Source organism: Falco biarmicus, chromosome 15 (genome assembly GCF_023638135.1).
Source record: "Falco biarmicus isolate bFalBia1 chromosome 15, bFalBia1.pri, whole genome shotgun sequence".
In the NCBI taxonomy this organism is placed as follows: domain Eukaryota; kingdom Metazoa; phylum Chordata; class Aves; order Falconiformes; family Falconidae; genus Falco; species Falco biarmicus.
In genome coordinates, this window is record NC_079302.1 from 15707503 (window position 1) to 15851681 (window position 144179).

The 144179-nt window shown below is 38.6% G+C and overlaps 2 protein-coding genes and 2 long non-coding RNA genes across 8 annotated transcripts; 1 reads left to right on the forward strand and 3 right to left on the reverse strand.

The window, feature by feature from the left end:
- Window positions 1–14606: 14606 nt before the first annotated feature.
- Window positions 14607–21816, reverse strand: LOC130159490 (uncharacterized). Its single transcript, XR_008825755.1, has 2 exons — window positions 21770–21816; window positions 14607–20493 (listed from the first exon to the last, which is right to left on the reverse strand). It is a non-coding gene; the product is annotated as an uncharacterized LOC130159490 (long non-coding RNA).
- A 41-nt stretch (window positions 21817–21857) lies between these two features.
- On the reverse strand, window positions 21858–52100 carry LOC130159347 (uncharacterized). Its single transcript, XR_008825707.1, has 3 exons — window positions 51865–52100; window positions 48902–48962; window positions 21858–21877 (listed from the first exon to the last, which is right to left on the reverse strand). It is a non-coding gene; the product is annotated as an uncharacterized LOC130159347 (long non-coding RNA).
- On the forward strand, window positions 52073–95323 carry LONP2 (lon peptidase 2, peroxisomal). Its single transcript, XM_056360874.1, has 15 exons — window positions 52073–52360; window positions 53215–53449; window positions 54233–54364; window positions 54944–55066; window positions 55744–55904; window positions 56609–56703; window positions 58705–58963; window positions 66807–66948; window positions 72906–73056; window positions 73578–73704; window positions 74773–74906; window positions 84002–84144; window positions 91521–91728; window positions 92992–93182; window positions 94943–95323. Exons 1-15 carry the CDS (start codon window positions 52128–52130, stop codon window positions 95162–95164), a joined length of 2556 nt encoding a protein of 851 aa, XP_056216849.1. The 5' UTR covers window positions 52073–52127; the 3' UTR covers window positions 95165–95323.
- Window positions 95324–97731: 2408 nt separating this feature from the next.
- SIAH1 (siah E3 ubiquitin protein ligase 1) lies at window positions 97732–120471 on the reverse strand. 5 transcript variants are annotated; one of them, XM_056360878.1, is made up of 2 exons: window positions 120322–120471; window positions 97732–101267 (listed from the first exon to the last, which is right to left on the reverse strand). In XM_056360878.1, the coding sequence occupies exon 2, from the start codon at window positions 101263–101265 to the stop codon at window positions 100417–100419; it is 849 nt and encodes a 282-aa protein (XP_056216853.1). In that variant the 5' UTR covers window positions 101266–101267; window positions 120322–120471; the 3' UTR covers window positions 97732–100416. The 5 variants fall into 5 exon arrangements, with proteins under 5 accessions (XP_056216853.1, XP_056216851.1, XP_056216850.1 ...); XM_056360876.1 differs by lacking the exon at window positions 120322–120471 and adding an exon at window positions 119893–120166; XM_056360875.1 differs by lacking the exon at window positions 120322–120471 and adding an exon at window positions 104503–104740.
- Window positions 120472–144179: the final 23708 nt, after the last annotated feature.

The following is a 144179-nucleotide window of genomic DNA, read 5'->3' on the forward strand; positions in this document are numbered from 1 at the left end:
AAAAAAAAAAAGTGAAAATTGCCAAGTGGCATACATGGAGAATACGCATCACATCCTTTTAGGAAAGTTATCATCCCATCTAACATACTTATGTTCCCAACCCCTGATTTTGTTTAAAGTTTAGGTTTTGGATGTGTTCAGTGAAAGACATAGTTGGACTTACCTTTCTTGCAGCAAGTCAGTGTTAGCTGAGGGTGTAGAATGAGTACCAAGTTTGTCCCTCCACTGCTGATGGGTGTTAAATGTAAATTATGGGATATTGCCATTGCTTAATAAGAGCTAGATGGTGAGCTCCAGTCCTGCTCATGTACAGCAGACTTTTTCTTCATATGGGAAATACATCTTATTTTCAGAGTACATCCGTCATTCTTTTTGAAAACAGAACTGAAGAAATAATTATATATCAGGCAACAGGATGAAATACACATATGCAGACATAGCAAAAATTGCTGCAGATGAACACAAAATCTAGTCAGGTGTTTGTTTTGCAAACAAACTTGGATTCAATTTTATCCTTTACAGCTTGCAGATTCACACAAGTAGTATTTTGTGTGGTGTTCCCTACCCCCACCCCCCCAAATTATATTTAAAATCGAAGGCTAATGGGAAAGGGCCATGTATGTTTTCTTTGTAAACTGTATATGCGGAGAATCCTTTCTCCACCAAACTGCTGTCCTTGTCCTTTATCTGACCAGCTCTTTGCATTTTTTAAAATTGTCCAGCCTTTTTCTAAGACTTGAATAGACTGTAGAGTTTTCAGAGCACGGCCCTTCTAGTTTTCTGTGCCTGGCACATTTGTGTTGCTATATAAGGGATATACTGCTATGGTATATACTGCTATGACTAGCTTCATTGCTGGAGGACAAGACAGGGATAGACTAAGAAGATAATAATTTCTGACACAGGAATTAGCAGATAAGGTGATGGAGATGAAATAAGTACAGTCTACCCCAGGCTTTCTATTTTCAGAGCCATGGAAGGCCCCTCCTTATATTACAGTACATCTAAATGCAAAGATTTCAGTCTCAGATTTTTTTTCCTTCACTCCCTAGAATGTATGTTACATGTACAAAGGCTGGTTGAAATGGTGTTGTTGGTGTGAGTTTTTTAAATTTGCTCTATCCTGTGTAGTGACTCTGGATGAGACTGCATCAGTGGTAGAGCGATCAGTGTTGCCTGGTCAGTAGCTCTGTGATTCTGCCAATTACTCAAGAGGGTGCTTCAGTGATGTAAAATAGAATATGAATTCTTAATTGTTATTTCTCTTGCTGGTACTCTTTTTAGTGTAGCAACCAAGTTATTCACAAAGAACCTTGAATCCCAGTAGACAGTGGATTTTATTCAGGGTGTGCTGTTTATGAACAGAAGAAAATAATGTTGTATGTGTTTGTTTTAAATGTGCCCAGATATTTTACAGAGATGTATAAAAGGCCATTAAATTCTCAAGAATCAAACTGGTTAATTATTGCCTGATATCTTTCTCGTAGACATCTAACATTTAACAGCTTTAAGGACTTATGTGCATACACTTAAAGGCATAACCTGGACCTGTTATGTTTTTCCCACTTCTTCAATGCCCTTCATGAATGTTGCCAATGAATGGCTCTGTTCTGGGAGTATGCTCATACTTTTATCTCTTGGGTTTGTGTTCCCAAAAGACTAAAGCAAGCTGTTAAATTAGTGTATGAAGTATGTAAATGGCAGCCTGATGTAAATTAAATCCTGTAAATATTTATGATATATTCTATGCGACTATTTCTGCTTTACAATTAAGTCTAATTTGAGACCTGTGTTGAAGAAAGAGCTAAGCCACTTTTTTTGCTCCACAAATTCTGAATTCTGGTACTACATACTAGTCCAGCTGCTGAAGGATGCAGATTTAGAGCGGTGGATAGTGAATTTGGCTGGCTGTTGGAGGTGTCAGAATTCTATAGCTGCAGGTTAGTCCAGCTACACTTGCAGGCAGCTTCTAGGGGATCATTAGCTGTACATTTATATTTAATGTGGATCTCCTTGTGCTAGGTTGGGACAGTCTATGTAAATAATCCTGGAAGAACATGCCTTTTTTTTTTCCTTTAATGTGTTGCTTTGCCTGTTGTGATTGTAAGTCCATCAGGAAGCCCATATAATACAGTAAGAATATTGCTCAATAAAGTATTCTGAACATTTTTTCAGAGATACTATATTTTTAAGCTATAAAGTAACATCAGGAAAAATAGAAATAGAGACATTCTTCCTTTTAGTTCTGTGAAGGGATCATTCACTGTGCCTCAAAGAAAAGCAGAAAAAAACATTCAACAATTTTGATACAGTCTTTCAGTGTATGTCCATATCTGGTGCTCAAAAGGTTAACATGTTTGAGGAAAAAATAATCAGTGTGGAGGATTCAGTTGTTCTAAAACAGTGCACTTTATAGGCGAAGCTCTATGCCCTTGACAGAATTTTCCAGAGTAAAAAAGTGAATTTGATGGTATATGTTCTAGCTGAAGGTTGCAACATTTCAAAAGTTAATCACTTCTGCTTTAAAAGGTGACTTTTTCTTCATTCTTTCCACACACTAAACTCTTAACTGATCCAGTCAGATTTCTAAATATTATATGCACACGTGTAAACATTTTTGCCTACAAATTTCCTAGGCCGATTTACAAATGGGAATTCTGTTCCTGCTCTACCCATCTCAGTGTCTGAAAAAGCATGGGAACTTGAACATATATATAAGCAAATGATATAATTAGCAACATAGACTGTGAGTATTACTGCAGTCATCATGCTTTAAAAAAAATCTTGAGGAAGGAGTTGCCTCTTGTCATAGTTTACCATCCTAGAAATGTAAAGCTGGAGGTGATTTTACATGGTCGTTTGCTTGGAGACAGTTTGTGTGTGCCAATACTTTCTTTGACAGATGTTTAATCTAGGTGATCTTTAGCAACCCAACAGTGAAGGAAGATGCTTTGAACAAATCAGTTAATTTGACCAGTGCCTTAATTTCTCCATCTGCAGTCATCTGCCTGTCTTTAAGTATTTCGTGAATTACTAGAGTGAATGCAGTAATGATTGAAAAGAGGTGTTGCTGTGCAGGGTCCCAGCCACTGGTCTCATTCTTCTACTTTATGGAGGGAAGTCTTTTGTGACAACTAGGTCATATTACTGCATCTTTCTTTCACATCACAGGGAGCTACAGTAAATTGTGCTGTTCCTAACCAACATGCATCTTCAGAGTCTTTTGTTTTTTCTGTCATCTTTCATTCTTTTATCACTCCAGACAGTTGTAATGCATTTATGGCTTCTTCCAACTCAACAACTGTACTGTAGCCTATCTCCAACATTGACACTGTTTCGTTATTCATTTTTGGATACAGGTAAAAATTATACTTCTTGTGATTGGAATTCTGTTGTTTTATTCCAGTCCAGTTTACAGATTCCCTCACTTTCTCTTTCCTCTGTAATTCTCTCTGAGATTTTTCTCCTAGTCTGTCACTACATCTTCTTTGTCTGTGCATATCATTTTCCAACTGTACTGTAAAAGGGAAGGTAAGCCCTTATACACCTTTGTATCACAACAGTTTCACCTTGAATGTCTAATCTGAAAACTTAATGGTGTAGGATCATGTCTTGATGCAAAGTTCTTAAAAATCAATTATTTACTTTGGAGTATGCTTCTGTCTGATGCTTTGAACATATCACATAGCAGTTCCCTCTTCTTGTTTGTAAAATGTTTACTATTTATCTAGATAAGGATACAGAATGAATCATGGTGTCCGTTTACTTTGCAATGGCTGCTTTAATGATGGAGCACTACGTAGTCTGAGTTATCACAAACTAGATTCTGTTATACATCCTACCACTAAGCAGAGTTTTACCTTCCAAATAATCATATAAGCAGGCTTTTAATGTAGCATGCAGACTTAAGGACAAGAGATTCAGGAACAAATGGTAAAGCTCAAGATCTAACTTGACTATTTCTAATATCAAAGCACCTGATTTTTAAATAGAATTCTCCAGTAGTATTTTAATACAATGATTTCAACCTTCATGTAGAATTTAAAAAAATAATTGATTAGTTATAACTAAAAATGTAATGAGCTATGTGTTAGGTAAGATCGTTCTTTGGTTAGGGTTGACAGGGGAGGAAAGTCTAGGGCGGTTTTAAATTTTCTTGGTGTGATTAAAAACAGTGACCAAGCAATTCCGTTGGAGGCAGTGATGTGGGACACATCACTTGAAACTAACCCCAGGCTGTTACTGGATATTTTCAACAGAAAACAGGAGATTAGGGGAAACAGCTCCTTTAAATTGCTTGCATTTGTACCTTTTCCAAATGATTCTCTTACTGTTGCCTCCGGCTAGGCAGTTTCCTGAGATGTGCACAGACTTTATGGAGGTCAAAATAGTTTAGAAGGAAGAAATAATTTTAACAAGAGAATGGGCTCTAAGTATGTAACTTAACTTGAACTAAAAACAGCATTCTGGAGTACAGAATTGGCCCTTCCTATCTGAAATGAATAGCATCGAGGTTGACAGAAAATTTGGGTTATCCTATCAGATCATTAATTCGTTTGTGCTTCACAAATATAGAAGTGATCATATTAAATTTATCTAGTAATAATGCAGGGCATAGAGATTCTCATATCCACACCACCCCAAACACAAGCCAAGTATTTGTAGAGGTACTAGCTGCTTAAACAAAGTTCAGCTGTTGACAATCTGCATTTTATAGATATCCTTTTACCTAAAGGTCATAAACATGAGTTCATGTTCTTTCTGTGTGCTTGTCTTCTGTGCAAGAAAGAAATATAAAATACCTTTCTCCCTCTTTGCCTGACCTTTTCTTTTGCCAGTGGAGTGCAAGAAAACCACCTTTTATTGTGTTTCATGGAGTGTTACAGACACAGTGTGACTGAAGGACTAATGCTACCTTTAATGGATATATACAGTGAATGCCTGAAGCCCTAAATGTTTCATAGTTCTTATAATTTGCACAATTTTGATTATCTGATCAAAAGAGCAGAAAGTAAAAAAAATCTAAAATTAGGATTTATGGATTTTAAGTGCACAAATATTAATTTATTAGATTATTAATTATTAGGGAGGCTTTATATTAGTATGTAGCTTTTAATTTGAAAATCTAAGCCATCTAGATTTGGATGAAATTACCTGCCTCATGTCTATGAATGCTGTCACTGTTGTTTTAAAAAAAAAAAAATCTCCTGTGTCTCTGCTACCAGCTGTTTTCCATGCTTTCTTGTGTGCTCATCACAGGCTTGAAGGCAAATGTTGGAAAAAGTGGATCGATGAGGTGAAAATCTTAAGTTACAAGTTGCAATCAGCAATTGCAGATGACTTCTAGGGATGTTTCTGGGCTTTCTTATTTGTTAATGAGCCTTCGAAGGGTCTCCAGTTAGTTACTAAATCAGCTCATTGTTTCTCCATTTTCTTCATCTTGTTCTTGCACTCAAAAGCAACAACCCCCCCTCCCCAATCACCAAAAACCTGGTTTAAAAAAAAAAAAAAAGCTCATAAACCTCAGGCAATGGTACACGGAGACTGGGAAATACAGATCATTTTGACCATGAGCACCAGTGAAGCTGGATGAGGCCAGTCATGACAAAAGCTTAATTTTGTAGATGTGCTGTTTATTATTTTGTATAAGGGGATCCTGGAAGCAGCAAATGGTTCTTTCAAAAACTCAGGGTAGAATGAACTGCTTCAAATTAGACAGGGGCAGGGGCTTGAAGGTAGAGTACAAGAGATATGCAAGAAGGCCATCCTTCTCAAGTTCTGGCATATTTAAAAACACCAAACAAAAAAAAGCACCCCAAAGAGGTAATGAGATTAAATCTCAAAATCCACATTGATGTGTATTTTGGTGAAGCAGCCAGGAGAAGAATGAGGCTTTTTCCCCAATAGGGCTTTGTCATGTTCATTTTATTTTATTACCATGCTCTCAAATACATGTAATCCTATATGGGTATAAGAACACGACAGATCCCTCTGAGGCATCCTTTGTAGAATGGAATGTAGACGCTAGGAAAAGGAAGCACTTCATGGAGTCCCAGACAGCTCTTTCCAGTTTTCCTCTCCAAAGTGGATGGAGCTGCCACTTCAACATAATGGACAAGGATAAATAAAGTGATAAAGCTGTCTGCATCCACAGCCATGTGGTTCCTATTCCCATAGGCTCAGCAACATCAATCAAAGGTGAATTAGAGAGACATGTTATACTTCTGTTGCATATCAGATAGTTGCTCAGGCGTTACAGAATGTAAACTCATTTTAAAAACTTGAAATGAGGCAAAAGCCTGGTAACAGTGTATCTGAAAACTGTCTGCTGTGTCCTAAATTAAATGAGTGTAACATGAGAAATGTGCCACAGCTCTTCCTCTTGCAGTACAAGTCAGTGGCAGATGAGGGGTGCTTCAGGGGTGACTGAAAGACAAACATTGATAGTCAAGTTATTTGAGAAGTTATTCACAGTCCTCTAGCTTCAGCCTTCGGTGTGACATGCTTATGCATCCCTGGTGGACAAAGCTATCTTAGCAGTGATTTATTTAGCTGACCATCAGATAATTTTCCTTCTGGAAAGTTGTGCGGACACAGCATAGGTATATACGCTGCTGCTTCTAGTTTACTCGAGAATGATGGTAGTCAGGATTCAGGTAAAGGCTTGAAGCAGCTGCCTTGGATATCCTGAAATGCTCTAAAGTTGTTCTTGCCTGGTACAAACTTGTCTCTTCTTGAGAGAGAAACTTGCAGAATTAAATTGGCTGAAGTTCTGCTCAGAACATGCTCCAGGTCTGGCTTCTAGGAACAAACACTCCGGGTAATTTATATGCTGAAAAAACATTTACAGCTTTCTAGTATTTGATTGTGACTTTTTAATCTAAAACTGTGTCAATGCTACTGGGTTGCTGGTGTACTAGATCCCATAGGATCTCTTTTGTGGATTCAGCATACCAGCAAAGTTGTAATTTATATTGATATAGCAAAACAGATCAGTGAAAACTCGCTTTTATTAATATATAAGTGTATGAGCATTAGGGGCTTCTACTAGCACAGATATGCATTGCAGAAAAACACCTAACCGGCACGGATTTTTGATGGCTTTGTTTTGATTTGGGAATGAGGCTGCTTGTCTTTGCTGTTGCTTAGAGGGTCTACCCAGGTTTCATGGATGCTAACCCCAAAGCATCCAGTTAACATGTTACAGTTTACTATATAGATGTACAGTTACTGTAAGTATACAATCTTGGCAGAATATAGCTCCCAGGCACAGCATTACTATTTGTTTGCCCACCTTTATAAAATGAAATGTTAATCTCCATTTTGGAAGATATCGTGCATTTCAAGTGATTAAATGAAATATCTTTGATTGGTTTCTGCACTGTGCTTCACTTATTTCTAATGAAGTAGCAAGGATGGTACTGAATGCAGTTCCCATACAAAAATAATTACATGGTGTCCTCATTTAATACTCCTTCTGTTGCTGTTATTTCTACTTATTCCTGATGCTTGGCTGGTTGCACCCTGACATTTTCTTCTCCTGAGCCCAAAATGCAGTCTTAAAATAAACTGGTGACATGCACAAGCTCTTCTGTAAGAGCCACAAACTGTAATATAGTTTTAGACTGAGTAACAGTGGACAACATTACTGTCTTTACAACTCTGTTATCCTAGAACATTACAGTGGAGTTATATTTAGGTAATATACAGAAATATCTGGATTTGAACTCCCATGGAAATGCAAGGTGAGGCAATAGCCCATGAAAAAAAACAACACTGAAATATGTGGCACATAGGGTTTGTTTGCTAATCTGTAAGGTAATTCTTGGCCACTTACTTCAACTCTTATTTTCTTTCATCTCTTTCCCTTTATCTGTGTTTAGTTTAGATTGTAGTTCTTTGGGCAGGAACAATCCCCTTTTTAATGCCAAGCCCTGCCAGCCTGTGGCCTCAGTCCAGAGCCAGGTTCTTCCACTTTGTACAAATTGGAGTAGATTTAGAGGAGCCTAGCACAGATGAGAGATGATTGTGTGTTATCATCTGGATTCAGAGTGCTATTGATCCAATATTAGTAGGAATTTTCTCATTTTATGCTGTATTTTGTTTTAGTTTTCCACACACTAAATGTATACATAGTAAGGTACACTGTGAGATCCAAGGACCAGTTACTCCAAATGTAAAGACTGTGAAATTTGGATTCACATCTTAGTTAATATACCTGATATGTCTATTCTGATAAGTATGATCTAGCTATTTAGATAGATATACACATTATTATATAAATCTATGCATATATATATATATTGATGCATCCTTATTTGGGTCTCAGATTTAAGTTATGGCCAGTAATTTAAAACTATAATGGTAGAACTTACTTTTACACATAAACAGGAAAAACCTCCCAAATCTGGGGAAACACAGAGGTATGATACCATTGGTGTTCATAAACAAAATGAAAATAGTGTATTTTGTTTCTAGTACAGAGTCCCAGGTTTATTTCATGTGTTTTACTTTATTAACATATATTTATTTTTTGTTTATGGAGCAGTAAGTGCTTTCTCTGAGGTGATTATTGGTACAGGTGATTTTGTTCTCAGTGCCAAATGTGGAGCTTGATTTTTGAGATATGAATGCTGATAATTGCGTATGAAAAAACACCACTTATCTAGCTTTCTACTGTACAATTTGGAAGGGACAGGTGTGTGAAGGTTCTTCTTCAAAAGACAGAACTCATTTGACAACATCAGGAAGACAATGAGAAACATTTGTCTTCCTTTTTTTTAATTGTGTGGTGGCTTTTTCCTAGAAAAAAATGTTACATTACCTATGCTCTTTGCCAATTATTAAATCTGTCATTTTTCTGTAGATTCCCTAAGACTTCCGATAAAGCAAGAATATTATTCTTTTTATGTACAATGAATTCTAACAGGGAAGATTTTTGCGATGAAAAAGTCAAGAAGTTGGAATGACATTACAGGACTTCTGCTGATTTTACATAAAAATTGAAACTGGCAAGAGATAAGAAACTACTTTAAACTGCTTTTTAAAATAAAGTTATATAATCTCTGAAAGTGCTGATCAGGCTGGTGGATTTTTGCTTAAAAACTCAGTGCATACACAACCGCTAAGTCCTTTAAAATATGGGAATTCAATACAAGGTTTTTTTATATATATAAATATTTTTGAAATATAAAATTCAATATAATAGTTTTACACATTGCAATGCAAGCAAGCGTTAGAGCGCCGTCAGGTTTCATGTCATCGTTCTTAGCACCTCATGAAAGATCTGTCACAGCCTAGACTAAAAGAAACCAGTGGAAACAATCTTCAGTCTGAACCTGGGGTAAAGTTTTTAAAGAAGCTGTTTGACTAAGGAAACAGGAGTAGACAGTGAATACTGGAACTACACGTTCATGTCATGAAACGGTCACCGAGTTCCCTTTGTCGTGGCTCTGGTTTGTTTCCTCTAACGCGAGCAGCACCTAGCGGCTGGCGCGCCCCACCTCTGCCAACACGGCCGGGACCTGGAGCCTGCCTGGCCGGAGAGACACTTCCTGATCATGCATGGAATAATTCCCTAGCAATGACTGTAGATTACTATGGCTCACTTAAACGCTACAGTAATCTACATAATTTTTTCTGCTGAAGTATCTTAATTTTTTTTTTGTTTGCGAACAGCAAAATAAGACTCGTAGAATCTTCAGCTCACAATTTCAAAACACGTTGGGACAAACCCGAAGCATCTAATAAGCACTTTGAATTCAGTGATATTTATAAAATAAAATAAAAAAGTAGCAGATGCTCAACATGGTTTAGGATTTATCTTTTCTATGTAAAAATAGATTAGGTTTGAAAAGTGATGTTTAAATATTAAAATATTATTTCATGCTTGTATTCTGCCTTTGGCCTTTGTGAAAAATATACAACAGCTCTATTTATAGTTTGAAACCAGTATTCACTTTGATCCTGGAATATCTTCCTTCCCTTTTTCAGTTAAGACAACATTAAAATCCAGGTGCTTATCTGTTTGTCTAGATATTATGTTTGTTTACAGTAAAGATTTGTAATTTTGTAAATTGTTGTGCATCAGTTCTGCACTGGAATGCAGTCAATGCAGTCACTATATACCTCTCTCAAACTCAGGACGATTTGAGTGGTTGTACTGGGGGAAGAGTTGGAAAATGTCATTTGTATCCTATTCCTTTATTTGCTGCTTTTATCTGATGTGACGGAGCTTGTATCTGCTTGAGGTTGTAGAAAGTCTTGCAGATTTTCATGTTAACAATTTACAAGACTAAAAAGCAAGACCATTTCAGTCTGTTTTTATCTTGGCAGCTTCTAACACTTTAGCAAGATAGAGGACTAGGAATAGATTATTTTTTTTCCCAAAAGAACTCAGAAAAAATCATACGCTGAACTCTTAAAGACCTGGCATTGACTGTCGCAGTGGCAGCTGATGAGTTAGTTGTGGAAGTTTGACTACAATTATATGTTAAAGTTGAAACCAAGGGGTTTCCTTTTTCAATTTATTCCAGTTGTATATACATGAACATAGGTGTCAGTAATTTTGAAAATATGACCACATGTGAAAAAAATAGAATCAAGACAGGATTTTGGGGCTGCATTAGATTCCTTTTTGAAATTAATTTGCTAATGAAGTGTAGTCTACCATATTGGTTATTAATAAGGAAAAAATGAACGTATCAGTATTTATTTCCTTCTTCAGCTCAACAGTGATTTGTTAAAGGCTCTTTGGCATTGGTCTTTTCTGAAGGTTTGCACAATTACAGTTTTGTGCACTATAAAGAAGTAACTGCTTATTTACAATCCTTTTTGAGGGAAATTTACATTTTGAGTAGTGGAATGATAGCTCTTGATCTACTCTTAATTAACACCGACATTCACATTTATTCAAATACAGCTAAACACAGAGATGCGTAATTTTTATGCCAATTAGTCTGGTCAAGTGAGGTTAGTTAATTAAAGACTATTTAACTGATAAAGGAATTGCATATTTGTTTATTTTTTAAAAAAGTCTCTCACAGTTCAGCCCCTTGCATCATTTTAGAACATGCAGCACTGATTACAAACAATATGAAGGTGCTACACAACACATATCTGGAATCTTGGGGGAAACCAGGACACGGCAACAAACCTGCTTTATAAATTAATGGGAACATAAAAAAGGTCTTTTTAATGCCTAGTGGCTAGCCAGCATTGTATTACTGTTGGTTCTAGTTGAGGAGAGGTCTGGTGTTCTCTGTAAAAGCCTGAGAATATGGAATAGGTGTAGTTGTCAATTTTGATTATAAGCAGAGGAAAACTAAAGAAGCAGTGTCTGCTTGCTAGAACAGTGGGAGAGGCTTGGATGTTCAGATTGACTGTGTTAGTGTTTTGTCATAAGACATTGCCTCAAACTTAGTTTTTGAGAATCTGTGCCCACAGGAATTATTTAGAAAAACTGAAATGTGGAGAATGATCATCCACAGGAAAGCAAAGGACTCAGTATTCTGGATACTTGGGGTTGAAATTAACTAAATCTGGTCTGTGCCATTTGTCAAATTCTGGAAATGCAGAAACTAAGACAGAATTGATCCAATCATTGTTACACAAATTGGTAGAGAAATTCAGCTTTGTGTGTGAGCGGGACTCAGGCTGATAAATGGCAAAACCTGTCAGTAATATTCGTACATATTATCTGTGTGCCATCTGGTCACATCAGTCTGTATACGTGTAGCAGGTTTCTAGCATTCGTGTTTGTCTTTTGGGGGGCTGATTTGTAGTTAAGGAATGTTCATTTTGTTGAAATTTGACTTTTCTTCCATAACTGCTAATGGATTGATAAAGTGAATTATTAAGTTACATGTAGCATACCTTTCAGGTGATTCGTATGAGTAGAAAACCAAAAAATAAAACTACAGTGTTAAACAGAAGTGCATTAAAACAATACAGCTGGCTTTTGAAATCTAAAAGATACATTGTACATCTAAAAAGACTGCCTCCACAGCCTTATTATAGTTCAGAGACAAAATTAACTTTAACTTTAAAAAAAATATATCTCTATTCCTTGCACACTACCTCCTGCTCTGTATCCAGCAACAGAGATCTGCTTCAACGGTATGTGTACCAGACTAGAAATGGTGCCACCTTAATGAACATGAGTAATTTGCTGTTTCCCGGAGATGGTAATACTGTGGGCTGTTTGCCAGGCAGCGCCATAGGGAAAAGCCATGCTCCACTTTGGACTGAAGTACTAAATATCAGGAGAAGATTTCAGATGTTCAGTGGAGGGGGCCTCCCTGATCTGAAGCAGACTGTTCCAGCTATGTCTGCTGAGGCTCAAAACTTGAAAAGGGCTTGAGTAGCCCTGAGGGAGGATAAGGAAAAATCAGAAGAAGAAATGTAATAATGGTTCTGTTTGCACGGAGTTTACAGGCTGCACAGCTGCATGAAGGGAATATAGTTGGAGGCTTTGCCGGTCTGTGTGTCAGTTTGGTTGAACAAATGTCCTGTAAATAAACAAGAAGCCCTAGAGAGCTTTTGCTAAACCTGGTTTTCCTATGAGCCCTCTTGCTAGCTGCTCAGAGCATGACTATTACTGTCTGTGCAGCTGATGGGGGCTTGGCTGGTAATCCATGTATCCCAACCATAAAAGAAACAGGGCAAATATTGGCATCTGGAAGCATTAAGAGGATTTGGAGCAATCAGCAGTGAATTTCAGTTTGATTAAACAATTTTCATATTTAAGAAACTTGTGTTGTATAATTTTAATCCTACTTAATTCGTGCAGTTTAAGAAAAATACTGTACATGAGGTGATAACCAGTGCTGCAACACTGCACACCTTTCAGTGTGATTAAACTGTGGAATTATATGCAACATTGATGTGGAATTTGATTTGAAGCTTCAGATATTTATAGTGGTCAGATTTCTTACTCAAATAAATTCAAATTCTCTTCAATTACTTTTGCATTTTAAGTGGTGCTTTTGCCAGGCAAAGTAGCTGCTGTGCCCCTCCATTTTCAATAGCTGATTGTAGGTTTCCTGGCAATTTTAACAACTAGAGTGTGTTTAAAAAAAAAAAAAAAAAAAAAGAAAAAGAAAAAAAGGCAGACTTTTTTAATGTTCTTTTTACTGGTTGTGCTCCACTGTGTGTGTGTTTGATTTTATAATTTGTTGTGTCATATATCTCTAGCTATATTGTACCACATAAAAATGAAAGGAGGAAAGCACATTTTGGTTATAGGATACTCACACTAGTGAGAGTACTCATTCAATATTGTTGTTATAAGCTTTATGAATAATTATATGGCACAATTCATTTTAGTACATTTATCAGAAACTAAACTCTCTGAAATCCCAAAATACCTCCTGTATCTTTCATAAAAGTTCTTTGAAGTGCTAGCCAGATCTGATCATCTGTACAGTCACTGAAAGGATCTGAACTGTAGCTGGGAGAGAGTGCCTTTACAATAAGTCAAAATGCAGTATAGTAGAGCCAGATTGCTACCAATTATCTTTGCATATTTGTTGGCATGGTTATTTGACCAGTCATTTTAACTTTTATAATGCAGTATTTTCATTAACATTTTTCTACCCCAAATTTTTCTGTTCTCAAGTACTTACAGAACCTAATAGGGGAAAAGTCCTGTTTTTCCAGTGTCTCAGTATAAACACTTTGGGAATCATTACTATTCTAAGGAAAAAGCTATATTTTTAAAAAGTATACTAGCTTCCTATAAGCAATCTGGCTGCGTTTACCTGTTTAATTATTTTTCCGAAAAAGATGGCGTATTATGAAGGTAGATTTACAAAGGTCATAATGGTAACTTTGTTAACAAATTGCGTAGGGTATTTCAAGACTAAATAATAGTATGAAAGGTGACACTGATTGTCTTGAAAATGAAGTGGGTACTGAGGGTAACTGGAGAAGAGGTTAAGGAAAAAAAAACCCCAAACAAAACACTAGTAAGTAGAGACCAGGCATTCATTAATTCATTATGTGTTCAGATGCTTTACTCAGGGTTCAGGAACAGTTGTGCTCACCCTGAAGCTACTGAAAAGAAAAGCCAGAGATTGTGCTAGAGTAACATTTTGGATAGGCTAGTACAGTAGAAGAGTGAGCATCCGTTGTAATGGGAAAAAAGGCTGCTAGAGAAGATGTGAGAACTCAGTTTGAAATAATATCTATTCACCCCAATTTTTTGTAGTACATGGTGACATATTTCTTACTGAAGAGAGAAATCTTTTTAAAATGGTTCACTCATCCATAATTAAAAGAGAATTTCACTATTAAAAAGAGGTTATTTCAAATATTTTAAAATAGTTTGTGCTTTATATAGTTGTCAAAAAATGTAATGCATTGTGGATGCCTAGGCCAATTGATCATGAGATTTAGGTATAGTTTCCAGTTTTGTCTTGACCACATCACTTGATCTGTCCCTGTTTCCAATCTGTAATGAGAATTAGTACTTCCTTTCTCCAGCCTTTTATTTGCTTTGATTTGTTTTTTCGCACTCAGTCTTCATCTTAGAACTGTGTAAATGAGTTTGGATCTCAGTGTTAGCTGAACTATTAATAGAAAAAAAAAATGGTACTCACATCTCAGAGTTTTAAGCTTCTTTAATAGCAGTGGAAATTTTAGCATAAGATAAAAATATAATATTACAAATGTTTGTATTCCTTTGGGAAAAAATATGAGTGTTTAATCACAAAACCAATTACCTTATTGTACCTATGAACAGAATGGCGTATTGAGGAATGACAGATGATCTTGTTCTTAGGTCTTGCAAAGTAATTGTACAGACGTTCACAACCAGCAGTTGGCTCTACTAGTCAAAGCAATGCTTACACATACTGAAGACTTGTCTGCAGGAAATATGTAAAATATTGTTGTAAAATATGTTATATAAAAAATAGTTATTTCTAGCACACACAGGCCATACTTGGAGGGCAGCTACGCTGGCAGACCTCTGACTCTGTATCTGTGCTCTGTTTCCTACAAATAGACTATAATTGGCATGACTGCAAGATGTTAACATTTATGTCTCTTTGCCATCCTATCATTATGACACATTGATCATTTGGAATGTGTGAGAGGCATGTATGATTTAAAGGTGTATGAGATTTGTTCATGCTACTTATTCCTTTTGGGCTCTCTGAACATGTTAATAAGTGCACTAGTAATATTAAATATGGTTAAAAATAAGGACATTCTTTGAAATTTTGCTGAAAGCTACTCAGAAGGTTTCTAATTTTAAGAACGGAACATTGATGTATTAGAGGACCAATGTAAAAATTGACCCTACCCAGTTAATTCTGCTGTTACAGGACAATTTACATGTTGGATTAGCCAGTTTCACTACTCATAGAGTTTATAAATGTCCATGAAAATGCACAAGTTCTTAAACTTTTTTTATTAACCAAAGATAATAAAACCTGATTTAACCTGTGATGATCATTCAGCTGTGAGTGGACAAACAAACACCAATGTGCTAGGATAATCTTGTTACTTGCTGAATAGGCAACATTCTTTGTGGTTTGCATGTGATTAAAGATGAAGCTTCTAGACTGAATGTTATTTAAAGCATGCACAGTATCTTTAATAATACTATTACTTTTTAACAGAATTTAAAGTATCTGTATGAACTGTGGTCTTGCTGCTACATCTACATGTAGGTCTTGCCAAGACATAATCCATTATATCTTCAACTGGAGTAAATTTTGATTCTGTCTCAGTTCCTGTTCTCACACACACACCTGGAGAACTCATAATTTAACAAGAAAAAAACCCACTGATATAATTATTGGAAAATCATCTTTTGATCTTTTTTGTCTGTAATGGCTCTGTTGAGGAAAAAGAAGTGACTAATCAAAGTAAAAGGCTGTTTAAGAATGAAGCAATACAAAAGCTCATCAACAATAGAATTCAGTGATAGACCCAGAGGCAATTTCTAAGCTATTAGAACTGCCTGTGGAGACTGCCAAGCTGCAGCAGCTAGGAAAGTATCTTTCACAGTTTGATGTGAAGCCCTGTGTTTTTCTGGCCTCTCTTCTCATTTTAAGGAGATATTGCATAGTTATTGAAGGCAATAGACAGTTTACTGTGAAATTTTAAGTAAATATATGTATATTGTAACAACACTGACAATCAAGTAGTAATGCTACTATAGTGTGTTCATTTCTCTATGCTAATTTTGAGTAGGTGTTTGAATTTTTATTAATTTTATATGGAAGTAAGACAGGTGAAAAAAGGCCAAGATAGAAAAAATGCTTATTGCATATCAGGTTGTTATTATGATTTGAAATACTTGCAGACAGAAAAAATATTTAAAAAAAACCAACAACAACTCCCAAAACAAACCCTAAAACAAAAACTGGAAAAACCTCAACTTGAAGCACTAACCTGAGACTGTACAATGATGATGATGAAGACAAAACTAACACACTTTATTTATTTTGAAGGAAGAATTCTAATTCCTTTTATTCAGTGAAGCAAACTGAGATTCATATTTTTCTTATGCATTCTAAAAATATCAGTTATATTTACATGCACTAAACATCCATGTTTAGAACAGCTACTTTTTTTTTTTTTTTAGCAGTACACAAAGTAATAAGATTTGCGGCATACTGTACTAAATGTGATACAGATACAAAAAGAAAATACAGTCTTTGCATTATCCTTAGTGAAATTCTTCCAGGCTCATTTTGGGAAGATATTACAAGTGAGTTTAATAAGCTATAGAAGGGCATTAATGTGAAATGAAATATATATTCAGTAACAATGGCATATACATTAGCTACATGTATAACTTTGTGTTGTACAAGAGCTCTCTGCAAAGTACAGACTTCTATACCCCTCCTTTTTGTTGCTGTACCTTGGCATGCCTGCAAAATGCTGTCTGAATATAAGTAGGATAGAATGTGGCCCAAGAGAATTAAAGTCTTGAACTGCGTGGTATAAACAGTGGTTAGAATAAGAAATTACATGTGACAACATAATTTAACAGCAAGGTTAACCTGTGAATAATTTGTTTTACCTGGATGATATAAGGTAATGTCAAATATTTTGATGCAGCACTTAAAGAAGGAGAGCTCCAAGCAAAAACAACAAATAATGCCACAATCAAAGTCATAAAGCTCACCAGGTTATCTGTTTTAACTGCAAACCAGAATAATGCATGGTTGAATAACAGCATGTGTTTGGCATTTTCATTAGCTAACTTTTTAAACCTGAAATGAAAACAAAAATGTACATTCAGTTTTACATAAAATGTTTTTTAACCTGAGTAGAAGTTTCATGTCAAATGTTCAAGTGCTGATTTTTAAACATAAGCTTCATGAACATTTTCACTCAAAATACTGTGCAAGCACCGTTTACTGAGCAGGCATGTTGGTTACGAACTTATGAAGAATTAGCTTAGATTGCCACATTTTTGTAAGGGAAGTACTAAGTTCTGAACAGAATCTGGCAGGTCAGGTGTTCTTACTACTGTGCTCCCTTATGATGAAGATATTTGCATTAGTATGTGCTGCTTGGGGAATTTTCTGAAGGACACTCTTTGTTTCCAGCTAAACCAAACCAGTTTGGGAGGCATTCTTTTTGGGCATACTTGATCTTTTCTCTTTTTACCGAATGCAAATGCACATGTGAAAGACCAATATTTAATGTGGTAATAAACCTGTTGTTTGCTAAGTCTGGCAGACAGGTGGGTAAACTTCAGTACACACATTGAAAGATAAATTCTGTGCAAGCATGGAAATCAAAGCTGAAGTTTGTTCAAATGTAGGAAAGATAATTATGTAACTTATTTCTGTCTCTGTATACAGATTCAACAGGAGGTTAGCCAGGGACCTCTGGAGAGGGTAAGTTTCATAAGAATGATCCTGTCTTGCTGAAATTGTTACAGGCCTCTATAAATTTCACTTACACAGACAGAGGTGCATGTGATATCTTCACTGTATTTGGATAGGATCCACAGTTCTTGAAGGGGCAAATAGTATACAAATTTGAGATTTTTACAAGTATAAAGGACTACAACTGAATATAATAATGCAGTTTAGGGTCTTTTTCTTATTTCTGAGAATCAAATTTCTGCATGGATGTGAAACTACCCTGTGTAACATATCTGTCAGATAATGAGAGCACCTCTGATCTGCACAGCATACCTTGGCTGTATTGATATCTCACTGTTTAGAATCCTGTTAGGTCAGCATGTTTTAATTAGCCTAATGATCTCTGGTTACCAGTTTAAACTACAGTACTTTCTCTACTCCGTTATGCTGGGTTCTGGACAAACCTTCTTACTATGCTTTTTTAGATAGCTTCCCTGAGGATACACACAGCAATACCTGTTGCTTTAAGAACTCACTAATGAGAGTCACTGAACCTTATCTTTTTAAAAGGGTTCTAGAGATTGCTTAAAATTCAAAGGTAAAAGTATGTACTATGTTTAAGAACTGGCACAGTGAGATTTGATTTAATGATGTTTGTTGAATTCTTTTGAGGGTCTGTAGTGAAACCAGCAGCATTCCTGTGGTTGCTCGTTTTCTAAATATAAAAAGCTCCAGGATCTTTGCTGTTTGTGGCATGGTATCTTTGATGGAAAAATTCTTTTATCACTCAATCAAGGTTTCATCAAAGTCAGTGGAGATAACAGCCTACAGCATCCACAGCTGAATTTAAAGGCACCTATCTAAATAAGAGCAAAAATGAAACAAAGAAAGTTCAGTTGTCTGTCTTACTGGTTGATAGTTCTCTTTTTTGTCATGAATGTGAATTACACTGAGACCTTGCACAGAGGAGGCTATATGAGACAGCAGTGGTGATCTGCTGATTTTTGTTCTTGCTAGTTCTTGCATAGTTCTCAGAAGAAAACCTGCAACACAGTGGAAACACAAGGTACTAATTCCATGTGTCATTAAAACTCCTGTGTGTGAACCTCAACTGATAATTTAGTAAAGGTACTGCATCATGCAGGTGATTTGAACTGAAACTTTGCAATCTGTGTACAGTGACAGTTCTCGGATGATTTGTGCTGTAAAATTGTGCCTGAATGTCCCAAGAACGCAGAACTCTATATATTCTTCCAGCCTCCGCTTTACTTTTTCTTATCAGCTGAGTTCTGCTTTCAGTTTAGAGCAAACTGAGTCTATGGGCTTATCTCTCTTACTTTAAAAAGATTTAATCCTTTGAAGGCTACAAGAAAGTAGTCCCTATATTTCCTGAGCAGAGCAACAACAATTTTATCTAGGTTTGGCATAGTAGTAGAAATTTTGGACAGCCTTCTGACTTCCACTTTCAACAAACACCTGTTTTAGGAGTCTAGCTTAGGACATCTTTAAAAGCCTGTTTGAGGGAGTAGCTACCAGTATTTGAAATGGTTGCCTTTAGGTTATCTCAGGTCAGTTGAAAACTCTGGCCACACTTGCTATTTCTGTACCTACTTTCTCCTCAGGTCCTCCCTGAAGGTTTTGGCATAGAAAAATATTACTAATACATTTTTTGTGTTCAGAATCTCCTGTCAAGTTTCGGTACTCATGATGCATTAGTAACAAAATAACGCAAGGCCCTCTTTTGCAAAATTGCAAAATCTCTCTTAAGATTATTTTGTGTCCTTTCATTAGTGATGCATTATTAATATTGAAGTATGACAAAACATACATGAAAAACAAGGAAAGTGCTTTAATTGGTACTGGCAGAAGGGGAAAGAAGCTTGAAGAATAGCTACACATCTAATCAAGCATATGCCCTTCAAAAAAACCCTGGGTTCTCTGGGGAGCTGGTTGAATGTGAGAAAGTATCTTTGAATTTTCTAAATTCTTGCATTGCTGGATACTCTCTGTTAAGTGCTACAGCAGCGAATTTCCAGTCACTTCAATTTGCCATTCCTGCTAACCTGGCCTATTTCTGGATCTTTGCTAGCTGTAGGACTCTGGGTGAACAGTAGTGGTTGACATGTACGTCTGTAATCACACTCTGCACAGATAAAGAGACTTGGCTACATTCAGCAAAAAATGGTTTTACCAAAGCCTGAACGCAGCACTTTATACAAAAACCACATAATAATTGACAGCTTGCCATGCTGGATGTGCTTGCTATTTAAGATACTTCGTTCTACAGTTCTCAGCTTCTGATAAGCCTTTATAAAAGAATCTGCAAAATTGGAGTTTAAGAATAAAATACAAAAACATACACTATGAATCTCTGTAGGTCGAAAAAAAGGGTAATTCAAATCGCTTAAAATATCTTGAAAGAATAGTATGTCAACTTAAAAAGAAAAACCCAGAAATAATAGCTGTGATAGCAACTGCAATTAGCAGAAAAGGAAAAACAAGGGCTATTTTGGCAAGAATAAAGAATTGAAACTGCTGCAAAAAATTCCCAGCATGAAATGGAAGGCTTACATCCAGTTCATCCATATTATTAGAAAAAAAGCTTCATTAGTCTGCCAGTGGGAGTTGTATCAAAGAAACTCATTGAAGTCTGTAAGATCTGTGGATAAATGGAAAGAGCAGAATCATATGGTAGTCTTTGTCTTTTACTGCAGTTAGAGTTTATGTAGTAATGTATACAATAGCTTTAAACTTGCCTAAGGTTAAAATATAGGAGTAGCAAACAACTTTATTACAGCTTGTACAACATCAGCATTTATAAAGCAGCTTTTACAAGTAACACTGTTGAAAGTAAAATAAATTTCTTAAAGTCTTTCTGTTGTTTTCCTAAGTAAAGCAAAAAAACCCCAAAATAAATGCATGAGAGTCAGGATATCAAGGATTTGATGATTTCATAGCAAAGCCTACTACCTCCACTCAACTCTGTGACTTGTACACGAAAAATAGCAACTTAAAGCAGATTATAGGTGGTGTTACAGATTTAGGTTACACAGAACAGCAGTTTTACTTAAAGACCTTGTCAGAGGTTTTTGACATTTTATGAAGATTAACTGATTAAGGGGCTTTTATAGGTAGTACTTTTTGTAATAAAATAGAAAACCTGATGTAAAAGACCGAGATTCGTATAATCTGCTTCACATACTTATAATGCAGGTGTCTGCACCCAAGCCTTTTACAAACAGTGGAGCTAACTACACACTTCTAGAGGTCTGTTCATCTGACACGATTCATGCATTTTATCTCAGGACAGGACAAATCTCACTTGAGTTGCTGGTTTTCCCCTTCAGTTGTTAAGGAAATAAAGATAAATATTAAATAACTATTCCCCACTAACTGTAAAGAACAAAGTAGTTGCTTTACCTTGTAAAATAAATTATCAGGTAACACAGTGTCCTGGTTTCAGTTGCGTTAGAGTTAATTTTCTTTTCAGTAGCCAGTACAATGCTGTGTTTAGTGGATTTAGTATGAGGATACTGTTGATAGTGCACTGATGGTTTTACTTGTAATGTTTATACCAAGTCAAGGACTTTTCAGTTTGTTAGGTCCTTCCAGCGAGAAGGCCGGAGGGACACAAGAAACTGGGAGGAAATACCTCCAGGACAGTTGACCTGAACTAGCCAAAGGGATATTCCATACCATAGAACATCATGCTGAGTATATAAACTAGAGGAGTTGGCTGGGGCCAGGCGATCGCTGCTTGGAGGCTGGCTGGGCATCGGTCAGCGGGTAGTGAGCAATTGTATTGTGCATCGTTCGGGTGGCCATTTTTTCTGTTTGTATTTTATTTCTCTTTCCCTTTCTCCTTTTCATTACAATTGTTGTTATTATTTTATTTCAATTACTAAATTGTTCTTATCTCAACCCACATGTTCTACCTTTTTCACAATTCTCCAAGGGAGAGGGGGAGTGAATGAGCGACTTCTGTGTGTTGTGGTTTAACCCCAGCTGGCAAATAAGCACCATGAAGGAGCCTTTAATATTGCCTTTGTAAAGAATAAAAGAATAAACCCTTTAATGATGCTTAGTATGATCATAGTCACTCTGCTGATTCCATAGACAAAAGTATGTTATAGGGTTATATAGATACTTTCTAGCACAACAGTTTTTGTTATCCAAAATGTTGTAGTTCTCCTTTAAAAACACAGGAACAGAACCATGATTTAAATCTTCACTGATCTTCACTCATACAATGATAGACAGGAGTGGACAAAGACAGGACAGCTGAAATAGATGGCACCTCTTCTACACTGCTTTATCTTTCTTCTCCCCACCCCCCCCCCCACCCCCCCTTCTTTTTTTCTTTTTATTTTAAATTGGAAAATGGGTCTGAGGAAGACTGGTGTTGTATAAAGCAGTTTTAGGACATCTCCTGTAGTAAATCCTTCTGCTTCATAGAGAAAAGGCTTTGGAACTACAGGCTTTATGCAAGGCTCTCTTGTATCACACAGATGCCACCTTTACTGTATTGAGTTATAAAACTTTTGTAACAATTTTATTGGTGTATTAGTTAAGTACTGTCTATAAGTTTTTATAGTGTTTAGTTTCACTGTCTGAAAATTGCATTTTGACCCTTCATACTCCCTTCTTCTTCTAACACGTCACTTTCTATTTGATATAACTTCCAATTTTCCTTTTTTTAATGCTTTCAGACTTTTGTTTTAGGTTTCTGGATAGCTTGGAAAATTGTAGCTGCACTAAACAGAATTACGTTTTTTCACAGGCAGTATAAAGTTAAGTTACAGAGTATGATTTTCTTGAGTTTTTCAAGGTATGTCTGAGGTCCATATTATTGTAACCAGATTCAGGTGACTGTGATGTGCTTCTTGTTGGTACATCTCTTCCTCTAGAAATAATATATTTAAAGTTCCTGTACCCTCTATGCATCTGTCAATTCCTTGGATTGGAAGGGACCTTTAAAGGCCATCTAGTCCAACCCTGCTGCAATGAGCAGGGACATCTTCAACTAGATCAAGTTGCTCAGAGCCCTGTCCAGCCTGACCTTGAATGTTTCCAGGGGTGGGGCATCTACTACCTCTCTGGGCAACCTGTTCCAGTGTTTCACTGCCTCATTGTAAAAAAATTCTTCCTCATATTTACTCTGAATCTACACACTTTTAGTTTAAAGCCATTACACCTTGTCCTATTGTGATGGGCCCTACTAAAATGTCTGTCCCTGTCTTTCTTCTAAGGCCCTTTAAGTACTGAAAGGCTGCAGTGAGGTCTGCTTGGAGCCTTCACTTCTCCAGGCTGAACAACCCCAACTCTCTCAGCTTTTCCTCATAAGAGAGAGGTGTTCCATCCCTCTGATCATTTTTCTGGCCCTCCTCTGGACCTGCTCCAGCAGGTCCATGTCTGTCTCCAGAGATGGATGCAGTAGTCCAGGTGGGATCTCACCAGAGCAGAGTAGAGGGGTAGAATCATGTCCCTGAACCTGCTGGCCATGTTTTTTTTGATGGGACCAGGATATGATATACATATCTTGAGTTAAGAGTTTTGCATGGTTAAAGCTCTAGGTGTTTTCTAAAACCCACACTTGATCAATTTAAGATATTTACAGTTAAGACAGAAGTCAGAATTGTCACTTTGATTCTTTGGGAAAAGGGGTAAAAATGTTGCAAAGTACATGAAATATTTCTTAAAATTAGTGGTTTAGAATTCTCAGTTTGATTAGTGTAGCGGCTATAGTAACACCAGTGGTTATTGTGAAATGAGGTTGACAAAGACAATAGAAGAGGGATGTGCAATTACTGAGATAAGATGAATAAAAAGGTAATCTGCAGGAGGATTTGAGAACAGGATTATATGTCATAATTCTCTAATAGTCAATATATTATAAATATGCTAAATCTGAGCTTTATGGCTTATATACTTCACATGTATCTACAACTATCCCTCTAAGAATCAGAAATGAACTAGAATATTATTGATATACTTGTGCATATACCTCTGAGTGTTGCTTTACCTAGGAAGTCAGCCACCAGTTGCTGAAGGCTGAAGAGCCCATCGTCAGCGCACAAAAGGAGTATTACAAAACACAGTGAAACCTAGAGATGGAATCTTAAGAACACATTGAAGGAGTAGAAGTAATTTAAGACATGAAATATGTTTAATGTGCTGTGTACCTTCTGAGCAAGGGCATTACTACTTAATCCTTACTTGGTTTTCATTCCTCATAGGTACAGAGCATATGGGAATGGAGAGTATAATTGTTTTTTAATTAGTGACATTAACGTAAACTTGGCCTAAATAAAATTGGAGTAAGAACATCAAAACTTAGTTCCTATACAGGGGAATATCTAGCTTGATGTTTAACAGCAACATACAAAAGGGGAAGATTCACATTAAACAAAATTATTCCTGTGTAGATATGTCTCATGCATGATGTCTGAGTGACTTTTTATTAAATTAATGAATGAGAGAAGACTTATTATGTGTTTATAAAGAGGAACGACTTGGGACTGCATAAACAATCTGGACCTTTTTAAAAGAACTGGCATTCAAACAGTCAGCAACACACATTGGGCATAAATCCAAGAGGGACTGTAAACATTCTTAATGCACATGTAAAAATTTCGGTGGGTCTCAGTCCTTTTTTTAGAGAGTGATCAACAGAATAAAACTATTGATAAAGGTATAAAACAACAACAAAAAAATTCCAATAATTCTAGAGAGCAATTGCCATTAAAACTAATCTTTTATTTAAATAGCCTGGAAATGCCCCCACCATTTCTGAGTTCAGCTGCTGATTTCTTTTGACAATGTGCTTAACAGCAACCAAGATGTTCCAGATTTTCTAAGTCTAAAAGCCTAGTGAGATCCCCAAGTGTTAACTGTTTTACCTGCACTTTGTCTATACACTGTTCCTTTTTTCTTTTCTTTCTTTCAATGATTTTCTCTACTAAAAAACTTTTTGAAGAGGAAAAGGAAACAATCTGCATCTTTAGCTTGTAAATCTTTCAAAAGTTTACTAAGTTTTGTTTTTTAAAAAATACATTCTCTAATGTAATGCCTTTTTCTCATTTCAAAGTTAAAGCAGGGATATTTATCTGAAACAAAGAATAACTCAGTCTGATACTGTGCACCTTAGTTTTGAAAGAAAGGAGGAGAACTCTTGTTTTTCCTCTTTGTGAACAAGCTGGTTTATAGGAGCTGCAATACAAATTTCTTTGTAAGACTAGACATAGTCATTTTTGTGCTAGCATCAGCCAATATTGAGCATGTTTTAGCACAATAACCAGACAAAAGAATCTTTGTGTTAGTTATTTCACAGGAACGTTTTATCAAATGTGCTTAGTTGTATGTTGGATCCTTGCTTTTGCGAAATGCTGCTGTATGGCAAATATTCCTTCCAGTTTCATAGCAGTTATTGAATGACTAATGAATTGTGACAAATTAGATGTACTTACTAAGAATGATGAGTAGTTTTTAGGTCTGCATACAAAGCTGTATTGATATTCTATTTTTCCCTTTTCATCCTTGACAAAGCAAATTGTCAATAGGAAGAAATGCAAAACCCGGATTTTGCACCATGAAAAAGTAGTTGTAAATCCATACACCTCAGTCTTTTTTCTTTTTTTTTTTTTTTTCTGAATCGAACTAGGAGGGCAGAATTTTTATAGATTAAAAAGTGATTTGTCATCTGTGAAATGAACCTTCAAGCTATAAAGAAAATAACTATGTGATGGTGTAATAGAGATCTGCAAAGAAGAGAATGAAATAGAGATGATGGGTAGGAATTAGGTGGTCAGTGTCTAATACGGTAACTGGGATGCCAAAGATGAAGCCAACTGAGCCAAGGGTAATGGTTCTTCATACCATATGCAGTAAATCTGTACAGCTTACTGTGGTTACTTTACATGGTTTCAAAAGTAGACTGGACAAGTTCATGAGGAGGAAACCTTTGAGGATTACTAAATATTCAGAAATTACAATTAGTTCAGGAATTTCATGACATGACATTTAAAGAGTTAAACTCAGTCCCACTGTCTGTGTCATTAATGGAAATGTTAAAATAATACTGGTCCCAGCTAAAGACTTGTAGGGCTTTTTTGCCATAGGAAATTTGAAGTAGATGAAGTTAAAGTATGGTTCTGCATGCCCATTGGGGCTGTAGGAGTTTGAGTCCAGGAGTGTGGGGGACAGGAGGAATCGGGTCAAGTTAGTACACTAGTTCAAAAGAAAACAGCGAAGACAATTAGCTTAAGCCTTTGCTTAAATTGTTCTGGAATGTTCATTGGGCAGAACCCACATAGATGATGCAACTATTAACTATTTGCTGTTATTTGGAGACCTTCATTTACATTGTGGATACAAGATAGTTAGTTAGCTTGCAAAAATAAAAAGTTTCTTTTTATGTGATGATTCGCAATTATTTACTTTTCAAAACAGTTGGGCACTTAGATATTTATACATCAGGTAATATTTTTTTATAGCCACTCCTTGTATTTCCTGAAAGGCACTTGCTCTTAACAAACAACCAACAGGTTCCCAGTCTTTAATGCTTCTAAGAAAACTCAAAATCAAAAGAAAGAAATGTAAAGGCATGCAAGTTGGTCTTTTTTTTAGATGAGACTGACAGAATTCATAAGCTCTGTTTATCTCAATAGATGGTAAGTGTGAATTTAAAAATTATGTTTTAGTGTCAACATTATCTTGCTACTGATCTTCATAGCGGATTTGCCACAAAAATATCTCTCTCCCCTTGAAAACATAGTCACTTTATATTTACTTGTTTTTACTTCTTTTCTACCCTCAATGCACCTACAATAATCTTTAGATGTATTGCTCATTTTCTGTTCTATTTCTAAAAAGCAAGCAGTGTCCTTCTGATACTTATTTACATATATTGTTTGAATAATTATTACTATTTTGTAAAAATTCATATATACATTTTATACTACAGTATTCATAAGTGGAAGAAAAAAACCCTCTATTTTACCTCCTGTAGTTGATGCATTACCAACAGTATTGGTTTTTTTCCTTTAAGGGACTCTTTTATGTATTGTTAAAAAATATGCTTTCCAACATGTGCGTTAGCCACTGGGAGGGGATCATCCAACAATAAATATCTTTGTTGCCATAAACAACAGGCACAAAGATGATCCTTTGTTTCTGATCACCAGAAAGAAAGTTAGAGACCTCTTTCATCCATTTAAGAGAGAACTACATAAATTAGAAGACAGGCACCTAGACAAAACACAGGATTATAGAAGTTAGCTCTGCATTCATAATTACAATTGTTTCATAATTACATTGATTATAAGACTTTTGCTAATCGGATAAGGATTTACTTACCTAATGTAGTTTTAGCTTTCCATGGAGCAAAAACATCAAATCACACGCAAATTCTGTGAAGCTTGATTCTGTGACTGTCTTTTCTGAATTAGTGTTGCAGTTGCTGGCTTTCACACATTATTCACTCACAAAGGTAGGCGTAACCTGAACCTTCAGAGAATTTGTAGCAAATTTAGGCCTCTATTTCATCTGTTTTGTTATTTCAGGTATCACAGTCCAAGTCACTGAAATGTTTTTTTTTAACTAAACAAGCCATATGTCTTCACTACAATAAATTCTGAAAAAAAGGAGTGTGGCTGTATAAAACCACTAAAGGACTATCCTAACTAAGGGGGAGGAAAAAGGTAGTATGGAATTTTGTGTACAGTAGTAACTTGTGCTTAAAATTACTTCAGATCCTTCTACAAAATGGCTAAGTTGCTAAGCAAACTCCTATGTATTTACTAAAATTCTGCATGTTGTTGGTCTGTTTCAGCTGAATTGCATGAGTTTTTTAGTTTTCTAAGTGGGTAAGTCAGTGCTTTTCTGAGATGACCACCAGGTGGTAAAAAGGGCAGAAACAAATTGGGTAGAAAGGTTCTTCATGCTTTCAGCTGCCCCCCAGATTTAACATTTTTCTGGCTACAGTATAGCATTTGATCCCAAATCTTTCTGAAGAATTTAATCCTGTCTTTCCCAAATCTGAAATAAGAATTGCAGTTATCAACAGTTTAACCACAATGTACACCTGAAGAAATTAGTGTATGAGCTTCAATGGGTAGCCAAGAGGAGCATAAATTTATAAAAACGTCTGTTTAAATATATCCTTCTGACAGCTACTTTTCTAACCAAGGAAGAGAAAAAGACCTTTCTCAGAACAGGTCAGGTCAGTGAATAACTGATCTATTATAAGCTGGCATAGAGATGTTTCCACTTGTGAAGTTTGGAAGTGGGTCATTCTCATTCCAAGATTTTTGAAAGAGGAGAATGAAATCTTAAGGGGAACAAAGTGACTGTGTAACAGGGTGCTCTGACTGCATCATCTTTGTGACTGATCACATTATCATTTGCTCTGATTATTAGGAACAACTATATGATTTGAAATGCATACCTCTGGAGTAGCTGAATTAGCTTAATCAGTTATAGTATAATTTTCTACCATAATTTTTTTCATCTGCATTTTGAATCCCTAAATGCAGATCACATTAAAAAAGAAATTATGACTAATTTCAAAACATTTGAGAATGCTCATTCTTACATGTATGATCAGAAAAAAAAAAAAAGGACATAACTCAGTAATTAAATCACCATTTGGAAATAACTGACTTAAACACTCAGTAACAGATGCTTAGCAGTTATAATATAGTACAGCTTCATTCACTTCGGTCTACCCCTGCTGAGACACTGGCCCTTGTTAATGGACTATAAATGACTCGCACACAGTAACCACACTGAGATGGCAGAAGACAATACAATAATTCTCCTGAGTCTGCTGATGAGAGTTTCTTATTATAAAGACGTTCAGTGAACCTCTTCATATTTCATTGTTTTACCATCTTGATTTCTTAATCTGATAGGATGTAATGTAGCTTTTCTGACAAGCGTATAAGAAAAATATTAAAAGAAGGTAAAACTTGTAGCTCTTTATATGCAGTATTAACTCCAAAAGACATATATACCAAATAGTTTATTTGATTTTTTTTTTTAGAGACAAACCCACAAAACCAAGGAAAATATATCACAAAGATGATGTGTGCTTAGAACATATGCATACACACAAAAGGCATGTTGAATCCTTAGGCCTAGTAAGATGGCAAGATCTCTGACAAACTAGAGTCAGTTCTGTCTGAAATTGACTTTGGTGAAATTGAACATGTGCTGCTGTGCAGAATTTTTTAGAAACTTAAGTGTATAAAAGAAAACCTGGGATACAAAGTGAGTGACTATGTTTAAAGCCTTTTCTTCTGAGTAACAGTTCTTCGGGTTAATTGTGTTAATAAACTTGCTATAGTAAGATTGCTCCTACAATACAGTTTTGGGGTTTCTCCACCTAAAAAGATATAAGCATTTTACAATCTAGTCTTTCTTTTTTATTCTTTCTCCCTTTTTCTTAAATGACAGCATAATTTCTTACATTTTAGTATGAATTGTAATACTTACTTCAGTCGTATCTCCATGAGGAAGAGTAGGGCGATAAATAGCATTGTAACACTTGACTTCAGGAGAGCTAACTTTGGCCTCTTCAAGGACCTACTTGGAGGAATCCCTTGGGTTAGGGCTCTGGAAGATAGAGGGTGGTCTAAGAGAGGTGGCTAACATTCAAGCATCACTTCCTCCAAACTCAAGATCGGTTTATCCCTGTGAGTAAGAAATCAAACAAAAGGGACAGGACACCTGTGTGGATGAGAAGGCACTTCTGTCAAAACTCAAATAGAAGAAGGAAGTTTACGGGATGTGGAAAAAGGGACAGGCCTTTTGGGAAGAAATAAGGATGTGGTCAGAGCATGCAGAGAGGTGATGAGGAAGGCTAAGGTCTATTTGGAATTAAATCTGGCAAGGGATGTCAAGGACAAGAAGAAGGGCTTCTTCAAGTACATCAGTAGGAAAAGAGCGACTAGGGAAAATGTGGGCCTCCTGCAGAATGAGGTAGGTGCCCTGGTGATGAAGGACACAGAAAAGGCAGAGTTACTGAATGCCGCCTTTGCTTCAGACTTCACTGCCAAGGACGGCCCTCTGGTTTCACAGACCCTCAAGGCAAAAGAGGAAGCCTGGAGAAAGGAAGATTTTCCTTGGTCGAGGAGGATTGTGTTAAAGAGCACTTAAGCAAACCTGACACCCACAAATCCACGGGGCCTTATGTGATACGCTCCCGAGTGCTGAGGAAGCTGGCAGCTGTTATTGCCAAGCCATTCTCCATCATCTTTGAAAGGTCATGGAGGACAGAAGAGGTGTGTGAGGACTGGAAGAAAGCCAACATCACTCCAGTCTTCAAAAAGGGCAAGGAGGATGACCCAGGAAACTACAGGCCAGTGAGCCCCACCTCCATCCCTAGGAAGGTGGCAGAACAGCTCATCTTGGAGGTCACTTCTAAGGATGAGGAGGAAAAGAATGTTATCAGGAACAGTTAATATGGATTCCCCGAGGTGAAACCATGCCTGACCAATCTGATAGCCTTCTATGATGGAATAAGAATGTTTGCTGATGATACAAAACTGGGAGGAGTGACAAACACACCAGAAGGCTGTGCTGCCATTCAGTGAGATCTTTGGCAGAGAGGAACCGAATGAAGTTCAACAAAGGCAAGTGTAAGGTCCTACACCTGGGGAGGAACAACCCCATGCACTAGTACAGGTTGGGGCTGACCTGTTGGAATGCAGCTCTGTGGAGAAGGACCTGGGAGTTCTGGTGAGCAGCAAGTTGCCCATGGGCCAGCAGTGTGCCCTGGTGGCCAAGAAGGCCAATGGTACCCTGGGGTGTGTTAGGAGGAGTGGGGCCAGCAGGTCGAGGGAGGTGATCCTCCCCCTCTACTCTGCCCTGGTGAAGCCGCATCTGGAGTGTCATGTCCAGTGCTGGGCTCCCCAGTTCAAGAGACGGGGAGCTACTGGAGAGGGGCCAGCGGAGGCTGTGAAGGTGATCAGGGGACTGGAGCATCTCCCGTATGAGGAAAGGCTGAGAGAGCTGGGGCTGTTTAGCCTGGGGAGGAGAAGATGAGAGGAGATCTTAGCAATGTCTACAAATACCTTAAGGGCGAGTGTCAAGAGGACGGGGCCAGGCTCCTTTCAGTAGTGCCCAGCGACAGGGCAAGGGGCAACGGGCACAACCTGAAGTTTGTGGAACAGAAGTTCCTTCTGAATATGAGGAAAAACTTCACCTTACTCCAGGCTGCATACATTGGCTGCATAATTGTACTGGAAAGTGAAGAGTTCAGTGTTTCTCATTTTTCATTATCTGGATAGAATCCCATGCATTTTTATTAATTGTGGCATCTGTGCCACAAACAGTACTTTGATCCATACAGATACATGACTAAAATTCAGCCCTTCATCTAGCTCTCATGTTTTCTCTCTGTAAAATGGCAGCTGTTTCATGTTATGAGACCTGTGTCATTTTCTGTAGTTCTTATATGGTATTTTTTTATGAGAAGAATTAAACTGTTGTACTTTTTTAGCTTAAATCTTGGAGAAGCAGCACTGCATCCATGAAATTTTGAGTGGTTACAGACCAACAAGTTATGGATTTGGCGTAAGATTTTATTGAGGGTATACACTGCACAGGATTTTTCTTCTCTAATAAGCCAGATTGCCTTAAGTCAGGATGCAAATTTGCCAGGTTGATTATTTGCCTGTTCCATCACATTTTCACAGATGCTGTTACCTTTGTTCATTGCCATAAGCCAATATGGGTATGCTAGTCAATTCTATAAATTCCACTTTATTTTTATGTATACGGCATATTCAATTTTTCTTCCAAGGTGAATCCCTTTCTACTACTTTCTTTCATGTTTTTAACTTTTTAAGTACAGGTATATGAATATCCTGTTCGCTCTGTGTATATACTAGTTCTGCTTTAAACTTAAAAACTTTTAAATGAGAGAAGTATTAATACCATCCTTTCCTGCATATTCCCTGTTATATATCATTCTTTATCAATCCACTGAGTATTTGGCACTCCATCCCATTTCAATGTAAGTAATCATATTTGCAAGTGAATACAAATTAATACAGGCTGATCCTGTCACCAAAATTTTGAGGCATAGTATTTACTCCTGAGGAATCATACATTCAATACCTGGTATCTTCCTGTAATTTAGAAGAAGTTGATTCCAACAAGACTGAGTTGCTCGTTATCGATCAACGTTTCAAGATTGATGCTTGATAGGGAAATTAGAGTAAATTTAGAAAACTGCATGAAAAGTGATTTGGAGAGTAAGGGAATAATTTATGAGAAAAGATTAAGCAAGTTAAATATGCATGTCCTAGTTGAAACACCTGTGTTGTTCTGTAGACTGTTAAAAGCCTACAGATTTAACAGATATAAACATCAAGGAGAGTGTGACTGTAATTATCAAGGCTCTGTCAGTCATCTGACTAGAATAAGGAAATTAAGTGTGTTTTTTCAAGTGTTGTCTGAAAATCAGAGGAAAATAAATGATACAAAAAATTAAAACTTTGGGCCAGCACATGTAACCTTTAGCATGCTCTGAGATCAGTCATGAAATGATAATGTCTGAAGATTCTTGGCAATTTGAGACTGTTATGACATATCATTATCTATCATGGTTTTTAAGACAGAATTTTGATTTTAAAATGGTTGGAATTACAATTATAATTAGTTTAAGTGCTTGGAAAACTTAAATTGGATGTGAATCAAGTACTAGATAACATATGCTAGGAAAAATCATGCATTGGGAAAGCATTAGCATAAATTACTAAGGTGTTTTAGGGGGGGTGTTGGTGGTTTTTTTACTCTAGGAGTAAAATTGTAAAAAAGCCCCCAGTGATTTAGAAAACTAAATTCAGAGGAATGGAACTGTGAAGAGAAATCTATAGTACCTGAATCTCCGCTATTGGCTTTTCACATAGTAGGAGATTATTTCTAGCTGATGCAGAGGACTTTTGTTCCTCTGGGATGAAGCAAAAAGAAATACAACTCTCTTGAGATAATTTCTGGTATTTTGTTCTCTTTGATTCTTATTAGGAGAGAGAACTCAGAAGAGGAACATGTAGAGATCCTTCCAGAAAAACTGTTGTAGAAACTACAATAATTCATATTGTCTCTGTGAACTCCTGATATTGGAAAGTAAACCACAATTACAATTGTGTTTGCAACTTCGAAATAATAATTTTCTATACCTTAGGTGGTGGTTGTAAAAATTATTTCCTAGTAGTACTTTGAAGTCAATTTGATGTATGTTAAAATCTCATTCTTTATTTGCATACGCTTATCAGTTTCTGAAATTGTTGCTTGTTGAAATTCAGTTGTGAATTTAGCCATCTTCATCTTTAATCAAGCTGTAAAAATCTTGTTAAAACATTTCCTTAATACTAAAATACCTGACAAAAAATTAACAGAAGCAGTGCTTACTTATAACATGAGTGTTATAAAGTAGAAATGTTACAAACCATTTGCCACACTTTAAAAAGTGATATTTGTTACCTCTTTTTACGTTTATTTTTTCAAGCATATATGCTTCCACATTCCCTACTGAATATTCATTTATTCTTGTGACTTCTATTACATGTTATTTCTTATTACAGTATTCTGTTGCTCACTAAGAACATTACTCAACGTTCCCTTTCTCATATACGTTGTTGTATGCTAGCAGATGAACATGGGAAGAAAGCTTTGAAAAAAAAGTCTGTTTAACTGAAGAGCTCTATTTTAATCACTGCTTGATTAGGAGTATATATATATAATCTATACAGAGATATATATGATATATTAGAAAGAGATATTTATGCTTTAAAAACATAAAAAAGGACATAGAAAAAGAACTTCTGAAATATGAAGTGATTCTTTGCACATTAAGTTCTTCTTTGTGTTCCAGAAATTTCTTAGAATTTTATCCTGCATCTTATTCTTAACTGAAGGGGTTGTCTAGATATTTGATGTAACTGGCTACAGTGCCTTTTATGACCCAGTTGAGTTTGTTGTATGTTATTGACATCATCTTTGTTGTTGCCCTAGAGAACAGCTGACATGGGATTAATTGCTTTGACAGATATGTGAGCATTTAATAAATAGTCTGGTAAATAATCATATTCAAATCATATGATACAGCCTGCCTTTTAATACTGTGCAAAGTTTTAAGCCATGGAACAGGATTCCTTTGATTTAGCTGATGCAGTCACTGTGGATCAAGTGGAACCTTTAAAAGTGCTGCAAAGCACGTGTAAATGCTTAGGTGGGCAAAAGAGTATTTGATTAACAACACATATTAGTGCCTCCTTTCTTAGTAAAAAATAAAGATTATATACTCATATTAAATAACAGAAGTTCCATTCTACTGCAAAAAGCTTTATAAACTATAAATAAATAAAATATGTTCTTTAAATGAAAAAATATAAGCATTGGAGTATAGCTTAATTTCTTCAGAAAATTTTTTTTTTGCTCCTACATAAAACTTTTGCAGTGATGTGAAGCTGAAGAATTATTTTCCTCTGACTATTGTACCCAAGATCTGGCCGCATCTTTTCTTCAAATTATCTACTCCAAATTGGATGTGAGGTGGATGAAAGTGGAAATCTCTTGGTTCACTCCTTACAGAATTGTCCCTAGTTGCCATTGCTGAGTATTAAACATTGTTCACTTTAGTATGAAAAAGCCATCTATTTCTTGGAAAGACATTTTTATTTAGATTCTTTCAGATGTTGTAGGGAGGAATAGATCCATGAAAGGACTGGGGAGGAGAGCAGTCACTGAACTCTGGGAAATGCAGGTACTGAAATTTTGTTCCTGGCAGAGGAGGCATGCCATGGGTTTGCCTTTTCCTGCTCATTAATCAATTACAGTGGCTGATGTTACCAAGCAGCTAAGTCATGATTGATGCCCACATTCTCTTTGTAAGACAACACCAAGCAGTTTTCCCTATGAATGATCCATATATTTTTGTGTGGTGTTTTTACCTGTTTGTAAGCTGGTGCTAAGCACAATCATTCTTCTGAAACATATTATGTCCAGTCATTAGGAGCAAATTTGCTATTTTTCCTTGGTGAAATAGACGTATACAAAAGCATTCATTTTCTAGTAGAAATACTGAAGTGAAGTTTAGAGAAGGGTTCCTGTGGCACCTTATACAGATAGTGGCATAGGAGTTATTCTTGATTCAATTATTATTACTATGTATACCGAATGTTTGATAGTAACTTCAATAAAAATGCTAAATGTCTTTTATAAAAGAATCACATGAAAATTTACAGAAGTACAGTAATTATTATATTAATTTTTAATAAATTCAGGGGAAATTTTTTAGAAGTTACATGTAGTATAATGTTTTACTAGGCTTTTATTTTTCTAGCTTTTTGAGTTATAGTTCTTTGAACTTGAGCACTTCAAATCAGTATTAATTCATCAAAGAAATGGAATGTTAACCCTATACTTAGTTGCCTACTACTGCTGATCTCTGTAGCTTGTAATGCTTAAGTGCCTTTGAAGAGCTGGACATCAGATACTGTAGCAATGTAAGAAAGACCCTTTTTAGGATTAAAAAAAAAAAAAGTACTGCTAGAGCCTTTGTGAAAACTGTGCTTTAACATTAAAGGTTACTTTTCATTCCCATTGTTTGGTCACACATAGAATACAGACATTCTGCATGACTGAAGTCCTCACTGGTCCTCAATCTGCCTGTTAAAGAATCATATTATGTGTTTTTAGAAATCTTCCTTAGATTTGGACTAAAACACCAATTTTCATTCATGGCTTCCATATCATAACACAAAAAAAGACTTTTGTAATCTACAATGAGATGTCACTTTATGGAAAATGTGGAGAAATAGATTTTTTTTTTTTTTTTTTTGTTCAGGGCAATCCCAGGCTTCTCTCTTTACATACACCTTCCACAAGACCAGGTTGCTCAAAGCCCCATCCAGCCTGGCCTTGAACGCTTCAAGGGATGGGGCACCCACAACTTCTCTGAGCAACCTCTTCCAGTGTCTCACCACCCTCAGAGTGAAGGATTTCTTCCTAATAACTAATCTAAATCTACCCTTTTTCAGTTTAAAGCCATTTCCCCTTGTTCTATCACTACATGACCTTCTAAGAAGTCCATCTCCAGCTCTGTTGTTGGCCCCCTTTAGGTACTGGCAGGCTGCTGTAAGGTCTCCCCAGAGCCTTCTCTTCTCCAGGCTGAACAACCCCAACTTCCTCAGCCTGTTTTCACAGAAGAGCTGCTCCAGCCCTCTGATCATCATCGTGGCTGCCTCTGGGCTCGCTCCAACAGACCCATGTCCTTCTTATTATGTTGGGGGCCCCAGAGCTGAACATAGTACTCCAGGTGGGGTCTCATGAGATGATGTAGAGACAAAGATACTCTCAGCATCTGTTTTCCACCATTTCATGTAGACTTAAGGAAACGCTCAGGTTAACTGAGTTGGAGATTGAACAGGAGGGCCTTTGCATCAATTTGAATGCATTGGGGGTTTTCATATTTATTTAGTTTTGGTGGTATGATGTGGTGTAAAGCAGGCAGGCTGAGAGATGGACCATTTCTTTGTGGAGGACAAGCAATTTGCTTTCATATAGCTGAGGAAACTGGAGAATACTCAATCTTCTGTAGTCTCTGTATTGTGGTCTCAGTCCATACATGAGAGCAGATGGGCATGTGGATAAGAGAAACTTCCGTAGAGCAAATGTTTCTGTATTTAGTGGTTTGAGGTTATGTTAAGTGGTCAGATTCTAGGACCATGAAAATACAGAACATTAACTCAATTTTCACGTGAGGTTCAGTTTCCTATAACAATTCTGCAAATACATCTGTGGAAAAATGAAGGGTAATTATTAAGAAGTGAACAGACACTGGAGGACATGTTGGGACAACATTTCCCATTGTGCTGTTATTTATTCATCACAAGTGTGATATATTCATCTGTGTTGTTTGTCTTGCTATTGCTTGAGCAAACCCTCAATTGTAGCTGAGGATAATATTAATCTACAAGAAAAAAACCCCTGATGTATATTAATATTCATTCCTAGGCCATATAGTTTACCTTTCCAAAAATAGACTGTATTTTGAAGGTTTAAAATACCTTATTTTATGCGGTGCTGAGGTATATCATGAGAATATTAGTTACATTTTTCATGAATATGAAGTAGATTTTTCAGGTATTAAAGCAGAAAATGTAATGCTAACTAAACATGTTACGTTATCCACCAAAAGTCTTGTTCTTTGACTTGTTCCATATGACTTTGCCCAAAGAAGCCTTTTTCAGGCCCAACACTTGCAAGCTGTACTTTCCAAAAGTGTTGAAATTTGTAAATAAACAAGTAAATTTCCCTAATTTAACAAGTGAAATATTTAATGGAATTTTTTCCAGTCCCAAAAATTCGTAAGACGCTTGTATAAGAAACTGCTTAAGTAACAAAATTCACCCTCTTGCTCTGTCAATCAGTTTATTTGAAGAAATCTTTAGAAGTAACATACAGAGCACATTCTCACAGAACAATACCTCATGAAACAAATTTATTATGCAAAATGACTCCTCTAGCAAATTATTAAAACAAAGCATTAATTGAGAATTTGTTTCATGAGGACAGTCTTAATTTTTGAATGTAGACCACAGGGGAATAGGATGAAATCATAGGTTTTTTCAACCCCTAGAGTGAAGCCAGAGTGTTAACATTAAGTTGAAAAGAATGTGAGCTTCTAGCACAAGAAACTGGAGTTTTATGGGGTTGTTAATACCAATTGTAATACTCATTTCTTTTTCACAAAGCTTTGGACTGGATACTATAAACTTCTGAGCATTCTGACCCCACCCTATGGTGAACATGAATTTAAGGTTATAAATACATTTTACAGTATTCTTAAGTATTCATGCTGATCATGAGCAGAACATTTGGATGGGATTCAATTTGAAAACATTTGCAGTTTTTGCTGGTTTTTGGTTGGGACTGTACGCTAATTTGGCTGGAGACACATGCAGTTTGACGAATTTTGAGAATATTTCACAACTTTTTTCATTTTATGGGTAAAGACTATATCTCGCATAATGTTTAAGGTGGGATGTAGCAAATCTCTATTTTTGCTTTTATGTTTGTTTCTCCGTTTTTCTGTATATCTACACAACTCTACTTTGATTTTATTATCTGAGAATCACGTATGAAGTTAAACAATGGGAACAGCACAAAACTTTCTGCAGCTAAGAGCTATGTCTATAACCTTTCATCATTAAGTGTGAAAGTCAAGAATATGTAGCAGATGAGAACAGCCTTGCATTGTCCATTGGATTAACAGCCAACCCAAGGGAGGAAAAGAGGAGATACCGTTATGTACTCACCAAGATCATTTTATAGTTTTTGGACTGACCTTACAAAAGTTAACTGTAGAAAATTATGTGTTCTGAAGCTTATAAAGATTTTTTGACACTTTTAGACAGAGATTACCATGCATTTTTTAGAAGCATGCGAGACAACCCGAATACACCACTTCCTAATAAATCGTAAGTTAAGGTCACAGTCATGGGCTAGGAATGAAGCCCTTCTTTCCAGTGAATGCTGTCTGCTCTGTTTCTGAGCCAAAGGAGACTGCCCTTGAAGAAAACTGGCATTTGCTGTACATAACCAGTATCCTCCTCATACTGCTACAGGGCATGCACAGAGTATTAGGACATAAGTTCACATTACCTTTCAACAACGCTGAAACATCATATTCTGTGAGTTTAACTCAGCTCAGGTTGGGGTTAAATATTATCTTGACAACATACTGACCCAGTTAAAAAAGCAAACTGAAGAAAGACTATTCCATAATAATGTAGCTAATGAAATTTCAACTGTCCTGTATGTTTCTGCATTTCATTTTTCAGTTACAAACAGATGTGACTGACTTTGTTTTGATGTGGATAGGAATAATTGTTTTTAAACTGAGTTTATATTTCTGAAGCAAGGAGCTTTTATTTAATTGTCTCTGCCTCATGTGGTGCCGAATTAGTCATTATGCCAATATTCCATTTCCACAGTTTCTTATCCCTGTTCAGACTTTTCTTTGGAGCAAAAATTGGAACAGTTTATAATTAGCTTTTACAATTTTCAAGTAATGTTTTAAACATGGTGGCAAACTCCCTGGGATTTTTCCCGTCATGACAGAATGTTATCATTGGAGATAAACATGGAAAATGTTCCAACTGGGTATATGCATGTGTGTGTATATGTTACATCTGTGTATCTTGTGTATATGTTACATCTGTGTATCTTTGCGTGTATTGGGGAATTAGAAATTACAATGATGGGAAAATTCTCAGAGGGCCAATAAATAAGGCCAGCTGCAAAACAATACATTTATTAGATTAATTTTCAGTAACAATACACATTGCCAATGGTTAGTTCTTAGTCACTGTCAATCATTATCAACACACGTTCAAGGTATTCTTAACAATCTTGTGAACTAGCTGAGCATAAAAAAACCTCGATACTGTGTGGTTACCACTGATGGCTATAGTCCTTGATGGTCTTGGTCACAGAAATCACGGTGATCAGAGTTGAGAGCTCTTCAACAAGGAAAGCTGGAACTGAATAAGGCTTTTTTTCCCTGCAGCCTTTCCTCTGTCCTTAGTATTTTCTGCTTCTCACACCATCCTGTCATAGTTCTTTTTATTTTAGGGTCCTGGAATTCTGACTTTTGCCAGGCATGTTTCTTGCTTATTTTGCAGGATTACAGTGGTTTTATGAGACACTTTCTGCTTTTTCAACTGACTGGGTAATTTTAGTTTCCTTGGACATCTTTCCTGCCTTGTCTATATCCTTTGCCTTTCATGCATATTTTGTTGCTTGCAGATGTTTTTCTCATTTGTGCAGCTGTACCACAAATCTCTGTATGCCCCTTTGAGGTATGTATATACATACATACATATAAATATATATACACTTAGTGGTGTTACAAAAATGCTTTTTGCTTTGTTTTGTTATTCATATTGTTAAAATGTTACAAAATCCTTATGTACTCATAGTGGTAAGGCTGGTTTAGTGTTCTAGGTTTAGGTCTAGGTTTAAGACAAACAAATATTAATTGTATCTTGGCCAGCTTCTGCTCTAGGGATGCGTCAGGCCTCTGCTTGGCTGCAAAAGTCTATCATCACATTTGTTTTCTCCCTGCTTAGAATATGCCATTATCACACTGATAAAAATTAGGAAAAGCATGTAAAGGGGTATAAAGGGTGTGCTTTCCCTTTGAATTTTGTTTTTCAGTACAATTATTTTTTTCTTTACTGAAATATAATATACTTCACATTATCATCACAGTTTTCTTGAGAACTTGCCCGTTATGGTGTCCAACTGAGGCTAGAGGAGCTTAAATTTAGGAACTTTTAATCTGAGAGAATTTAGTCTGTCTGCATGGTTAATATTTCCAGTGACATTCTCTGATGTTATCGAACCAATGCCTCATTGGTCAGATAAAAATGAAAAAAATTTCTGCAAAGTCTGCCTTTTGTGTCTCCTGTGTTTTGTTAATCTTTTTATTTTGTATTTGATATTTACTTGACACAAAAAAATGTTACTCTTTTTTCATCTTGCTGCTCAGAATGTTCTTATTTCTTGTCTCTGTTGTCTTTGTGTTGCTACACCCACATCATGCCCTAAAACATCACCTCAGTCTCTGAATTATGTACACTTCAATTGGAATCATTGGGACTTTCTCCCAGCAGTGCTTTAGAATTAAGCCCTGAGTCTTTTTCTTTGGGTTACATTATCTCATTTTTTTATGTGGATTTCTTTGCTTGATTTTTCTGCTCAAGGTCTTCAGACCGTAAGTAGAGTCAGCTTGTGTCAAAACAGTATTTTAACAGCTAAGGCGTGTATGCACATAGTTATGTGGGTGTGTACATATGTGTCTACATATGCACACAGGTAGTTCATATCTCTACAGCGTATATCTACATGTACACACACACGTATTTACAAACACTGCGAAAATCCTACAGTTTCCTACTTGGTTCCCAGTGTTTCTTTGTCACTATAATTCTATTGTATCAAGTGCCATCTCTTTTTCCTCTACAGAGTTTTAGATCACCTGCATATTTGATCAAGGCACAATGCAGCTCTTTCCAATCTTCATAAATATTAATGATGTTAATTAAATATTAAATCAAATAGTAAATCGTAATTAAAATTAAAATATTAAATATTTATTGAAGGAGATCTAGTGTTGGTGATTCTGAGAGCAGATATCCAGAAACTATCTCCTAGTTAGTGTTGTGCTATTTATAATTGTTATGATAATGGTCCGTCAGCCACTTATGTATTTCAGACTGCTATATTCATGTTTAAGTCACATTGTTCTTTCTCCTTAAAATAAATTTGTTGAGCTATGTTGAAATCACTGATAAAATTTTAGCGATAAATTTACAAATTTACAGCTTGGGAACAATGATTATAGTACAAGACCTGAGAATTACGCTGGTGAAAGTTGACACTTGCTCCCCAGCTCAAAGACTTCTGGCCTTGCAACTTGGTCTTTGAGTAGTTTAGAACATAGTGAAAGAATGCTATACTTTAGACCTAATCATCACTTGGGGGTGGGGGGTGGGGACTATTACATCTCTACACTTTTTCCTAATCATGATTTCTACTCTTGGGATTCTCACAATGGAAAAGACAATTTAGCACTTTGACTAGTAGATATGGTTTTAGCATATCAGAGCTCGCAGGTCTTACTTTACCCTGTGTTCAGTGCTGTGAAAAGGACTACTGGTCTTTCTCTGTTTTCTGCTGAAAAATTCTTCAAGGCATGTCACCTGGTCTTGTATGTTCAACTAAATTGCCAGTATCTTGACAGTTCTGTAATCTTACTAGATCATCATTAAAGCTAAACTTGTAGCATGTATTAGCATGAATTAAAAAAAACAATTTCAGAAGTTAAAAATAAAATTTATATGCTACAGCTAGGTTCCTTGCCTTTGCTGCATGTTTTCTGTAACAGTATTTTCTGTATCTTTTCTGCAAAAGGTTGATTACTGGGGGAATTTGAGCTGTAAACCAACTGGGGCAGAAGAAAGTCCTGTTTCCAAGCTGCAGCCTCCCACTCTGTCATAACTGTCAATCTGTTTTTTCTGTGGGGATCTCTCGTTCATCATCTCAGTAAGGAAAAATAGCTGCTAATTGGGAGAAGGGAGAGCACTCAGTACTCCAAAGATGTTAATGTTCTTCACCTTGGTTTCATGCTATAGGAAGGTTGCCTTAGGAAGGTTGGGCTCCAGTAGGAAGAGGGTTGCAGATCAAGGAGGTGATCCTTCCCTTCTACTTGGCACTGGTGAGGGCACATCGGGAATTCTATGTCCTAGTTCAGGGCTTACCAGTACAAGACAGACACAGACATACTGAATTGTGTCTGGCAAATGGACACAAAAGTTATTGAGGGTTTGGAGCATCTGACATACAAGGAGAGGTGCTGACATTGTTCAGCCTGGAGAAGAGAAGCCTTGGGAGGGGTTGTTAACAACATGCATAAATACTTTATGAGGGAACGGAAAGATGGAGCCAGACTCTTCATGGTGATATCACGTGTAAGGAGGCGAGATAGTGGGCAAAACTGAAACAACAGAGATTCTGTTGAAGCAGAAAGAAAAAAAAAAAAAAAAAAAAAAGTACTGTGCCGTTAACGAAGCACTGAAACAGGTTGCATAGAGCTGTTGCAGAGTCTCCAGCCTTGGAGGAGGTATTCCAAACCCAAATGGACATTGCAACCTCTTCTAGCTGACCCTGCTTTAGTCTGGAGGTTTGAACTAGACGGTCTCCAGGAATGCCCTCCAACCTCAACTATTCTGTGATGATATGTTTCATACCCCGCATGTCACAGGAGTTGGCATTTTTAGTGGAAAATTGACCAGAACATGTAATGATGATAGCATGGAAAAAGTCAGGTTATTAATGCCTATAATGTTTACTTTTTCTTCTGTTTATGATGCTTAATTTGAACTGCTTATAATTTTCACATATTTAACCAATTTTCAAATATTCAAAAAACCTGTCTTAGATTATTTTCTCTAAAACAGCATTTGGAAGAAAAGTGTAAAGAGCTTGCACAGTTTCTGGAAGCATTAGAAGCATAGTGCCCGATATGAAATTCTGCCTCTCTTCTTTTTCTTCCAAGTTTAAAGTGATAAAGTGTACTTGAAACCTAGAAATTCAGCATGTTTGAAAGCATTTATTTTTTTGTGGAACAGACTAGGTATCACAGGCAAATTTGAACAAAGCACTTGAAACAACAGGCCGAGTACTGAATATGCAATAAATAAATGTGAGCTCTTTTTTCGTGAACCAGGTCTCAGAATTACAAATATCAAAAGATATTTGACTATCCTACCCTGAGTCCTCAATATCCCAAATAAAGAATATCTTAAAAGAAATAGGGAAAATCTGGGGGTTTTTTCTGTGTTAGTGTTCATAGGACTTGGGTTTTATTTGCTTTTATTTCTGCTGGTATTTTCATCCCCCTATAAAAATGTTATTCCACTTGAAGTTGTGGAGGCTGAAATAATAATAATCAGCCTAGCACAGCTACCTCTTTGAAATAGCTGATCTAACAAAAAATGAGGCTGAAAAGAATTGGAACATGTAAGTTTCTGTTAATTTTTAAATTGTGCTTTTGTAATTTATCAGCTGCCACTATATTTTGTCAGTTAATTTCCTGTACCCTAATATTTCCTGAAAAGCTAGCTTGCTGTTTCTCCTCTTCTTTTTTAATGTAGTAATTAAGAATTAAAAATAATTATCCCTTTAAATTATGTCAAGATATTTGCTTTTCACCAGTTGTACTGCAAATGGTTTTAAAACTACTATGGCATTAAATCAGAAATATGGTGAAATACTCATACTGCAAATAATACCTGCGCCACCTACCGTTGCACATTTTGATTGATACTAAAACTATATTAAACTACATTATATAGGCTCAACCTTTATTAATCTAGTATAGGTATTGTTTAGAAATATGTTGAAACAGATGAGACTAAAGGAGAATACTGCCTCTATCTGGACTAAAGCAGTCAGGTGTTCCATTTGTATCTATGTGGAAACTACTTTTTAAAAATTCAAACATAAATCGTCAATGTTTTGTGAAAAAAACAACAGGCAGTAAAAAGAGATCTTAATTAGTGTCTAAATTAGAAGAAAGATAAGCAGAAGTCTGTTGTTTTATGTCTTGCTTTGCAACGGACTCTTGGCTATCAGTAGCCAGTTAGTTTGCATACAGCTGCAGACTGAGCAAAGCGCTCGGTGAGACTGTTCTCACTGGGCTACCTCTCACAGCTACATGGACTGCTCCAGAATGTGCAAATGCATAGCAATTTAGTATTCCCTAGATTTAATTAATGGATAAGGACAAAAATATTTCTGTCATTAATACTTGCATGTCACAGTGACTTGGTTAATCTCATGTTTTTAAATCACAGAAAACTCTCAGCTATTTAATGTATACATTATAACGTTTAATGGTACTCTCTTTTCTACGTGTCCTTATTCACAGCAGTTTTTTGTAAGACTCCCAGTAATTTTTGAATGTTGATAGGCATTTTTAATATTTATAATAGATATGGAAAAGAAGTTTGTATGCACAGAAGTTTTATGAAGAGGCAATAGGTAAAAATAAGTGTACCTTTATTTGCCATGTTTTGTATATTCTCTATCATAATATTCTACCAGAGAACCAACTGGATAAAAATGTAAAAATTTAGATGCTGTTGCACTTATTGAATACAATCATTTCTATGAAAAACAAGGGGGTTTAAACTTGATTTATGTATGTTAGTGAAATCAACATGAAGTAGCAGTGTTGTTGCCATGTACATGTGATAAGTTTCTGCTATGGAGATTTCAGAATTTCAGACAGTGAGGTCAGTGGCTACCTGACCTGAATTTAGACAACCATATTAGAGAGGAAATTGGTTCTAGTATATAATTTCCTGAAACATCCTCAGGGAGTACACAGTTATGATTACTTAGTGGCTTTTAAATCAATGCAGCTGGAACAATATTTGTAATATTTGGCACCTTAAAAATATCTTTAAACATGAAATTATGGATAACATTTTGATTAATTACTCCAGTCAGTTTGTATCATGATCAAAACCAGTAATGAAGAGCTGCATGGTTTTGTGGCACAGATTCTACCAAATGGCAGTGTGGAGGTACAATAACAATGAATAACTAACTCAGAGATAGGTAACTTCTGTTCAACTTTATTTTTTAGGGTTTTGCCTCTGGAAGATGGAATAATGTAGATACAATTTGGCTGAATAACTGAAAGCAGAGTAGGTCATGCTTCATGCAGGGAATCATTATCCTGCAGATTTGAAAAGGATCAGGTAGGGAAACATTCTTGAGTTGATTGACCTTCAGTGTGCAGTTAATATGCTATCAAACGGTTTAAAACAGGGAAGAGTGACTAAATCCAGACCAGTCTATTGAGAGTTCTTGCCTGAACAGATATTGTAGAAAGTACATTATGTTGCAAAATGAAGAGAAGCAAATACAGAGGGAGAAAGAGCAAAAATATAATGTGAGCCAAAGAGAAAAGGGAAGTAAATGTTCAAGGCAAAATACAAGGAAAGACTGAATAAGTCTTAAATAAGGACTGTTAAACTTCTTCCTTGGAAGTTTTAGGTGTTAGAAGTACCTCTGCAACCAAATGATTAGGGTAAAAGAAAATGTAGGCAATAAATGTGAGTGGAGTAATATTTGAACAAGAATACTGCAAGAGTGGCTTAAGGAGTAAAATAACTAAAGTTGAAGGAGATCTTAAACTGAAATAAGACTGCAAATTGGGAAAGTATTATACTAGTAGTTTATCACAGTGAACCAAGGTAAACTTGCTTTAGTATTGATGCAACCCCTGTAATACCGCACAGAATTGAGTTAATAAAATAGACTATGTACAAAAAATAGCTATCAAAAATGTTTTTGTTATGTGACTTGAATTTGAAAATGCAATTAGATTGTGATCTTGGAAGCATTAGTAAAACAAGGACAGGCTAGCAGGACATGTAATGTCAAAGCTCTCTTACTCTGTGCTGCTACCGTGAAGAGCCGAACCAGGTTGTCCCCCAGCAGTGCAGAGGTGGTGTGTTAACTTTCCTGCTTCCTATGAAAAATTAAAGGTCCCCTAGCGCATAGATGATTCCAGACTGTTAGAATGGTCGTTTATGATTATAACTATTAGATAATAATAATGTTAGAGTTAGGAGAGCTGTAATCTCTTTTTTTCTTATGTTCCTTAAAAAGGAACATGATTCCAGGGTTTACAGGATCTCTAGGATTTATCATTAAATGAGACTAGAGGAATGGAGCATTAATGGTTTCTTTTTATTCTAACATCTAGCTTTAATCACAGTCTTTTTACTTCTTGGTATTGTCAAAATTAGAAGTTGCACATGTCTCTTTTTTTAATTAAAAATCAATTAATAAGTTTTTAGATTAATGTTAAATTGGTTAAAAGAGAACACTTCTATTCTCATTATAGACATGTAAAAATATAATATTCAGGCTTCAAAATTGCTGAATACCACCAGTCTGAGACAGTGGAATAAGCAGGTGCTCAGAAAATAGCAGCAGAATTTGACAGTCTGTAGGAGGTGCAACAAAAGGCACTACTGTTTATTATCTTTTCCTTTTCCTCTAATATTGTGTTTTCATCCTTGGCTTAATATTTACTCTTTCTGCTTATTTCTCCTGATGATCATTTCCCTTACCTCCTGCCACTTGCCATTTCTTCTGCTTTTTTACTATGTATTACACTGTCCTTTTGCTCTCCAGCAGTCTAGTTAACTGCCACTTTCAACTTGCAAGAAACTTCCAACAGTGTTTCCTTCCATCCTGTTAAAGAAGCACTATCCCCATTACTGGAGGCAAAAGCCAGAGCGAACTTGATTTTTTTTATGCTGAAAATACAAATTAGCTACATGACACAGCCAATCATCCTCTTTTGTGGTAGGACACATCAGTTTGGGGAGATACAGTTCCTCAACCTATGCTGAAGTCCTCCAGAGACAACACATGTAAAAATACAGGAAGTCAACTTTGTTGGTAGCATCCTGTATCAACAGCATGAGATTGATTACTTCTATCTTAGAAGGTAGCAAACCTAGCCTGAGAGCATTTTAGCATCTGTTCTGGGAGCCATGGAGACGTTCAGGTCGTCTTCTGTAGTAGAGTATTAAGTAGTTGCTAAGAAGCAAAGGCAAAACTCACATCCATCTCAAACTTTAACTGCAATTTTGTCTACATAATAATTTTGGAAACAGGCCTGAGGATTTTGTCCCACAGACTATGTGGACTTTCCTCAAGATCAAAGCCAGAACTACACCAGAACATTAGCATACCATTTTTAGGTTGCAGTCAGCAAATTTCTTTTGAACTATGGAAAAAATAAAATGTTCCCTCTGGTAAGAAAAACATAAAAATGTGATTCTGTAGCTCCTTCAAACCGTTGCTTTGTTAAAATATAAACTACAGATATGATTGAGTTTGATTCAGGAGAGTATTTACTTCAATGAGCTGTGACAGTAACTCCGTTATTTTCTGCACGTTTCTCTTCTTTGGTGGCTATGTCCTTGATATCAGGAGGAAATTTACTCCTTTTAGTTACAAGCCCAACTTTTTCCCCTACATGAAATTAACAAAAAGGCAAAGCTTACAAAACCATACTAAAGGTATATGAGCCTCAAACCTAGCCCTTTCAGCTCTTTCATTCAGTTACGTTATACTAAGGAAACATAATTTTAGCTCTTACTAGCAGTTCCCATGAAAAGGCTGATTTGGCAGTACGTAGATTAAAGTGAGTAAAAGAAAAATCATATTCCGGGTAACGTGACATTGTGTGCAGCAAAACTATGTTTGAGTGAGATTCTCTTTCAATTCCTTGCAGCTGTATCCTCATCTGAGCATTAATCAGCACAGCTCTGCTGATGGCATTTCTTTGATTTCCCCTGGATATTTTGTGTCCTTCAGAAGTTCCTCTGAATCCTTATTTTTGTGGCATGCATCTGGTGTGAAAATCCTGTCTGGCTAGGCAAGACAGGCAAGAACTCTTTCCTGGCCCATGCTATCCTTGCTCAAGTTTCAAATTGGAACAGTAAGTTTTAACTTCTTTCTTTTTCTGTATACCGTGTGTCGTTCACCCCGCCCCCCGCCCCTTCCCCTCTTCTTGGAGCTCACTCACACTTTTGAATAAAAGGTCAAATCTTTAAGTTTGGTTGCTTTTGTGAGGTCTGTTAGCACTTACTCCCAAAATGCATTTTACAATTGCCATGAAAGAATTCTACACACATAAATTTCTGAAAGGTCGGTAATGTGCTGCCAGCAATTCTTGGCATGTGTTCCATGTGCTGCACTTAGATAACCAACGGGTAGCTTTTTAATCAAGCTGGATGTGAAAAAAACAGAGATTCTTTTGTGTGAAGAAAGAATGATTGAGGATATGTAATACAAAGCATACATTAAAAAAATCAGATTTTAAAATTTCCACTACAACCTTACAGTGAGTGCAAACAGTAGACATTAAAATAAATGAACTTTAAAAGCAGTTCAGCTATATTATGACATCCTTTGAATAGGTTTACATAAACTTTCTTCCTAGTTATGGTATTTTAAAGATTTTTGGGGTGTCCGTGATGCATGCCAAGACTGTAGGAAGCAGCAGAGTGCATTCAGCTGTTAGGGAAGAAGAAATATTATTGAGGAAAATATTCTAATGAACAGACAATTTATTGTAGTCTATCGTGCGCACAGGGGATTGACCATGCTTTTGTATAATCTCTCACCTCAGAAGACTGCAAAATATATGTTTCATTATCACATGTATTGCAAAATCCTGACAGTAAGTCCCTTTATATTACACCAGTGTCGCACGTTTTTTATTGGATGTCTCATATTTACTATGTATAGAAATACACCTTGAGTCAATTCAAAGCATCTTTTCACAGCATCTTTAAGCATAAAGTGCTTTGTTGTGTTTGAAGCCAGATAATGTGTTTGATAAGAGAGAGAATTTGAAAGGAAAATGGACAAACCTCTTTTTCTCTTTTGCTTACAGACATAGCAGATGAGACTAGAAGGACATAGTTCCTAAAGAACACCATTGCATCAAACGATCTGTAAGTATAAAATAGAGCCAGTATGAGAAAGGGAAAGTTTGATGACAGATTGAGTGTCTTGTCTTATAAAATACTGCAGAAGGTAAAGTGAGGGCTTGAGAACTCTAGGGAGTGCCAGCAAGAAGCAGAAGAGAAGTGCATGCACGTCTTAGAAGAAGAGAATTGAGTTTAGCGAGGCAGATGAAACTTTAATAGGCTAGGAGTTTATGCATGGAAACATAAGATAATGTTCTTGGTTCAGAACAGCATTTTTAATATTCAAAATGTCCCACTCCGTAGGCACTGTGAAGTACCGTTTTAGAACTCATTTTTGCAAACAAGTTCAAATGAGTGCTGGGATTGACCTCTAGAACTTCATACAGGTTTGAAGCTCCTACCACAACCCCCCAGTTAAGAAACGTATCTTCAATATATGTAGATTGGCAGTTGCAAAAATGACTTGAACCTCTTTTACTAAGTTTAAAAAAGACAGGATCACTTCAGTCTGCCCTCAGATCATGTGCCTCCAGGAAAGGCTAATACCATGTAAATCAAGCCTTCATTTTTTAGGTAGCCAGAGTCAAAGCATTTGTATTGGGGGAAATTCAAGGTCTTAAAACTATGATCTGGAATAGAAAGACTAAAAGAATTTAGTAGCAAGAATTAACATCTAGTAGTGAAAAATAAACCTATCAAATCTGGATTAGTGAGAGCTAGTTAAGGATTTAGCAACTTACAATCTGTAGCACATCAAATATGCACAGTCTTAGTTAAACCAAACAAAATGCAAAATGGTTTAACTGTGCATCTGTAAGAACAGTATTTGCTATAATTGTATTTTCTGTCTTTGTATTAAATTACTTCTGCTTTAAAATAATGGTAGTATTATTTCCAAACAATAACAGTAGGTGCGAAATAATAGGTATATACTTCAAATGAAAAAAGATACATGTACAGCAAGTATATGATATATTTAATTTAAAAGTTTTTAGTACTTTAGAATGGAATTTTCCAGAAATATAAAGTAGATTAATAAGAAAGAAGTTATCCAATTTTTAAAGGAAAACTAAGTAGCATATATTACCTGTCAAATCTTCCCAATCCTCACATTTTAATAAATTTTGAAGATTTTCTACAACATTTAACAGTTTTGAAGATTTCAAAGGCATTGAGCTGATATGAATATGGGCAGAAGCAGCAGCCAGACAGCAGAGACCGACCCTATTACTCTCTTTCTGGGAAAAAGTAGGGAGAACTGAGCCCTTGTCAATAGTATTTGACATCAGCCAGCTACTGATTTAGCCTGCTTGGTGCTGCAGTTGAGCTCCCCTCTCTTGTGCTGTTTATTGCTTGGCTGTTTGGTGTCCACCTAGATAAGAACTCGGAGAGGAATCCAGGAATACTTGGTAGGAGGGCATAGGCATCTATACCTGCCCATTAAAACTCAAAGAATGCTGGTCCTGGAGAAAAGAGGCTCAATTTTGATACCACTGCGTTCAAGTTTGAATATAGCCCTGTGGTATCGCACATTAGTACATGCAGTAAAATACAGGCCTGGGTATTAAGAGTTGTTCAGTAGAAACTGGAAGGAATTTTAAAGTGATCATTGAGATTTTTTGATACAGCTCCAGGATGAATTAAGAAACTGGTTTTTAATCACCACAGGGACTAGTAATCTCTGAGGGAGGGGAAGAAAACTGTAGTCTGGAGAACGAAACATGATGCGATTGGTAGATTGTTTTCATGAAAAAACTTAAGAGAAAATTCATCAATAGATGTGATGAGCAAGTGTTTAACCTTTAGGTTTGGTTTGTGTTCACATTCCAAAGTAGTACAGTTAGAGATGTTTAACTATTTGTGAGTGTTGAACATATGTTTACAGAGCAATTATATTTAACATCTGGAAGTTCACAAAACACTTTCCATATTCTTGTGTTATGTGCCCTTTTGTATTGATGTTTTATAAATGTCATGTTGAATAGCATATTAAATTCCAGTGTCTTTCTAAGGTACCTGAGGTGGCTGCTTTAGAAATTTTTGCAGCTGTAATAACTTCTTGCATTTAAACATACCTTGCATTTTCCAGTATGCCAACAAATTAAGGTATTATTAAAGTGCATGATTAAGCAATTTTTTTACTGTAGCTATACCTCTGCATTTCTTATTGTCAGTTTGCTGCTACTGAGATTTCCCCTCTGTGCAGGATTACCTTTGCTCGAAACAAATCATTCAAGTCAGTGATTAACAGGGGATTGGCTAATGTCGTTCCTTACATTGTGCAATTTTGAAATTGTACCTCTTTTCACTAGTGGGAAAAATAATAATAATAAAAAGGAAAGTTTCTTGAGATCTGCTTGTTTAACCGACCTCTCCATGGGGCCTGAGTGCTCAGAGCCCTTTCAGCTGGGCAGGCTTTTGCAGGACTGGGCCAAGGAACGTTACAGATGGTAGCGAGCAGTGACCTTGGCTGACACCTCCAGGTCTGCTGAAAATGCCTGTGCTGCAGTGAAACTCCCGCAGCATTTGCGAGCTGCAGGCCCCGCACGGGCGGGGGACAGGGCACACCGGCGGGGGCTTTGCTCTTACAGCCCCCAGCGCTGGGGGAAGGCTCAGACCTTGGGTCCCCGCCCTGCAGAGGAGACGTTGTGTCCCGCATTCCCCCGCTGGGTGCCGGGCTGCCCGGAGCGCTGCGGCAGCCACCCCCGTTTAGCACCGGGCCGGTGCTGCGCGCCCCTCCCCCGCGGCGGCCGTGCAGCGCTCCCGTCCCGGCTCGCGCGGGGCAGGCGGCCCGGGCTGCGCGCGCCAGCCCGCCACCTGCTGGCTGAGGCGGGCAAGGCCGCTGGGGAGCAGCGCCCCCGGCTGGTAACAGAGGGGAAAGACCCGCAAATCGCGGGAGAAGCAGCGTGCGAGCGGTTGGTTACCTGTACGGAGTGCCGCTAGCGCCCCGTGGGACCGGCACGCTCGGGTTCCCCCCCGCACGGCGCGGGTGGCCGTGCGCCTGTCCCTCCCGGCGAAGGCCGGGCCCGCAGCCCCTGGCGCCCCCCGCGCCCGCCGGGCTGGAGGCGGGAGCGCGGCGCGGGCTGTCCCTGCCGGGCGCCCGTAGCGGGGCGGAGCCGCGCGCCCAGGCCGCCCGGTGCGCCGGTGTGTGGGCGGTGCGCGGGGGAGCGGAGCGGAGCGGGCGGCCATGGCGGCGGGCAGCGCCATCCAGATCCCCAGCCGCCTCCCGCTGCTGCTCACCCACGAGGGCGTGCTGCTGCCCGGCTCGACCATGCGGACGAGCGTAGACTCGCCGCGCAACATGCAGCTGGTGCGCAGCCGGCTGCTGAAGGGCACCTCGCTGCGGAGCACCATCATCGGCGTCATCCCCAACACCAGCGACCCCACCTCCGACTGCGACGACCTGCCCTCCCTGCACAGGTGCGGCCGCGCAGGGCTCCCCCGGCCAGCGTGCCCGGCTGTGGGGGCGCCGGGGGCCCGGCCGCGGGGCGAGGCCTTTCCGCGCAGCCGCCCCGGGGCAGCGGCTTCGCCCTGCCGGGGCCCTGGCTCGCCGCGCTGGGCGAGCGTCCGTCGGCGGGGCCCGGGCCCGGGGCTGCGGGAAGGAAAGTTTGAGGAAGGAGGCTGAGGTGGAGGGTTTGAAATAGGGTCACAGAGCTCAGGCCAGCAGCGTTACAGCTTTTAAACGATAGCGCTTTTCACTTAGTAAGTAGCACAGAAGCGACCTGCTTCGCATAAAATAAAAACCAGTTGTAGTTCTGAGAGGTGACGCGTGACTAAAACTAACGTGCTGTAACCCTTACTCTCGAAACTATTGCATCAGTAGACTTAGTGAGGTCTTGCAAGCATATAACTTCTGTTGGAAATCTGCGTGAATAGGTACAGTGATCTAAAACATCGGCTAAGAATAAGGCTGGAGAACTGTAAATTGCAAACACTCAGTTTTCCACTGAGTGTAGTTCAAGCAGAAATGTCAGCGTTCCTGTCCACAGCAAGGTCCTTAACATTATTCATGAAAAAGCCATATATGTTTCTAAATCAGGTGACTGTAGCATATTACCTTAGTTTTTCTGTTAGCTTGTTCATTTTCAGGTTTTAAGGTTTGGTTGTGTAATCCGTGTTATGAAGGAAATTGTGTAATTTGGTTGCCTTCCATGATAAGAAACCGTGACACAGAAGGTTCTTGCAACCTATAACTCAGTTGCTTCTTTGATAAGGGGTACACAAAATGTTCTGTGGAAGGTGACAAATAATACAAAGATGTGATCTGTTTTTAGGATTGGCACCGCTGCCTTGGCAGTTCAGGTGGTTGGTAGCAACTGGCCCAAGCCACATTATACGTTGCTGGTTACGGGCCTCTGCCGATTCCAGATCCTGCAGTTGCTGAAAGAGAAGCCGTATCCTGTTGCTGAAGTTGAACAGTTAGATCGGCTTGAACAGTTTACTGATCAGCATAAATCCGAAGAGGAACTGGGAGAGTTGTCAGAACAATTCTACAAGTATGCAGTCCAGGTAAATTGTTTTAATCTGATGTATCATATATTGATGTATTTATGCACATGTTTGGGGCGTTGGTTTGTTTCCTATATGCCTTTTTCTTTCTGTAGTTCTTACATTTTTCAGGGACTAGTTGAGTTCCAGTCTTTCTGCTACAAAATAAGCATTTTTATTATAGCTTGAAGTTTCAATGTCCGGTTCCAGGGTGTCTGTACAGCTCGTTGCATATGTTAGTGCTGTGGTAAACTGGTATTATTTCATATGTATTGATACACAGAATATACGCTCATAAAAGGAGTACTTCCGATTCTCTTTTCCAAGATTTTTATATATATATATATATACACACAATGGATTGGTTTTTTTGTGAGGGTTTTTTTATAATTATTCAAGGGGGGGAGGGAACGACACACACCTCTGAGCCTTGACTATAAACTGATGTACCTAGCTATAAGAATTTGAGTTTAAAAGATATGTAGAAAAAGAGTCAATGCAGTGTTAACTGTGAAAGTTTTTAATGGGAAGGGGAGAAGAGATGTAAGCATTGAAAAAAGTGCTACAAACGATATTTTTTAACTTCTCAAACAGGTAGATAGCCTAAAGTCTTGATTACCCGATGCTGAGTTAGTGCCTCTTCTGTGATTTTTATTTATTTGTTTATTTCAGTAGCTTTTTGGCAAGGTACCTAGACACATTTCATACTGAAAGATGCCATCCTTTTTAGGTCAGATAGTCACTTAAATAATTTAAAAAGAAACATAGTGACCATGATTATTGTTCATTTTGTGTTCCTTACAGCTGGTTGAGATGCTGGATATGTCTGTTCCTGCAGTTGCAAAGCTGAGACGTCTTCTGGACAATCTGCCTAGAGAAGCTTTGCCAGATATACTGACTTCTATCATCCGTACATCGAACCAAGAGAAGCTTCAGGTATTATGGTCTTAAACTTTTTTAAGGGGAGTTAGGTTTTTGCTATTTTTTTTTTTTTAGTTACCCACTTTTAGATAGTTTTGAAATTACTTACACTTGAGACTTTACAGTTACAGTGTTGTGCTAAAAGTTATTTGTGTTATAACTGAGCACAAATACTTGCAAAGTTTTTATGCTGCTGTTTAAAGTGTCTTTTGTGGGTTAGCCAGGGACATCATGTTGTAACTTTTTAGAGGGCTACCTTTTTCCTGAGGCACAGTAATTGAAAAATATAATGCTGACAGATGTTTACCACAGAAAATGCAACTGAAACGTTAAGACACTTTAAAACCAGACAGCATAAAAGACTTTTTTTTTTTTTCTTCTATTTTGGAGTGCTTTGTAGTTTTGGCATCCAGACCCTTGAGGTTACATTTTGTGTGCTCTGTTCTCATTGCTTTTCTTGTTACCTTTTTTCCTAAGCCATCTATTCTATGACTCTGGTCAAAAGACAGTAACAGTAACCTCTGTGTTCCCCTCCCCCAAACTGATGATCCGTCAGTGTGAACTTGTTGACTAATTAAAACAACTTGCTTTTAGATTTTAGATGCTGTTAGGCTGGAAGAACGATTCAAGATGACTATACCATTGCTTGTTAGACAGATTGAAGGCCTGAAGCTGCTTCAGAAAACAAGAAAGCCCAAACAGGATGATGATAAAAGGGTATCGACCTTTAAATGTGGGGTACTTAAACATCCTAAATAAGTATAAAGATGCACTTTTAGACAGGCTAATGAACATGCATGATTTTAATCTGTACAAAGTTTTAATTTGTAGTCATAATGTTTCATGTTCTGTCTGGAGCTGCAGAGAACACACAGCTGGCAACTTTGGATGTAGATACTTAAAAAAGAAAATATTCTTTTTAAACTGCTAGGCTTTATTTTTTATTATTATTATTATTTCTTTTTAATCTGAGCACTTTCAGACATTGAATAAATGCTGAAGTTCCTTTAAAGACTCACTTGATGCCCAATTTACTTGCACCGTATGCACACGCGGAGATTTGTCCTGTGCAGTGAAAGGTGTATCTTTTACTAATGGCATTGGAGGTGAATGATAGCTTCTGAAATACAGATAAAGAACGTGTGTTGTTAAAATGTAGCTTGCTAAGCTAGGGCAGCTTAGACTTGCTGCATCTAACTATACTTATGCTGTTTAGTAAACGTGAAAAATGTAAAATGAAAAAAGCTAAGAGAGAAGACTTACCCGTTTTGTAAAGATTAGGCTTATTCTGCTTAGTGTGATGGGCTGTCATGATATTAAGGCACCTTGCATGTTTTTGTCATGGTTTCCATTCAAAGCCAAACTGCTCTCTGGCTCTGTTTTACATTTCATAGATTGTAGCTATTCGTCCTAATAGAAGAATCAATCACATGCCAAGCACTACAGAAGATGAAGAGGAAGAAGATCACGATGATGTTGTCATGCTGGAGAAAAAGATTAGAGCATCCAGTATGTCAGAACAAGCTCTTAAAGTTTGTCTTAAGGAAATAAAGAGGTAGGAGACTTTCAATTGGTAGTTTCTTCTCTTATTTTATTTTTTAAAACAGATTTTACATTCACCTTTTCTTATTTGGTAATAATGTTTCGGTTGGCTGTGTTTGAAGATTATTTTTAAAAATTTAGTAGAATGCTTGTTTTTTGCTTATAAATTTAATTATTTCATCTTTTTGGAACATCAGAGGTGATGACAAAGAAATATTAAGTGTTCTAGATACAATTTATACATTAATATAGCATTAAACTGTAAGCTCTAAGCCTCTGTTTGAAGTGAAGATCTAGGGGAAAAAAACCACTAAATAAATAACACCACGGTTGTTAATAATTAATGAATAAAACCGACCTAGTTATTGAGTTCTTTTTCCTCTGTTTTTCTTTGATGAGAGGGTAACTGTGTGCTATCCATGGCGATATGATGGTTAACAACCTCTTTTTCAGTGGGAATGCACTCCTTGTGTATGCATAGGGAACCGACTCTTTTTTTAACTTCTGTTTGTATCCTATAAATATCTTACTATTATGCAAAGACAATCTCCTAACTGACAGAGTAGTGAGTTGCTTTTCTAGTATTATGGTTGTCAGAAAGTAAGAGTGTATGCTGATGACCTCAAGTTTGCTAAATATCTGTCTTGTGGTGCAGGAGAGTCTTTCTTTGCAGTTAATTCCTAGTTAGCCTTATGAATGCTTTGTATTTATTCCCAGATTAAAGAAGATGCCTCAGTCAATGCCGGAATATGCTTTGACAAGAAATTACTTGGAACTGATGGTAGAATTGCCATGGAACAAGAGTACAAAAGGTAAACCCTTCTATTGTTGGTGATTGCCTCTTACACAGACATTTTAGGACAAGTAGCCATCATTTAAACACTGTGTACTTTGTTCTGTCTTGCGAATGTTTGTCTCGTTGTCTGATTGTGAAACTGTCATTAATATGTTACTGAAATCTTAAGGTCTGTCTGGCTTAAAGATCTGTATACTCAATAGCCTGTGTAGCTCAGCTGTACATCTAAGAATGTGAATTTTAAAAGTATTAGCAGTGTCTGCACAGAAAAGTGAAGGTGTTGTTACTTACAGTCTCTGCTAGATTGTATCTCGAATAATGAAGAAGAGAGCATCTAATTACTTTTTATACGTCAGACAAAAAAGCCTTTATACATCTCTGAAGCATTAATCTTCCTGGAGAAGGTTCTGGTATGTCTTAAGTTAATCAAGTTTGGTAAGGGATGAAAGGATGAAAAGCACAATTGTAGTTTATTTTAATAATTACAACTTCAGGTACAATAGAAAAACTGAGTATCATGTTAGCTTTGTACCATAGTTTTCAAAAGTTGTGAGTAGAGTGATGGTATTACTATGGGAACAGTATGCAAAAATGGACAGCGCGGGAAGGGCAGAAAACCAAACATGACTTCTCCTACTGACCAACACAAGTGAGCAAGATGACTTCCCAGAAAGTGTACTTTTGAACTCCTTCTAGCAGCTCCTGAAGAATGAGGCTTTTGAATGGCCTTTAAAAGAATCTGTTTTTAAAAAGAAATTTAACATACCACACCAGCAGAAACGTCTTATCTTTTGCCACCTTAGTATGTGTAGTGATGAATTGTGGCCATTTTGAACTAGAGCCTTAGCTGTTTATAACTCTTCTTGTAAATATTTTATTTAATCATCAAATTGTAAAAAGAGCTGCCTGCAGATCTTTGCAGACATCTATGGTATTATGCAAAGAATCCCAAAATGAATAAAATATTTGTTGACATTCATGTCCTAGCAGAATTTTTTTTTGGTGAAAGTTACTCTTGAATGTTGTAAAAGTGTGCCATGTCACATTTAGTTTGAAGTTTTTAATTCAAGCAAAGCCGCAAAGTTTGTATTCACATTCATGTGAGTAATGCTTTGGACTCGCTACGGTGAATAAAAATAGAAAATCTAATAGAAAATTATGATCACTAGTGAATTTTTTTTTCAGTGGTTCATGACAAAAAGTTGCACAGTTGATGATGAGAATTTAATCACAATTGTCTATATGTGAAATAACTGGTATGAGGGGTCTGCATCTGGAATGCGTAGAATTTGAAGGGTGGGTGTGTGCAGACTTGATAGACTTCAGCTGCCTTCTGCTTACTCTCTTCACTGTAGAGCAGAGAAGACAGCTGCTTTGGGCAAGAAATTCCTGCTCTGTGTAAAGCATTAGTTAATGTCCATCGGTGTGGCCTGACCGTTTATCTCAAATTATGGCAATTGCAAAAAACTAGGTTTTCCACTCCTGGCATCACATGAGGGTTTTTTACAGTGCCAAATCACCTGAAGTCTTGTATAGCAAATAAAGGCTGCCCTTAAAGCCGATAAGATCTTGCTCTGTGAGATAGTTATAGAGCCTTATCGTAAGTAGATGAAGACATAGGGATGAATTTGGCTTCTGAGAAGACCTTACAGGATCAGACTTACTTCTGTGGGAAAGCAAATGCTGATAAATTTACTTGCCATTGAATTACTGTTCTAGAATAGACACCAAGTTCATTTAAACCAGATTTCAATGTGTGACACAGTGAAAAGATGGGGGTTTTGAAATTTTGTTATCAGTATTATGATCTGTCTAGCTTACAGCTCATTTCCTTATTAAAGGAGGATTACAGTACCTTTGTTTTAGGAAAACATTGTCTGAAGTATGCTTATGTCAGGGGGATTGCATTGATGTACATGCTTGAGAATATGTTTGTTTCTATTACATTGTAGAATGAATTGTATCCATTTTTAAAGGTAAATGTACTGATATCTTTTCTGTTGTCAATGATTGATAGATCGCCTTGAAATTCGTGCAGCTCGAATTGTTTTGGATAACGATCATTATGCTATGGAGAAGTTGAAGAAGAGGGTTTTGGAGTACTTAGCTGTCCGACAACTTAAAAACAACCTCAAGGGCCCCATTCTTTGTTTTGTGGGGCCTCCAGGAGTTGGTAAAACTAGTGTTGGAAGATCAATTGCGAAGACTTTGGGCCGAGAATTCCACAGAATTGCTTTAGGAGGAGTCTGTGATCAGTCTGATATTCGAGGCCACAGGTAACTACTACTTCCTTTCCTAATTGCAGTTGTTTATTTTGTTTCATACAGAATGTATTGATTATTTTCATTGTTTAGCTAAACCACGAAAAATTTTGCTTATTTCAAACTCAAAAGTATTCAGTGGTATTACTCAACAGAGAATTTAAGTAATGGGAATACATGTTTAGTGTGGACATACAGCCTTTATTCTTTCCTTCTGCTGCTGCCCTTTATTGTCATGGGGGAGAATGGAATTTCATCCTCAGTCATTTTAGCACTTTGAAGTAAAATTGAGTAAGAAAGTCTTAACACAAACTGTTAGATATTGGATTGGATTTTTCTAGTGTTTTAAGAGGGATGTAAAGTTATACAAAGTAGCCTATGAATGGCAGTGCATGACTTTGTTGCTAAAACAGGAGAAACTGAGAGTGGTACTTAAAAGTTGGTAGAGGATGGCAACTGAGTTACTTAGTATTGCAAACTTGTTAGTTCCTTTCAAAAGAAAATTTATACAAGGACACCTAAGCTGGAATCTCAAAGGAATTTTTTGGGGTGGCTTTCCTTAGGACATTTTTGATCTTGCATCTCTTTATGTATCTAGTTCTTAGTCTTTAAAACCATTTGTTTATATTAGTCCATTCCCCATTTCTTGCAATTGGAAGCATAATGAATGGGTAACGTAGATAAATGCCAAACATCAGTGCAGCATTTTTGGTTTCATTAAACATATTTTATGCTTGTTGCATACAGTGTAGGAAATTTGGAATAATGATTTTGTTAGTGTTCTAAAGATCTGTAAAACCATGTGGTTGGTTGGGGTTTTTTTTAGTCATGTTATTGAATAAAATTTGTCCTTACAGCAGTAGGGAAGTTACTGTGGATTAAAGCTATCAGTTATTTCTTTGATGGCACGTAGCAGATAATTTTGCCCAGTGGCTGTGCTGCTACTTTCAATCATCAGAATACACCATAATTCTTTCTTCAATTCCAGGTTATCCTGTAATTTACTTTTGTTTTCAAGCATAAGAAGGATCTTGGAATTCTTACCACTTTCCTATGTCATTTTAATGAAAACTTAAAAGAAATGCCCTACTAAAAGTTCATTTTGTGGTATCAAACTTCAGACTTCTGTGTGTGTAAGCTGGTTGCATGTGTGAATACCTTAGAGGGGTGGGAGCTCACAGTCCCAACTGGAAGGAACGTGCTTGCCAACTGGGAAGTCTTGTGCTAAACATATGCATAGACTTCTAGGAATCTGGAGTATAATGTATTTCTAGGAAGCTAGACTATGATATACTACGTCACTAGACTAGAACATGAGACATGAAAAAGCAACAAAATGGTGATTTTGTACTTGATGATGACTTGAAAATACAGGGTTGTTTTGTAAACCTTTAGTTCAGCATCCTTGATAAAATAAGCAACATGCGCTTATTCCTGTGCACATTCTTCTATGGCAAATTTGCAGGAGTTTTGTTTTCTGGAGTGTTTGACACTTGCCTAGATTTTGTAGCTTGAAAGAATCATCTATAAAGTTTGGGGGTTTTTGTAGTGTAGGTTTGGTCAACATAGCCAGCAGCCACTGGGGTTTTGTAGATAGATTTGATTTAATGCATTGTTTTTTACTGCACAGCAGCACCCTGTGCCTGCGTCTGACTGTTTTGTAAACCTTCGTAAACCTTTTCACCCATTTACTTACACACTCATGGAAAAAGAAATGAAACTCTGTCACCTTCTTTCACTATGTATTATTCCTATAATTCATAAACTGTGTTGTTATTCACCGTTTAATATGTAAGAATTCTGATGTTTTCAGATTGCTTATGGTGTGGATCCTAAAACCAATTTAAAATGTAACAACATGTTGCTATGCGAACTGAAACCACCAGAGGCTGTTGAATACTAAGCGTTATAGAGCTGAGTAACTTTACCAGGCCACGGTAGGACTGAAGCCTTTGTAACAGGGAAACCATGTCTGTGTAACTGACAGGAACTGTCATCAACTCTTACTCAGTTGACAGTAATTCCTTACTAGGTTTTTTTGTTGTTTGTTTGGTTTGGTTTGGCTTTCTATCTTGTGCTTAAACCTAATAAAGACAGCTAGAGCCATGTGATAATGAGGCTTTTAGAAACTTTTAAATTCAGGTGTTTGTGGCTGCCACTGTAGTATTTTTGAGAGCGTTATTAAATCACTAATACAGGTAATTTCTTGTAATTAGCTGATGGCAAGTATTTGGTAAGACGGTTTTTCTCATCTGCAAAGTACCATCTAGAATTAGCAAGAGTATCATGTGGTTACTTTTCAACAAACAAGTATGTAGTTTAAAAACAAACTTTAGAGCAGTTGATAGGAGTCCTTGGAACCAATTGCTTCTGCAAGTTTTTTGTAGGTAAAATGAAAACCCAGCTGTTGCATACTATTTTTTTAGTTCTGCAGCCTATTTTTCTGCTTCTTAGAATAAGATTTAATCAAATTAAAACCACAGCTTTTCTTAGACCTCTCTCTGTAATGTCCTTTTGCGTGAATAAATCCTTCAAGTTATTCTCAGTCAAGTAAATCCATATTGTGCGTCTGGTGGCAGTTGTGGAGAAGGATTACAGAGGTGGTCTGAAAGTGAAGGAGACATAGGCTCCTGTTCTCTGAATGTAACTGTTAAGTAGGCTGATTTTCTAATATTACATGTTAGGAGCCATTCTTTTTCTCCTAAAAGCTCCTTATTAGGCTTTAAGGCTGAAGTTAAGGATTCCATTAACGTTGCAGAAGAATGATACTGCATGTACTTACTAATGTACTAAACATTTAAAGAAATGTACTAAATGTACTAGAACATTAAGAAAGAAACTGTTGTTCGGTTTCACTCACAAGCAAATACTGCCTGAAATAGCATTCACTTTGGCTGCTTATTACTGTTACAAGATGCTGACTGATAGATTCAGCAAGCGAAGTCAACTGTTAGACTGCAGCAGGGTAGGGAGGGGTGTTTCAGTACGTGTGCGGTTCCATGCGGTGTGTAACTAGGGTAGGCAGAAACACCTAGTTTTTGCCATTTCTGTGTGGATCGTGTGCCTGCAGCTGGGGTTTGTGAATTTTTTTTTTATTTTTATTTTTTTTTATTGGGTGAAGAGTACTAGCTACTGTTCTGCATTCCCAGAATGAAATTGTCTTGGTGCAAAACCAGAACTGCTTTATCAGACAACCTCCAGCTGTTGTTTGCATTTACTACTCATTTGTACCTTATGGTAATGTTTGCAGGTTTACATTTGTTGTTAACTTGTATTTAAAAAAAAAGTAACCAAAGCACCCTGAGGGATGATTTAGAACCTTTTCCCCGGAAGCTTACTGCATTTAAGATCTCAGTACTGATGCTTTGTTTAATACAGGAACTATATGATCTTCTCTGCATGTGTGTGTGACTTTCTATTTTTAAAAGGGAAGATGTAATTGCACCGTTTATTTATAGTCGTGCTGATGAGATCACTGTAAGGCTCTTTTTTCACTCTCTCACCTCTCTGTGCAGCACTCTTTCTTATATTACTGTTGCTTTTCAGTTTCTAGAAGTTTGGATAGTTTACTTCTGACTTAGGTCTGTGCTGAAGACTTGTTCAGGTGCATCTGTGTGAGAAAAGGCGTCGTTCCTCGCCGGTACAGCTGTGCTAGCAGAGGTGGGGCACAGGGCCCTTGTTGCAGCAGGGAAAAAAAGCAAACCTCGCAGGGTTTCACCTGCGAGAGCAGTAGCTGTGTTACACAAGTACAAAGCATAGATACATTTGTAAAGCGCTTGAGTAAACACAGCCTCCGTCCTTGCAAAAATATAGCCTCTGACCTTGTGCAACTGTGTTTAGAAATAGTTTCTTTGGTGGCATTAACTTTGTTATCTTTTCCTACAGCTTGAAAACAGCTGTAGCTAAAAACAATTTAAAACTTTTTGTCTTTAGAGCGGTACAAAGAAAGTGAGATGTGTTTTCATTGGTAATACTGGTACTGCTTTAGGGGTTCTGATTCAACACATTCCCAGTTTACACTGGGAGGGCCAGCAAGGTTAGATTTCCCAGCTGTCTTTTTGCATTTTCTAGGATACATAGCTCCTAACGACATGCTGGACAACTCTAGCATAGCTCCTAATGACATGCTGGACAACTCTAGGGTTTTTTAAAGGTACCTTTTCACTGATATAAAAATAAATATTACTAAACTACAGACCTTTTGTGGCATGAGCTCTTAAGGATTTTTTTTTTAACTTGTTACTACAGAAGTGAGATAACCAGGAAACTTATCTGTGCTTCCTGTTTTGAACGGAAAGCAGCTGACTCTCTAGGTTTAATGCACAGAGAGAAACAGTGCATCAAAAAATGAGCAAAGCCTCATCATGTCATCAAAAATGCTAATGAAGAATATTGGTTTTCCTCCTTTCAGCTCTAGCTAAAATAATGAAAGTTAATAACATCACGTTCGGTGGCTACTGTTCACAAACAGCATTCAGTTTCACCAGTTACAAGGCAAAGGTTAATGTCCAGACAGATAAATGGCCATATCTGCTTGTAATTTTAATATGTTCTCGTGGTTTTATATGTAAATATCTGCAGGGTGTGTCTTACCGAAAGCTCATGTTGAGATGCGTTCCATAATAACCATTTAGAAATTAAAACAGGGTACCTATGTTGGTATATTGAAGGTATAATACTATGCTAGTGTTCTTTGTCATCCCACATATGATATTTGCATTAGCATTCTTTACTTGCCTTGGAGATCTTGAGTCTTTGAGTAATAGCATAATAAAATAGGTATTGATCTGTCTCTAATAAATGAAGATGTATTGGAGATTTAGACTGTTACACGTGGGAAGAGTGAATAGATACCTAAGTATTTGTTATCCTAAAATTTATACTCAGAGTTTCTGTTTTATGATACCTGATCAAATTACTTAAATAAATTTAAGCATGCTTTTATTTGCAATTTAGTGCAGTAATTAAACATTTATATTAGGCTTAGCTGTTTAGATTTGCCAAGTCTAGCAATGATTGAACATACAAATGAGAAGACAGTACAAGAGGGGAAGACTGAGAACAGTCAATTGTCAGGTAGTAAAAGGAAGAGCAGAATGTTTCTAGCCACTGTCCGCCTTTCTCATCTGTTAACCCTCATTCTGTGGATTTTGTGGAACTGCTCCATATTTTCAACAATAGTTCCTTTGTTTTTGACCTTTGAGTTTCCTGAAGAACTCCTGGGCTGTATAGGGAACCATTTAATCCTTTTCATAACACTGGATCCATTTCATTTGGACTGTGGTTTCTATTTAAGTGTTTTATACGGTAGCTCATGACCCAAGGCTTACTTTGGACAGGGTGCATAAAAAAATTTTAATGATTTTCTGTCACTGCTAGAGTGTTTTTCTTATTGCTTGCTTTAAAAGCTGCTTAATTTTTATACTTTCAAAGTTGTATTTCTCCAAGGTATTGATCTCACTTGACTTGTTGTAAGTTATCTTGAGTATTTGCTTTTTTCTGCTTTTTCTTCACCACAGATCTTGATACACTGTCCTTCAGCCTACCTACTGTATGGTTTATTTTAAAATGTCAAGAAACTTGTGTACAACACTTAAGTCTTACTGGAAGATCCTGTACCTGTGAGAATCTTCCACATGTGTAAATATGTCATTAAATACCCAAATCTACTTGAATCTAAAATGACTGTGACTTGAAGTCTATTTTCAGGGTTGTTTGTTGCGGGGGAAGTATTTCAATCTATTAATAACAGCTTTTTTTAATCTCAGGAAAGAAGAATCTCTTCCTGTTTTGTGGTGGGTTTTTTTAAGTGCTTCTATTTGGAAAAACTCCCAAGAAAGTTTTTAAAAGTGGTATATGTGTGTGCATGGGTATAAACAAACAAATTTATTATTCAGAAAACCTTTTGGTACCTAACACTTATTATCTTTTGACCTGTGCAATTGGATGGTGCGGGGAGAGAAAGAATGATTATTCACACTGCTTTCCCTTGACTAAAGAAACCCAGTTTACCTTCATTTTTTTTTTATAAACCAAAGCTGTTTCTTAAAACTAGATGGAACATAGATATGTCAAAATTTTGTAGCATTCAGATAGAAGTTTATGTATATAAAAACACAAACATTCATTAAGAAAGTGTACTTTCTTTAAGCATGTGCATGAGAATGATGTACCAAGCAAGAAAGAATGTGTAATGTTTACCTAATTATGTTATCCTATTACTGGCATAAATAGAATATTGAAAAAGTCAGGCTGCATTTTCTCTGAAGCATATAAAATTATTTACTTGTGCAGTTAGCAGCTTTTGTTAAAAAACAAAACCAAAATAAATTAAAAAAAACCCAAACCAAAACAGCAACAGAGCCACCACCAACAAACAAAACCCAAAACAAAAAAAGTAACAACAAAAAAACCAAAAGCAACCACCAGATTGCTACAATGATTAATTTGGTTGCACCAGTAGAAGGTTCACTTCTGTGAACTTCAATTCTTCAGTCTTGTAGTTTTCTGATTGCATTTAATAGAATCCTCTCATTCTTTTGGCAAGGTCGACAGTGTGCAGATGGAGAGTGAAGTGGCATGCTATTATAATAGTTCTCCCATGCAGGTTCTTGATCTGTAATAAATGTTATATAGTGCAAGCCTCAGTGGAGAGGAATCCACTCGCTGCAGAGTAAGACTACACAAAAGCAGTGAGGTGATAAACTATTGCATGCTGGCTGCACCAGTCATTAGCAACTGTCTTATGAAAGAAGTGATAGGCAAACTGAAATTCTGTTGCAATTCTGGCTATTTAGAAGATCTTAAAAGCTTTTATTTTTGCCTAGATCTAGAATTAAATACAGTAACCGGTTTTTTTTCCTTCAGTGGTTAAACGTTACGTGGAACTAACACTATTGCTGTGTGGTTTGAGTTGTTTTGTTGTGTTTTTTTATATTTAAAGTCTTCTCTAACATCTTTTGATATTACTCCCGTGGTATGTTTGGTTTTGTCTTTTTAAATGTCATCCTGCTTATTTTGGATTGTATTAAAACAGATCATATGGCAAAGCAGGCCTGTTCTGCATATCTGCTTTGTGAGGGTCATGAGGTAGGTACTGTAATTCAGCACTTTATGTGCCTCTGTCTTCTTGAGTGAGTGACCAGCATTTCACACTCTTAATTATATTATCTTGTATAGTTAGGCACAAGCAAAAAAGGCTGTAATAAATGCAGCAAAGAAAGAATAAATATGCATGTAAAATGTAGTTGCTTTTGCATTGTGTAGAAAAGTTTTTTCTACCTTTGTTGAATAAATTCAGACTCATAACTTCCTTGTTCTGTTGCACTGTTCTAGTTTTTCGTTTCATGTTGAAGTGTCATAGTAAATACAATTACTTTTTGTATTAATTAATGTATGATGTATATCTGGGAACATCGACAATTCAGCATATTTGGAATTTTATCCTAATTTGTAACATGCTGTGTGAACTCTTTTGGGATGACAAAACCCCAGTATCATCCTTATTAAAATGTTACTGTTAATGAGATTCACAAATCTGCTTCTGCTTGTTCATACAGTACAAGGATGCTTGTACTGGATCATGTAAAATGCCTGCAAACCATAAAATTTAGATAAACTTTAATGCGTATGTTTTATCTTTCCAGACCAACTCGTGCACCATGGAACTGGAATTTTCATCTGCTGATAATTGCTTGTATTAGTTCAGATGCATATTCCATATTTTTATCAACTAGATTTGCAAAAAAGCAAGAACAGTTACAAAGCTGCTTACTCTTATGTTTTCCTTTATTTTTTATGTTTCTACTTCTGTTACGTGTCTGGCCCCTCTCTCCCCATATACATTTGTTTTTCACAGGCGCACCTATGTTGGCAGTATGCCTGGCCGTATAATCAATGGACTGAAGACTGTTGGGGTTAACAATCCAGTATTCCTGTTAGATGAGGTTGATAAACTGGGGAAGAGCTTGCAGGGGGATCCCGCAGCAGCCTTGCTTGAGGTAAGTGGTGTTAAATTACAAGCATTCTTTCTTTTGTAATAAAAAATAATTAAAATATTGGAATAGATACGAAGCTTCACTGGACAAATGATAGCCTGACAGTGTCAGCTTTTTTTATTTAAGTACTAGCTACTATGTTTTGACGGCGGATTTCTGTCAGTTGTGCACAATACAAATGCCTTTATAGTATGCCAAGTAAGATATATTTAACCAAAGTGATCGGCACTTAAACACAAGGATGTATTTTTGCTAAGTGTTTTCTATATTTAAAGACTGTTCAAGCCCTAATACTTGTTTGGGGAATTTCAAGACGTTGATTTTTTTTAATGACCAAATGCTGTTAGTTATAAGAAAGAGCTTTAGAGAGCCAGACGGTAGCTGGACTTTTCCAAGGTTTCCCTTTCTTTCTTGGAACAATTTGGGTATATTTTTTAAGCTTTTGATGGTACAAGCTTATGTTGGAGCTGAGCGTTTTACCTAGCATGTAATATGGAATAGCTGCATGTACTTTTAGCAGCATTTCTTCAATTAGTATTGTAATTCTCTGAACTTAAGTTTTTAATTTAAGTCACAGATCCCCATTTCTTGACTGATTATGATGTGGTGAGTGTTTGCTTTCCATGGGAGTCAGTTGTTAAGTGTGTTTTTTCTGAAATTCTGGGACTCAGACCAAGATAGAAATGAATCCAATTTTGAAGCATGTGGTGCAGTTATTTTATCACAGAGAATTTAGAGGTGTTAAAGCTGACTTGCTTAAAGACACAAGTAAAATCTGGGAGACACAAGTAAGGACTTTGGTGAACAAGATACTGTTGGAATATTTTGTAAATCCATCAACTGTTGAGATGTTATTTATTAGGTTAGTTGTTGGGATTTCAGGAGGCTAAAACTTGAGCGATTGTGAAGAAGATGAATTGAGACCTAGGCCTTGCAGGCTTCATCTGTTAGAGGAGTCTGTAGCAGGGAGCAGTGATGAGTTGCCAGAACCCTTTTTTTCTCTGGAGTATGACACATGATGATATCCCAGTACGATTCCTCATTCCACTGATTTGCATATTCAGCGTTTTTTTTCTAGCCATTTGCTGAAGAGAGGAAGGAGCCCATCTCCTCAGGTAGGGGGAAGTGACAAAGAGCATTTCCCTGCTGTGGCATCTTACTGCAGAAGGCTGTATACATCTTCCTGTGCTGGCATTGATGATGAGGGAAGGAGGGAACAAGGAACGTAATGGCACAGCAAGGCTGGGTTAGGCTGAAACAATTGAGGTAGTCCGGAGCAGATGTAGCACTAGCATGCTTAATGGTTTTGGTGTTATGCACGCTTAGAATTTCCTTATACTGCTGTATTTTACACTCTCTACATCTCCTATGTTTGCTCTGGCTGTAGGGGCTACCATCCTATCACTGTTTCAGCTGAACTACTTCTGTGATTGTTCCTTACCTGTTTCAGTCAAAAGTAGTTGGGTTAATAAAAAATATTTGTCCAAATTTTTTGAGCTAGCCTGGCTCACTTTCACTGAAATGATTTAGGGCATAATCCTAGAAGCATCTCAGTTGTCAGGCTTAAGGTGTGGTAACTTCTGTAGCTGGGTAGTTGTAGGTGGGATGAAAGTGGTTCTGGTGATATTTACTTAGTGTCATTCTAATGGCTCTTTTTGACTGACGGTGCTTAATACAGTGATCTGAATATGAAAAATGCTACTTAAGGTGTCATGAGCTCATCTCTATGCTGTATGACTTTCTGCAAATGAAATGTCAATTGACTTTCTACAAATGTCATTATTTTGTTCCTGCTAGAGAGTGTAAAATTACTGTTTTGACAAGGCCAACTAGTTCTTTGAAAATCAGTGTATGAACAGGCAATGGTTTGAGAGCTCTGTTTTGATCTTTGCATGTTAATGTGAACTACTAATAATTTAAATAATGGAAGATGCCATGGCTTCACCTTTCTAAGTTTTAAAAATTATAGTTATGGTCCTTTACCTGTGTGTTTCTCAAGTGTGTAGTACACATTTCTAGGGTGCATGAGAAGTTTCTAAGTGCCAGAAGAAAAAGTAGGGGAGTGTCACAAGTATTCAAACACATTTCCTTGGTACTTTTCACTTACAGGATTTTATTTACTCTTTGCTGTTAATGGTAATGAGCTCTGTTTCCAAGATTGCTATTTCTTCTGTCATTTCTCCTTTAGATATTGAACTAAGTTGGCCTACATCTTGTCAATGCATGGATGAAAAAAATACCTGAGAATGAAATTTTGTTAGCTAGCTGACACTTATTTGCCAGGCAGTCAAAATTAGTAATGAAGCAATTATTTGGCATTTCTTCAAAAGATCATAACCTTTTTTGGAAGTGTTCCAATCATGAATCCAGATCTGTACATTAATAGTGTTAATTTATTCAACTTTTGCCTCTTCTTTTAATTTATTTTTCATACCTTGTTTTGCAATAGAGAATTAGCATTTCTGTTCTTCTGTCATGTCAAGTGTGTGATGGTAAATGAAATTAATTTATTTTTTAGTTATTTGTGTTTGAATTTTTTATGCTTTGCTGCTGCTTTGGGATGTTTCTGTTTTCCTCATTTTAAAACCACATTCTCAGTGATATTCCACTCGGCTCCTGCCATGGGTTTTTCCAGCTGAGACTGGTCAGGTTAGCTTCCAACTGTCTGCTGGGGCAGCAGTCTTCATGTAAGTCATTGCTAATTGACCATTAGTTGCATCTGGAGAAGTAATTGCCCTATTAACCATGTCTGGGCTGCTCCCATGTGAGATCTGTATACCTCTCTACTGCTGTCTAAACATCCTGAAGCAGGTGCTTTACCTCTTCTAATGGACAAGTCATGCCTGGACATAACAGCTTAATTTTCATCTGCTTTTTGTGGTTTACCTTGTTGGAAAGTCCATCTGGAATGAGCAAAGGTGGCTATTATGTTGGAGAGCAAACAATAGTAAGTGGTCACCTAAATGGCACGTTTGTTTTTCAGCCTGTTGCTGCTTGTTTGGTAAGTGCCGTCATTAAACATAAAAGACACATCCTTTTTTCCTTAATGTGTAGGTGTGTTAAATTCTCACTGACTGTCTACCATGGAATATATTCAAGAAGAAAATTGCTATGCCCTGTAAGCTTGGAAGCAAAGCTTGATGTTTTATAATTGCCAGATATGTGTTTAGTTCTAGTGCTTCTGCAGAGTTGTTGCTTAAGCAAAACAGAATGTCTTCCTATTTCCAGTTACTGTTCATCAACAAGGGAATATTTTAGTCTAAATTTAGATGACCTCTGTTTAAAACAGAAGAAAACAGAAATGGATCCAAGTGCCTGATAGTGAGTATTTGTATGCAGGGAAATTAGACCAGGAGCATAGACAGGCAATTAAATGTTAATGGAACTTATTCTGGATTTTGTGGTAATAAAAAGCTGGTACAGAGAAGCCTTTGTATGCCTGTGAGCTGTTGGCCGTAAATTAACCACGTTGTTTTGTTCACTGAATGTTCTTTTTGTACTTGATAATTTTGTATTAGTTGAGTATCTTTGAAAACTTTTGAACTTGACCTTTAGCACGGATACCTAGCTGAAGAGTAGTTCTGTTTGCTTTGGAAAATGCATATAGGCATGATACTGGTTTATGTCTTATTCTAAGAAATTGTTACCACGACAAAGAATTATTAGTCCAGAGAAACTGTAGCCCTTGTATCTCAGATAATTCACGTTTTTAGATATAATCTATGTTGGGTTTGACTAGTTTCCTTTACCTCTGTTGGATACATGCTCATTGTTTGCGCATGAGTATGGCATCAGTATTTTATATATCTTTGTAAATAATATTGTAAACATCAGTTTACCACGTAGTGGGATTCTTAACTTGCAGACTAGAAGGAGAGAAAAACATGCACTTAAGATAAATGCGACAACTTGGTCTGAGAGAATACATTGTTTTTCAGCATCTTTGGAAGTAGTTGCAAGTGCTTCAGCTAGTAGATGGGAAATACTGTGTTACCAGTGTTGAAAAAAAGAAGGGTAAATTGGGTTAGGATTTGCTGTTTAAATCAGTTTTGCAAGAGTGGCTTTGAATGGGAGACTAATATTTCCTGTAGATCTGGTTTCTTTGAAGACAGTTTGTAGATGCTATGCTGGATACACTGCCTGTTGTTGAGTCCCCTTACATTTTAGGGCTAGTTTGTAGGATTAGTGGAGGTAAGAAACATCTATAACTGATTGAATTATGCATCAGTGTACTTGGCTAGTCAGGATACTTCAAGGCCTCTGCCTTCCTCGGTAAAGAATGGAGTAAATGATAGCAGCTGCTTGCTGGAGAGGGTAAGCAGTGAAGCTTTGAATAGCTTATAGCCAATGAACAATGGCATTCACCGAGTTCCAACTGTAGTTTTAGAATTTAGGCATATGCTTCAGTATGTTTTAAGATTTCACTATTAAGGGGAACGTATAACTTTTGTTTTATTACAGCTGCAATACACTTCCAAATAGTAGTCTCAAATCTGTGGAGTACTTCAAAATAAATCAGAAATTGTTCATTTTTTAAAAAGTTCAGCACTGTTTCTGGCATTCTGTGAAAAAAAGTATTTTGCTGGTTTGTTGTGATCATAAAACTTCTGTTCTAAAGATTTTTAACTTTTCAAAGACTGAACAGAATTTAAGAATAGTGAAAATTCAGAATAGTTTCTTTCATAACCAACTAAGAAGTGCCCAAATTCCATTTTTTAGAATTATCAGCACTGTTCTTGGCTATAGTTCAAGTTGCTAAGACAAGGGGTGCATTCATTTGGGTGTAGGCAGATGAATTATTTTGACAGCAGGGCGCTATTTCTCAGGAGATGCATAGGTCCCATTATTTGTAACGTGAGAATTTTCCATGCCGGTGTAGCATAGGTAATTCATCATTTGGGAAGGAAAAGTGTGGCCGTACGTCAAGGTGGGGTGGAATGGAGGTGGTTCACGGGTGGTGATGTAGAAGCAAAGTGTAGATTGCCATGTACAATGAACTTCCAATTTTCAGTACTGTTAAAAAAAACCCACAAGACAGCACCTTAGTACACTTGCGATCCACATAGATTATTTATGACCTAATGCAGAAAAACAGCTTATTCAAGTAATAGCTTAAATATATGCGCCTGTTACATTAGCACACATAAATAGTACTGAAAGCAATAGGAAGACAATGCTGTTATTTAAGCCATAGTTCTACTCTGTGCAGTAAATTTTTTAGTTTGGTCAGACTGTGGTGTCGTTCTTCAGTGCTTGTTTAATTTTGTCTCCATTTTTTAATTGCAAAATTTGGGGAAAAAACAAAAATGCAAAGATTGTGTTGGGAAAGCCAGGGCTCCCCTAGAGTCAAGACTTGCATGGGATGTCATGGGTAGTAAGAAGAGCTACGATTAGGTTAGTAGTAAACAGCTGGAGAAAGCTGAATGAGTGGGGCAGATAAGGCTGTGATAATCTATGTTCTTCCCCTTGGTCTTCACGGTGAGATCTCTCAGGTTGGTGTGCTTAGAGCAGGAGGAGCTACCAGCAGCAGGTGAGGGTTGGAGTTAGGGATTACTTGAGAGAATTATACAAGTCCATGGGACCGCATGGACTGCTTTTCCGAGGGTGCTGAGAGTCCTTGAAAGGGCCACTCTGCCATCTGCGAAAGGTCGTGGAGTTAGCTTACAGGAGGTACTTGATGACTGGAGAAATGCTGCAGCCGTCTTTAGAAAAGGGTAAAAAGAACTAATGGGGGAATGACTTTTTTTTTCTTTTTTTTCTCTTCATGGGGTGTGGAATGTAGTTACAGAGTAATTGGAACAAGGCAGGATATTCAAGGTCAGGCTTTATTAATATTCGTAACTCATTTTATGAATGTAAAGTCAGATTTGACAGATCCAAATAAATATAATAAAAATGTGCATATTTTATTTACTTCTAATTGAGCAACTGCATCAATTTTGTGTTCTTTCTTGTTGAAGGTCTTGGATCCAGAACAAAATCACAGTTTCACTGATCACTACTTAAATGTAGCCTTTGATCTGTCCCAAGTCCTTTTTATAGCTACGGCCAATACAACAGCTACCATCCCACCTGCTCTGCTGGACAGAATGGAAATTATTCAAGTTCCAGGTAACACTACAGTGTTTTCATTAAATGGCTATTGCAAGGCCTTAAACAGTGTTGGGGTGTTTTTCCTGAAATGAAAAGCAGTTCTTTAGGGTAAGCCTGCCGGGAAACTAGACTGAACAGCCAGAATCGTTAAAACATTGTCAAGATGCCTCCACTATGGCCTCTGCCATGAGAATGAAATTTAGCATTGCACTTCAGAAAATTCAGTTCCAGGTATATGGAGGTACATTGTGTAATTTTCACTAATTGATGTGTTTGTATTCTAACTGGCTGTTGGCTGATGCATCTTTGTAACAGAGTCCAATAAAGAAAGAGATCTCTGAAAGACTAGAATTCTGTTCCTCTTGATCTCATGAAGTTATGAATAACCACAAATTCTCATACCAACAGCCTTTTAAATTATAGCTGGCTTTTTTTTTTTTGTTAAATTCAATCAGGTAGGATTAAAAATGGTAAGAAATTTGATTGTATCGTAGCGTATAAGGAAAAAGATGAGTAAACATACGCTTTTTCCTTTGAAGGATACACACAAGAAGAAAAAATTGAAATTGCACATAGGCACTTGATTCCTAAACAGCTTGAACAACATGGCCTGACTCCACAGCAAATACAGATTCCACAAGTAACCACTTTGGACATAATTACCAGGTAAATCTGTTATTCACTGCTTTAAGTTTTAATAACTATTTTTTCTGGTAACTAGTAAATCATTTATAAAGTGATAACCTAAGATCTGTTGGCCTCAATAGCTTCAGAATTTCAACAACTGCTAATTTATGGAATTGCTCTTTCCTGAGCTCTGTCTGGCTCTGCTGTCTAAACTAAATCATCCTTCCTTCTCTAGAGAATTCCTTGCTCCGGCTCTGCGTGTGGCTCACCGTCAGTTCTGCTGACACAATTGGCAAGGCGCTATGAATAAACGGAAACACTTGAAGCTAGTATTGCTGCCGTGTTCAGTGTGCCAAGCTATGGTGGCAGCAGACAACCTTTATTGTAAAAAATGACGTTTCTTTTCTGTCATTTTCATACAAAAAATGGAAATTAGCATTTTGATAGACCACGTTTGTCTACAAACTGGAATTGGGTTAAAAAAATTAAATGGGGTGTGTGTTAAATAGCTTGTGTTAATTAGAGCTACTTTTTTGTTGGATGTGAGAGCAAAGATATTGATCACAACATCTTTTGGACTTGAAACTAGCTCATTTTCAATGGAAAAAGTGTATTGCTGTTCAGTGAATTGAAGTATTTTATGACCAGGAACAGCATTTTGGCATTTAGTGAGTGTTATTGTCTGGTGTTTCTTTTTAATTTGTAAACTAAAAGAAAATACTCTTTTCAGGCAGTTCCTCAACTTTCAGTGAACTCGATTTTGAGTTTTAAAATAGTTCTTCCTTATAATTTTTATGCATCTGTGAAGAGCTCAGTGCTGTTAGAGCATTGTTTAGCATTTCAGTAAGGTTTGACACCAGGTGTTAATCATGTCTTCTTTCCACTTGGTTGTTTGTGTGTCTTTACAATTTTATCAGCAAACCACAATTATTTTGATAAAGCACATGACATTTTTTTTTTTTTTCCGGTTTATTCGAGTAGTCCAGGCTCTCACTGCCTTTCAAATATCATTTTATTTGGATGTATTTAAAAACGAAAGTGTGATTATTTAAAAGAAACCTCTCTTAGAAAGAATGTTCACCAGTAAAATAATTGTCTCTATGCTAGATACACTAGGGAGGCAGGAGTCCGTTCTCTGGATCGGAAGCTGGGAGCTATTTGCAGAGCCGTGGCAGTGAAAGTGGCAGAAGGACAGCACAAAGAAACAAAGCCAGATCGTGCTGAAGTGGGTGAAGGAGAAGGTGTGTATCTTTTGCATGTTTTATCACAAAGGAAAATTCTAATATAGTCTCTAGGAAGCTGATTTATCAACTTTTTCTCCCTTTTTATGCATCTTTAAGGGCTGTTTTTAAAAGCTTTGCAAATAGAGTAACATTCTTATTATGCATGCTTCGAGTCATGCTGAATTATGGCTTGGGACATAAGTAATTTCAGCCTACCGGGCTGGTACTTGAGAAGTGCAATGGATCTGTTTCATATCTTACGTATGCAGTTATGATTTGTGTATGTTTCTATGTCTTCCTAGGCTTTTTTATGCAAATCTTTCACTTCTTTTCCTTTAATGAAAGACTAAGCATGGCTTTAGTTATTGTATTTTAAAAGATTCTTTAACTGTGCTATGCATGCTCTACCAGCTCAGAACTCAATCTAGTAATTTTGTTGTACTCTAAAATAAATGTCTGCTTTAAGAGCTTTAAATTAGAAAGGTTTAGGGGTTCTTTTTATGTGCCTTTTAAGACTGCACTTATTCTAAGCCTCTTGGAGCTTTGGTAACTTGTCAACTTCAGTAAGTCTGTTCTTCTTTCCCATGTATACAGACAATAATGACAATCATTCCCAGTTATCCAGCAGACAGAATGAAACCTAAACATAAAATTCTCAAACAGCAAAAGTGCTCAGGTAACTTCTTCACCAGTAAACGTAGACATCTTGCTAGTCTTGAAATAGAAGGAGGGAAGTAAGATGTCAGGCCCATAACCCAGTTCATGTGCAACTTGCAGCGGGTGACTGCTCCCTTTTTCATCCCACAATTAATGTTCTCTTTAATAAAAATGAACATCCGTGATGAGTTTGCTGAAACATACCATGCAAAGCATAGGCAACTGTGCTTTTATTCCAGCCAGTTGCTGATGCAGGATCTCGCTGTACGCAGCGGCTTTCTGTTGGAGGCTTCAGAGTGCTCGTTGCAGCACTAGATGCTGCAGGAGCCCTCAGTGCAAGGTAGATGAGAAATGGGAAAGGACAGAATCTGAACCCGAAGTTGAACTTCTAAAATGTGGGTAGTCCTTAGTCTCAGTAAAATCCAGCAAGCAGGGTGTTGGGTGTTTTGTTTGTTTTTTAAAGACTGCAATGAGTCCAGGTGACACTTTCTGACAAGAAACGCTGCCAGTCTGTCAGAGAACAACTGTGCCAGAGGACACCAGAAAGCAACACCTGCAGAATGGCTGCTTGCTTTTGCTCCAGAATACTCACAAACTTAAAATGCTAAACGGACCCCTGTTGGTTTGATATTGTGAAAGACTGCACAACTTGGCCAATGTGGAAAAAACCTTTACGTTTTAACATCTGTATAGAACTAGAATAGTTCTGGACTGGTTTAGAGGACAAGTAAGGAGACTTATTACCTGTTCCTTTAAAATAAAGCCGTGTACAAGCCTGAACAGTGCCCCTCCTCCTTTCAGAGAGTAAATCCTGGGGGAGGAAATAAAACCAGTATTTATACAAACAGTGGTACTAATTAGAAGAGTAAATGAAGAAGAGTTTTACCCATAGCAAAAACTTGTGTAATTTGTCTCTGGAAACCTGTTTATTGATGGTCTTTCAACTTTACCTTGCTTTTTTTCCCTAACTCACTATTTCCCATCTGAAAATTAAATCATCTTTCACCTTGCAGAGTTTTCTAAGATCATAATGCCTGTGGAAGCTGTAATATCAGCAGATTGAATTTGGTCTACAAATCAGTGTTCTCTTAAGTGGATTTTCTTAGAAAATGAACTTTCTTTAAGTTTGGCTTAAGGAAAGTGAACTGTCACAGTAGCAGTGGCTGTGCACGTGGGAATGACTGTGCAGTTTGAGTTGTCCCATCTACATTAAAAGGAAGAGCTTTAAAGATGTATTTATTAATGCTTTCCATTTATATCATGTGTGTCTTGTCTACCTTCTCTCTTCTGTGCTGGATGTATTTTTTCTGAAGTCGAACACTGAGTTTGTCAACGTTTCTGTGATACCTTAACTTGCTCTTGAACCAGAACCCTGAGCCTTTGGGCTGTGGTGGCCAGGCTTATTAGCATCAAGCAGTATCAGAAGCCTTTGCTACTGTCACTTTTTTTGATAGTAGTTTTGACAAGTCATATTTTTAAAATATTTCTCTGCACTGAAGGGTAGTGTATCTAAAATGTGCTTTAAAGGTCTAATGTGATTGCTGAATAAAGTGTGTCGTTCTGCTCTTCAGGCCTTCTCATAAAAGAAATAAAAAGTAGGTTCAGAGCACAACTACCAATACTATAAGAAGAAAACGTTTTGCCATTAAAGCAAAGAACAAAAAGGAACTGTATTAGACATCGCAATCCAGTGAGGGAGGTATTTACATTGTTAAAATTAGCACTGGACTTGCAACTTAGATATTTACACTGTTAAAATTATACACTGTTAAAATTAGTGCTGGACTTGCATTTTACCAAAGCTAAGTGAAAACAGCAAGCTAAGTGCTTTAAAAGAGGGCAAAATGCTAGCATTTTAGCTTGACACACAATTTGGAGTAAGTCCAGAAGAAATGAGCTATGAAGAGTTGCCTTTGTACTTCTGGAATTGAAACTGTGCATAAGAAAAAGCTGTATTAATAGGAGTCCAAGGCACAGGTGGTTCTATAGTTAAACTTCAGTAGTATGAAGGCATGTGTAGAATTGTGCAGTCTGCAAAGTGTGTTTTATTTTGTACTAATAATGCGCTTATACCCTGCTGTATTTTTAGCAGAGTATTGTCACTTGTTGGGAATGTATGAGAGCAGCACCCTTTTAAAAAATATTTTGTTTAGTTTTCATTCAGTCTGTTGGAAACAACCAAGTATTTAAAACAAAACACAGAAATATCCCCAGACTCTTGGAAGTTGACGCAAATAACGGGATGTAGCCTATATTTATATCTTTGGAAATATTTTTTTTTTCTGTTGATTACTGGACATTTGTGCAGTTGTGAGTAGTGATGATTAATTTTTATTTCATATAATGAATGACTCTGGAAGAATAGTTAATCAAGTTGTCTCTTAATAGTTTCATTTAGAATTATTTCTTGATTATTTTTTTTCCTTTATCTGTATAAGAAGACCTATAATTCATTTTTGCTTTACACATTTGTCAGTTACTAGTGTGGGATTGAGACTACATTTAGTACATTCATATGTCATGACTTGTGAATAAGAGAGAGCAAGTTACAAGCTTGCTTTGCAGATTCTGACTTGCTAAAGCACAATTTGTATGATTTGTAGCGTATCAGAATAGTGACATGGTGCGTATTGTGTTTATTCAGCTGAGTGCCTTCTGGCTTGTGGGTTTGTAATAAAAGTTGAAAGCCATTAGGTGGTAGAACCACAAAATTTCCATCATTATGTTGAGTAAATCAGATTTTTAACTCAGAGGAGCATCTGTTTTCAAGGCTTTGTAAGCATCAGACTTTTTTGCAGTTTGACAGTAGGCTCTAAAAATTGAGGATACCTGCCACAGCACAACCGATGCTAGGAGATATGCTGTCAAGCCGTGTTTAGCACTTTCCAAAAATGCATGACTGAAATACAGTGGCAGCTTTGTATTGCCTTGCTCGCTGCTTTGACTCCAGAGCTTTATGATGAAGTTGGCAAGTGGAGGAGTGTTTTAGTTTGCGTCAGTCATTGAATTTGTAGAGTGAACTTCAGCAAAAACAAATGGAGTAATTTTTCAGACCTCTCCAGGGAGTCATCCTCCTGTACAGTAACACTATCTGATATTTTACTGAAACAATATCTAAGATTTATGAGACATTAATCTAGTCTTTGACACTAGAAGAAATTCTAGGAGTCACAAAAATATGTGAAAATCTCCTTCTATTTTAGTGCAACTGCCTTGAGAATACAATGCAGCAACTGTGCACATCCTATCATGATACAGCAGTTGAAACCCAGAGTGAAAAATGATTTGTCTAATTCAGACTTGAAAGGAGGTTTAGGACAGGTACTATGTAATAACTAAAAGTGATTAAATGAGGATTCTATCCATGTTGAAGCCAAGGCTTTGGAAGTATTTAAATATTCCCATAACCCAGTAATACAGTACAGTTTGTTCTACTCCTTGTGGATGGAAACAACCCTTGGGTTTGAGTTTAAATGCAAGTTTGACTGAAATGGTCAACGTGAACTGAAACATGTAGACCCTATTCTCCCTCCCCCAACCTGGGCTTAATGCATTTTATTCACAAAACTTTTATTATGCATGACTGGGGGGGGGGGGGGGGGGGTGGAGTGCTTATTTTTAGTATGTATAAGGGCTTTAATAGCTAGGCCAACGTCACTACTCATGCAAAAAGTGACCTGTTCTATGTTATAGCTAAAACTCAGCACTTCTAGCAGCACGGGATCTCCCATAGCACTGGGAAATGAGCTGATGAAATCTGATCAGAATAAATCCCACGGTGGTATGACTGTAGGCACTCAAGTTTGAGCTCAGCTGTGCCAGCATTAGTACACTTATCAGCTCTGCAGACAGTAATATGCGGTTCTTTCTAAAAATTGTTTGGAATGTCTTTGCTCTTTTAGGCCAAAGAGACATAAATGTTATGAAGAATTGGGTTTATATGCAAACTTATTTTTTATCATGTTAATTTATCTAAATATTCTTGCATGAAAACCTGAAATTGAAGTTCTTCAAATACACATTGTTATTCTAGATCAGAAGTGTTGGAACGGAATTATTTTGTGAGAAGAGAAATTTTCTGATCCTGGGGGGGGAAAATAGGCATAGCATTAAATTTAAGTATACAAGTGTTTAGTAGAATTGAGGTCCCAGGAAGTTTTTTCTTTTGGAAAGGAACTCTTCTGAAAGTAACACTTCCCAAGTACCTAGTGCATAAAATTTAAGTTGAACGATGGAAAGTTGCTTTTAAGAGGTAGTTTCATGTTATGCCTGGCTTTGAATGCGGACTCTTGTCCACAAGGGCAATCCCATCCTTTCCTACCTCAATGTAGTTTTGCAGAGTGAGTTTGCTAGTTTGGAGGGGTTAAAAGAATTCTAGGTTGGTCTGTTGTGTGCTGAAGCATCTGCTAGTAAATCAGGTGAGAAAAGAGAACACGTTATGTTCCCTTTAATTGCCTGCACACTTGAAGCCTCTTCTTCCATGCTTATGCTCTTTCATATACCTCTTCATAGCAATTTGGCAAAAGAGGATATGTTATGTTAAAAGCTGTGTAAAAAATTGAGGTTTCTATTATATTCTTCTATCTTGGCCAGTAAGTATGGCTAGAAATCTCTAAGACTTATGTATTACTAGTGTTTAAGTTTGGTTTGTGAGGAGCTGAGAAATTGCTACGTGTTGAGAAAGTTTTAGGCTTTTTTATTCACTCATTTCCATAATACCTCTAGAAGAAAGTAGCAGTCTTAAATTCTTGAATCTTCGTCTTTCTGCTATGGAATTCCTTTTTAGATTAAATCCGGAATTATATGTAGCATTTCATTATCAGTATGTTTTCTTAGGAGTCCATTTTCTTACAAATCCAGTATTTACATGCAAGATTTTGTTTTGGGCATTTGCTAAGGCAGATTCTTGAGGAACATTGTCGTGATCTTTGCTGAGTAGCTGCAGATTCTGCTCTGAAAAATTTGCAAACACAATCTTTTTTTTGTTGGTTCATCCTTTTTTGAATTTTGTTTTTGTTTTTATGGAGGGGTGTTTGGGGCGGGGGGGATGTTGCTTGGTTTTTTTTGTTATTGTTTTCCAATTTTTAAATGTCAAAACAACTCATTACCATGCTGCTTTTGTGTAAGCAGTAGTGTAATAATAAATTGCAGGTGGTTCCTCCAGTGCAGTGTGGAGCTCTGTTAAGGGCACTTTGACTTCGTAGCTTATTTCTGCAACTGAACTCAAAATGTAAGATGATCCAGCTGTTGTTCTAACAAAAAGTTCTGTTTCTGGTAACGTGAATGTGTCATTTAACTTGTACTGTGGTTTATGGCTGTTCTGAAATAGGTAGGAAACACGTATTTGTCATCATTAATGGAAATCTTAATTACTTGCGTCTTTATAGATTCTCCGTGGTCAGCACTTCTTATAAAGGTGACGAAAGATGATGGCTTTTTCCTTCAAAGAAAAAGTTCATGTTTGTAATTATATTTTGGAACATCACTGTATGCTTTTATAGAAAAATAGATAATGTCGGGATTTAGGTTAATATTTTTAGAAAAAGCCTGGAGTTTGTTGTTGTTACAGATTATAAAATGGGGGCGACTCATTAGGTTATATAAACTCAAAGAAAGAGTTTCTGGTTCTTTTAATAGGGCAGGTGGCCTCAAAAATTGCCTACTGATTTGTTTACGAGAGTCTGTCTCCTTCAGCTGTGTATGTAGAGCTAGATGAAATAAGAGCAAGCAGAAATGGAGAATTGTGTGTGTTAGGTAGTACAATCTTGGTACAGAACAAACCCGGTTATTTTTAAACTCAGTTTTGTTTTAAAATAAGAATTGTCATATCAAATTACACAAGTTTTGAAGATCCATTGCATTGAAATTGCAGTCTGAGTTGCAAGAATAGCATGCAGGGTGACATTTTCTAGACTTGCTAGTATTTGAATTTATTATGTACAGAAATAGTAGCTCAACAAAAATATAGAGACATGCTGGAACAACAGGAGGGCCATCCGACTAAGGCAGTGTTTACAGTAAAGGAATGGGGTTTATGCATGGAGCAATGAGTTGTACAATGGACAGATTAGTGGTTGTTGGATAGTAACTATTAGATTTGAGTCCTGAATGAAAGCTGAGTTGATGTTATTATGGTAATCGTGATGTAGAATGTTTTCCTTGATACTGTATGAAGGCATTAGTGAGAATTGCAGTGCAACAAAATGAACTGTAAAAAGGCTTTTGTATATCAGGATTAACAAAAGGATAGTTTGTGTGTTGTGAAAGGAGACGTTCTCTTTGCATCCATTCTGAGGATTCTGCAGCACAGAACACCTCTGTTATATTAAATAGATTAGATCAGTGATTTGTGTTTTTTCTATAACTGTTTAAATTCCTGGAGCTTCATTTATTGTGTATGCATCAATAGGCAAAGGAAGACAGGGTTTTTTTTCCTCAAAAATAAAGAAGAATTCAAAGAAAGGAAGCAACAGCAGGTAATTTCCCAAAAAGTGGTGCATAAGTCTTGAAGCTCAGGATACATTCCTGGGTAATGTAGACTATTGCTTTAAATGTATCTTAGGCTTGTGTTTTTGGGGTGAGAAGAAATACCTTCACTACATGTATGTGTGCAATGGTTTTCTTAATGGCAGCCTCAGGGCAGGGAGGCACTGCCATAAAACTGCCATGGAACCTTAGAAACATCTGGATTGTTCAAGTATTTTTCATTTCTCTGATATATGTTTCACTAAAATGTTGCTTAGGGCATTTGACAAAATGGTAATGAGCCTTATGCATCTGGATCAAATTCTGTGGGGAAATGATTCCCTGCTTACATTTTCCTTCTGCATACAGTTGCTTAAGTAGATGTGCAGTGTAGGCCTAATACAAATGATGTTTCAGTTCTTGAGCTTATTCGTGCAAACAACCGGCTGTGTAGTCTGGTTTAAAACAATTTTGAGGCTTTGATATTTATATGATCCCTATTACAGTTCACTTTTGTATAGGAAACACATTTGTAGAGGAAACAGAAGTTTTAAGGAAATTCTGCAAAGGAAACAATTGTATAAGTAAGAAATACAATCATACTACAAATGGAGGAAGGAAGGAGCACACTTTTGAATCCATAACTTATTGCTTTAATTATGTCATCCCTTCTTGATGATACTTAAGTATATTGCATTCAAATGTGTCAGGCTAACTGGGTTTTGTGGCCCTTCCTGAAGGGTATGTTACACCTGTAGGTATTTCTGAAAATGCCTAATAATTTGATCTTTGAGGATTATTTTTTTTTAGTTGTTATTGATCAAGGCACCTTAGAAATACCTCACCCAACAAAGAAAAGAGCAGAGCCCTGTGTGTGAGTGCAGTATTTCAAAACAAAAACCATAGATGAAGATGTTACGCTGAAATTGCAGATAAATATGTTACACCAAAATTGTCTGAGGTTCTCCCCCCGCGCAAAGACTGTGGACGCTGTGTTCTGAACTGGCTGTTGAACAAGCAAGGGACGTCAGTTCTGTGAATTAAGCTACCCTATCTAGTGAAAGATGTCCCTGCCTGCGTGGGGGGTTTGGACTAGATAATCTTCAGAGGTCCCTTCCAACCCAAACCGTTCTGTGCTGGAGTAAAGCCACAGTAGTCATGAAGCGAAACTCCAAGTAGGACAGGTAAGGTCGGAGTATGTGCTGCGCAGGCTGCGTCCGGGTGGGCTGTGCTGCGCTGGGGTGGTGGTTCCACCTGACAGCCTGGAAGGAGGCAGCACGCCAGGGCTCCCCCACTGGAGCTGGTTTCTCTGCGATCTCTGTGTAGCAGCTTCTGTGCCTGGTCAGCTGGCGCTGAGCACCAGGGTGTGGAGAGAGGCAGTTACAGGCAGTAAGTGTTGGATACTGTGGAGTGAGATGTTACTGAAAGTAACGCAGGCTGGCGGTAAGTCACACAGGCATGTGGCAAAGCGATGTGTAAATCTGGCCATTTGACAGAACTTACTAGTGTCAGAAGTTACGCGTTTAAATCCTTGCAGACAGAGACCACAGAGAGCACGGTTGTAAATGTGCATAAAAAGAACAGCAGGATTGCCACATTCGGCTCCAGAGTCTGTATTATGCTACATGAAATGTGATCATCTCCTACAAATACTATTTTTATGCACAAATCTGATGAAAAGTGCAAAGGCCTAAATGCACTTAACGTGTTTTGCTATTTGACCTAGTTTCAAATGCATTTAAACAAGAGAGTTGCATCTCTGTCAGTGCTCTAGATTTAATGTTATCTTTGCTGAACAGTTGGAACGTGTTTAGGCTTAATAATTGAATTTGATGCCATCTTTAATTTGGCAAGATTTTTATGAAAGATGGTTTAAGCCCACTTTCATGAACAGAATTTCTGAGTTGTTTATTTTTCTCGTCACAAGTTTTTTTTAATTCCTGTGTGAAGAAAGACTGCTACAAATCCTAAATTAGTTTTTCTTCTCTTAGATTGCAAAGAGCATGTCACGGAAGACGCAAAACCAGAATCCATCAGTGACACAGCTGACCTGGCTCTGCCACCTGAAATGCCGATTTTAATTGATTTCCATGCTTTAAAAGATATCCTGGGGCCACCCATGTATGATACGGAGGTAACATCCTCATTTGTTTCTGCTTGACTCCTGTTTCTGTCTGGTTTGACTAGCTGCCTCTTTTATTGCTATTGATTGAGTTTATACAATATTAGCTTTTTAAAAAATGTTTTAGTAATGGAACTGTTTCTTTGTGTTCCACCAAGTGGGGTTTTTTTCACCTAAAAAAGGTTTTGTTTTGTTTTAATTCAGGGTACATAAATAACATAATGGCATGACTTTCTCTTAGCAGAGATGCCTGCAGCAGTGCTTAAGAATGTGGTGGTGGTTTTTTCCGTTTATAACAACTTTGCTTTTGTTTGGGGGATGTTTGGTGGTCTTGGGAAAGAAGCCAAAAGTAGAACCCAGGAATCCTGTCTCTGAGGAGCTCTTTAAGGACTGTCCCGCATACCTCCTTAAAGCCAGTCAGCGTTTTTGGGGTATTAAAACCACTTCAGTTTGCACCAGAAGTTCTCAGACATTCTTTAGATTAATGTGACGCGTAGCTATTAAAAATGTTTTATGATCACTCGGGTACCTCCAGCTTCCTGGTACCAGCTCTGTTCCTCAGCAGGCATATTCCAGAATTCTGTCTTGCCCCCATCTGTATTTTGCTACATCCTGTGAAAATGCCATCAATTGAAGTAGTTTGTTAGTTTGGGATTCTCTTTTCAGCATTTACACTGCAGTTACTCTCTGCTTTACTTCAGGTGAACCGATTGAGCATAAGTAGTATATATTGCACTGTGACAGGAAGCCAGTTGTTGATGGAATGCTAAATTCTTCTGTCTTTATCCATCCTGGAGAAGAGATCAGTAAACCAGTAAGTTATGGAGAAAATAGAAATCAAGGGACAACTACCAGATGAGGCAGAATTCAAACTTTTAAGAACTTTCTTGTGGCAATACTTCTCTCCTAGATGAGAGAACAAGACTCCGGTGGGATTTTGAGGATGAAATATGCAGGGGAAGCAGGAGAAAATGAGCGATTGTTAAGAAATTAGTCAGTTTTTAGACCTGAACAGAGTTTTTTGCTTATGAAGATTGTATCATGGAAGAGATTCTTAATAAAGAGACAGAAATGAGAAAACAAACTGAAAGGTGACAGCACTGTTGACTGTGTTAGAGGATTATGGTGGTCCAGTGGAAGCCGGGGGGAATGGGAAGCAAGGAAGACCTGGTGGCTCACTTGGCTGAGTTTTTTCACGTTGGTCATTTGTGTTCTGACTTATTTCTTTTTGCTTTTGGAAATTAGAAGAGATTGCTCTTTAGGCAAATTGCTTTATTGTAAGCAACTTGCCTTCTTTATTTTCAACCCTCAGAAGCCACTATACCCAATAATAAAATCACACGAGACAGTTCAAGGCCATTTTAAGTAAGAAGGTAGTGTGGATGCACTTCAGCGTGATTTGGAATGACTGTAGCCATCAGATCATTTGTAATACTCCTATGGAAATTTTTCCCCGTCTGTCCTATCTTTTTCTCACTACGTGACTTTTAGAAACAATTACTGGAAAATAGCATGTGGGTTTTTTTCAGAATTTTCATTTCGAAGTATGTTATATACTTCAGACATCTGGTCTTTGGAGCTAGACTGCTGCAGGATCCTTTGGCTTTTTAGTGCTTGAACTGCAGATGCACATAAAGCCATTGTGGTAAATTGAACTTAATAATCAAGCCAGTACTCTGATTTCTACAGTCTTTATTAGTTTCATAAAGGTGCTAAAAAATAAACTGAATTTTTTTTAATTTGTACAAAAGTTCTGGTCACTTGCAATGTACTGCTAGTTCCCAGTCACGAGTAGATTTAATTCAAGTAAATATGAATTTTGGTCATACTTCTTAGAAATTAGATTGTAGGCCAAGAAATATGCTAATATGTAACTATCCTTAGATGTTCTGCCTAGTTTTGAACTTTTTCTGGAGTTGATTATTCGTTCAGGTTTGGTAGCGTGGCTGTGTTGGCAAATAATTTCTGCTATTTTGTCCTTTTTTGACAGGAGTAAGTAGCGCAAGTAAAATTTTTAAAGTGTGGTTCTCAGTTCCAAATATACGAATAACATGAGTGGTGGGTTGGGGGTGGTTTGGCATGAACAGTTGCCATGAATATGCATATAAGTATTTCCTGGGTCTGCTGGCCTGTATAAGCTGAAATAAGACTGACTGAAGCTTTTGACCTGTGTCTCAAAGGTTTTTTAAATGTTCCCATATTTAGCAGGCAAATTAAGTAGTGCATAAATAGAACTAGTGATGAATCCCCACAGCATCAATTCCTGGAGCAGCTCAGGATTTATTTTCATGTACTATTTGCTGTATTTATTAACGAGTCAATATTTTTCAGTACACACTTTATGATTTTTTCCATGTCAGTTGCTCAGATAGTCGCGTAACTCCTGCTTTAATGAATTTTCCCAAGTAACCTATTATTCCTTTAAATTTTCTCAAGTGCACCCAAGATTCTTTCAAATGAAGATTGCGGCTCCTGCCTCAATGCCAGTCATCTCAGATTGGCTGCTGGTGTTTTTTCCTGGTTTTCTAGTGTTTTGTAGTCTTCAGTGTGTGTCTCTTCCTTTCTGTATCTGGCCTTTAAAGCTTTACCTCTGACCTGCATTTGCTGTTTATGATTAGCTGAAATAAAGATACAGGGGAGGCAGCCACCAGATCAGTACTTGGATGAGACTGAGCAAACAGACCTGAAAACATGACGTGACTTAATTGATCTGTTGTCCTTCAGGGAATGCCTAAAAATAAGTGATTCAGCTTTCAGCTTTTCAGTGTGTTGCCTGTATATTTTCTGCAGAGGTCTCCCAGCAGAAAGGCATGGCAGAATATTCAGCCCATACTTGCGGGATTAATTCATTTATTGCAAAGAAAAATAATCGTATGTATCACCCTACAGAACAAATGTGGGAATAAATCACATAGCAATGCTTTGGAAGAATAATCTTGACATTAGTTTAAAGTGTAAAACATTATTGGCACCACAGGAAGGCCCGTCAGAATTAGTCTGTGTCCTCATAATGTAAGTGGAGTTGAAGTGACGGAAGCTGCAGGTCAGTGAAATTACCTGTTGTAGGAAATGAAAATGCAGATGCCATAAAAGAATAGCTCTATTCCACGGGACACACAATTCTAAGGAACAAATGAGGGTATCTTCTAGAAGCAAAACCTGTACAAAGCACAGGTTTAGATAGGCATTTTTATCTAAGAAGTATCAGTCTTGTGGTGATGTTTCTGGGAAATCCTCTTCCCTTAAAGGAAGCTGCTGTTACATAGTTTGCCTGCAGTGGTTTGCTAGGGAATGCATCGGGTGGGTAGACGAGAAAAAAGGTTTGTACAGTCAGGTGGGCAGAACCTGTGGAAGGACAACAAAGCTGCTAGAGGCCAGCAAGTAACTTAGGACTGGTTTTCATTTCCCATTATGAATCAGTGACTTAATAGCTTTTTGTCAGTTAACGCTGACTTCCAAAGTAGCTCCAAAACTGCAGACTTGCGGATGATGTCTCTTCTTATTTATCTTAATAAGCTTGAATATTTTAAAATAGATGACTGAAGTAAATTTTAAGACTTTAGTTTGCAGTGCCCAGGCAGCTAAAATGTTTCTGACAATATTTCATCTACTCTGATTACAGCTGAATTGTAGCTGAGTTGGTCTCACCTAGAGAAATTGTCAAAGGACTGTTCATGTAGGTCAGTGACCTATTTTGCCATCATCTGACAGACATGACCAGTCATCAGCTGATCATAATAGTCATTTTTATTTGAAGTTGTTTAAAAAGTATAAGTAAGGATTTTTTCCCATTTCAATTCCTCTGACTTTTTGTGAGAAGAAATTACTCAGAGGTGCCAGGAGCGATTGAGTCTTGTGGGGCTCACTGTAACACTTCATAGGTACGTTTAATGTAACATAACGTGCTTTCCTCTAAGTATTGTATGCTTGTGTGGGGTGTTGTGTGTATTTTTAGGGATTTTTTTTTCAGAGGTCTTTTCTGAAGACAGTTATCAAAGCTGCCAGGCATTTGGTGTACGTATGCCTGTCAACACGGACCAGTTGGCATTCAGGTGAGGAGGCTGCAGCAGAGGTCGCACAGTCTCTAGCGGTACAGCAGAAGTTGCTGCCTCTTAGTCTGCCAGTTAGTGGGAAGAATGATGGTTGAAAGGTGATTAACACTTACTACACGCCTGGTTTCCCTTACCAGATCTCAGCTTCCTTACGAAAGGAGGAGGTCCCTACCTAGTCCGAGGATAGAGGAATGTGTTTATACTGAGATAAATGACGAATCTTTAGAACCATTTATTTTTTGACCTTTAGTCATGTTTGCTTTTTTCTGCCCCTGTGCTCTCGAACAGTGGAATTAGTCTGTAAACTGTTTTGAATTGATACAGTTAGAGCCAATGCTAACATCCAGTCCAAAAAAAAAGGAAAAGAAAACAAAAAACCCTGAACCAACAAACCTGGTGATGGCTGCTTTGGGATGGGAGAGGGTATGGGTGGTTACTTTTGTTTGTTACAGCTGAAACGTTTGAAACCACGACAGGCTGCCAAAACACAAGACTGTGTCAAGTGTAAAGGAGAAGGCTTCCGTGTTGGGGTATTTCAGTGTAACCAGGAAGAATTGATTTTGTTAACCTGAGTTACTAGGCAATTGCTAAGCTAATCAGAGTAAGTCACTGTAACTAATAAAACAGGGAGTGGATGTAGAAACTGATGTTAACAAAAATGAAGACGTTTGGTAAGGTGAGGCATTTTGATACAGTAAAAGTGAAATACTCTATTATGTACAACTTTTGTAAATGCTGGAAAAAGAAACGTCCATTCCAGCTAAATTATGCTATTAACAGCACGCGGCGTGATGTCGTTCAAAACACGCAGGTAACTGAGAGCCACAAGAGACCCAAGGAGAGGGGCTGTGTGGCTTCCTTTGCTTTAGCGTGCAGTAAGTACGGTGACTAACTTACCTGGTCAGCTAGATCCAGGAGCGCAGCAGCAGTCCCGCCGGCCGCTCTGCTTGTCCCTCCTGACAGCTGGAGTGCTGTGTCCGCCAGGGGCTCCTGGCCCAGCACAGCTTTGCTATAGTCAGCGCTGGTGCTGCTGGCACTGTGCCTCTGCCGTGTGCCCATTTCCCTCAAACCAAGAAACGGTGATCCTGAGCGGGGGGCACATTTCAAATCTTAGTTGTCAAACTTACAGGATGATAGCGCTTGATGGTCCATTAGAGCATTTAGCAAAGCATGTAATACAAAATCAGAAATTATAACAAGAAGCATGTATGTTTAATTTCATTTTGTAGGCCTTTAAAAGCTTTTCCATGATTAACTAATTCTCTTGCGTGAGAAACTTGTTTCTGTCATTTATCTGCATTGTCTACAGCTACAAGTAGTACTACTTGTGTGTTTGTAAATGAGCATTATTTTTTTTCAAATGTGCACTCTTTTTTTGGCCTGTAACTAGAGGCAGCAGCTGTAGAGTGAATAGTTGTTCACTTTTACGGCACGAAGGAAGCAGTTTTCTGTTTGTGAAACAGGAAGGAGGAACTGAGCATTAACAACTTTATGGTCTTGATTTTGATTCTTTTCTTGTGATGTGGATGGATTTCAGCCTAATACTGAAATGTTAATGTTTGTCTCCCATTTAGAAAGGGAATTCTTGTTCTGGTAGTCTCACGGAAGACGATATTGTTCTGCTTAGGTAATCCACTGCTGCTGTTTGACTTGGAAAACTTCAGGCCTGTGTACTGCTCGGGGACTTCTTGCAGCAGCATTCCCAGTGGGCTTACAGAGTTTCAGTAAGGGGCTGAGAATACTTGGCAACTTACTGTCTTTGGAGCTTAGAAATCAAAGTATTTCTAATACGGCCAGCCCACGGCAGGGCTGTACAGGTATTTCTGCCTCTGGACCAAAGGCACGCGGTTGTACCGCCTTCTGTACAGGTTTTGCTGATTTTGCAGCTGGGCTGATGGTTAAAAGCAAGTCAGCTTCGCACGCACAGAGCTTTGCCTTTTCAGCGTCGGTACCAAGCCTGGTTAGTTTACTTCTCTGCTAACTCTTGGAAGGAAGCAAAATGAAAGCGTAAGATTCTGGTAAGTTGTGCAGGGCAGAACGAGTTGATGCTAGAGGAAAAAAACCCGTCTGTTGCTCCGAATTTGCAGGTAGTTACAATGGAATGTTAATTACGCTTAGAAGGGACAAAAGTAGTTTGGCAAATTTTTATGCAACTGAAATGCAGATTTCAGAATTGGAATTCTTTTAGTATGGTTCTATTGTGAGGCTCCTTTTGACTGGTTTTCTATCCAAGAAATATTTCTTTAAATTCTTTAAACAGTTTAATGAAGGATTAATCCCTTTCAGGAATTAATCAAATGGACTTTCAATTCTGCATTTCAGTAAGAGACAAAATTATTTTGAAACGGGTCTATCGCTTTATTTTACAAAGGAGTGTTTGTCTTTTGCTCTAGTCACCGGCTGGCACAGTAAAAATTGATCCAATTTCTTCTCTGCCTTGTAATAAATACATAACTTAGTACTTCAGAACATGCTGAATAGCTGTGTCATCTTTCATCGGGGTTTCTTCAACTCCTTGAAGCTCAGGAAAACAAAAGGACTTTCTGTATATTCTAAAAGAATCTCTCAGACAAAGGGAAAAGAAAAAATCAAAACCTGGAACTTCCGTGGAAAACATCCTGCCTCTTTCCTTCTCTTAACACGGCAGAGTGGGGTTTGGAGGCCTCTTACTCTCAGCAGTAGCTGGGCATAGGCAGACTCTTAGATAAGTAGATCATGGTCTTGTGTGGGTAGAGCTTGCTTAACTACTGGTAATTACTAACGGGGGTTAGCCGGATGTCCCATCCTCTTTCATGTCGAGCCTGCTCGCAGACCCGTGTTTTCATGATTCAAAACTTTATAAATGTTTGCAATGAATAAAATCAGCGCATTGTCCGACAGTAACTTGGGCAGTGCAACCACCTTTAAAAGGGCTTTTAGGTAACGTTTGGGAGCAAAGCTGGCTGGTTCCTATAAGTAACAGAGTCGGGGCAAATATACCTCTAGCAGATGGATTAAGTCATGTAAGCATTCGGTCAGGATTGACTGAAGTCCTTTGAAGAGAGTCTCATTGAACTGGTGGGGGTGGGGAAGGTTTCAGGAATGATATACCCAGATGTTTGCCGTTGCCTTAAGCTAAGCAGCCACATACAGCTCTGATTCTGCAATTAATGTTTACACATAATGCAGAATTACTGCTGCATTAATAAAAAAAAATATAAAAAAAGGAGAGATCACTTAGGCTTCACTTTTGTGTTTGAGCGGATACAGTTGCTTTGAAGGCAACTGTGAAACTGTTTTTGCAATAGTTTTGTTACAGTTGTTTTCTGAACTGTTTCCTGTGTTGTTTTCCTTCAGGTGTCTGAACGCCTAAGTCAGCCAGGAGTAGCCATAGGCTTGGCTTGGACTCCCTTAGGGGGAGAGATCATGTTTGTGGAAGCAAGTCGCATGGATGGAGAAGGGCAGCTGACTTTGACTGGTCAACTCGGAGATGTGATGAAGGAGTCGGCGCATCTTGCAATTAGCTGGTTGCGCAGCAATGCAAAGAGATACCAGCTGACCAACGGTAGGATGGGGGAGAGGGCAGGGTAGAGCTGTATTGCATTATGGAGACTGCAGGGATGCATGTAAAGGAAGCATTAATATTGCATGGAAATTAAATGTCCTAAAACTTGGTATGTTCAATAATTCAGCAGGTTGTAACATCGCTGAGTAACAGCGGAAGGTACTTGTACTCATTGTGGAAATGTATTAAGTGTTGCCTTAACGGAGAAAGGGTTTTCCAGCCATCAGTGCTACGCCGAGCAGGAAAGCAGCTCTGGAGCTCCTGGTTTGTAGCTCCTTCCCTGACTGCTGGCAGGCTGAGGCGTTAGTGGCCCGGCACACGGGTCAGTCGCGGCGGGGTATGAGCTTCTCTGCCGATTCTCCCTCCCTGCAACAACCCGGAGGGCTGGGGACAGCCTGTGCCCAGGTGCTGCTCCTTAGCTGTGGCAGACGCCACCTCTTACTCGTTCCCACTCAAGACACACAAAGCTGTAGTCTTCCTCTAAAATTAAGATGCCATTTCTGTTAAAGGAAGGTTTTCGTGGTATAAGTTTTAGTATTTTGAGCACTCGCTGGCTCTGTACGGTAGCCGTTAACGGCAGTGCAAGAGACTTTAGCAAGAAACTTTTAACTCTTGGTTTTTGCGTGAACCCCCCCAAGAGTTCTGGAAACTTGCTTGCTGGTTTCACCGTCAGCTGGAGTCAGAGAACCGTCCAGTATCTGTTGTTCCTTGTGGCAGTTCAGACAGGTGAGCCCAGGCTGAGCCGCTGTAGGAAATGCTGCTGGCGTAAGCTGTGTACACATGTACCTCCAGTCTGTGCTGTTATGTCCTGCAGGGTCAGGTAAGGTGAAAAGATCTAAATGAGAGATTTACGTGATAATATTGGTTAATGCTGCGTTTCTGGGGAGTGCTGATTTGGCAGTATGTTCTCTGAAAATTGACATTTATGATTTGGGACATTAAAAAAAGCCTTACAATTATGGGTAGAGATTCCTTGTTTTCTACATTAATCCCCACTCTGAATTTCCCAGTGCATGCAAATGCCAAGCTTATCGGTTAACTTGTTACGGTTTTGTCTAGGAACCTGGATGGAGCAAAGCCGCTTGGGTTTTCTTTTTGTTTGTTTTTCTAGGGCTTCTGCAATAGAGTGTTTTTTCAGCCTACTGTTTAAAAAATAGGGCTAAGACTTTTAGTTCTCGGGGGGGCTTTTGAAATAAAGACCAGGAATAAAATGGGTTTAGATTTTTCACATTCAAACCCTTCTTTTTTTTTTTTTTTCTTAAGCTTCTGGAAGTTTTGATCTCCTTGACAACACTGACATCCATCTGCACTTCCCAGCTGGAGCTGTCACAAAAGATGGACCATCTGCTGGTGTTACCATAGTAACCTGTCTTGCTTCACTCTTCAGTGGGCGGCTGGTGTGCTCAGATGTAGCCATGACAGGAGAAATTACACTAAGAGGCCTTGTTCTTCCAGTAAGTATCATCTGAGTAAAGACCTAAGTTGTATTAATTCTCCCTGTTCTGGATATAAAACCTGTTCGTAGCCAGCTACAAAAGCAAAGTCTTGCTGGATCGTTCCTTAGCAGCAATCCAGTCTCTTCTGGTGCAGTGGTAAGAGGCTGAGGGCAGCCAGCTCCTCCTCCTGTACCGCTCCTCCCTCTGCTCTGCATTTCACAGCAAAACCATAGCCCTGATGCTGTTTTCAGGGAAAGCACGTTAAAAGGGCTCGTTAGAAAGGAAATGCGGACATCTTAAAATTCAAGATGGTTCCAAAATAGGTATTGCAATTTCTAAACACGCTTTCTCAAACTATTCCTACGGCAGTCTTTCCAGTTTCGTTGAAAAGTTGTTTCTTAAAGCTTTTACAATCGTGTATAGGTGATTCTTGAAACCATCTCTATATATGTATTTTTAGATTTTGTTTCCTTGTATCTAGTTCAGCTGAACTGCGTTCCCATAAAGATTTTTCAAAGCCATGAGGGCAAAGGACAATTTTCAAAGAAATACCCCAGGCTCCATTTGCTCCTCAAAACTAAGTGATTAAGCAGATACAGGAGTTACCATCTCATGTCAAATGATGGACAAAGGAAGGATAATTTGGAAATACTTTGTTTCATGCAGTAGAGTAAACCAGCGAGAACATGACACGGCAGCAGGCTAGAAGCACCTCTGAAATAACCAGCGTTCTGCTAGCAGTTAAGACTGACAAGACCACCTGTTGTTCAAGGGTCCAGTGCAAAATAAATGCAGCATTAACCGATCGGTGCAAGTCTGCCTTCCCAGTAAACCACCTGTATTGCACCAGTGACCAAATTCTGCCTGTTAAGGTGGGTGCAGAAATGAGGTACCTGCTCAACCAGGTTTGCCTTCGTTCGGAATGGCGCCTGGAATCTCGCAGAGAGCATCACTTCATGCACGCGAACGTGCCGTTAGCCGCCCCTGCCGCCTGGCAGCCGTGCGGTAAGCGCGCAGCATCGCCCCGCCTGGAGTGGCCAGCGCAAGGACTTGCCGTTCACTACTACCTCGTGTTACCGCAGCCTAAATCTTGCCCCTTGCGCTGTAACACACGGCTTCCCTTTCTGCTAAAGCCTTGTAAAATTACAGGTTCCTTCTGTAAGGTGGTCTTCACCTAGGATTAGAAAAGAGTTCAAGGGGGAAGAAGCTACAGCTGATGACTAAAAGGGAAAGTAATTTAAAACCCCTCTTTACATCTCGTTACAAACTCACACAGGTGGCTTATTGCAGTGACGCCTGGTTTTCTAGCGCAAAGCCCTCCCTGCGGTGTTGGAGCACGGGTCTGCAAGACCATTTTCCCCCAGAACCTATTACTGCCTCTGTCTTGAAAATTTTCTGTTCTAACGCAGGTACAGGCTTTCAGTGAACCATGTGAAACAACTGCGCTAGGAAAAATGGCCTTAAGGGGAAAAAAAATCCTGAAAAATAATGACTCTTCCATTATTGATACTCTTGTATCTGCATTGCTAGATTAATAACAAGAGGAAAAAAAATTACAATGAAGTGTTACAGAAAGAGTACTGTAACTTATTAACATATTTTCCTCATTAAGCATATAATGAGCTAAAACTATGGCTGCATTTTTAATTGCTTTCCTAAGTGACTGGGGGAGGGAGAACCTTTCATTAAATTTAACTCCTGATGTGATTTGTTACACTAATTACTGTATTGGATTAGTGTCTTGCATTTTTTTGATGTATATTTCTTCTCCTTATTAGGTTGGGGGAATTAAAGACAAAGTCCTGGCAGCACACCGAGCTGGCCTGAAGAGAGTTATCATTCCTCGAAGAAATGAAAAGGATCTTGAAGAAATTGCAGCGAACGTACGGCAAGATCTGACTTTTGTTACGGCAAGCTGTCTAGATGAAGTCCTTAATGCAGCTTTTGATGGAGGATTTGCAGTTAAGCCCAGAGCTGAGCGTTTGAATAGTAAACTTTAAGCAGACAGCCTGAGATTTCTTCTGTATCAAATGTAAGAGATCAGTAACAATCAGCTACATATGTACGAAGCAGAAGTATGAGCTAAACTTGATTGTTTAAAATGCGGGTGTAAATGCAATCAAAATAAAACTACTACTTCAGCAGTTAACAACCCCAAACCACGTTTTACCAGCATTTGCTGCTTTTTGCTATCGTCAGCAAAGAATCTTAAAAGAAATACTAATTTCCTGGTAGGTTCAAGCATGAGAAAGCTGAAGCCATTGAGAAAGTATTCCGTAGCTTACTCAGCGTAACGTATAGAAATGCCAGCAGCTGACAACATCCTTAAAGAGGACGCACCCAGGGGAATGCAAACAGGGAATGCTGTGCAGCAGGGAATGCTGTGCAGCCCCGTGAGCTGCATCCAGGGAACACGCACTGCGAGCAAGAGAGCCTCCCCGAGGGGGCTGTTACCGAAAGCCATTTACTGCAAGGGGTTACTTACTTACTTACTTAGTGAGTAACATTGTGTGCTCAGGAGCAGCACGGGAAGAGCAAGGTTTCTGAAGTCTAAAAAATACGCTCGAGTGATCTGAAGAGAAGCAATAGGGTCTCAATTAAGTCCTTTCAGCGCTCAGTTCTAGTTTGTGGCAAGGTCAATGCAGACATCGCTTTTCAAACCTAAATACAGGAAGCAAGTCCAGAAGAACTGAAATGTACTAGTTCTGCATAGAAAGGGGGGGAGGGGGGGTAACACCGGAGCGCGTGTACGCACAGTTGTACTTACCGCCCCAGAGGCGGGTGGAGCGTATCTGGCAACTTTATGAAAAAGCCTGGTGACGTTTGGGAGGGACACAGTACGTACACGTCCTTCCTTCTTGCCTGACACAAAAAGTTAAATCCATTGAAACAATGCCAAAAAATACTGGATCATTAAACTGCGTTAGGCACTGCATACCGGGAGTAACTGCAGGTTTAAGAGAGTCTGTGGGTGTCCTATCTCGGGTGACAGCTTTGCCTCTTCTCTTCCCTTGAACGTCAGTGAAGAAGTTTAAACTTATCTAATGTAAGATCTTCGAGTTTTTCGTTGTTTGGTACAAGGGCCAAGCACAAGAGAAAACCCGGTATGTTCTGTTCTCTTCTTGCTCATTGGTTCCAAAACAAACTCAAGTGTGCTTATGAAATGCAAATCGTGTCAGTGACAAAAGCCTATTACAGAAGCAGCCAATAAATCAAAAGTAGTAGTGTGGTTTGCTTTCCTTTCTATAGATAGCAAGCTGAGTTACCTGGAATATAATATCACTGACTACTAAATTCAGTGGGTATTTCTGCACCTGATTTACAACAGATTTTACGATTTCCACAGAAGACTTCATCTAATAAAATGATAAAAAACCCAACCCTTTTGTTTTGCTATTTTAAGAATTCTACTCTTAGTCATTCGCTGGCCAAGCTCCCAGAGTAAGAGGCAACAAACACAGCATCTCAGAACACTTCTGCCTTACAAAATACTCGAACGTAAAAAGCGCACAGAAACTAGACGATCAGTAAGACACCAGAAAGGTATGATAACTGATGCACTGCTTTGCCTTTAATCAAAAACCAGTAGAGGGTAAAAAAACCCTTTACCAAACTCAATGCAGATCCAGCAACAGTCCCGCACTACTTTGCACTAGTGAGAAAGCAGACGTGCATGGAATTACAGTGCAGTGTTTATACATGTGGAAACAACCTGCATTTTTTTGAAAGACATTTCCGTAGCAATTTCGCTAGAGAAGAACAGAGAGCTGCTCCTAAGAAATGTTAAGCAATGACTTTGCCTGCCACACCACTCCGGCCCCTAAGTCCTGCCCACAAGGACTCTGAGAGGTGAGGGCGGTGATGCCGTTCTGCAGCCATGAGCGGGCATTTACTGACAGCTTTCCACGTTCCCGCCTGCTGGCAGCGCTGGCTTGGTTATATTACTTTGTTGAAATTCTTTAAATAAAATTTGAGCATTACCCAGGAGATCTGGACAATCTGCGCAGCAGCAAGCCACAACCGTAAACAACTTTTACAGTAATTTCAATACCTTAGGGACTGTTCTGCTTTACAACTGACAGTTAAATGGACCCGGTATTAAATGTGCCCCTCAGAATATTCCGTAAGAGAGCTAAAGCTTATCAAAGCCAAGAGGCAAGCAGCAGCGGCTCCTTTCCTCTGTCCACACTACAAATTGCTACGGATAGTAACTATCCCACTAGTGCAATTCATGCTTTAATCACAGTAGCTCTGAAAGGATACTGGATAATACAACAGGACAGGCAGCAATACAGGACAGTTCAGCTGCTTTAATTGCAAAGCGCTACTGCAAACAAGAGCTACACGACGTGTCGAAACAGAACCCAGACATTAACATCCACATTTGTCAAACATTTTCCTCTTAAGGCTTTTTTTGAAGGGCAATGAAAAACAACGGAGGTAGTGCTAGTAGACGAATGCAAGATCTACTGCAGTTCATCTGTTGAAGACAAATTTGAATACTCTTTCCCAATACAGCAAAGTAAATTAGTACTTTCTAAAATAAATAGCTAATGTTAAGACAATGCCAGGCTTTAATACACCATTTATTTTAGATACGGTAGTAAACTGTACAGATTTCTAGTATGTTTTCTTATATATAACAGAGCATAGTTGACTTACCAGATCCTCAAACTCTTTCGAGGAGATCCACTGAATCAGGCTTCTAATACTTTTGAGGATCTGGACCTAAGTATAATTTGTTTAATCATTCCGTCTGATGATGGACATCAAATGTTTTACACTGTGGGTTTTTTTTAAACACCAAATGGAGTTTTTGTTTACAATTACTTAGTTTACATTGCAGTAAGTCAGCATACATTAGTTATGCTATAGCATTTGTCAGCTGTAAAACATGACAAGAACTGTCTGACCATACCAGTTAGCTTCTAAAGCTCATTACGAATGCAAGTTTTGAAGTCCCCTTCACCAGTAGTCTTGATCTTCAGCCCACTCTAGCCTGAACGAAATGACCGTGGATCAGTGCAACAAGGTTTTAAGATTCACAGTTCTTTCGGGGACGCTACGCAAGTTGCACCATTCCAAGTACAGGCAGCAGCAAACAGTCCTACACAGTTTGCGTGCTTACGCAGCCCTGCTCCTCTCTCATCCCAAGCACCAGACTGCGGAGGGTTCTCACAGGCTCCTAACTAGATTCTCTTAACCGAACTGCAGAGCTGAAAATCAGATAACAGCAGGCCAAGCCAGCCAAGCACGAGTGAGCAAGTGAGACTGTGAGTCAGTGTATTACTCTAAAAATATCTGAAATATTTAGCCAAGTTTCTGTCAAAGACCAGAAGATAAGCCAGAGGTAAATGCAGACAAGCTTAATTAGGTGCAAATAATTGCTGAATTTAAAAGACTGCAAACAATTAGTTGTACGTTCATAAGGAAAAAAAATGCTAGATTGCAGGATTTTTTTGAAGCATTTATCTACCGTCACAAGGTACCGGTACATCTTTTAAATGAGATCTGTGCACAGTTCAAACAGCCGAAATACCAAATTTTAAGAATTGAAACTTTCACTACACGAAGCCAACTATTTCCGTAATATTTTATTAATCAAACCTGATGGATCTTATGTTCCTTACCTGTAGAACTACTTACCTCATCATGCATCAAAATAATAACAAGAGTTGTCTTTAGAGATCAACTTCAGATAAGAAAGACAGTGCACAGTAAATAAACTATTTTAATGTGTTACAAAAGCAGTTCATAGCCAGCCTACCTCCCCAAACAGATGCCCACTACCGCTACGTTTGACAAAGATTCCTTTCAAACAGCTTGAGGTGAAACAGCTTTTCACCTTACTCTATTGTGTCTCTGCATCTATGTTTTGCAACACAAATACCATATACATTCATGGTGAAAATTTTCACATACAGGCAGTCTGCACAAAGCCCGATATCCTTCAAAATCCCTTAGGGCTGGTGAATCACACCTGCGAGAGATTATTTGCATTGTAATGTGGATCATGTCACTAAAATGATATACAAAAATCAGTTCAAGACAGTAACAACCCAAAGACGGGAAGACAAGAAACTGAGCAAGAATATCAATGTGTCAAACTTTGAGCTAAAGTTGTGTGGTTTTGGTTTCGAGGTTTTTTTTTTTTTTTTTTGGATTTGCCAGGTATTCTTTTAATGACAAATATAAAAGGAGTTAAAACATCTCATTCTGGCTGCCTTTAAAAAAAAAAAAAACAACAAACCAAACCCAAAAACCAACAAATGGTCTGGTTTTATAATTACAAATACTGTGTAAGACAATACCTTCTTTGCACTGCAAAACCAACAAATACAAGGATGCAATCAAGTTTCTAAGCATGTCTAAATTTGAAACGTGAATTTTTTTTAATTCAGAAAATTCTTAAGAATTGTTCTTTTTTGGTAGAAGATAACTCAAAGTACAACAACATCTAGACCTGTTTTTAAAGGAGCTTTCTTTCCTGATACATCTTTGACCATAAGTACTCCTTGCGAGTTCAGTACATTCACAAAATAGCTCAATTAAGAACAGTATCACCAATGAATTGACTACTGGAAAGAGACAAAATTTACCAAACATACAGAAATGTAACTTGTACCATAGCAATTAGGCATATCAAAAGATGACACCTGTAATTAATTTTAAAAAGATACAAAAAAGAGAAAAACCTGAATTACAGAAAAGAAAGTCATATTTATTTAATGAAAAACTAGAAGTTAATAAAAATTAGCAAATACACAAAAAATATACACAAACAGCAGCAATACTATGTAGTGACTTACAAAGGGGGGGTGGGGGGGGAGGAGGGGAAGCAGCGGCCGGAGACCAGACTGCTCAACATGGCTTGTCAGTCAAAGGGGAGAGGAAAAAAACACAAACAAAAACACGAAACAGTATCCTTTTCAACAGTACAATCAATCTACAAACATGTTTTTAGAATTATTTTACAACATTTCCTGTAGAATCAATTCTTAATACAAAAGATGCCCATTTTGGGTGTATATATATTTTCAGTGGTTTACTGTTGACTTATTTTAAATATATTAGTGTTACTACATGCAACTGCTTCCTGTAATTTAACAGCCTTTCCTTTTATTTACCTTCATATATGTCTACCCTCCATCTACCAAATAATTTGTCTGACAGTCAAAGATGGTTACCCTAGGTTCTGCTAAATTAAATGCAACGGTTTTAAACACTGGCCTGAAGAGGTTTGATTGCCATTTCAACACATGGATATAGTTACATTGATGCCTAAATTGCCATTTTCTGCAAAGAGCTGTGCAATGCTGGTGTCAAAGACTAGACAGTCACTATTCATAATGGCTGTTGCAATTCCCTCATGAATAGATCGAGGAGTTGCTTCCCAAGTCAATCGCCGCCTATGACCATTTAACTCAAGTCGATAAGCAAAGTTTTCTGCTTGCTTGCGTGTTCCTATCAGCTGTACAATTGCAAAGAACTGCTGGTGACCATCATATTTCTCCTGTTTCTCCAATACTAGCATGAAATGAAAGCCAAAACAAGACTGCATCATAACCCAGTCAACAGCACCAGGAAGATTAATGTCTGTAGCAAGGAACACTATATCTTCGCCCTGAAGTGTTGTAATGGACTTATGTTGATGCATCAGGTGTGGCATTACAGCATCCAGAGAACCTTGCCATTTACATGAAGCACCGGGACATGGACAGGAATAAGGCCTAAACTCACACAGCTCCTCATGGTCTGCCTTCTCTGTGTGTGGCAAAGTTATCTCGCATCCGGAAGAGGCATATTTACATGGGAATAGTACAGAATTGGCAACTTTCTCCATAGCCAGGTTACGAATGGAGCCCAGCGGGCCTCGGCAAGTTGGGCAGCACGTAAGTTTGGGGCGACAGTTGCTACAAACAAGGTGCCCACTCTGACACTGAAGAATTGGTGGCAGCACATAGTCAAAACACACAGGACACTCAAAGAGACTAGCCAAGTCATTATTGGAAGCTGTAGTGCCCGTCAGGGCAGGCACCCGCTGTGATGGCGTACACTTTGAAGTACCTGTAGGTAGTGCTGTAGCAGTCTGACGGCTCATTTCTGTAACAGAAGAGAGAAAAAAGAATGAGTATCTAAACACATGTTGTTTTCCTCTATGTACAGTATTTCTTGATTTACAAAGAAGCCTCAAAAGGAGACAGATACAAATGAAAATGAACCATGTAATGCAAACTGTCAATACGTTACGTGTAGGATATCGATTGTGCCGCATACGATACAGACACTTGTGTGACACGCAAGCTTAACAAGTGAAGAAGTTCTGCTAATCACTCTGAGGTGGAATGCAACTATTGGAAGCTGCAAGGGAGACGAGTAAAGATACGCTACAAATGTAACTGAAATCCTCAAAGTTTGTTGTTCTTGGTTGGGTTTTTTGAATATTACATTTACGAAACGCTCCACCCAGATCACTTGTGTGTAACAACTGGAAGCACTATGGAACAACTGTACGGCTGAATTTTAAGTTGCTGTGTATTTAGTGAGATGAGAGACTAGCCATTTTTAATGAAAAAATGATCATCCAGGTATGACCTTCTCGGTAATCATGTTTACTGGGAGGGGTGTGGGGGGGGTTGTTAAATTGAAAAACAATAGAAAGGAAAACCACAGCAAAAAAGGTTACTTCACTGCTTTTTGCCCAGGATGGGACAGTGACTCTCCATTTTCCTTAGACTGTTACTATAAGGCCCACAGCTTGTAAAGCTCATCCACTGCTTCAGCTTCCTGAATGAAGCCATTTGTGAAGATAACATTAAAGGGGGAAAAAAAGCAATTGCTTTATTGAATTTCCCAAATAAGACCAGACATTCAAAAGATTAAATTTGAGAATTTTAACACATAAGTACACAAACATTTCTAGTAACTTGAAAAGGCACTGCTGATGAAGTTTTACATTCAGTGGAGTTTATGCTGAAGTTCTGTTCTTTTCAACATCCCCAGACAAAAGTTAACAGCTGTCTGAGCAAACAGCTTGCTCAAGCATTCAACAGATGCAGTGAAAGTACCGTATTTTTAATGTTATGAATGCTACACTTTTTCCTGCACCCCCTAACTCTCCTTCTTCTTGTGCAAAAGGAATTACTAGTACTACGAGAAAAAATAAACACTCCATTTTGAGAAAATAAACCTTACCTTCGTAGGTTAAGGAAAGTCAAGTAAAATGCTATCTAAAATTGGCTTCTGTTACACAGTCAAATTCTTAACCACTTCAAGTGCCTCTCTGCAAGTACACCAGCTCTGGTTCTGTCACGGATGTATGAAGCTCTCAAAATAAACCTCATCTTTTGATTTCCTTGCTACTTGACATGGAGATATCAGGCAATAGGCAAGCTTCCCATATTTAAAGTAGCTTCACCCATAAACTTACTCATACTTGGACTAGACACCTCAAAGCAGCATACTGTGCATGCTTTGTAAGACAGGCACTGTTCAGGGCACAAAGCAGAGGAGCTAAGGGATCCCAATATGCGATAACACTTAGCCCCTGACATTCGCAAAGCAATCATAGGTAGCTTCTAATTCTTCTGCAGAAGCACCTCTCCCCAGTCCAGAGCTAGAAAAACATGAGCGTCTAAGATTCGGTGTTCAGTCACTGATATTAGGAGTCTCACATGCCCAGTAACAGCATCATCTCATCCCCCCCCCTCGTCCCCCACCAAATCTGTTTATCTTGGGCTTGCTGGACTAGAAATATCCAGTTCCCATCTTCAGGAAGGAAAAAAAACCCAGAGTGGTTTTCAGTGCTGGGCCTTAACTGTAGAGATACGACAGGACTGTTTCTATCTTTTGGCCTTATTTTTCTATGTAAGGCATTGCAGCTTAGATGAAAAGCTTAAGATGTTTAAGATGTCTGTGACAAATCAAATATATGTTCTGGGGAAGTGATGCCACACCAGCTTGTTGCAAGGGGATTCAAATAATAAGGCCTCTGTGACAACCGAGCACTGCTGCTATTTTTCCCCAGCACCCGTAGGTGGGAGGCTCGTGATGGCACACTGCAGTTCTATGCTCTGGAACAAATTATACACAGAGAATAACTGCACATAGGGGAACAAATTCTGATCACACTGTTCGCTTGGGAAGAGCTTAGAAATCACATGCATATTCATATGTAAAATTCTAAAAGTGTTTCCCTTCAAATATTGTAAACACACACGTTTCAGAAAAGTTTGCATGTGCTGCTCCTTACCTGAACCTATATGTCCTGATCCAGGGATTCCCAGTAACCCACAGATAACACTGCTGAAAACCACTGCGTTAGACCAGTTCCCTAGGCAGTCTGACGAGCTGGGTGAGCTCTGGTTTCTTTAATTACACCTCTCAGAGCCCATTCAACAGTTAAATTAAGCAACCTACAAACTTTGCAAGAGACCTTATGCACAGACCTGTTTCCCACTTAAGCTTTCTAAGCTACGGATGCACTCGAGAGAAGAGCTGTACAGCCCTGCTTTATCACCGGGTCTGTATGTGACCAGCCCTCACGCAAACCCTCCGCAACACAGGACCGTCCAAATGAGCAGGGCAAGAAAATGAGGAATCTGTGAACCAGACCATTGAGATTAGCACACAAGAAAGAAACTGGATAAAGCTAGAAACTGTAATTTAACAAGCCTAAACCTGCCCAAAGCCTACATTTTCATCACTCTTGTTACCACAAAGATGAATAATAATACATCATGACGGAAAAGCCAGAGTTCATTTTTTATAGCTATCTTAAAAACTACAAGTCAATCACAAGTAAAAGCATTAACAGTGTAATAATACAGTTAATCTACCAAACCACCAAAAACGTAGTTACAAACCAAGCAAAAACAACTACAGACATATTAAAAAAGTTTAAAGATATTTTTGGTTACAAAAACTTTACTATGGGTAAAAGTCCCTATATGCGATATTTGTTATTATGTTATCTTTGCACACGCCGGGAATAAGTCTCAAAGCAACAGTGCTGAACTAAAGTATGCCAGGTGTCAGCTTCAAAAGTATTAGTTTCTACAACACGAATTACTCAAAAGATTGTGCAAGTTTGAAAAATTTTAACCAACGGAGAGAGTGAAAAGGCAAAAACGTATTTTAATGATTTCCTAGTTCTAGATCAAGAAAAGCTCTGTCCGTGATGGCATCAGGATGCACCGACCTGTTGAAGCAACTATTCTCAAGGCGGTGCTGGGCACACACACACACACGCCGCCGAGATCTCCCGAGGGACGCGATTTCCCAGCTCCTACAAAACCAGCGTAAAACACTGCGCAGAACGCAACTGAAGAGTCGCTACCTTTCCCCTTCCTGGTGTTACTTCCCGGCAAGCACGCCCACAGGACTCCCTTCCAGGCACACAGAAGACTGGCGGCCGCTCTCCCCGTCATCGGCCGCCAAGGGGCTCATGGCGCTTCCGCGCAGCGCAGACGGGCTGGGGGCTGCGGGGCGGCTGCCGGGCGCTGCCCCGGCCACCCCCGCCGCGATCCCCAGCGGGACCCCGCGCCGCTCCGCGCGCTGCTGTCAGCACCTCAGGCCCGAGCCCCCCCATTTACGGCCGCGCACCCCCCGCATCCACCGGCTCCGGCCGAGCTCCGGCCCGGCGCCCCAAAATGGTTCCCCAACGTGCCCCCGCCGGGCCGGCTCCTCCCCGCCCGCGCTGCCCCGCGCCCGGCTCAGCGGCTCCGGCAGAGCGGCCCTCCCGCGCCATTGGCTGCCCCGGAGAAGGGGGCGGGGCCGCCCGCGCCACTGGCTGCCCCGGGGAGGGGGCGGGGCCGCCCGCGCCACTGGCTGCCCCGGGGAGGGGGCGGGGCCGCCCGCGCCACTGGCTGCCCCGGGGAGGGGGGCGGGGCCGCCCGCGCCACTGGCTGCCCCGGGGAGGGGGGCGGGGCCGCCCGCGCCACTGGCTGCCCCGGGGAGGGGGGCGGGGCCGCCCGCGCCACTGGCTGCCCCGGGGAGGGGGGCGGGGCCGCCCGCGCCACTGGCTGCCCCGGGGAGGGGGGCGGGGCCGCTCGCGCCACTGGCTGCCCCGGGGAGGGGGGCGGGGCCGCTCGCGCCACTGGCTGCCCCGGGGAGGGGGGCGGGGCCGCCCGCGCCACTGGCTGCCCCGGGGAGGGGGGCGGGGCCGCCCGCGCCACTGGCTGCCCCGGGGAGGGGGGCGGGGCCGCCCGTCGCTGCCCGGCGGCGCGCAGTGGGGGCGCGCAGGGGGCTGCCATTCGCACTCGAGGGGACGGCCCGGCCCGGCCCTGCCCGGGGCACCGGCGGCCTCCGCCTGGCAGCACCGCCCTGCCCCGCCAGCAGCGGCCCGAGGGGCGCCCGGACCCCGCCTCGCTGCCGACCCGGAGCCCCCCTGTAGGCGGGCCCCCCAACTCCCTTTACGGGTCACCCGGACGCCATGCAGAACCAGCGCCGTTCGTGCTCCACACGTGTCACACCGGTTCTTTTTCAGCTACTTGCAGATCCACCGATCTGACCATCTCCCCTAACGAACTGTTTTTAGGAGCTATAGATTCCATTCCAAACTCTTCTCGGCCATCAATTCCCTTCCTGTTCCTGCTCTTTCACGGATACCTCACTTCCCACCATGGAGCTATGAAGTACCCATCCAACGGGAATCTTCCTCCCATTTGTATAAAGATTATTCAATTAAGCAAAAGCATAACCTCAAGGAAAAGACCAGCAGATTTGAAACAATGTGGCACATTCAAATATCCTTACGGACTATTAAAAAATTACAATGGTTATGGACAAGGGAGTTGGAAACCAAGCCAACGCGCTTGCACGATGCACACGCTGGGCTCGGCAAAGCTTTGGCATCACAGAATACCGATGATGGACGGTAAGACCACATCAATAAGTATGTAAGTACGAGTTTCAGTGGAGATAACAACACACTACGCTAAACTGTTCCGGTCACATAAGAAGTAAGGCTACAGCACCCGAGCAATGAAAATTATCTTTCAAAATGCTTTCCTACTACTACAGATTCAAGTCCTGTTGCAGGAAGGCTGCGGAAGCTTGTAGCAGCACTACAACATGTACAAGGAACGCCCGGTTACTGTTAACAAAAACTACAGACTCAATACAAGGCATGCTCCTGCTTAACCCCCAGATGTGCAATACACAAACAGCCCCACCAGTGAAAACTCAAGAAAGTTTCCAAGCAAAACAGCAAAGCTGAAGAAAACCAGCGCTAAAATGGCTTTTGAGAAACTAAGAGCACGTTCTGAAGTGTCCGAAACATGCCCTAGGCTTTCCCTCCCGCACCAAAGCGGCTGTCCCCCAAAACATGACCGCAAGCCCTTGGCCAGGTTAGCTAATGCTGTATCTCTCTGCTACACTGCGACATAAGGTACAGTGCTTGAAGAAAGAAAGCCTTTGAAATCCCAGATGGGTAAAAAAATGACAGAATGGGTAGACACAATCAATTCACTGTTTAAAAGGCTCGGCTGAGGTGCAGACATAAGGAAAGCAGTTTCAAGCATTCAAAAAGGTGATGTACCTCACAGGCCACGGAATTAACGGTATGTGGAAATAGATTGATACCCTTTTAGCTTCTCATCTTGCAAAGGTGTTAGCTTCAGACACCGTTCTAGAAATCACATCTCCTGCATTTCACTGAAACATGGGACACCTTTGACAAATTCAAGTGAACACCCTCCACTTCTCCAAAATCTTCACTCATATCAAATGAGATTAGACTTTGATTTAACACTGTAATCCGCTTTTGAGAAGGTAACTGAATATTAGTTTTAGGAAAAAACCCACAAAACTTCTGTATAATCATCTTAATGGCGGGGATGATTATATAACGCTGAAGAGTGGTGCAAGGACAGAAAACAACGCCTTATCACCAATATCTGTGTGTGATGCAGTAAAATCTTTTTCTCAACAACATTTCAGAAGTAATTGAATTCAGAGATTTCCATTCACAAAGCATTCTTATTGCATTACAGCCACCACCAGCAGTACAAGATCTTTCAACTTTTTCAACTGTATACAATCATATCTGAAAATGAGACTTTTCTTAAAAAAAAAATACCCTGTTACAGAGCACTGGAAACATATGAAAAACCCTGACAGGTTACTTTTTTCAAGATGTGACGTAAGTCAAAGAATGTCAAAACCCAAAAGCTAAAGGACCTGTTGAAAGCACTCATTAAACAGGTGTAAATAAGAACTTAAAAGAAGATACAGAAAGATTAGTCAATATTGTCAGATACTTGTACAATCCAATATTGGTAACTTCTATACAATATTATAAACAATAAGTACTTGGTAAAATATTATAAACAGTAAATTGAGAAGATTAAAATGTTACCAATACTTCTTCAGTGGCAGAAGGAAGGCTTCATCAATGCAACAGAAAAAAAAAGAAGTGTGTGTATAGCTAGAAACAAGAATGGGGTGTGGCTGTGTGTACACATATCCAAGTACACACAAAGTACCTAACATCATGACCAAGAAACTGCAAGTGTTACTGATACAGAAGGCCCAAGTGATTACTACCTTGAGAATGAAGGTAATTAAAAAGCACATTTTGTTCTGACTAAAAAGGGGTACCAGTGTTTTTTAAGTAGGGAACTTTCTCGCATTTTCTGAAGTAGCAATAGGTTAACTACATGTTCAAAATCCTTAGGATACCGTATTTTTGTACCATAGATGCTTATTTATGAGAAGTCTTGAACTTCCGAGGACAACATCTATAGCGCTACTACAGAAACTCAAGCTTTTCAATTACATGTACTTACTGTTTCTGAAAATAATTTTCCAAGGGATCTACCTTTCCTCTGTCCCCACTTGCACTCGTGATCATCAATGTACAGCAAAAGAGAAGGGGAAAACGTTTTAGCAGACTACCGAAAACATGACATATTGCCCTTACTGTCACCAATCTTACTACACACCAGCAATCAAACACGTATCACACTAAGAGTATTATGCACAAGTGTCTCAGAGACTAGCTTGCGACTATTCTTAAAAATTAGGTTTTTTTCATTTCTATTTACATTTTAAAAAGACATTCTAGGGGCCAAGGCTTTTCCATTTTGAAGTCTATCAAATTATGTCTCTCAGCTCTTCGGAGATGTCAGATCACAAAGACCTGGCATGGTCAATACCAAATGCACATCGGCTCCTGCAAATCTGACAACACTGGACAGACAAATATACATCCCTGCATACACACAGCCTCTCCACCTACTGGCCTACTTCAAAACTTTTAGGAAACTTCATGACATAAATTATTAATCAACTACATAACACAATTTAGTCTCTACACACTCTGGTTTTGATTCGCAAATTATAAATTTTTTCAATCCTTCCAGACACTTGTTTTCTTTAATGCCCTTAACTATATACTGTTTGTTATTTCAGACACCTCAGGGTTTCTCTTTTCCTACATAATAACTAAAAGCCAGAGCAATCCAATGTAACACAATATTATAAAACAAGAAAAAAAATTTTACAAAATTGAGACAAGTCTCATGATAATTTCCTTTTCCAAAATGTCATCTATCCAGTTCATCTCCTTTTCATACAAAATTACAACGATTTCCACTACCTTGTAGTGACCCAGCCTGCCTGAAATTGCAGGTAGTAGGTTTTTTTCTTACACCTCAAGCCACTCCCTACTAACCCTTCTTTCTAATCATCAGGAAAGGAAATCCCAATGGATTTATAAATCATGGAATCAGTCATGCTCTTCGTGGCTACCTCTACAGTGAGCCACCAGACCTTAATGCTCAATGTTTCTGATGCTATCATATATGTTCTCTTGTACACCATACAATCACCAATTGAGTCATTGCTAGTGGGCAATCCAGATCATCTCCAAATTCACAGCACCATGCAAACACAAACAATGTTATTACACCCATCGAATTATAGTCACCTCTTTCTAATCCAACACAAAAACTTGAGCCTTGTCTAGCACCGTTTGCCTTCTGCTCCATCACTATCACTATTTCACCTGCTTATCTATGCCAGAATATTAAACATCAACAGCTATCAAAGATTTTCTTTCCAACACTTTGTAATGTAAAATTAAGGAGGAACAACCACCACATAAAAATTGTATCAGCAAGCAACTAGTACCATCACTATCGAGTTAATTTTTAAATGCAACAAAGAACTTCCCCAATTTAAAAAACTGAATAGCCGGTACTCTAGCCCACCGGAATTTTCCACATTCTAGAGAATCAAGATCCAAGTTAGCATGGAATATCAGAAACTATACTGCTATGATACTCCATTTTTGCAAAGAAAGCCAAGCTGAGGAACAAAGTTCAGAGAAAAAATGACTAACTGATAAACCATCAAATTTCGTTCTAGAATGAAAACTAGAAATGTCTGATCAATAGCAAAAAATTACGTTTGGTTCACTCACTCTTTTCTACATAATCAGAGAACATCTCAACTTTCAAGTCTTATATTTACATGCAGCATTAAGTAAGAAAATAGGCTCCTTTGTGAATTCAGATCAATAATTCATAAAGCAAAATAGGATGCTTATCTCCCCCATCTTTTCAGCTTAGGAGGAGAGGAATCAGTACAGAAAGAAAAAGCTAGGGGTAATATAAAGAAAATTCAAGCTATACTAAAACCAATTTATCAAATGCCACCACTAGAAAAAGAAAACACAGCAATACAGTACACAAACTGGTATAAGTAACAATAGCAAAAACTGGTGGATATTTGTTGACCTATTATAATCAAGTTAAGCTGCAAACTAGCCAGTCACACCACCTTTTCCATTATATATAGTTAAACAAACACACAGGGGAAAAGATTCATTCTTTAAATACAAATCAAAACCAAACACTTGCATTAGAAAGATCATGGACCACTTCCAAATTGGACTGTACCATATTCTTCCTTTTTAAAAACAAATAACTTATCCCCTTGACACTGCTGAAGCCCACCTACTACAAAGAGGCATGAAGATGGTGATACAGAAATACTGCTCGCTCGTGCTGGACCTAAAGTGGTGCTCTGTGACAGAAGTCTTCTCTTTTCTACATTCTTTAGTTCTGTATCTTCAATGCCAATATCAGCAGCCAGTCAATAGCCAGAACCTTCCTTGGCACAGGACACCTGAACCTCCAGCACGCCCACACATGGAACCTATAGCATGATACACTATGGTATGAACTCAAAATCGGCAGCTGTCCCACACTAGCCTTCTCAGATACCAAGCCAAACGTGACTTTCTGCAGCCTGCCATAGTTTGAGCACAGTAAAGTTAACTGAGCTAAAGCAGAAGTACAGGTTTCAAAATAAAGATGTCAGAAACTACACAGCAAATTAAAACTGCGTAAGAAATACAGACGACTAAAGAATAAATAACAGAGAAAACAGTTTTTATTTCTTAGTAATATCTGATTTCCTTTCACTGTGCACAGAGTACACTGAACTCAGCTGCATCAGGATCATCTTCCAACAATTCAGCCCAGTAATTTCTATGAACACAGGTAGACAGTCACCTCTTACAAAGTTCCAGACATAGCATGTTGCAGTAAAAAGTAAGGCAGGCATACAGGACGATCAGCTACAAAGTGAATTGTAGTAACAGCACCAGAAAAGAAAGCAAATTATTTTTCATTCTACCACATACTACCATTCAGAAGTATCTAAAGCAGGAGCATTTAATTCTGCTCTACAAAATATCATAGATGAGCTCTGTACCCAATTACACTTTATGAGTAAAAAACCAACCAACCAACCAAAAAACCCTCTGTAAATGTTAACAGCAAATCCTACCAGTGTGACAATTTGGGGGCTGTTTCTTTCCTCAGTCTGATTTTGCAAAAATTATATTCTTCACTGCATACTGTAATTGCCAAGCAATATTGCATCACCACCCCTGTGTTTGTGGCAGACACAGGGAAGAGGGTGTGGCATGGAAGCGCCTACCTTAATCCAGTAAGGCTAAACTAAAAGAAGTACCTGTACTCTGATGCATCTCTACAGACAAAGCCTTTCTGTGATAACTATTCCAATTCAAATTCAAGACCTATTTTATGCTCAATAGCTTCCGTGCATAACTAAATAGTACTAGGGAGCAGACCATCAAAACAACCAGACCTGATCAAGGAGCACCTGGCCTATAAAAGAGACTGAGAATGACACAAAAAGACTCTGTAGGAGTTGGGACAGGACTACGTACATCGACTATTTTTATAAAGATCTCTCCATCTTGTGCATTGCTTAGGTTCATACATATTTCCATATTAAATAATAATTTATTCTTGCAATCCTTCATTTGTTCTGTATTCCTGTATGCAGTCCTGGTGACAGTGGAGAAGAATGGCAATCTGACCTGTGGAGAGTGAACGTGTAAGGGAAGGCTCGGAGAACTGACACACTGATTCCAGAGTACAGATCTCGGTGCCCCAAAGTATGTCAAACATGAAATCTACACAGAAGTACAAAGTACATCCAGCATCACGGAGCACAGAGTGGTGACACTGGAAGCCTAACTTTTAACTCATCAGAAATTAGTATTTTCAGAACTTCTAGCGCTAACCTACACAGAATCTCTAGTCATTTTGAGGAAGAGCTTTTACAAGTTGTGGGTTTTTTTTTTAAATCCAGATAGTTAATCTTCAGAAGCAAGAACATTTAGCAGAATGTCAGATAAAGATGCCTTTATATTATCGCACACATGCAACACAAAGAATAAAACACATTAATGCTTAAAATGTAAAGGATCGAGTCCATATTTTTTAAATGGGCATTTCTACATTTTGGAAGTAAGATTTTCCTACTATGGATAACTAATTCAAAAGGAAAGCTATGGAAGTCTAAGATGGGACACAGGTTTTTATATTTTGTTGGTATACTGCAGGCAGAAAACAAAGACCACTGAAATTATTTACAGTGCAACCAATGTAACACCTTAGCAAAAGAAGTGCAAAAACACAGTGGCATTTTCACACTTCCCATGGTTCCAAACTTTTCAGTACTTGATTTCTTTAAACTCCCATCTTCTTGTGTTTCTAGAATCCATTCTTTGAGGCGTATGTACCTCTATTAAAACCAATACATTTAACTGACTTAAAGGTTTTCCCCACTCATCAGTTCTGAATCAACTGTTTCCGTAACTCTGCTGCACAAGTATTCAACTACCACCATTAAAAATCTTTTTTTTAACTGTTACTACAGTGTTGCTCAAACCCTCAGACTTGGCTACTGACAAGACAAGGTCACACTCCTGCACAAAGCAACAGATCTACTGCTTTTCATGAAAACATGTGTTTTAGAATGTGGCTTTATCTCACAAATAAGAGCACTTTTCCAGCAAGTATTATCAGCCCGAGGTGTAACAGAAACGGGTTGAACTGCTGACTCCACAGACCAACATGTTATATGCAAAGATTAAGCATTCCTTGAAACCTTGAAAGATTAGTGGTACTAGAGCGGTAGTCTGTGGCATGGGAGACCTGCGTTTAGTTCCTGCTCTGTCACAAGCTTCTGAGTCACCACAGGCAAGTACTTCCCTGCCTTTTACAGGCTTTAAAATACCCTGAGTAGCTGTGAGCCTCAGACACTAATGCAAAAGGGAATGAAATAAATTGGTAAGGATACTGAATTAACTCTAGACCCTGTTCAAATTTAATTCACGTTAGTAATAACTAAATATCATTATATGCTAAAGGACACTATGTTAAGTTACTTAACATCTCAGTTTGTACAGTCAGCAACTGTCAAACTTCACTGTTTACTTTCCAACTCCTACTCACAGGATAACTGCCCTCTATCCATTCATATTCTGTACATTAAAAAGACGAATTAAGGAGACACTGGCTACATCCTTCTCCCTAATTCTACTGTATTTAATCTGAAGGCCTCCTGTGACATCAACAACATATTGACATTTCGTGGAAAGCAAATAAAATAACATTTCTTCAGAGGGATCCTTGTATTAAAAAAAAAAAAAATCCCTCTGCTTGCTTTGTGAAGATCCAACTACCCAGCTTTTGAAGCAAGTGATTCAAATTCAGCAGAAAAGGAGCTCTCAGGCAAGAGAATTATATGTTCTTTTAGTGCCATTAAATTCTGATCAGGTATACCTCAAATGCTAAGTAAAACGCATCTACTATTTCACTTATTTGTGTTGCTTCGGAAATGCTTCATGACACACAAAATTAAAAATCAACCGTAATCACTCTGAAGTCAGGCCTGAGTCTGCATCAGAAAATAAAACACAAGGTATTATACATGGTTTGGATGTGACAGGAGTAGATGTTACCCTTCTGCTACTTAATGCTCTTTATCAGCACCTTCAAAATACAGTATCTATCGTTATGTCTTTCTCTGCAAAATATTGTCCTCTCTTCTGTTATGTAGTTAAATCGAAACCTGAGTCTATGCTGCAGTGCTGAATTTCAAACACGAAATTCTAACAGTGATTCACTATCTAGAGCACAACTGTAAACTTCAGTACTTATTAGCCTTTTCCTTTTACAGGAGTGTCACAAAAACACATTAGGTTGGAAGATCAAGCATTCAAAAATCAGGAAATAAAAAATCTAAAGTTTCACAGGCAACCCTAAGTCTACTTCCTCATATGCATATTAAGAATCAGCCTTCACGAAATAATCTTTTTTCACACACTCAACTCCTTTAGTAGATGAGCACCTGTACATCCATGGAAGAACTATGATTGTACAAGGAACAACAACTTTTCCTTAAATAGAACACCTGATTTTAAAATAAAGCTGTATAGGGCAGCAGCTGGTTTTAATACGCATAAAAGTGCTTTTAAAATTATTACTTTACAGGTGCTGTTGTAGAAGAACGTCTGTCTCAACTTCTATTATGAAATGCATACTTTTTATTTGTAAAATTTCCTTTCTAAAGATTATACTTGACCAAGCACGAAGCCAGACTAAAAATTTATAGTACATCATCAACATCTGCCAGCCAAATCATTCCCTAGTCACACCTATGCAACCAGTCTTCAAATTACATCCTTAAAGTACTTGCATAATCACACAGATATCAGCCACACAAGTAACTCTGAAGCGTGTTGACACCTTCATGCACAAAAAAGGGGAAAATTCCTGGGAAAGTCATTTTTACTCTAATGATTTTACATATATAATACATATATGTGAATATATATTTCAAAATAAACATTCAGAAATCAAAAGATTAGTTGAGCAGAGCATTTTCACAGCTTTTACACGACAACTGCACATGCACATAAGAAGGAAAGGAAAAAGACTTAAGGCTCATATATAGGCAAAAGTGAACAACTTCACATGAACTTTCAAAATAGCTTAAGTTAAACATGAGAAGTTCACACCTGAAAGTGGGGTTATATATGCTTCAATGTGCATTTGTTTGTTGATGCGTGTTTCAAACATGATTTCCAAAACAACATTAGATAATTTAAGATTAAAATATCGGATAATAAGATTGTTGCAAATTCCGAGTCCTATTTCTAGTCAAAAAAATGACAGGAGGTAGTGACATTTAAAAATAATAATAATAATCAGAGAGTCCATTTTCACAGATCTGAGGGCAGGATTAAAGTCTTGGTTCTAAACTGATAACACAAGAGTTATAGTCATTACCTTTCAAAGAGAAAGTAGCAACATTACATGTGTTAAAAGTTCTTCTAATAGCACTTTTAAGAAATACTGTAACTGAGCAATTCTTAAGAGCTTTTGGATACCATTACAAACAACTGAAGAAAATGGTTCACCCATAGCACAAAGAATAATCCACCAGATACAGGCTCCACAACTCCAAGCACGCACGCTCTGTATGTCAGAGTGCAATTTCACCATTTCTAAAACAAACAAAAGCAAGCTGCCATCAAATTGAATGGTTGCGTTGCCTGCCTTTTACCCATTAGTTTTTTTTCTCTTTAAGGTAACACACCCAGCAAGATCAGTCTTGCACAACTCCAGGAGCGCTTACATTGGCACACCAGGTAGACATCAAAAACATGCTGGCAATGGAGGGCGCGACTATTCTCTCTTAGCTGTAAGCCTGCACTTCCAGTGATCCCCAGCATTCCCACAATGACAGAGGATGACACCTCTTGCAGCAGCAGTGGCTCTTACGTCACCATGCAGCAAGCTTCTCTGGGAAGTTGGCCATATAACAGTTACCCATTCCTCACAGGCCATTAAGTTTTCAACAAAACTTGGGACAAAACTCAGTGCATTTCTCATGCACACTGGTGACAGCAACACTGCAAGTTATCACTGGTAGCCTGGACAGAAACTGTCTTTAGCTACTGCAGAACTGTAGCCTGGACATGCTATAGCTTGTGAAATGCTACATCTTCTGTAATGTCTTCTTTCCTAACACTTGATGAGTTAACAGCAACTAATCACGTATTTTAGAAACAATATTAACTGACTTTTAGAAAAATCACAGGAAAAACTAACTTTTAAAACCCACTTGAAATTAGTACCTACACATTTCAGCATAAAGCAACATGTGCCAAGATTTAAAAAAAAGAACTCAGAAACCTCGTATTTCAGTTGTCATCCTCTTGCAAAATACAAGAGACACAGAACTTTCCCTCATGAAAGATCTGTAATACAGAGTAAACTGAAACAACAAAGATAAGCCTTTTAATACACCTATATTACTAAGCTAGACAACAGCTCTACCAAGTTTTACATAAAGGAATTTATTTTCAAGCTTTCCTTTTCTTAATTGCACACTAAATTGTCTTAAAATACTCATGCTACAGTGAAAGCCTTTTCAACCTTTTGACAACCTTTACATTAGCAAAATTTAACATACAATTTTCCTTCATATATAGTTTTCCTTTGACATATTTCACATGAACACATATTTGAAAATAACACTTAAAAAGTGTGGCATTCAAAATGCTCCTCCTTTACAGCGCTCAAAAAACCAAATACAAACACTGACAAACTACTGTGGTCTTTCATCAAAGACTAAATGAATTTTTGCTGTGTTTAGTACTGTATGCAAGAACTGTAGAAAATAACTTTATTAACTTAAAGACTTAATGCCACACAAACCAAAGTTCAAAGAACTGCAGTTTCACTTTGGAGGAGCTGATGACTAATTCTCTAAGCAGCAGAAGTTATCACAACACTCTCCTCTGTTTTCTTCATGTCTCAGCAAGGTCATCAATTGTTACAAGAAAACATACAAACCTGTTTCTAGATAAGGCAAGCAAAAAAAGAAATGGTCAACAATTTTCTGTAGATGAATTTGCTGTTCTTTTTACGTCTATTTCCCTGTAGGCATATATCCAGAGTAATTTTTTAAAATGCATTTCCAGATGCAAAAGGGCAAACACAGTCTTCACCATTCAAAAAATATTTAACTTCCCCACTAAAAACACAGCCAACCTCAGCTTCTGTATTCAGTTTCTACAAACAAGTGAAAATCAGAAGCACACCATTTGGTTAGCTTATCTTTTTTATCTAGCACTTTATCTGATTAAAGTACTGTGGAATTAGTAACCAAATCTCTCATTATTCCTGTGGTATCACAAAGAATTGCCATTTTTTAGATTAATTCAAACAGACATATATTTAAAACACTTCCCCTGGGCATTACAGAGATGTAGTATGTAGTCTGGATTAGAACTAGAAAATACATACGTATATTGTGTGGCATAAAACTGAAGAGTATTAAGAGGGCATTAATGCTAGGTTTTGTCTTCTTTCTTTACCTAGCACAGTTAACAGCTAAACACACGATAGCACGGTATAAAACAACCCCAAGTCAATGGCTTGTGAAGATTTTTGTTACATGCAATTAAGTCCTAACAGGAAATACTCAGGTAAACCTGCAATAACATCTACCAGTAGCAACACAGTATACAGGCACATCTATCCATTTCTAGTTCACGATGTGACACTGTACACAGAAGACATGTATCAAAATTGTATTTGTCTCATGACATTGTACATTTAAGACATGAACAGTATGTACACTTCGAAAGGGTAGACTGCTTACCGCCTATTTTTTTTTGTTAAAGAAACAAAACATTTTATTCAAGATAACAATATGTCTCTGCCTGTTGTGTGCTTCTGTTAAGAGTCAAAAGGGGTATCTCTTACTATCCTTTTTTTAATCACAACTAGTTTACACTTTTCTAAAGGCTCATTTTCCCTCAAAAACCAAAGCAACACTTTTAAAAACCCAGTAAAGGCCATCTCCTGCATTTACAATGTTCATAATGTTTAAGACTCTAAACTTCAGAGAAGAGATCCTAAGCTTTAGGCCCCAAGTGATGGTTGAACTAGAGCTTGCCAGCATCCTTACTTCACTGCTAGTGTTTCTCTGCAGCAGGTAGCACTTAACAGCACCAACCAGGGCTTCAATTCAGGTAACTTCAGTCAGCAGCTGGAAACAGAATTTTCACTTTGGCTTTCTGCAGACTGGGTACATGCATCATAACCTCAGAACAGAGTTCCTCACATGTGTCCAGAATTTTCACATACCATTCATTTACCTTGCCTATTCTGGTTCATCTTAGCTCCTGAAAATATGACAACCATTAAAGCAAAACACGCACTGATAACCTTTTTGGCAAAACTCAGTCCAACTTTTAAAGCTGACAGTTACAAGAGTACAAACACTATTAGAAGCAGAAATATAGAGCAAAGTGATTCTAACTCAAAATTAAAAACAGCACGTTTCTCATAAAAGTTGCACGTACAGTCTTCCAGAATGTTTCATGAAAATACCAGAATTCATAAAACTGTCCTACTTGATTTCTTTGAGTTTTCAGACCCGAATGAGCTGCTTCCTACGTGAATATGCACACGCTTCCCCCTCTTCCACATTAGAGGCAGGTGTCTGACATCTGAGCAGTATTCTCTTTCTCAATTCACACTGAACAGACAGCAGCAACTGTACTCAAACCTAAGTATGGAAAGTACTTGTGTTATTTAAAATATTTACTTTCCTCAGTTCACACCTACTTAGCTGGAGCCACTGAATTTCTGGGCTACCTCCTCTAGTACAGTCTAATTAGACCACAGCATTAAAATCTTACCAACAGAAATAAGAGATTAATGGACAAGAAACTTACTCATGACATGCACTTTCAGTACCAAAATGCTCATCATTTTATCAGTTTCAGAATTCTTGGGTCACAACAGATTGCTAAAACTATACCACTGATGGATGACTCTTATCCTTCTGCTTTCCTTTATAATTTTTCACCACTATGAAAAGCGCTAAAGCTATTTAAGGACATGAGCTTCCACTGAAGTTAATGCAATTATCATTTCTAGCACTCAATTTTTACATCAATGTTACAACGTGGAACAAATGATGAAAGTAGAACTAATCGATTTACTATGTAGGTATACTCCCCAAAGTTACTTTCTGCAACAGATGACTAGTCCAGAGATCCAAGTTTTATCCTAAAAGCTTCTGTATTAGTCTACCTGTCCTCAAACAGCTCACATCTTCTTGAAGACCAGCTTAAATAGCTTAGGGTTGAGAACAGCCCCTTCCACTATTCCTCCCTCTCTGGAAGGCATCGCATTAGCCTCATTAGAAGGGACATAAACAGACAACTGAAACCATGTCCCACGTGTGAAATATCCCACGTCCTTCATGACCTAGTCCAATTAGCTATGAGCTTCCTAACATCCACTCATCTGCTGCGTTCAAGAAATTAAGTCACTTTATCTATATGAGTAAACTGCTCATTACGGAGTAAAGGCAGTATTTGCCCAGACTGGTTGAAACAGACTGAAGAGAGAACACGGGAGAAATATTGTATGTTTACAAATAAAATGCGAGCTTATAATAGATGTGCCACCAGTTCACCACCGGAAAAGAAACTTGGTTCTCCTCCTGAAACAACGCTTCCAATGCTTTGCCTTACGCTACAAACGCTATTGTTTCCTGTCCTTTTAAACCACAGAAAAGAAGAAAACACGTCTCCAGCCCTTTTATCTGGCGGGGGAACCCGTAGGCCGAGCGAGAATCTCCCCCACTGCTTGCTCTCACCGGATTAGAGCAGAGGGAGACGGCAGCCTTCCCAGGAAATGTCACAGAGGGGCACCCAGCGGCCCATCTACTCCTGCAACCTGTTTCCTGCGGCGGCTGGGCCCGCCAGGACGCAGGCGGCGAGGGGCGCCGCGGGGGCCCGGAGCCGCAGGCCGCCGCCGCCTCCCCCCGCCGCCGCGGCCCAGCTGACCTTCGCCGCGCCGGCAGCCGGCGCCGGGCCCGCTCCGCTGCCGCCAGCACAAAGCGCACGGCGCGGCCGAGGCCGAGCCCACAAAGGGGCAGCCCCGCGGCCCAGGCCCGCGCGCGGCGGGCCCTCCGCAGCAGCCGAGCCGGGCCGCCGCCTCAGCCTGGCGCACAATAGCCCGGCGGAAGGGCCCGGAGCCGCCCGCCGCCGCTTCCCTCCTCCGCCTCCCCTCGGGACCCGCAGGCCCGGCCGGGGAGGAGAAGGGCCCGCGCGCCTCGCCCCCCTCGGGCCGGGCCGCCTCAGCCCCCGGCGCGCGGCCCGGCCGCCAGCAGGAAACCGGCCGCCCGGGCTGCGCTTAGGCCGCGGCGGGGCCTGGTCCCGACTCCCCTCAGCGGCCGCCGCGCCGGCCCCGCGGCCGCGCCGAGGCCTTCCGCGGGGTGGGGGGCGCCGGGCGGGGAGAGGGCCCCGCCGGGCCAGCCGCTCTCGCCCCTCCGAGGCCGCTCGGCCTTCCCTCCGCGACGCGCTCACCTGTGGGCGCTGGGCTGGGCGGGACCCCGCTGAGGCGGCCTGGCTCCCTCGATGGTGCGGGCTGCGGGGCGACTGGCTGCGCCGCTCTGGCCGAGACGCTCGGTGCCCGGCGCGACCGCCCGAACCGACCGCGCGCTCCGTGCCTCTCGCTGCCGGCCGAGGAGACACCGCCAGGGGGGCGCGCCAGCTGCGGCGGAGCTCTCCTGCCTGCCAGGCGCGCTCCCGGGGCAGGCGGGCGACAGCGCGCGGCCGGCAGCGCCCTCGCGCACGCGCACCCGGCAGCGGCGCGCGCAGGCCGGGCCGCCCGGCTCCCGGCGCGGCGCCCAGGGAACAAAGGCCGCGCCGCCCCGCGGGGAACCCGAGCGCCCGGCCGCCCCCTCCGCGCCGTCACCCGTCCCTTGGGGCCGGGGGGGGGCGGTCGCCTCTTACCTGTGCCGCCGCCCAGCCCCGCCAGGGTCCCCCGGGCCCCCCGCGGCCCCCCCAGCGAGCGGGCCCGGGGCGGGGAAGAGGCCACGGGCCCGGCCCTCGCCCTGCCGCGCCCGGTGTGCCGCGGCGCCGGCCCCCCCGCGCTTGCAGCAGGCGCCTTGGCACGCCGGCATCTGCGGGGTCGAGGCCTCGCAGGCCCGGCTGGGGCTGCCGCGAGAGCTGCCGATGCCCTTCCGAAAGGCGAAGCAGCCCCGGGAAGCGGCGTTGTCTCACAGGGGCCGGTAACGTCCCGCACGGGAACGTTCCGGTGATTTTAAGGGACTGCTAACAACAAACCCCTCCTCCAGTCTCTTCCTCTTCAAAGACCTGCATAATTCAGGTTAAGCCCCCGTCCAGCGATGCCCTGAATGCATCCGTAACTTCCAGCACACGAACTGGATGAAATCAGTGTCACTACCAGTGTGCGTTCATTTGCTGTGCTGGGCTAGGATCCCGTCCACCCGCTGAAGCTATTAGAAGCTCGCCAGAGGAAAGCCACCGTTTGTTTTCAGTAAAATATGTATTATGTACCTGCTAGCTTACGTCAGGTTTTGAGTGACTGAAGCATTTTCTGGGCTAGTTGGTTATCCAAGATGGTTCTCACTATCCTCCCCATTCCTTTTGATGACCAGAAAGCACTTCTTTTTGTGTAACATTCTTACGTTGAATCTGCCAAGTCTGCTCTTAATCACAGATTTTTGAGATAAGTTTTAAGGCAGCTTCTTTAAAATACGTCACTGTAGTGATGCAGTGCAATATGTACCAAACCCACTATTTAAGAATCCTCCCAAGTATAGATAATGCCAATTGTTTATCGGCAAAGGATGACAACCATAGGAGCATAACTGCACACATTTTTTCCCTGCACAACTTGTAGCTATGCAGCGATTATTGAGCCTTTTCCTTTAAGTAATCATGAGGAGTGATACACACGGCAATGACAGCCCACCCGTAGTTGGGTTGACTTATGGAATGCTTAAGGAAAAAGGTTATGGTGAAGTATTATTTTTATCCTGGATAGGAAGGACACAATCCTGAAGCAACATGTCATCAGTATTAGAGGTTTTTTCCACCCTTAGATTTTAGTACAGAGTAGGGCCAAATATTTGATATATTTTTAAACACATGGAAGTCTATTTGGTAGTGGAAACATCAAAAAAGGTAGTCTTCATAGACAACAAGGAAAAAAGCTTCTATAATAGCAGGTAGTATTTTTAGATATGAGAACCAGAATGCTTATCAGTTCCAGTAGTCTGTTTGGTTTCATACAAAGTATCTCTGTGGTTAAAGCTTTGATCTTGCAAACACACACTAACTTTTTGCTAAAAAAAAAGGCAAGTTGACAGAGTCTTGCAGTCCTGGATCAGATCAGTGCATTGCTAGTTGGTCAGTGCTACTAAGCGTTTGCCTTTCACTGAATAGAAGCTAGTTCCTTGAGCAGTGAAAGTAACTAAGCCTAGTTTCTAATGAATTTTTTCTCCTCTCTATCCTCACCACAGGAACCTCCCACTTCACTCCGGTGTTCCTGCTGACCTCACCTCTGAAATGCCTCCAGCCTGCCCACGTGCTTTAACTTTTTGTAGCACCCCACCACACTCACACCTGTAACTGACAGGGCCGGAGAGGGAGCACCCAACAGAGCACAATCCCAGCTGTGTGCATACACCCACTGCTCCACCCCCCAGTTCACATCTTCAAGCTCTCCAGCTGGCAGACATGTTTCCCTGCCTCCCTCAATAGGGCTACTTATCTCGGCTTCCTTCCGCTACCCACCACTACACTTTTCAAGAAAGTTACAGGAACTTCAGTGTCTTTGAGACTCATTCCTCCCTTAAACGGGTGTGAAATTAGCCCACAGGCTCAAAGTTAGTAGAGAGGGCTGACTGGAACAGACCCCTAGCAAGATCTCACAAGCTTAATTACTGTGGGAAATGAGTGTTAAAAGGCCTGAAAGACATGTTAAGAGGTCACCTAATCCATCCTCCTGCTCCAAGGTAAATCAGCTATGCCTTTGTTATTCCTAATGTTTGTCTAAACAGCTCGTAAAAATCCTCCTGCAGTAGAAATCTTTAAATGGTCTTCCAAAACCTATTCTAGTGTTTTTCTGTCCTTACCATTACATTGTTTCACCCCATGATATACAGCCTAAGTCCTCCATTATAGTTTTAGTCCATTCTTGAAACACGTCAGTGAACACAGAATCCACAGAATCATTTTTTTCCCTTCTCTGTTTCTGAAAACCTTAATCTTCAGTAAATTACATCAGTTCCTTTCCATCCATAGGTCACCACTGCAAGGCCTCCGATCATTCTTGTCTTTTCCCTCCACATACTCTGCAACCTCTGCTTTTATTCTTTTTTGACTGCAGTTCTGGGAACTGAACACAGCACTCCGACTGAGGCGCTTTTAAATGCTGAGTAATAAAGGCTGACGCTATGGGGATGCCATTAAATTAGCAGTATCTGTCAATATAATAATTGCAAACTGGAGTTAGTCTTTTTAACATCAAGTTTTACTAATTCTTAATTTATCAACATTACTTTTGTATGCATTGTTTACTAGGATAAGAACCTACTTGCCACCACAGATGCATAGAATAGCACTGTGGTTGATAAAGTTATATGTCTATGTAGGCCTATAGTTTAATGGGATGACTGTGTTTCCTTACTGGACAGTAATATCTATAAGTCTTCAGTTTCATATTAAAATGTAATAAAACACTTCTTTCTCCTCTAAACTTTAGGACAGTATTACTCATTCTTAAAAGTACTATTATTTCCTATTCATTTTGTAAAAGGGATAGACTAGTTCACACTGTTTATGTGAGTTGCTGTAATATTTTACAAAGTTCATATGTATTATTATAGTATATATGAGATTTTAAGTGAAAAGTCATTAGTGATATTTTAGGTTTCTGTAAAACACATTCCTTGTTTCAAGAGTGAAGAGAGTATTGGCGACATGTGGCAACATTCTCTTGAGATGTTGAAATATGATTACCGATGGATAAACTGGATACTCAAATTTTGTTTCTGGGGCAGAAGTACTGCTTCTGATCATTCAGAGTAACACTTGATCCTGGTAGCTAAGTGCCTACATTCTAAGCAAAGCACCCAAACATAAACTCATTTCTAAGCTTGTCTGTAACAACACTGAAGCTAGCAAAAATACACGTACATAAGCGAATTTTCTACTTACAGCGTTTTAAAGTATTTAAAAGTAATGAATTCATTTTACCCGGTTTTGAGTATCCTATTCTAACTACTTTTTTGTAATGAAATGAGAACATTGAGCCCTTCAGAAATTGGAGCACATAATGTCCAACAAAACACACTTATTTTGAGGCTAGTGAAAATGAAGTACCTGAAGGTAACAAAGCACACTAATTAGAAATCAGTGATTACACAGATTACAAAAGGACATCTAAGACAATCATTCCTCAGAGTACTAAATACAGTATGACTTTACAGGAGAAAGGCTGTTCTTCATAGAAAAAAATGATACATTCTGTTTAAAAAATACAATTATTTTTAACCTTATTTTTTCTGGCCAGTTAATATCTTCCCCATACATATTAGCACTTTGGATGCATTACTAATGATTTTTGCCATCTGCAGTTTCCCAGTACCACAGAAAGGAAGATGACAAACTTTCAAAGTTTGTCTCAAACATCCAGGACGATCTTAAAGACAATAGTATTGATTAAGGTGGAAGATCAGTTGCTGATATCTACTGATCTCTTAATCCTGCAGCAGGATGAGTTTGGGTTTTTTAATTTATATTTTTCATTGCCAAGGCTGCCAAACATCTCTATTCCCAAACAGTTTATTTAGTATAAATGACAAGAGGCTCGGGGATTTTTTCCCTGCAATGCTACCTCTGATATCTGCAGCACTCAAGTGATTCCCTCAAATTTGGTTTCCATTAAAAAAACTGAACAAACAAAATCTTCAAAAGTAAAAGCTAAAGTTTCAGAAAGAAAATACATAGAATCCAAAGCTTGGTATTTAATATTTCATTTTGAAGCTAATGTTACGTTAGACTGGTTGGATTTGATGGTCCTGATGTACCAGCTGACTTCATCGGATACACTCATAGAAACTACATGTTATAGTCTATTATTAGTTACAGTATAGCTATGTATTAAGTCTTCACACACTTAAAAGACAGACAGCCTGAAAAAATATCAAGACTGTATTTCATAATTATCATAATTGACTTGACTAATTTACTGATCTCAGTTATTTTATAAAGAAAAAAAATCCATTTTTGTTTTTGTTTGCATTTCATGCATTTGATTTATTTACTACTTATGTCCTTTTTCAGTATGTATAAGAAGCTGAAATTGAAATAAGAGGCAGAGGACAGGTTTTATGGAAAGATTAGGATGCAGCGTTGGGGAGACAAACAAAAAGAATCTTTTTAAAGTGAAAAAGATTACTAGCTATTTTTTAAAAGTTATTCTGGGTAGGAAAAGGTGCCTTGTTACCATTTAAATCATAAAAACATATTGAAGTATATTACAGAAGCATTTTCAGAACTGGAGATTTTAGGCAATATCAAATCTACTAGCTCTTCAGAAGCACTGTAAAAGTTTATACATGACTTGCCTTCTTCCCCAGCTTCATCCTTCCTGATAATGGCCAGCATCTTGATATTTTGTAGACATACTAGTATAAAGGAGTCATAGCATTAGGTTGCACATATTTTTTCTTTATGTAGCAATTATTTTAAAAATATATTTTAATAATCTATCAACCAATTGTAGGCTATCTAGCAAATCTCATAGGTCATGGAACTCCATGGAAATATTTATGATCAGCATGTTTCTAGCCAATTATCACCTTGCAGTTTTAGGAGGGAAGCAAGTGGCTGTCTGCCAACGTGGGTGAATTCATTCATCTAAATTCTAGTTTAGAACAAGCTCTGATTTTCAAAACAGAAGTAGTGCACTATTAGCAACAGAAGAGCCAGCACAAGCACTGTCCTCCTGAGGATCAGGATGAATCCAAGGAGAGGCTTAAGACCATCAAGTTATTTTGCAAGAATCCATAACTAGTAACGAGACAAAATACAATTCCAGTCAGCCCTGACCTATATCAGATCCCAGCTAACTAAATCCTAAAACCCTTTAAACCAATTAAGATGTCCTGAATCATTCAGTTCTCAGTATGTAAATATGCAGTCTTCATTGAACTCCTGAGTAAAACATGAGATGTTTAATTTATAACATTTAAAAAGGATATAATAGTGGAAAAAATCTGTGGACATGTAGCACATGATTACAGAAGTAAATAACTACTTGGCAATTCAGTAAGTCAATTACAGGATGAAAAAGTGACTTAAAAAGAGTGTGAAACGTACACAATAATTTCTTCAGGTTTGAAATTTGCATGTCTGTAAGGTTGAACAAGATAAGAATGTGGTTTTGAGGGGTTTTGCTTGGCAAGGTTTTTGGGAGGTTATGTCTGGGTGGAAGAAATTAGTCTTACACCATGCCCTGAAGAACAACATAACTGGACAGGGATAGGTAATTAGAAAAAATATCAAGTAATAATTAATCCATTAAACAGTTTTTTCTTTTCTTTTTTTTTTTAGAAGTCAGAGATTATTACCAGATCTGTATTAGTCTGACAGATAATCTGTATACACCAATAAGCAGGTGTCAGCTAAAGCCTAAACATTATACTAAAAGTTCTGAACCAAACTCAATGTATCTTCAGCTTAATATAGAAACAAACAGCAAACGGTGTGTGTGAACACCTGTAGCTGGTACAAATATGTTAGTTTTCCAAGAAGCATATAAACATATTCCCATACCAAGCACATTATAGATAGTTCCTATCTAAAATCTTACAGTTCATTTCATTATATTGTTACTCAGGGTTCGGGCAAGCAGCCAATATTTTGAGCCTTCCTGAAATGTTTCCATCAGGAGGAGACCCATATAGGATTTAAGTATGTCCTTGGCATAAGCCTCTTTATTTATGAAATAATTGCCTTGAACATGTTGGAGGGAAAAGGAGAGTGGCATCACTTGCTTACAAATCCATTTTTTTGCTTTTGCGAAATACCTCTGACAGAGGCTCATGGCTGCTCTTCAAGTTTTCTCATAAGAAAACACACGCTAATCCCCATTTCTATACTTGCAATCAATCTCCTGAAGCACATGATTAACGCCTTGCTCAGATCCTGCCACGTCTACCAGTTCCTACTGTTCTAGCTCTCCCAGTACACATGAATGTTTCATTCTTCCCCTGTTCAGCCTTATTGACTGTAGTCAGGCCCGTGACTGAGCACAGTCACTAACATTTGCCAGAAAAAGAGCATTTTGAGAACCATTCCAAAGAACATGGTCATGCTTCCACCCTTTTTCCCCTCTCTTCTTCCTCTATCCATACAAACATGGACAAAAAGTCTCCTGGTTTTCATTTTCTGCATGAATCAGTAAGAATGAGAGCACTACTGTGGGGAAGCTTAGACAAAGAAGCAAGGTTTGCATTCAGCTTTAAATGAAGGTGTTTGGGGAGTTTTGATTTTTCCTCGTCAGCAATTTTTCAGCAGAGTTCTGGTGGTCATCAAGAAATAAATGCAGCAAGATCACACAGTGCAGTAAGGGTCCACTTTGTTCACATTCCTATTTATGTATAAAATACACTTAAAGATCATTATCATTGTCAACAAAGTCTGGTCACCAGAAATACATCAGCAAATCATGTACTGGCTAAATATAATACCCTACATTAGGTGTTCTGGAAACGGCACAAAGTAAGGATCTTTATTATCAGGTATCCTTTGTCATGCAACATTCGTGTTAATTTTACTGGGAGTTAGTCTGAGCAGACACCACAGAGTGCAATGAGGATTATAAAATCACAGGGGGCACCTCACTGAAGAAGCTGTCGGCCACAAAGAAATCTGATTACATGCATTATCCCTGACACTTCTGATTTACCAGAGAAGAGGGAAAATTATGAAAGGCAACATTCTGTTTTTCACACCTGAGTACAGAGAAAGCTTGAGGCATTATAACGTTCTTTGATATGAATGCCTATTTCATACTGCACACGTCTTTTCTCCTTCCTACTGTAATATCATTTACCATTGTAGCACCTCTTGTTTCCAGCCCTCCCCCTAGATTGCTGGTGCTGCACAGGAAAGCTTTTGAAGGCTTCATTTTATTCAGTGAGGTCATTATAACAGTGTTATCCCTTGTCTCAAGGGGAAAAAATAAATTAAACCAGACTGGTTTGCAACAGGATAATTCAAAGAATGTAATACGACAAGAATAGGTTTGCCATCCCAATTAGCATGGTGACACTGACCATCAAAAACGTCACCATAATTTTCCTTACTAAAGATGTTGGGGTTTTAATTCCTGTTGTTGCTTGTTGGTTTGTTTTGGGGGGCTGGGTTCTTTTTTTCGGTTCTCTCCATTTTGTGAAGAGGACAGCTCCCCAGCTAAGGTGAAAGACTATTTTTAAAATTATTAGACTTGATTCATTAAAGATTAAGCATATGCATGAAAGTAAGCCCAAAATTAAATGTAACCTCTCTTAGGTAGTTATAAATAAATCCATACTTGTTTTGATTATTTTGTGCATTTGCTTAAAATTAAAAGCTCTTTGGAAGATCACACATTCACAGAGCTGTCTGAGAGAAAATTTATAGCTTGTCAGCTGCATAAAGATATCATCTTCCAAAGTATTTTTGGGTGACATGGTAACAACATTCAATAAGATGTTAAACAGCAATCCTTTGCAAGCTGTGCCTGTGTTCACTCTGATACTGCTAAAAAGTTTATTTCTTTCTAAATGAAAGAAAGCAAACACATCATTTGAACATCTGCACAGTGAAATACACATCCTTTTTCATAATTACGGAGCAAATCCTGTCCTGGCTGGCCCAGCGGGGATAAGGAGAAGCATTGCACAGTGCATCCATTATCACAAGAATCTTGCAGACAGGATTGGATTCCAACAGGCACACCCCAGGGAAGCACTTCAAGATATGATAAAATACTATAACCCTGCCTGCCTGCGTGGCCCTATATACAGTCTTAGGGGAAACCTGCAATATCACCATCATCTTATTTTAAATTGAAGGTGTATCATATCAAGCAGAGGCCTTGCCACAGTTTCAATCTTGCTATTTCTTCATATATTACTGTAACACATGCTTCCTTAAAAATTTGTGAAAAGAGCACTTATGTAAAAAATCCCTAGTTTGTTCAGAAGGAACACAAGCTCTAGAACATGGGAAATTGTTGCTACAGGACTGTTATTGCTGTTGGGCATCTTATCCGACACATTTAGAAAGGTTGGACAGGTGGTAGGGAAAGCTCCTGCCATAGCAATAAAATCAGGCATCTTTGTATCCTAAACTACACTATTCAGGAACCAATTCCAAATACATTTACTCCAGTAGTTTCAGCAAACATGTCTGTCCCTTCAGTCATCACATTACAGACAATAATTTTCACAATCAATAAATTTCATCCATGTGATTCCCATAAATGGCCCTTAGAAACGTACTACAAACCACTTATAACCAAAGCAGAATCTTCCCCAGCTGCACAGCAAAGCAGCTGTAAAACTGCTTTTAGCAAGGAATTAGGGTTCATTTTAAAAATCCAACTAATTTACCCTATCAAATTTCTTCTCATCGTTAACTGTAGAGTTCCTATAGTGCACATCCCAAGTATTGGGGTTTTGTTGTAGAGTGGGTTTTTTTGAGGCAGAGATAAATTTCAGTGTATTCCTGGAAAACAGGAAAGAATTTATTGATTCCAACTACTAAATCTGCCACCCCTCCTAGGTTCTGATTTCATTTTGTCAGTTTAGCTTCCTTTTACAATGACTGCTCTGTCTTGAAAAGTTGTATTCCACAATTCATGTTCAACTTTTCGAACTGTGCGTTGCGCTTTTCACGGTTGCATATCTTCCCTTTTCTCCTTAGTTTAGGAAGTACATTAAGAAACTACTTTAAGCCATGGCTAGTTTAACTTTTTCCTCCTTTTTAAATGGATATTTACCATAGCTCCCAATTTTATTGTTACCTTCCCAATTGCTGTCTAACACTCAGATATTGAAAAGCAAAAGGGTATCTGGAGTTTCTATCAAGGAGAAAGTACCCTTTGGGAACAAAAAACAACCCATGGCTGCTGCATCTGCTGAATTCTAAATGGAAATTAATTTAATCTAGTTAGAGGATAGACACTGGAGCTTATTAGTGCCAGACGCCTTCTGAAGTGTGTACATGCTTATCATAAATCCCCACAAACTATTTTAAATTTCATTTATCTTTGTATCTTTCTCTGTTTTTTAACTTTGTTATAACATGGCACTTAATGAAACCATAACAAAATCCTTTTACTATGCAAAACTTTTTTCAACATGATTTTATAGAGTGCGAACTGACAACCGACACAAATAAGAACAGGGTGGTAGGGGGATACCTGTTTATGTCAGTACTGCTAAAGATAGTCTCAGCAGCCTAAACTTACATGTGTCAAACCTGTAACCATATTTAAAATACTACCCACAAAACCTGCTTATCCCAAAGAGGGTGGTGAAAAGACCATACCCTAGAAAGGAGATAAATCTCTACAGATTATCAATACAAATTAAGCAGGGCGGTTATAGATTGCAATCTCTTCTGCTGATGATGGAAAAAAACCAAGCAAAAAGTCGATCTTGCCCCTAAAATTCTTGGTCCAAGTGAGGCACTTTTCTAAGCCATTCCCACTTTACCATGTTTTTACCTTGAGTTTTGAACTGCAGTTGCAATGACATCAAGATATGTGACTATACAACTAATTTCACCCAGTAGGCTAAGAAGTGCTGGTTTCTCTGCCTTTCAGATCAGTTGCTTTACGCTTTTTTTTTTTTTTTTTTGGTGCACCAGAAGAGATTATTTTAGATCAGGTACTATAACTATATACTGTTACCCATACAGACAAGCTAAAAGGCTAGTGGGAAAATATTTACTCTTTTGGAGACCTGTAAAATGTTATTTCCTTCATTAATAGGATTATATTATCTACAACATAAACTATGAGTAATGTATGCATTACAACATGTTGCTAATCCACCAAGATTCATCTAGACAAGCGTAATCTGGGAATACACTTTCTAATACATCTCCTTTCCTACATACTTAATACAAACAGTACCGGTCTTCCATATTCTAGGATACCCTGAATTCAAGACAATTAACAAAAAAAGCAAAGCAGGACCTGAAATCCTGTGTCTCTATTCCCAAAAGCAGATTCTGTGTGTCCTGGAGGAAGATGGAATACTCACTACACTTTCCCAGTTGCAATTTTTCCTTGTCTTCATGTGTGCATGAAAAGATGACTGATATGTTTGATTCACTATCCTTGCAGTACCTGCAAGAAGACTAGGAAAAATCCAACTCTTCATGACTCTAATTCATGGAATAACCCTCCTGAATAACCAGGACATTAGAATTTTGATGGGCAGCTCCTCATCCTTTTGATGATACAAAACTTACCTACAAGCAAGCCCCCTAGCTAAGGTGTACAAACACAGCCCACAAAGAGTTGGCTCAGTTTCTGTGATGGAAGACTGAATTTAGTTCTTTCCTCAATACAAACTGCAACTGACCACCTCTTCAAATTACAAGACGCTAAAATGTATTAGATAAAAATATGTCAGCTGCGTTTTCAGAGAACTTTCTTTGATCATAGATCCCGTTACATAGCCTTACTAGTATCAAGTCCAGTTTTGTACCAGGTTAATGCTTCTTGATTTAATGCACCCATGCCTATAAATCCTAATTATGTGCCAGGGCTTCAGTATGCCAGTTGTTCAATGAACATAAAGTTAGAAGGACACTTTCTGCCCCACAAAGACTTTTGTATAAGATGGGAGAGAGAAAAGAGAACACAGACAAAAGAAAGTGGCAAGACAATAAAAGCTAGCAATATAGGAAATACTTAGAGCATGTTGACATCTTGATATTTATCCTCTGTTTTGTAGGCATGATGAAATAAAAAAAAGGGGGACAAAAAGTTTACTGGGATTTGAATGAAAATAACAGTTTTGTAGGTGTACAAGGCCCTCTTCCGAATGAGGAATGACATAGAAAAATGTGAATATTTGAATTGAGTAATTAACAAAAAAGGCACAATCCTACTGTGTTGAGGTTATGGGAGGAAAGATTTAACCATTCAGTACCATTCAGAGGTGACAGACAGTAATGGAGGGGCTGTGAATGGATCTAAGGAGGACAGATTTTTTGCTTGATGCAATGCACAAACCAGAAGCATATGACCCCAGAAAGGGATCAAATTTGCAAAGTCACTGTCTAGGAGGGGTGGGGTGGGGGTGGGAGTTTTACCAAGATAGATGTCAGCAGAAAGAAGTATGAGAATATGTTCTTTTTCTATGAAACACAGGTACAGAACCTTAGAAATACAGCTTTTTATTTTCCTGGCTGACATACTGTATTTGTTGTGATGTAGTGAATTATGGTACTGAGAATCAGTCCTTACAGTGTGGTTTTGGAAAGCATTTCCCATTTGCCAGTTAGACGTTTAAACAGAAGAATCCCCTGGCATCACCACTGGCTTACACACAGATTCACTTACACTCCATTTTTCATGAGGTTGCCCACATCAGCCATATAACATTACTTAGAGAGGCCTTACTGATTTTTCTCCACTGTTTTTTAGCAAGACAAGGCTTCTGTTTCCTCTGGGTCCTACCATATCCTGTTCATTACTTTATATCCCGAGGCACAGAAGAGCACCTGCTGCCTTTCATTGTATTCCTCTCTTGGCTGTAAGGAGTAAATTTCATGCTTGGTGTAAGACCTTCATCAGGAGAGATCCATTTTAGCCAGAAGATCTTTCTCTGGTTTGGGGAAAAGATTAGGTGATTTCTTCTGTTATATCCCTGGCCTCATGAAGAAACTGTTAGGCCTTCCCCATTCACTGAAAGTCTAGCCTGAGTTTCGTCTTCCAAAAAAGCAGATATTCATATGCTTATGCTTCTGTATAACCAGAGTTACATGTACAAACTTCCACACGACTGATTCCAGCTTATAAAAGGCCTTGGAATTCCCATGAGATGAGAATTGTGCGAACGGCAGGAAACATTTGTACCCCGTTCATGCTGCAGTAGCACAGCTCTTTACTGTCTGTGCAGCAGACATGCAGACAGATTTGGAGGGCCAAACACGAACAGCTGAGCTATAGCTAAGTGAATCTCCCAGGCTAATTCATACATTGCATTTAAAATTAATATTTCTGTCTGTCTGATGATGGTGCAATGGTGAAGAAAAAGCTGTATGGATACTCTGCATCCTACTTCCAGTTTCATGAAGAGAATGGAAACTGCTGTCATAATTTTTCTGTACGTATCTGCCAACATTCTGAGCTGTAATTCATGGAAAAATCGTCTGCAGGTTTCAATAGTTGGTAGAGAAAGGCTGAAAGTGTTAAGCTATTTTACATTTTTCATCAGTACTTTTGAGCATTAACTCTGTTTGATCTCCATCAACACAGATGCAATTTGTCATGCATCAGATAGTCATTGAGCTCCCCCGGTACTTGTTGATAGTCCTCAGGAAAAGTTCTATTTTATTATATTCCTTTACTGAAACATGAGCAAAAGCACTGCTTTAAACCTTTTCCACTTTCAGGAGAATTTCTAACAAAGCCTGTGTTAGAAACTCCATGGCTTTAGTGATTTGAGCCTAACAGGCAGACTAATTGCTCAAGTCTTTGAATCTCTCAACTGGAAAGAGATTGCTACCTGTAATTTAATTTATTAACTTTGCACATACCCTTAATTCTCTTCGGGAATGAAATAAAGGATAAGAAGGGGAATAATATATTTTAAAGCCATACATTTAACTGGTTATGAATTAAGAAGGGGAATAATATATCTTAAAGCCGTACATTTAACTGGTTATGAATTAACTCCCTCAGTCGCTGCATAATCCATCATATTTTGCTTCTTTTTTCCTCTATATATTACCGAAAAGCCTGACTAGATAAAAGGGAAACAAGGAGAACTTGTGAAAAATAGAAAGGACCGCTGATGTATACATCTGGATATGCACAGCAGGAAATTAAAACCATTGTTAACATCCAGGTTTTGCTTTACCCTACTAACCTTCCTATTTGGAGAATAGCACGCAAGAGTCTACAGAGTAAAAAGGGACTATGTAAACTAGAGCAACACCTTGTGCAGGATAGACCATACACGTTCTCTCTATATTCTTAGACCTCTGTTCAAGGTGGTGCAAGTCTGCATTAGATCCATCACTTGAGAAACAGAGAACAGTGGTAGCACCTGCACCTCTTGCCTTAAGCATAATTTAAATAGGAAAGTAATACTCCTTTTAAAAACACAATTGAAGAACTTACAAATTATTAACTAATAAGGTTTTGGACTTCACAGAATCTAAATGTAGTCTCCTTTCCAGTGACCACAATTTAATTTCATCCACAGTAAGATCTGAAATTATTTCATTACTAGAGAGGTAAAATACACTGCACATCTGTAAATTAATCATGAGGGATGGAAGGAATGTTTTCATATATCTCACACAGGAAGAAGAGATTATGATAAATATAATCACTTCCCACTCTATTGAACAGTGTTCTCCAGTTTAACAGATCCAGAGTTTTCTGGCTACATTGCACTTACATCCTCTACAAATGGAACACCTCACAATACAAATTAGTAACTTCTTGGGCGACAACACAGTGATGTTTCAAAGAACATGCTTGTCATATTAACAAATTCCTCCCACACATGATGGCCATAATGTAAATCTTCAAATATAAGTCAGTTTGAATGTACAGGAACAAAAGGCACACCCTCTTAAGCTTTCAAGGGAACATGGAGGCAGTATCCATGAAGACAAAAATTTTCTGAGCATTACATTACTTGCTATCATCTTATTTTAACTCTTTGCATCAATTTGTCATAATCATCATCCTTCCCTCTCTCTCTCTGTTGTCAGTCAAGTTACAAGTGAACATGCTCACATCCTGTAATTAATATATTGCTCTATAGTGGAAATTTATGAGATTGCCAATTTATAGTGCATGAAAATACCTACAAGTGAACTTTATCTGCCCATCTGTCATCAGAACCTCTGAATCACATCTCATACTTCTGATTTTCCCCCAAAAGCTTCTATTTCTTCTGTATTTTTCCAGCATTATTTTTACAAGGCAGGGGGGGTGTCAAGGGTTCAGAATGTAAGCCAGGATAGATTCAAGTATGCCATGCAAGAACACCTAATCTCACAGCATCATACAAAGCAGAAATATTCAGCTGTGTTATGATACGGATAACCTTTCCCATTATTTCCCACAGAAAGTATGAGTGTTTGTTTAAACTAAATTTAACCATATTAAATGCATATTTCCTAATTTTATATATGTCAGAATGAATAATATTTAAAGCATTTTTATTGTTATTATTAAAATAAAAGGTATTTTCCTTTTAACGTGTATTTCATGTACTTTGACATGATCTGGGAAACTAACCAAAATAAAAGAACTAAATAGATTTATTTACACAGCGATATGCTGCCAACAAGTGTTGGATATGAAGGCCAGAAATCAAGTTCCAATCTTCTGAGTCAAATCCACAATAAAAAACAATGTCATCACTTCACATTTTCTGGAAACGTTGTCTGCCTTTTTTGCTACCCATTTGTCAGCATTCCATCAAACTTCTGCTACACCATAATGAACTCTTAGCTACCTCACATTATTCACTGTTATTAATGTAAGATCCTTCACTATTTAGGTAGATATTTTTAAGGTCTCATTAGCAAAGGTTACGTCATTAGTGAAGATTTAGTCCTGGCAAGGCTTGGTCCATTAGAAAGGCAGGCTGAGCTGTTATACCATGTGGTAATTTTGCAAGTTATATTAGCTATACTTCCACACTTAGTACAACTGTGTTTGTATTAGGTATTTTGTTGGTATGAGAAGAAAACATAATCACTAACAAACACTCACTCTGTGTGCAGTGAAACCAATCAAATGCAGCCTCTGGACTTGCCTGGAATTTGAGCACTCATGGCATCCAATTGCTTACTGTCACAAGTACAATAAGAAACAAAAACTACCTTCAGCACTTTGGTAGAAACCAGACAGCAGTGCGAAAGCTGACAACTTGAAAAGCAGCTGAAAGAGGGCAGAATCTCATAGAAGTAATTTAAGTGGAAAGCCAAGGACAGTAAATATCAGGTCCTAATCTAGATTATTATACCATTAAGATATTGTAGTATAAATCAGGATTGAAGAAGAGCAATGATGTTTAGAAATCTGCATAATAATTTAGTATTAAATGCTTTCTAGCAAGTATGAAAACAAGTTAAAAGTTAGTGATGAAATAGAATATGTTAATGTAAAATGCTTCTTAAGAAAATACACTTAATATATTCTGCTCATATCACCAACTGCAGACAGCTGTTTAATGTGATACACGCAGGATAAAAGTAAGAGGGAACTATGAAAATGCCTGCTATCTTTAACACACTATGTTTCTACAATCTACTGCAGAGAAAGCTGAAAGCCTAGAGTTTACTTAGGCTTATTTTTCAGAGTTTTTAGGAGCTCCTAAGAGGACCTCCAGATGCTGTCAGAACACCTTCAGTTTATCTTGAAATGCGTAAGCCAACTGTGCTTCAACTGCTGCTAAAAGTTTTCCACCATTCTTCCCCTGTTGGCATTACACTCCCTTCACAGGACCTGAGCTTAGCACGCTGCAGCCATTAAACTTATCTTGGCCCATGCAAGGGGCCAGTAGAACTGAATACACAGGCTATTTTAATTTCTTTATAGTCAGCTTGTGAAAAAGGTCAGTATGCAGAGTATGGGTGGGTCAAAGCCCATTGACACAGACAGCAACATTACGTAGGTGCACAGGGATGGAAGCTTGCGCGGGAAGTTGCAACTCCAGTTTATGTGTTAGAGAAAGGTCACACAGAGCAGAAGTCCCTGCCATTGGCTTGGTTGATCCTAAGAAATAAACTGATTAAAGGATGGTTGGAATCGTATCTATTTTCTGATCTACAGGCTGAAAGAGTTGGGGTGGTTCAGCCTGGAGATGAGGAGGCTCCAGGAAGACCTTATAGCAGCCTGCCAGTACCTGAAGGTGGCCTACAACAAAGCTGGAGAGGGACCTTTTACAAGAGCGTGTAATGATAGGACAAGGGGAAATAGCTTTAAACTGAAAGAGGAAAGATTTAGATTAGTTATTAGGAAGAAATTCTTTACTGTAATAATGGTGAGACACTGGAAGAGGTTGCCCAGAGCAGCTGTGGATGCCCATCCCTGGAAGTGTCCAAGGCCAGGCTGGATGGGGTTTTGAGCAACCTGGACTAGTGGAACGTGTCCCTGTCCATGGCAGGGGGGTTGGAACTAGATGGTCTTTAAGGTCCCTTCCAACCCAAACCATTCTGTGACTGTGATTCTTCACCTACTTAGCTTTCAAGAGCAACACAGTGTAATAACAGAGATAATCTGGGCATTGGGACCACTCTCATGTGAGCATGGCCACATACCCCAAGCTGCATCCCGCTTTAAGCTAAATTCTGTCCCAAGTCACAGCAAAAGCTCATGTCCATCCCACTTACTGTTTTGTCTGAATAGATCCTACTCTATACCTTTTACCTTCAAAACCTTAAAGGTTTTATTTCAGCCACGTTCTTTCTCCTCAGCTTATGTTCCAAGGAATATCAGTGAAGTTTGCTTAAGAGAAGGCTTATTTAGGTGATGCCTAATAAATGGTATATAACATTGCATAGAGTTATTTACTATGATTAGCATCTGTAGTAGTATATGCTTTCTAAAATTAAGTCTACCAAAACATGCTTTCTCTGTGGTTGAGAGATCTCCTTTTATTTTGAAGAAGATTCTCCCATTTTGCAGAAGAGCAGAGTACGCTCTGCCCTCTCTAGTATATGCTTTTATTAATATTTTGTCTTGAACTCCCATACTTGGGAGGTAGTTTCCCAAAGGAAGGCCTTCCAACTAGTGTTTGCTGTCAACTTGTGACCCTGAAGCAAACTAGCTGACACGCCAGTATCTTTCAAGGGTGACTATCTATTCCCCTGATATATGAGCACCTTGAACTCAATGTTATGTAGTCCAAATTGTAGAGATGACTAGATTATGATGCAATTCTGCTGATTTAGTAAGATTGCATAGAGGTGTATTTGGCTTATGGAACGTAGTGATGTTTTCATCTCTATTTTTGTTTTCATCTCTATTTTGAAAGTGTATTGGAGAAAAACAACCCCACTCAGACTGCTTGATTAGCTCCTTCCCCACCCCCACCCCCGCTAGTACTCTGACAGATACTAGTTTTAAAAAATGAAAAACTGCAGCATGCCACATAGCTACTATACTTTCAAAGGAAGACATTCCGCTCTGTTTCTTGCACTCTCATTTTTAATACTATTACCATCTTCTAAATACCTGCTACACTCTGAAATGATGACCCTTTCCTCCTCCTCCTCCTCCTGTTTCTACCCCAATATTGACTTCCTAACTTACACAGACAAGGACAAATTATAATCACAGTACAGTCATTAAAATCTAACCTTTTATATATACAGCACCTACAGATAACATCAATATAGCAATAAAATCATCTCCTGAGGAATTCAGTAGCACTCCTGCAGTTCCACTAAGGTCAGTGAACATGTAGGAAAAAAGCATTTGTCCCATAATAAAAATGTCCCCACTATGCATAAAAAAACTTTTTCCAGGAGCCACTCAGTCTTCTTCAAATAAACTTTTTTTTTTTTTAAACAGTGAAATTTAGGCTGCCTGTTACCTAGTTCCTATTTCCAGATTTAATATCCCGTACTAGTGAAACAGTTTTGAAAAGGTTATCATAATCTAGTAAAAAAACAAATAAAAAGAATTTTTGAGTTGAAAACTCCCCTCCTCAAATGTAGCACCACACTTATTACAGCACTTTATTTATTTGGGGTTTTTTTGGCATTTTTAGTTACATGGCAATTATGTGTATGCTTTTGTGGATGATCCTTAGAAGTTCATTGAACATTTGTACTTCCAGTTTCCAGTAAAAACATTTTTTATAGGATTTGCTGATTCTCCAGAGGACTTGCGGATACTGCCCAAAACTTTCCCTACCAGCAAGTGGTAGAAAAGGTAAAGAAAATTATTCTACCAGAGAAGAGTTAAAAGGAGTGATTTGTAGGAAGGAAGGAAGAGATATTAATCTTTCATTTCAGAAAGCAATAGCTATAATAGTATAGACTCTTGCAAAACTTTTTGCCTCTAGCATGAGTTGTAAACACACTAAGAACTGCAGTCAATGGGGAAAGACTACCATTATCCCAGCTTTGTTTCTCACAGCAGTAGTGGGGGTAACTGGTTTTGACTGGACAGTGGATAAAACTAGGATTACAGGGATCAGAATGTAGAATTTTATTTCCTTTGTGTTCACTTTCATTTTTTAAATTAAGTCTCTGCTGCAGCAGCAGTAGCTGCTAAAAACATTGTTGAGATTAAACTTAGGAAAAAAGTGTGTATGTGCGTATTTATATTTGTGAGAGATTTTCATTGGGTAATATGAAACAGCTGAAAGTAGGAATTTGTGCGTGAGGCACACATTCCTATCATCAGTGGTTAAAAACTCAAATCTCTCTGAGGCTTTCCTCTTCTGAATTCAAAACACTGCCATTGATGACCCCACTGTGCCTCACCATGGACCAAAAGTCACACACAAATAGGGTTTTACATGCTTTGCTGGCCAGGTCAAATGCTTTTCAAAAGCATTATGGTATTAGCCTGTCATTTGTTCCTGTATTATTTGTCCAATTTCTGTTAATGCTGCATGAGTAAAGAAGGGAGAGGACAAGGAAGCGTGACACATAGCTGGTACATCTGGAGTCCCTCATTTTCAGAAAAAAACTATAAAAATAATTAAGCTTTTTATTTGAAAGACATACTGCCCTATTCTTGTGGCAAAATCAACATCAAATGTAGTAGCTTTGCTCAGTCACAGAAACACAGAATAACTAAGGTCCAATCCTCTGCTCAAAGCAGGTGCAAAGACCTGGTGGAACAGGGCTTTGTCCTGTCCAGTTCTCCAAGGACAAAGATCCCATGACTTCTCCAGTCATCTCTTCCAGTATTTGATCACCCACACACTGAAAACCTTTCTCTTTATACACAATTATAATTTCCTGTCTTCCAGTTTGCATCCATTCTCTCATCCCATAGCTGTACACCCCCCTGCGAAGAGTCACCCTGTCTTTTCTATATTTTCCCATTAAATGAATGTAGAGTGCAATAAGGTTTCCCTTTCACTCTCTTTTCTTCAGGTTTGAATAACCCAGTTCTCTCAGCCTCTCCTTGTGTATCATATACTTCAAGCCCCTGGTCATCTTAGTGGCCTTTTGCTGAAGTAACTCCAATATGTCAATGTCTCTCTGGTGCTGGAGAGCCATTAAGAGGTTTCTAGTGCTCATGTACCAAACAGATGCATCTCAGTTAAATGACTCTAAAGGGTTTGAAATTCTTTCAAAAGTAGCAGTAGAATATTTTACAAGTGGATCATAAACTGTCATACTTTTACATTTTATCTCCTTCATCTTGCACAAAGCTTTCCCACACTACAACATACATGATTTAATATATATCAATACAAGAAGCTGTCAAACTTCTGTTTTCTAAAGTTTTTCTGCTGGAGTTAGGAACTGGAAACTAGGACACTTCCTGCATAAGCTTTACCTTCACTCACAGTACAAAGAAATATTAACAAGGACATAGGGACTTTGAAAAGTGTCATAGCTTTGGTGTCCTAGATTTAAAAAGGAAATAGCAATGCAGTGTCTGCTACATTGAGACTGACTCCTGGGAGCCAGAGGGAAAGCAGATGAAAAGCAACCTTTTTTTTTTTTTTTTTTAATGACAGCACAGGTTTCTAAATTTAAACCTCCAAATAGAGATCTTGCAAAGCTCTTAAAGCAATACCTTATCCCACTTTTAGAAACAATGATATATTTAAGTGCTATTCATATGTAGAAAAATAACAGCATAGGGATTACATCACCTCAAAAATACGTAAGAGGATAACCAAGCTTCAAAAAAGAAAGGCGATGCAATCATCAAGCTTCTCTTAGCTAATATTGACAAAAGCCAAATGAAACAAACCTTGCAAAGCATGGTTCCAATGGGGCATGTAGCAAACAGAGGGAGCAGAGGCAAGGCAACGGCCTCAGGTGGGCTAGTGTGCTGCAGCAAACACTGCTTCCTTCTCAAAGAGCACTGCACAGATCCCTGCATAATACTGCACATGCATCTGTCTGGTCCTAGTAGAATGCCTCACATTTTCTCCAGTTTCCTGAAGCACTCAGATGATCTCCATAGCTCCAACAGACATCGAGGTCACATACATAATAAATAAATCAGGCGCCTGCTAAATGTGCACTCAGCACATACTACAGTTTTGAAACAGTTTTGGTTGGTTGTTTTTGTTTGTTTTTTTTCAAACCAATGAACACCTGGAAGCAAAATGGGGATTGAAGACCCCTGAATCCCATCCTAAATTGCTGACTAGATTACTCGGATGCATTACCCTGCATTATAGGTGCAAAAACTTTGACCTCATTTAAGCTACTACAAAAACAGAGACACAAAGATGGCAGTGAAAAACATATTTAAAATTAGACACTGAGATATTCAGACATCATGTGCTAAATGCTGTTTTACTTACTGTCAAGGAGGGAGTGCTGGAATCAGGAAGTTCCATAAAAACTGAATATGACAGTGGCCTATGTAGTGAGGAGGAAGTGAGAACTAATCCAGCTAGCTCCTCGGTCTGTCCATAGTCAACAAAGTTCTATGTTTGTTTTGTATAATTCTCCAAAGAGTTTAACCCCAAGTGCGTAAGATTTTTAGCCCCTAACTGATAGCTAAGTCTATGAGTTAACAGTGACATGAGTCAGAGACCTCCTGCAAGCCCCTTGCATAAAAAGCTACCCCTTGCATGGAAGCATCTGACCTTTGTTGAAAGTCATACCAGTGTAAACAGAAGTGTTGTCTTTCCATAACAAGTACTTGCATAACTAGGGCAGTCCCCAGAACAGATGAATTTGAGTGCCTTTACAAAATACAGGGAAGCAAGACTATAGCTGGAAATGACTGACTCGCAAAGAATCTCTGTACATTTATTCTGCTTTCATTTATATCTAAGGAAATAATCAGAAAGGTTGTCACTTCCACTATTACGTGTCATGGTTCAAGAACATCAACAAGCTCTCCTGATTTTCTTTCTCACCAAAATAATCTTTTTTTTATTATTTTTTTTTTTTATTGTGGTATTGTCAGTCAGCCTGTCACATTCAAATCTCACTTATTGTAGCAGTTAGTGTTTCCTTCAGTTCATATTTGGTGCTTCCTTACATTCTCATTTTCTGCCCTTAACTTCTGGGAAATAATGTGTTAGTGGCATATCTAGTATTTCAGACTTCTGCTATGGATGCTGATCAATACAATTGGCAGAGTTCTTGTGTAATATAATCATAGGAAAATCACTGAAAAAAAGGGCTTTCATCTGAAAAACTTTAAGATACCTTAGAGGAAAAAAAACACATGCTGCAATTCAAAAAGAGGGGGAAAATTACAATCTATGCATAAAATGTGAAAAGAAATTACTTCTATCTCAGAAATATTGCCAGTGCTAATATTATTAATAGTCTTCTGAAAGACAGTGTAAAACCTGAAACTCCGTAATGACCCAATTAGTAAAAACAACCAAAATGAGAGCACAGAAAAGGGGTGTCTTGGTTGTATTATGGGGTTTTTTTGTTTGTTTGGGGGGGGGTTGGTTGATTTTGATTGTTGAGGGTTTGTTGTTGTTGTGGTTTGTTTTGGTTCTTTTCCGAGCTACTAATAGAAAAAGAGTGTATCATTTTAAAGAGTCCTGCTGTTATTTTGTAACTATGTATTTGAGGGGCGCAGAGAACTGCCTTCTTGACACAACACTGTTAGAGTGGACCTCTGGTCTTGCCCAGCTCACCATACCACTTTGGAACCTCGGTCCAAGGCTCAGAAACAAAAATACTGAAACTAATTCAAAAGAGTCATAGGAGGAAATGGGTAGGGAAGAATCTGTTCCTTTTCAATACAACATTTAGGAAGAGAAAGTAAATACAGCACAATCTTTGCAGTCATTTAGGTGCCAAGAAAAAGGATCAACCATGTTTGAAACAAGTGATTTATTGTAGTTTGTATAGTCCGTGTACGCACCCATATTCCCCTGCAGGGATCTGGATACCAAAGTCACATGGACCTTCACCTACTACAAGCTGGGAAGGAGGCCAAAAACAACCTTTCCACTGGCCTTTGATGGCTATGTTTTCTATCAAGCCAAGGAAAATTGCAGAGGGACACTCAAAAAGTGAATGTATTTCTATGCTTCAAAAATCTGGACTGATTATTTTTGTAAACACAGACTCAGAGAAAAACCCTCATAAGATTCATGACAAGCAGTATTCATCTAGTTGATGCACATGGAATGGATCCTGCATCCATGTTTTCACACCCATATTCCTATACCATACAATTTTTAAAGATATTGTAAAAAACCCTAATATGGAGCCCTTTGCATTAATAGTTATTGTTTGATTTCAGAGTTGTATTATTTTTATATTTTCTCTTTCCTGCCAGTTAGTAAATATTCTACAGTTTCCTCTAACATGGATGTTTTAAAGTGAAAGTGAGACAGCACATCTGAGCAAATATGTCAGAAGCTGGCCTGATTCACCAGCTGGCTCTGAAGAAGCTCTCTGGCCTGGGATAGTTAGGTTGTACAGTCCTAGGATCACACCTATAGCGTTTGAGATTTATATTTATTGTAAAACATATACTGCTCCAAATTATTTTAAAAATGTATTTAGATATAATAGAAAACAAAGGATATCTGTTCCCTTATGAATAGACAGCCAAGAACAGAAGTGAAATATCTTAAATCATCACAATGTCAATGAACATTTATGTTGTGGCAACTGACCCACGCCCCAAAAATGAACTCCCAAAAACTAGGGGAAGTAGGATACAGGATGCAGGATTTGTGCCCGATCTGCTGCCCAAATTGTGTCCAAGTATTATGCAGCTGCAGACTAACTGCATACCTGAGAAGTATGTAAACAGTGCTTAATTAAATCTTAGGTAACACTTTCCACAATCAGAAAACTACAGAATTAATCTTTATAAGCTGTAAGATATTGGCATATCATAATTTTATCAACTGAATTAATTTCCTTGACACAAAGGACTACAAAATTGCAAGGAATCAGGACAGAAAATTGGCTTTGAGCATAAACCACTGTAGTCAAAGAAGCTTAATACAGGCTGACGTGTGTGTGTGTTCGGCCAGACCTCTCTCCATCTCTTTCCCCTCAAAAGGCTTTTATTATGTATGGGAACAGCTTTCCATGCTGTTTATAAATTGCAAAATGAACATGACCTGACCATGCAACTTAAAATCAATCAAGGCGGCCCATCACTTTGAAGTTACAGATACATTTAAGGAATTAAATTGGTTCACTAACTAATCAATAATATTGATATCCTTCATTGTTACTAATGTCCACAGAGAAAACCATAAATGTTATGATCATCAAGGGATATTTTCTTTATGGATTCATGGCAGTGTTGCAGTTTCATGTGGTATTCAGTACCTCAAAGGGAGATGCTTGGTACTTCTCTGATTTGGTCACAATGGTCCAAATTAATTTACTCTTGGAGGAAATAAATTGGAAGTTTGCCAAAGGCTAGCAAA

Bases quoted from the DNA above. Each gene is read 5' to 3' on its own strand.
- LONP2 (XM_056360874.1), top strand. From the start codon at position 52,128: ATGGCGGCGGGCAGCGCCATCCAGATCCCCAGCCGCCTCCCGCTGCTG. The intron at 55,067-55,743 runs GTATCGACCTTT...TACATTTCATAG, and splicing joins AACAGGATGATGATAAAAGG to ATTGTAGCTATTCGTCCTAA. The intron at 58,964-66,806 runs GTAACTACTACT...TGTTTTTCACAG, and splicing joins TCTGATATTCGAGGCCACAG to GCGCACCTATGTTGGCAGTA.
- SIAH1 (XM_056360875.1), bottom strand. From the start codon at position 104,593: ATGACGGGGAGAGCGGCCGCCAGTCTTCTGTGTGCCTGGAAGGGAGTC. The intron at 101,268-104,502 runs GTAGCGACTCTT...CTTCTGTTACAG, and splicing joins TAACACCAGGAAGGGGAAAG to AAATGAGCCGTCAGACTGCT.